General features: G+C 48.3%; 6 protein-coding genes across 6 annotated transcripts; 4 read left to right on the top strand and 2 right to left on the bottom strand.

The window, feature by feature from the left end:
- The first annotated feature begins 4,504 nt into the window (after positions 1 to 4,504).
- On the top strand, positions 4,505 to 17,437 carry SYNE4 (spectrin repeat containing nuclear envelope family member 4). The gene is made up of 10 exons (XM_081922173.1): positions 4,505 to 4,838; positions 5,094 to 5,231; positions 6,798 to 6,992; positions 7,632 to 7,911; positions 9,639 to 9,736; positions 10,893 to 10,971; positions 12,033 to 12,196; positions 13,745 to 13,897; positions 15,167 to 15,228; positions 16,323 to 17,437. The coding sequence occupies exons 1-10, from the start codon at positions 4,647 to 4,649 to the stop codon at positions 16,561 to 16,563; spliced, it is 1,602 nt and encodes a 533-aa protein (XP_081778299.1). The 5' UTR covers positions 4,505 to 4,646; the 3' UTR covers positions 16,564 to 17,437.
- Positions 17,438 to 20,477: 3,040 nt separating this feature from the next.
- LOC309376010 (uncharacterized protein) lies at positions 20,478 to 24,890 on the top strand. Its single transcript, XM_081922141.1, has 2 exons — positions 20,478 to 24,034; positions 24,070 to 24,890. Exon 1 carries the CDS (start codon positions 20,876 to 20,878, stop codon positions 22,667 to 22,669), a length of 1,794 nt encoding a protein of 597 aa, XP_081778267.1. The 5' UTR covers positions 20,478 to 20,875; the 3' UTR covers positions 22,670 to 24,034; positions 24,070 to 24,890.
- On the bottom strand, positions 23,590 to 55,697 carry LOC309375829 (transmembrane protein 87A-like; the record flags this gene model as incomplete). Its single annotated transcript, XM_081921746.1, has 20 exons — positions 23,590 to 25,300; positions 26,406 to 26,436; positions 27,368 to 27,420; positions 28,494 to 28,555; positions 29,201 to 29,280; positions 30,397 to 30,500; positions 31,387 to 31,445; positions 32,853 to 32,961; positions 35,210 to 35,281; positions 35,387 to 35,480; positions 37,945 to 38,044; positions 38,600 to 38,783; positions 39,275 to 39,339; positions 40,565 to 40,661; positions 42,867 to 43,043; positions 45,317 to 45,385; positions 46,439 to 46,549; positions 47,636 to 47,727; positions 50,457 to 50,523; positions 55,539 to 55,697. The coding sequence occupies 20 exons, from the start codon at positions 55,695 to 55,697 to the stop codon at positions 25,259 to 25,261; spliced, it is 1,827 nt and encodes a 608-aa protein (XP_081777872.1). The 3' UTR covers positions 23,590 to 25,258.
- A 6,045-nt stretch (positions 55,698 to 61,742) lies between these two features.
- CAPNS1 (calpain small subunit 1) lies at positions 61,743 to 84,398 on the top strand. Its single transcript, XM_081922337.1, has 11 exons — positions 61,743 to 61,866; positions 67,285 to 67,510; positions 73,871 to 73,904; positions 74,645 to 74,734; positions 75,388 to 75,445; positions 75,705 to 75,769; positions 76,181 to 76,249; positions 77,064 to 77,142; positions 79,000 to 79,116; positions 80,116 to 80,174; positions 82,495 to 84,398. Exons 2-11 carry the CDS (start codon positions 67,302 to 67,304, stop codon positions 82,519 to 82,521), a joined length of 807 nt encoding a protein of 268 aa, XP_081778463.1. The 5' UTR covers positions 61,743 to 61,866; positions 67,285 to 67,301; the 3' UTR covers positions 82,522 to 84,398.
- Positions 84,399 to 96,530: 12,132 nt separating this feature from the next.
- On the top strand, positions 96,531 to 124,835 carry LOC309376175 (synaptosomal-associated protein 25-like). Its single transcript, XM_081922411.1, has 8 exons — positions 96,531 to 96,643; positions 114,138 to 114,274; positions 116,629 to 116,670; positions 117,502 to 117,550; positions 120,018 to 120,135; positions 120,253 to 120,372; positions 121,273 to 121,417; positions 123,471 to 124,835. Exons 2-8 carry the CDS (start codon positions 114,203 to 114,205, stop codon positions 123,537 to 123,539), a joined length of 615 nt encoding a protein of 204 aa, XP_081778537.1. The 5' UTR covers positions 96,531 to 96,643; positions 114,138 to 114,202; the 3' UTR covers positions 123,540 to 124,835.
- Positions 124,836 to 128,498: 3,663 nt separating this feature from the next.
- LOC309376200 (cytochrome c oxidase subunit 7A2, mitochondrial-like) lies at positions 128,499 to 138,742 on the bottom strand. The gene is made up of 4 exons (XM_081922464.1): positions 138,499 to 138,742; positions 134,094 to 134,183; positions 130,920 to 131,004; positions 128,499 to 128,783 (listed from the first exon to the last, which is right to left on the bottom strand). Exons 1-4 carry the CDS (start codon positions 138,730 to 138,732, stop codon positions 128,725 to 128,727), a joined length of 468 nt encoding a protein of 155 aa, XP_081778590.1. The 5' UTR covers positions 138,733 to 138,742; the 3' UTR covers positions 128,499 to 128,724.
- Positions 138,743 to 140,928: the final 2,186 nt, after the last annotated feature.

Here is a 140,928-nt window from a genome sequence, read left to right as displayed (position 1 = left end):
CTTTGGCGATCAGCCTCCTTGATGGTCCAGCTCTCATTTCCATACATCACTAGGGGGAAACCTGCATGCAGAACCAAACACAAGAGCTCCCATCCTGTGGCTTCCAGCAACCTGCATTCAGAAACATTACTGCCTCGGACTTGGCAGTCATTGATAGCTTTCTCCTCCACAGATTTGCCTGATCTTCTTTGTACAGCCATTCACATGAGTGGGGAGAGAATGCCACCATTTCTCCCTACTGCTGCGTGAAGATGTACTTTATTCCCCCTCTCTCGCCTCTTCCTTGGTCACTGCAGCCCTTGCTTGCACGGTGCAGAGTGTGTGCTTTCTTTTTTGTTCGTTGCAAAGGGAGAAGAAGCACCTGGCTTGTCCAGGGAGTGCACCGATGGGTTGGGCTCCCTCCCCACACACCCGTGCTGCCGTTGGAGAATCAAATTACCTGGCAACCCTCCCTGCTCCTGGTTTCTCTTTGCGCAGGTATCTGCAGAGAGAACACAGCTCACCTGTTGAGGAGGGAGGGAGGGCGGAAGGAGGAGGAGCGGCGGCAGAGGTTTGGGGCAGACGTTTTTGGGGTTGCCCTTTTCAACCCTTCGCTTGCAAAGTCCATCCCCTTTCTCCACGCGTCGCTTCCAGGTCTCCATCCATCAAGGTGTGCGCGCCCTGCAGAGGAGGGTGGAGTCAGCTGTTGCGCCTCTTGCGCGCTCCCCGCTGTGGGTGATGTGGCAACCGCGCTAGGACACCTGTTTAATGATTGACAGGCGCGCGGGAGAAATGCAAAAGGTCAGGCTGTCGATGCAGCTTCCAAGCTTCCCGCAGACACTGGGTTTCGATCTGGCGGGGATCGCTGATCCACACGAATCTGGGCTGCTTTGCGTGACTCTTTAGAAAGGCAGTTCAGGTAAGTCGCCACCTGCCCGTGCCAGCTTTCCAGGTTGAGGCTTATATGCCCCCGGCGTGAAGTGAAACCTTCTACCTGCTCCTTAAATTGCTGTCCGGGTGAGAGTGAAGTGCCATAAAACTTGGCAGCGTTTCAGTCTCGGTTTGCATGATGTCAGACTGCAGTCTTACAGTGCAAGGCCAGCCGCGTCTACTTGGGAGGAAATCCTGTTGAATTCAAGGCAGCTTGCTCTCACCTCTCAGGGAAGCGGGGTGAGGATTGCAGCCTAAATTGCTGGATTGGATGATGTGAAACGCAGTTTATTAAGGAGTCCAAATTAGGCTAGTAGGAGGGCACCTTAAGAGCACATTTGGGGCTGTTTTGGTTTCAGTGCATTAAGAGTAAATAGGCAATGAAAATAATAAAGGAGCAGCAATTTGTGTTTTATTAAATTTTGGGTATTAAATTATTTGCTTCTTGCAGTTCCTTCATTTTGGGGGGGGGGGGAAGGGGAAGCACGCTTCTCAAAATGCCAGATAATTATAGAGAGGCAGCGTTTACTCAATGGCAATGAATTGCACTCTGTGCATGCTTGTGGGCTATCTCGCTATCTCAGGTACAGGCATGCTGGCGTTGCTGAAAGCAGTTTCTAAAGCTGAGCCGTACTACTGGAGCTTTGTGTAGGTCTGGAGAAACAGGCAAAAAACCCAAACCTTTGATCAATTTCTGCCATTTGAAAACATGCAAATATTGGGGCTGTATCTAAGTACCATGCCTAGTGAATATCATGCCAGTGAGGGGACTGGGGCCAGTTTGGAAAACTACAACGATGGCGTGAGGCAGAGAGACACAGCCTGTTCCATCTTGGGAAATCAAAATGTCATTGCAATAGGCTAGAACAATATGTTTGTTGGACTTCTTGGTGGCTGTTTGACCTATGTGAAATCACAGACAGCAATCCTGCAGGTGTGGCACACTCTCTCTTGCTGCTAAATTATGGGATCGACAAGGCACACAGTTAACGAGGATAGTTTGCAAAGTCATATTGGCAAGAGGTTTATTTTTATAGGAGTGGATTTTCACCAGAAAGGTTGCATCAAGATTAAAGGTGGGTGAGGAATGCAGGCTGGCATTTTGACGGCAACAGCACCATCTGCAAAAGTTTTCATGCAGAAGAACCATGGGTCCCACAGCAAAACATTGTCCAGAGACACTCTGAAACCCTGAAGAGCTGCTTCCAGTCAGTGTAGACAACACTAAGCTAGCTGGACCAAAGCCCTATATTTGAAGAGAGTTTCCTGCCTGTGTCTGTGGTGCCATTTCAACTTTGAGGAATGCCTTTTTCTCACTCTGGCTAATCAAACCAGATATTTCCTCTAGCTTGGATGCTCAATTTTGGAAAACCAGATGCCTCCGATCTACCTAGAGACCACAGATTTTGTCACGGGTTCTGTGCTCCCTGATCCCAGGCAGGTATGGACACCTGTGCGGGAAAGAGACTGAACTCTGTGTATGCTTAGAGCCACTGTCCTGTTTACTGTTTCACCCCACAAACTCTGGATAACAGATCCCTGGCTGGAGCGCCCTGGCCAGCCCATTTGCAAGGTGCATGCCCTCAGCTACGTGCCAAAAGAGAAGCCAAACAAACCTCTGCGTACACCGATACGTGTTTGCCAAGTCTATTGGCAGGGGACGCCGCAGACGACCCAAGGGAAGCTGCCGCTGTGCTTGCTTTGGTGCCGCAATAATTCTGCAAGGGAATCATCAGGGAAACACGGTGTTTGTTTTAGCTGCAGTGAGAATATTTGCAATATTTGAAAAAGTCACAAGGGCTGATAAGGCAGGGCACAGAGAGGGGGGCATCTTCTGGCCTGAGCATAAAAGGGAAGGAGGCTGGCATTGTTCCCAACCATTCCTGTAGCCTTTTGGGAGGAAAAGAGAGCCAGGTGGAGCTTAATTTTGTTAGGTGTTTATTTCCACCCCCCCCCCCCAGGGCTAATCATAAAGACTAAAGTACCTTTGAGAATGGGCAAAGTATCTTCTTTCTTTCTTTCTTTCTCACTAAGGATTAGGGGGAAGGCATTCCCATTTACGGATAATAATAATAAATAGCTGCTATTAGCTATTAGCTAGAGAGTTCCAGAAAGACATCTACTTCTGCTTCATTGACTATGCAAAAGCCTTTGACTGTGTCGACCAAGGCAAACTATGGCAAGTTCTTAAAGAAATGGGAGTGCCAGATCACCTCATCTGTCTCCTGAGAAATCTCTTTGTGGGACAAGAAGCTACAGTCAGAACTGGATATGGAACAACTGATTGGTTCAAAATTGGGAAAGGAGTACGACAAGGCTGTATTTTGTCTCCCTGCTTATTTAACTTATATGCAGAATTCATCATGCGAAAGGCTGGGCTGGATGAATCCCTAGCCAGAATTAAGATTGCCGGAAGAAATATCAACAACCTCAGATATGCAGATGACACAACCTTGATGGCAGAAAGTGAGGAGGAATTAAAGAATCTTTTAATGAGGGTGAAAGAGGAGAGCGCAAAATATGGTCTGAAGCTCAACATCAAAAAAACGAAGATCATGGCCACTGGTCCCATCACCTCCTGGCAAATAGAAGGGGAAGAAATGGAGGTAGTGAGAGATTTTACTTTCTTGGGCTCCATGATCACTGCAGATGGTGACAGCAGCCACGAAATTAAAAGACGCCTGCTTCTTGGGAGAAGGGCAATGACAGGCCTAGACAGCATCTTGAGAAGTAGAGACATCACCTTGCCAACAAAGGTTCGTATAGTTAAAGCTATGGTTTTCCCAGTAGTGATGTATGGAAGTGAGAGCTGGACCATAAAGAAGGCTGATCGCCGAAGAATTTATGCTTTTGAACTATGGTGCTGGAGGAGACTCTTGAGAGTCCCATGGACTGCAAGAAGATCAAACCTCTCCATACTGAAGGAAATCAGCCCTGAGTGCTCACTGGAAGGACAGATTGTGAAGCTGAGGCTCCAGTACTTTGGCCACCTCATGAGAAGAGAAGACTCCCTGGAGAAGACCCTGATGTTGGGAAAGATGGAGGGCACAAGGAGAAGGGGATGGCAGAGGATGAGATGGTTGGATAGTGTTTTCGAGGTTACCAGCATGAGTTTGACCAAACTGCGGGAGGCAGTGGAGGACAGAGGTGCCTGGCGTTCTCTGGTCCATGGGGTCACGACTAAACGACTAAACAACAACAACAACACATCATGAAAGGGGAGGTCTGGTGGCCGTAATCTGAGCATCCTGGACCCTGCCCCATGGTTCCCCTTGCCCTCCACCAAACACCCATCAATTGTAACAAAAGAGACATTTACATTTTCCTGTTTCCCAGCCAAGTTCATCACACCCTTTTGTCTTCATCTGGGTTTGTTATTTCTGGAATGGCTTCCTGTCTGGCACTCAGGTATCAGGATGCCAGGGATTATCCCTCAGGCAGAGGGGCTGCTGAGGAGCTGAGCTCACAGGTCTAGATGAATTTCTGAAGTTTTCCAGTGAGCCGGTACATAGATGCATTTATCAGTGAATTCTTACATTTGGTATCGTGCAGCAGAGGCCCTTTGAATAGATAGGAATAAACTGTGATGAAGTGTTTTGAGGGGACAAGTCACAAAAGTCACAAAAGCGATTGTGCTGATTTTGGTAGTGGGCTGCATGTGCAGGATATCTGCTGGAGGGGCAACCCCCCCAACCTATACATAAATTCCTGCAACACAATCCCCACTGGCATTTTGCATGGCTCCCTTTCAGGTGCTACAAAGACAAGTGTCAGACAAGCTGCTTCCTCTGGAATCCTTAAACAGGCGATACCATCAGCTGGTGAGGAGTGCGGCCATCGGCCCACAGCTCCGGCCCACGGTGCAAGAGGTCAACCAGCGCTGGGACGACCTTCAGGCTCGGACGGCTGCCATTTGCAAGAGGCTGAAGGTGGGTCCTGGTGGGTGCTGGACCTTGGAGGTCCACAGTCACCTTGAGGTCCACATTCCCTCCGGGATACCTGAAATATACTCGGAGTCGAGTGTGGATTTCATGCAACCTATGATTCCACAGGTATAACCTGGGCCATTTTTGAAATGCTGCTTCAGGGCAGATGTTCCTCCTACAATATTGTCCAGGTATCTCTTAGCTCTGTGAATAAAGGGCGGTGTTTGATATGCTCTTTCCCTTCCCTCCCCCTGCCAGCATTTTGTGAACCAGTGGGAAAAGTTTGAGCTGGAGAAAGAGACCATCCGGGTGTGGCTGGTGGAGCTGGACCTCCGACTCACCGACGTGGAGCACTTCTCCGGAGGGACGTCGCTGGAGAAAATGATACAGCTGCAGGTAGGGAAAAAGCTGAGGAAAGGGGGAATCAAGAATTTGCACTCTTGCAGTTTTCCCACAAGGCTACACTTTTCCCCAGGGATTCACCAAACGCTTCTGAAGTCTGGTATCTCAGCTCAGGACCTGGCATCTGGAGCAGGTGGACATTTGCTGAGGGAAACGTTTCTGGACACCTCAATGTTCTTGCAATAATAATAATAATCCATGTATGGATAGTGTCCAGCAAAAGCTCAGAAATTTATCTTATTAATTTCAGTGTTTGTTTTTTTAAGGGATGGTACTTGCCATGGGACGCGGGTGGCGCTGCGGGTTAAACCACAGAACCTAGGACTTGCCGATTAGAAGGTTGGCGGTTCGAATCCCCGTGACGGGGTGAGCTCCCGTAGCTTGGTCCCTGCTCCTGCCAACCTAGCAGTTCGAAAGCACGTCAGAGTGCAAGTAGATAAATAGGTACCGCTCCGGTGGGAAGGTAAACGGTGTTTCCGTGCACTGCTCTGGTTCGCCAGAAGCGGCTTAGTCCTGCTGGCCACATGACACAGAAGCTGTACGCTGGCTCCCTCGGCCAATAAAGCGAGATGAGCGCCGCAACCCCAGAGTCGACCATGACTGGACCTAACAGTCAGGGGTACATTTACCTTTACCTTACTCACCATGAAGTTGTTACAGGAAGTGCCACAAATTAAACATTTGGGGGGGTGAGGTGTCGGTACTGCATACCTTTGAAATACCCCCAGAAAAAAAGCACTGCATAAAAATGTATATTTTGCTTGATTTCTTTTTTCCCCAATTTTTTAAATTGGTTTTTCAAATTTATAACAAACATAAACAACATAAAAGACATAAATTTTGCTTGATTTCTTAAGAAAGCAAAACAGTTTATAAATAGGGGGGGACCCATAGAATTATCAGTAAAAACAGTTGAAAACAGCAAGAAGAACTACCAATGAAAGAAGAATGGTGGATGAAATTGATGGACTATGCAGAATTAGATAAATTAACAGGAAGGATTCGAAACCTGTGGGACCAGCAAAATTCTCAGAAGACTGGAGTAAACTTACGGACTATTTGAAAAGCAGTTGTGATGAACAGATTACACTAGTAGGTTTGCAAGAAGTTTTGTAAGGTGAATTATTTGAAATGTTGCAAAAAAGATAATGAAGAGAATTATTAGTTAAGGACAATTAAAGGTAATATGAAATTAAGAAATGCATAATAAGTGATAAAGAACGGAACACCATCAGAGGTGTTGACAGAAGTCTAAAATATTGTATAAGATGAGAAGTTATGTTGTATGACTGCTGGAATTGATATGTTAAAAAATAATAAAAACGTATAAAAAAGAAAAAGAAAGCAGCAAGTTAAAATACTGTATTTTTAAAAAAATTAAAATCGGCAGTAAACGAAAAACAGATCGAAATACACATCTAAAGCCATCCAGGTTAATGGCAGTCACTGCCTCCTATCATCCCTGACCACTGGTCCGACTAGCTAGGGAAGATGATGGGAATTGTAGTCCAAAACCAGCTAAGGGATAAGGCCTTTGCCTCTCTCCTTCCTGACGTCCAGGCATTCCAGCAAGACGTCCAGGCCAATGCAGACCGCATTGACCACCTACTGGTGCACGGGGAAGCTCTGATCCAGAAGAGCCAGCCTGAGGACGCGGCAGTCTTGGAGGAGGAGTTGCAGGACCTGAGCTGCTTCTGCCAGGAGGTCTTCCGCAGAGTCTTACGCTTCCAAGGACGACTGGTCAGCATGCGGCTGGTGAGTAACAGCGACTAGGACCAGCCGCCTGAGGAACAGTTTCTATCCAAATGCGATTTTGGTTTTAAACGCTGTGTAAGGAGTCTGTATGGGAGTATATTGTATTTAAAAATGGTGTATCAGAGTTTTTGGGGGCTAACCAGGTTGGGATAGCTGGGATAGCAGGCTTGTTGGTTTTTGAATGTCTGATGTAGATTTTTTTCAATTTCGTTGTTCTGTATGGGACAGTGACAATAAAGAGTATCGTATCATATCGAATTGCACGACAGAAGCACAGAAACCCCTACGAGGGTGCAGAATCCAGCCCCTTGCAAGTGAAGGGCGCTGCTCAGGGGCAGAGAATGTTTGCAGAGCATATCCCCAGGTCCAATCTTGGACATCTCTTTAGGAACCCACGGTATCTTGAAAGCACATGCAAAGCCCATTCCTCCCCTCAAAGAATCCTGGGCTAAGCTGGGAATTGTAACTCTGTGACGGGAAAACAACAGCGCTCAGAATTCCTCTAGGGAAAGGATGTGTTGCAAATGGGCATTGAAGGTGCAGTGAGTTTACTGCCTGAGATTTCTTTAAGTGGACGATAACTCTTCCATGTCTGCAGATCTCTCTCTTTCTCTCCTGAACATATTACCTTGCCCCCAGGTCTTTGAGGACGAGTGGCTGTCGGACCGGGACAGTGATTTGGAGTCTGAGTCCCTCGCGGAAGAATCCCTGGAGTGGGGGGGCGATGATGGTGCTGGGCCGCCCCAGCCTCCGGCTGCCCCCATGCGCCAGTCGACCCCAAAGAACCCCTCTCTGCACCGCCAGCAGCCAGCTCCCGCTGTGGAGGCAAACGTGGATCTGGAGTGGGATCCTTCTGTGGATATAGGGGGATCTACGTCGCATGACGAAGAGGACTCCTCATACTCCAGCGCCATCACAGGTAGCCGTGGCCTGGGAGGGAGGGACGGCCCCTGCTTTGGGGGTATGGAGCTGGGTTGAATCATGACACAGGAACAAGGGCCCAGCTGGTACGCAGGATGAGACTCTCCCTGCCTGCAGACTGTCTCGCCAGAGTGGTGCATGCTCTGGTTATCTCCCGCTTGGATTACTGCAATGTGCTCTATGTGGGGCTACCTTTGAAGGTGACCCGGAAATTACAGCTAATCCAGAATGCAGCAGCTAGACTGGTGACTGGGAGCGGCCGCCGAGACCATATAACACCAGTCTTGAAAGACCTACATTGGCTCCCAGTACGTTTCTGAGCACAATTCAAAGTGTTGGTGTGGTGGTTAAGAGCGGTAGTCGTCTAATCTGGGGAACCGGGTTCGCGTCTCCGCTCCTCCACATGCAGCTGCTGGGTGACCTTGGGCCAGTCACACTTCTGTGAAGTCTCTTAGCCCCACTCACCTCACAGTGTTTGTTGTGGGGGAGGAAGGGAAAGGAGAATGTTAGCCGCTTTGAGACTCCTGAAGGGGAGTGAAAGGCGGGATATCAAATCCAAACTCTTCTTCTTCTTCTCTTCTTGGTGCTGACCTTTAAAGTCCTAAACGGCCTTGGTCCAGTATACCTGAAGGAGCGTCTCCACCCCCATCGTTCAGCCCGGACACTGAGATCCATCGCCGAGGGCCTTCTGGTGGTTCCCTCATTGTGAGAAGTGAGGTTACAGGGAACCAGGCAGAGGGCCTTCTCAGTGGTGGCACCCGCCCTGTGGAACTCCTTCCCTTCAGATATCAAGGAGATAAAGAACTACACAACTTTTAGAATATATCTGAAGGCAGCCCTGTCGTTGGAAGCTTTTAATTTTTGATGCTGTATTTTTGTCGGATGCCTCCCAGAGTGTCCGGGGCAACCCTGTCAGATAGGAGGGGTATAAGAAATAATTTGTTGTTGTTACTATTATTATTATTACATTATTATTATCATCATCATCATGACCATTGTCTCCACCTCCATCATTCGTTTCAGAGTTTCTGAGCACCTACAGCCATCCAACAGGGACAGAGGTGGCGCTGTGGTCCAAACCACAGAGCCTAGGGCTTGCCGATGAGAAGGTCGGCGGTTTGAATCCCCGCAACGGGGTGAGCTCCCGTTGCTCAGTCCCTGCTCCTGCCCACCTAGCAGTGCGAAAGCACATCAAAGTGCAAGTAGATTAATAGGCACCACTCCGGCGGGAAGGTAAACGGCGTTTCTGTGCACTGCTCTGGTTCTCCAGAAGCGGTTTAGTCCTGCTGGCCACATGATCCGGAAGCTGTACGCCGGCTTCCTTGGCCAGTAAAGCGAGATGAGCGCCGCAACCCCAGAGTCGGTCACGACTGGACCTAATGGACCCTTTCCTTTTTACAGCCATCAAACAGCACCTTCAGCTCTAAGAGTCTTTCACCGCGGAAGAGGCACTGTGCTTAGGCTGTTGGGCTAGGACAGGCATGGTCAATCTTGGCCCTCCAGCTGTTTTGGAGCTACAATTCCCATCATCCCTGACCACTGGCCCTGTTAGCTAGGGATGATGGGAGTTGTAGTCCCAAAACATCTGGAGGCTCCCAAGCTGGAGAAGGCTCATAAGGGCTGGAAGCTTGACTTTTTAAAGAAAACAGAAGCAGATATTCTGATGTGGTCACTGATAGATTGGGCAGCAGCTGGATTCCTTTTACCTGTTTTGTTACCTTGCAGGTCTGGGCCAGTGGGAAGAACCTCGCCGGAAGTGCAGGACTTCTGTTTGTGCATCCTGTTCCTTGCCTTTGAAACGTAGCAGCCAAGAAGACTTTTCTGTAAGCATTTGGGAATGGCTGGGGTGGGTGGAAGAGGTCCCACTCCCAGGGCTTGGAAGGAGGAGAGAGCAGGAACACGGTCGCTTCACTTTTCTGCCTAAAATAGGTATATACAGCAACAAAACGATGTTTTAGGCTGGCCTGCTAGATCAGCCCAGTGGCCCATCTAGTCCAGCACCCTCTTCTCATAGTGGCCATGCGTGGACTAGGACCTGGGAGAGCAGGGTTCGAATCCCCACTCAGTCACAAAGCTCACCTGGTGACCTTGTGCCTGCTACTGCCTCGTAGCTGGGGCTGATGGGAGTCCAAAACATCTGGAGGTTGCCAAGCTGGGGAAGGCCAGAAGGGTCAACCAGATGTTTCTTCTGGGAAACCCGCAAGCGGGACCTGAGTGCGAGAGCAACTCTCCCCTCTGAATGTGGAGGGTGAGCAATAGCCATCCTGGCTAGGGGCCATTGATAAGACTTTTCCTCCAGGAATAATAATAATAATAATAATAATAATAATAATTTATTATTTATACCCCGCCCATCTGGCTGGGTCTCCCCAGCCACTCTGGGCAGCTTCCATAGAAACCAAAAATACAGTAAAATATCACACGTTAAAAACTTCCCTGAACAGGGCTGCCTTAAGATGTCTTCTGAATGTCAGGTAGTTGTTTATCGCTTTGACATCTGCTGGAAGGGCGTTCCACAGGGCGGGCGCCACCACCGAGAAGGCCCTCTGCCTGGTTCCCTGTAGCTTTGCTTCTCGCAATGAGGGAACCGCTAGAAGGCCCTCGGAGCTGGACCTCAGCGTCCGAGCAGAATGATGGGGGTGGAGACGTTCCTTCAGGTCTACTGGACCGAGGCCGTTTAAGGCTTTAAAGGTCAGCACCAACACTTTGAATTGTGCTCAGAAACATACTGGGAGCCAATGAATTTGCCCACTTGTCTTTTAAAGCCATCCAAACTTGTGGCCATCGCTGTCTCCTGTGGGAGAGAGTTCCACAGATTAACCATGTTCACCCCATGCCACGTAACCCCGCCTCCCTACCCCACCTGGTTTTCAGAAGGGCCGATTCCCCCACCCCAAAATCTTGCCGCTCTTCTTGCCAATTTAATAGTTTTCCTTGTGGTTTCATAACTGCCCCCGTCTTTCCCCTCCTTTCTTACAGGTGCAGAATGGCTTCCAAGTGGAGTGGGATCAATTCAGTTCCTCCGTCACAGACCAGGAAATAAAAAGGTGCAGTTCTGGTAAGTCCCCGCATTTGATCTCCCAGGGTCTTTTTAGAGGAGATGCTGGTTTAATAAGCTGAATCGTCCCTTTGGGTGTGCCTGGAACTTATTTGTAAAAACATTTTCATGCTGTTATTTCATTAAAACAAAATCAAAACAGTTTACAACAAGAGGACATAAAACCATACAAATTGGAAAAACCATATGGAAAGTCAAAATCAGAAAGCACATGATTATTTTGAAAGATGTGCTCTTAATTGCCAGCACAGGCTTGGCAGAATAGAAAAGTTTTCAGCAGGTGTGTAAAGTCTGGCACAGAAGGCTTTCTCCAGATTGCCAGCATTTTGCGAAACTGAGTCAATCACGTACTGGAAGTTTAGATTTTTGCCCTCTTATAGTATATTAAAGCACTCTGGTGTGAAAACGACCACAATTGTTTCTTAATTGTGTTTTTACTGTGTTTTAGTGGTTCTTGTTTTTATCTCTAAACTGACTTGAATCCTGTCAGGGGAAAAGTCGGAGTATAATTTATTGTTGTTGTTATTAATTTAGGCAGTTAGGAAAGTGATGGGGGAAATGTACTAAAAGTGTGGATAAATGACTGGTTAAAGTCCAGGGGTCAGCAAGGGGGCCGCTCTACTGTCCCTCAGACCTTGTGGGGGGCTGGACTATATTTTGAAGGGAAAAAATGAATGAATTCCTATGCCCCACAAATAACCCAGAGATGCATTTTAAATAAAAGCACACATTCTACTCATGTAAAAACACGCTGATTCCTGGATCGTCCGTGGGCCGGATTGAGAAGGCGATTGGGCCGGATCCGGCCCCCAGGCCTTAGTTTGCCTACCCATGGGTTAACGGAAGACCTATAACCACCACACAAGCAACTCAGGATGGATGCTCAATGCCGTATAACCTGCTGGCAAGCAAATGAGAAACAAATTCTCAATAAAGACCAGGCACATCCATTTCCTTCTGGTTTGCCAGCGCTCTGTGACCATCTACTTTGGAGACTGGAGTTCCACTTTAGGGACAGGATTCCCTCCCTGATCTGATGTTCTTGCTGCCTTCTCTGGTAGGAACGTCGTACTCATGGGAGCTCCAGGGATGTCAGCACCCCCAAAATGGGCCGCCAGAGAAAGGGAGCCCCCGCCAAGCAGAACCAATGGGATTTGACCCCCAACGGATTGAGACTTGGCTGGGCCAGAGCTGCCGGGAGAAGATGGGAGGGAAGCTGGAACAAGTAAGTTCTTCCGATGGAGCAGGACGAGAACATCTTGGGTTGTAGAGAACGTATATATTGGGTGCAGGAATCTCCTGTGCCTTCTCTGCACTAGGCTTCTCCAACCTGGCGCCCTCCAAGCTCTTGGGACGGCAACTCCCGTAACTGTGATGGCTATGGGCTGATGGGAGTTGTAGTCCAAAACATCTGGAAGGGGGGACCAGGTCGAGGAAAGATGGTGTACACTAGTGTCTCTCAAACTCGAGTCCACTACTCCCTGTTGAGAATTCCATTCCACCGTAAGGAACAGACATGAAATTGTTGCGTGTCACATGTCTGTTTACATTCCAGCACAGCTTGCTGGGAACTTCCGTTTTGTGTATAGCTTTTGCTTTTGCTGTTCTCTCTGAGACGACATGAGAGAGAGAGAGAGGACATGTTTCTTTGTTCTGATTTATGTTCAATAAATCTGTAGCTGTAGCATGACTTATGCCTCATGCCTACTTCTGTGTGCGCAGTTGTTGTTGTTGTTTAGTTGTGTCCGACTCTTTGTGACCCCCTGAACCAGAGCACGCCAGGCACTCCTGTCTTCCGCTGCCTCCCGCAGTTTGGTCAAACTCATGTTGGTAGCTTCGAGAACACTGTCCCACCATTTCGTCCTCTGTCGTCCCCTTCTCCTTGGGCCCTCCATCTTTCCCAGCATCAGAGTCTTTTCCAGGGAGTCTTCTCTTCTCATGAGGTGGCCAAAGTCTTGGAGCCTCAGCTTCAGGATCTTTCCTTCTAGTGAGCACTCAGGGCTGATTTCCTTCAGAATGGAGAGGTTTGATCTTCTTGCAGTCCATGGGACTCTCAAGAGTCTCCTCCAGCACCAGAATTCAAAAGCATCCATCAGCCTTCTTTATGCTCCAGCTCTCACTTCCATACATCACTACTGGGGAAACCATGGCTTTAACTATACGGACCTTTGTTGGCAAGATGATGTCTCTGCTTCTTAAGATGCTGTCTAGGTTTGTCATTGCCTTTCTCCCAAGAAGCAGGCGTCTTCTAATTTTGTGACTGCTGTCACCATTTGCAGTGATCATGGAGCCCAAGAAAGTCAAATCTCTCCCTGCCTCCATTTCTTCCCCTTCTATTTGCCAGGAGTTGATGGGACCAGTGGCCTCACTCTGCTAATTGCGTGCCCTGGCTTTTGAAGTTCGGGTTGCTGATTTACGTCAGAGCACGGGCCGATGGAAGGAGACGTCCGAGCTGGGCTTGCCAGCTGGCCTCCCGGCCCCTCTGCATGTCAACACTCCCATCATCCCTGACCACTCATCCCACTAGCTAGGGATGATGGGAGTTGTAGTCCAACAACAACCAGGGACTCAGGTTTGAGAAATATCTGATGGTCAGTGGCTGTCCAGGGTTTTAGCCTTTCCCATCTTGGCCCTACACGGAGATGGCAGGGATGGAACCCAAGGCCTTCTGCTGCTGCTGCTGCCTGCCAGTGTAGCCAACACTGAACTAGATGGACCAATGATCTGGCTCCATAGAGGGCAGCACCTTATCATCTTACGGTCCACTCTGCAGGTCACTGGGACTTGTGGGCCTGTCTCCCTACGTGTCCTCAATCTGCAATTCCCAGTGCAATCCCAGGCAAGCGGGAAACGACCCAAGAGGCAGAAGTCACGGCAACTGGCGAAAAAGACAACTCTGCCAACCCCAGCCAGCAACATTGGGCAGGTAAGCAGTTGATAGGTTGGGAACACCAGAAAAGGAATCTCTGGATCCTTGTGGCTTCGCTGCCTTGGGCTGCAACCGAGAAAGGAATGCTTGGAGATCCTGAAGCTGTAAGGAATGCACTTCTGAGCATGTGCAGAGTGCTTTCTTTGGGTAACACTGGACAACCTCCAGCCACTTCCACACCTCTGGATTTAGGAGGCCCATTGAGCTTGTGCTTCCTACCAGACTTTAGCCCTGGTGGCACCTCGTTGCAATAATAATAATAATAATAAATATTTTTATTTATACCCCACCCTCTCCAGCCAGAGCCAGGCTCAGCACAGCTAACACCAGTAAAATTACAGTAAAAACATAATAGGAAAAGAAAAAAAAAACAAGGTTAAAATGCAGCCTCATTTTAAAGTAGCCGATAAATCAAGACTGTAAGGGGAGGGAAACAGAAGGGTCAGACTGAGTCCAAACCAAAGGCCAGGCGGAATAGCTCTGACTTCCAGGCCCTGCGGAAAGATGTCAAGTCCCGCAAGGCCCTGGTCTCTTGTGACAGAGCGTTCCACCAAGTCGGGGCCAGTACTGAAAAGGCCCTTGCCCTAGTGGAGACCAGTCTAACCACCTTGCGACTCGGGACCTCCAAAATGTTGCCATTTGTGGACCTTAAGGTCCTCTGTGGGAACATAATACAGTGGTGCCTTGGTTCTCAAACGCCCTGGTACTCAAACAACTTGGAACCCAAACACTGCTAACCCGGAAGTAAGTGTTCTGGTTTGTGAACCTTTTTCGGAAGTCAAACATGCTCTGTTTTGAGTGTTACACTTCCAATTTGAGTGCCACACTTCCTTTTTGAATATTACGCTGAGGTCTGTCTGTTTTTTGCTATTTATTTTGCGTTTTTGCTTCTGCGGCTCTTTTGTTGTTGTTTTTGTGACTGTGTGGAACCCAGTTCAGCTGCTGATTGATTGATTGATTGATTGATCATGTGACTGCAGTACATTGTTTATTGCTTTCATTTTATGGATCAATGGTCTCATTAGATCGTAAAATCCATGTTAAATTGCTGTTTTAGAGCTTTTTTTAAAAGCCTGGAATGGATGAATCTGTTTTGCATCGCTTTCTATGGGAAAGCACATCTTGGTTTTGGAACGGACTTCTGGAACAGATTAAGTTTGAGAACCAAAGAACCACTGTAAATGAAGGCAAACCAACCATGGCCCCCAATCTCTCTCGCCACCAATGCCTGCTTTTCCTTTTCACTCTCTGTGCCTGTTTTCCTAGATCTGCAAGAAGGAGCCCCTCGACTCCCGGCCAGCAGAAATCTCAATCACCATTGAGCAGGGGTAAGTGAGCTTCCTTCCGATTGGACAAAGACATCTCTCTGCTCTGCGCTTCGGGATAGGGCTGGGCAGCTGTTCAGCCTTGGAGCCAAATCTGCTATGATTCTGACGGCTCCAACCCTGAGAGGCTAAAGAGGGCTGTGGGAGGAGACTGTGGAAGTGACCTTTTAAGGTCCTGTAAGTCCATAAAGATGCGAGTGGCACTGTGGTCTAAACCACTGAGCCCCTTGGGCCTCCTGATCAGAAGGCTGGTGGTTCGAATCCCTGCGACAGGGTGAGCTCCCATTGCTCGGTCCCTGCTCCTGCCAACCTAACAGTTTGAAAACACAAAAAGTGCAAGTAGATAAAGAGGTACCACGGCGTTTCCGTGCACTGCTCTGGTTTTCCAGAAGCGGCTTAGTCATGCTGGCCACATGACCCAGAAGCTGTACGCTGGCTCCCTCGGCCAGTAAAGCGAGATGAGCGCCGCAACCCCAGAGTCGGCCACGACTGGACCTAACGGTCAGGGGTCCCTTTACCTTTACCTTTAATGTAATATACAATAGCAATAATCTAATATAGGGAGTTGGGTGGCGCTGTGGTCAAACCACTGAGCCTAGGGCTTGCCGATCAGAAGGTTGGCGGTTCGATTCCCCGCGACGGGGTGAGCTCCCGTTGTTTGGTCCCAGCTCCTGCCAACCTAGCAGTTCGAAAGCATGTCAAGTGCAAGTAGATAAATAGGTATCACTGCGGCGGGAAGGTAAACGGCATTTCTGTCCACTGTTCTGATTCGCCAGAAGCAGCTTAGTCATGCTTGCCACATGACCCAGAAGCTTTCTGCGGACAAACGCCAGCTCCCTCAGCCTATATAGCAAGATGAGTGCTGCAACCCTAGAGTCCTCCGCGACTGGACTTAACGGTCAGGGGTCCCTTTACCTAAGTCCATAAAGAATGCTGTATTATTTTACTGTTGTTAGCCACTCTGAGCCCGGCTTTGGCTGGGAGGGCGGAATATAAATATATTATTATTATTATTATTATTATTATTATTATTATTATTCAAAGAATTGTCCCAACAACCAGATTTCCGAATCTGAACCATTTGCTTCTCCATCCAGATCCAGCCTACAAGAGCCTTCGATCATCTCCTGCCTCCGAAGCCAGAAGCCCCCCAGACTCCCCACCATATGGAACAGGACGGTGATGATCCTCAGCGCCATCCTGCTGCTGCTGTTCCTGGCCAGCCCCTTCCCTCTGTACCCGTCGGAGCTCTCGTCGGAGCTCTCCTGCCTCCAGGAAAACCGCTACGCCAGATCCTTCCACCTCATGCTCACGTACAGTGGGCCACCACCCACTTAGAAGGCAGGGAGTGCTGGGGGGGGCGTGGACTCTTCATAATGCATGGAGAGAAGAAAGGTGTATCTGGGAGTTCCACAGGCTCTTCCTCCGGCGGGTTCCAGAATCTGTTCCTGCAGTGCAGTGCTGGCTGCATCTGCTCAGAGATGGGCTGTAGCACCTGGTGAAAGGGGAGAGAATACGCCCCCCCCAAGTGTTCAATTATTAGTTGTTAACACAAATATTCACTGTTAGGCCCATCCTCCTCCATTCATTTAAAAAAGAAGGAACTGGTACCCAACTACGCATGCCCCTTCCGTTTGCGGCACATTCCCTTCCTCCAAGAATCCGGGGAACTGAAGTGTGAGTCTCACAGAACTACAGTTCCCAGCACCCTTGACAAACGGCTATACCCAGGATTCCTGTGTTTGGGTGTGCTTTAAATGTATGATGTGCACCCCGCCTTTCTTCCAGCGTCACAGGAGTCAAGGAACCTAGGTTAGCCATCCCCATTAAGTTCAGTGGGTCTGCGTACATCACCCTGTGGCTAGGAGTTCCGTAGATCGCAGGCGGCTGCGTTTTGAAACGCAGGACCTTAGGTGGTACTTCTGGCAACCTCTGCTCTTCCCTTGCTGTGTTCCACCGAGCCACGTTTCCTTGCTAGACGTGGCACCATCTGGAATTCCGGGTGGCCTTTTCTGCAGAACATTTTGCTGCCGCAGACTCTGCTTGAAGACGAACAAGCCAGTGCCCAGCAGAAGGCCAGAGAAGATGCACCCCCTGACTTCAGAGAAGCCAGGCGCCACCAGAACTGAGCATGTATATGACCCCTTCATTCCACTACCCCTTCTTTAATATATTTGGCATCAAAGGTTTTCTAATAAAGAGGAGAAAAAGAGGCCTGGTGTTTGCTTGCTGGGCTTCCATTCCATCCCACCTTAGGAGCGTCTCCTCCTACTAATCCGCCCCCTCCATTCCCACGTTCCTGCAAGACGCGTGAATCCAGGCAGCCAGGTCCCTGTGGAAATCGGTGGGGTGCCTGCGTGCCGCTTAGCCCCTTCCTACAGGCCGCGAAGGAGAGAGCAGGCGGGCGGGGTCTGGGCACGTGGGGCCCGCCCGCGTGTCACGCGGGAACGTGTGAAGGGCGCCTTCCCGTGCGCGCCCTCCAGATGTTGCCACGGGGTGGGCGGGCGTCCGAGGCTGCTCCTCCGCGCGGCCGGGAGCGCAAGGCGCGCTTCGGACCCGTGGCGGAGCCCGGTACGCGGCGAGGCTCCCCCCGGGACGTGCGGAGGGGAGAGGGAGGGGCTCGTGGGAAGGAGAAGAAAGCTGCGCCCGGCTTTGTTCCCGCCGCTGCAAGGCTGGCACGGATGCTCTGGGTATCAGCTGGGCATCAGTCAGGTAAAGGGGGTGCAGTGCGATCGCTGGGGGTGGGAGGGGGGTGTAGATCCAGGTGGGGAGTGGGGAGATGAAGGTCACCGCTGGACGGGGGGGTCCCCATACAGCAGCAGGCAGGGCCAGCATCTTTACGCACAGCTTCTGCGCGCACGGACCCTGGCTGCAAAGTCCTTGGGAAGCAAGGACTTACATGGCATGGTTGGGGGCGGAGGAGTCAAGCCGGGGGGGGGGGGGGACCGCTTACTCGTGCCCCCACCCCGCCTTACAACCTCCAGAGGACGGGAGCTGCTCAGGGTCGCTGCCTTCTGTCTCCCCACCGCCGCGCTCCGTGCGCCCTCTTCCTCCCCAGGATTAAAGGACTGGGCGACGGGGGGGGGGGGAAGGTTGCAAACCGAGGTGCCAGATTCCCACAGCCCTCCCAGCACATATCCAGCCCCCCATTCTCAGGCACTGCCTTAGGCATTCTTGGGCACTCTGGGGCTGATGGGACTCGTAGTTCCGAACAGCTGGAGGTCTCCAGGTTGGTGAATCTATTTTTAGTCTATTGCAGGAATCTTTCGCGCAAACATGGGGCATGAGATTAAAAGTCCCATATTTTACCGACTGAGCTATCCCAGAGGCTTTTTGAAAGTCGCAGAAAAAATATTCTTACTATTTATAATATTGTCTTGAGGTTTTTTGTGTTTTATAATCAAGAGCTGTATACATTTTATGAAATGAAGCAAAAAAAAATTGTTTTTAATTCGTCGGCCGAGCATGAGAATCTTAATTGTGGATTCAATCCTACGTTGGGCAAAAGATTCCTGCCTTGTCAGGGGTTGGACTAGATGACCATAGAGGTCCCTTCCAACTCTACAATTCTATGATTTTATTAAATAATTAGGGCTGTGAAAAGGTATACCAGGAGCAATTTGCCTGCTGGGTATTGTTGGAAGTCACATTTTGGGGGCTTCTTTTGAGCTCAAAACCTTCTATATAATTGTGGAGTCGGAAGGGACCCTGAGGGTCATCAAGACCAACCCCCTGCAATGCAGGAATATGCAGCTGTCCCATACGGGGATCGAACCTGCGACTTTGGCATTCTCAGCACCACGCTCTAACCAACTGAGCTACGCATGCACCTTGTCTTCCAACAAAATATGCCCGGAGGCAGCTTGTGTTTGCAAAGCGGCGAGGCAGAGATGACTCTCTGCACATGCTCAGAAATGTGCTTGCTAGTTTCCAAGGGCTCGAATCAGGCTATCCTTGCTCCCTAATCCTTCAAGAATGAGCAGAAATGCAAGGTCTCTTCCCCGCTCCCTCCCTCCCTCGCTCAATCTCTTGCTGAGCTCAGCCTTCCTCAATAGGAGCAGAGCCATAAGGGTCGCTGAGCAATGTTCTCCGGCTCGCTAGGAAAACAGCTGGGATTCTGGAGAGACGTTTTTGCAGAACGTTGCACGGCCACAAGCTCTGTGCCAGTGGAGGGATCCGGCAAAAGGCCAGAAATAGCTGCAGCTCCCGGCTTTGCAGAAGGAAAACCAAGTCCAGCCGTCAAGGCGAAACAAAATGTACGCAGGAGGGGTTTGGCCTGTTCGTCTCAAGCAGCAACACCAGGATCCTAGCAGGGGGGTGGCTTCCGAAGAGAGGTGGAGGGGCACCTGGGCGTAAGAAATCAAGTCGCTTCAAACACTGGTCTCATGTACTGGTTGGATGCAGAGGAATGGTGGGGATAACTGGCTGGGGAGCCCCCAAGGGAAGGCGATCCAGAGCCAGGGGGGTGGTGGTGGGACAACAATGAGCGATCAGAGGGAGAAGACGGGGAGGAAGTGGTGTTGGGAGCTGGAGAGGCAACAGGGCTTAGTGAGCAGGAGGAGGCTGTGGCAGAGAGCAGTCCAGACTCAGAGGCTGGAGAGGAGAGGGGGCCAAGAGGCAGAGATGGGTCAGGCTGATGAAGTCACAGAGATCTCCCCCTCCTGCTGCAACACGCTCCCCTCCCGGCTGGTCTCTCAGGACCAGAAGAGGCATGAAAAGAGGCAGAGGGGAGGTTCGCTGCAGCCAGGCGCAGTCTCTGATTGCTCGGGGAAAGCCCTGTAAAGGAGGGAACTTAGATGGCTGTGGGGAGACAGGGCAACTGATCCATGGGGCAAGACCTGCCGGGGATGAGTTGCTGCACTCATTAGGCCTGACACTTCTTTGCAGATCGCACTTTTGCTAATAGAGAGTTAACTCCAACTTGCACAGTGGGATTTACTGCTGGCTCGTTTGTGATCATTGGAGAAGGAGCCTAGCATCAATGCTGAGCGTCATCTGTGCATGCAGCATGTTCAACATCTCCAGGCAGGACTAGAAATGGGCTCTTTCTGAAGATTCCAGGGATTGAAGCGAGAGCCTTCCAAAGTCTGTTTCTCTGCCCCAAAAGGGGGCTTTGTGGGGAATCCTCGGTGGGCTCGCCACTCAGGGTACATGCAGCCATCCCCCAGAATGACCACGTTCCTCAAAAACTGGTTGTATAAATTTCCTAATTATTTGTTCAGTGGACATGCGTATTTTGTGTCATTCTGCAGGAAGCCTGGCAAAGGAATGCCCCTTCGTGTTTCCAAGCCCTTTCTACATCCAGATGAGAAAAAGCAGAGCCTGTGAACAGGCTGCAGATGGTAATATAAAATTTGGCAGGGAAATACCTGATGGAGGAACACTGTCCCGCCGCCTGTCCTGTCCCCCTCCCACCGCCCCCAAAAAACCTATTGGCAGCAGTTATTTGAAGAAGAAATATGTGAGTTTTGATACCTGCTCCAGCCTGGATTAAGAGCCATGAAGTTCTGAAGGAGGCTGACCACAGATGGAGGCAAGTGAGCCGAGAAACGCTGAGGGCTAGAAACACCACCAGCATCAATTTTTTTTAAAAAGCCATCCCGGGAGCAAGGGACAAAAATAAACCGGAGCTCCAGGCAAGGATCAAAACATGCAGACCTCCTCAGAGAGGATAACAGAGGCCCACTTGACATTATCTTATGATATCAACAAACTCCCTTCGCTGGGAGCGGAAGTGTCAAGAAAAAGCCTGATTTCAAGGCCTTCTCCCGGGGCTGAGGGGTCCGCGAGCAAACCTGAGGCAGAAGAACAGTATCCCTCCAGAAGGGCTTTCTTCAAGGGGAGGTGCCCGTTCTGGCTGAAGAGGAAAGGGGCCGCCAATCCGCCTCAGGTGGCCCCCAAGAGCCGCCTCTGCATGGAGGCCACTCACGAGAGCCCCATCCAGGCTGTCCGGAAGCCGGCCACGCAGGAAGACGCCCGAGGGCCAGACTTTGACGAAGAATTCATGCGAGGGAAAACTGGCACATCTCTCCTCAGGAAACTTCTGTGCCTGAAGACACCCACCGGTCCACCGGCATCACCGGCCCAGAGGGCAAGAGTCCGGTGCGGGCCTGTGGCCGCCCTCAGCAGAACCGCCGATCCGCACGGAGAGTCTCCTCTGAAGTGGAAGCCCAGGGCTAAGGCCCCGATCCCAGCAGAGGCCAGCTCCATCGCAGAGATGGTGGCGGCTGATCCGGTGGACAGGCTTGTCGGCTGGTGGGTGATGAAGCCATGGAGAGCTTTCAGGGCCATGCTGAGATCCAGAGCCAAGAAAAGGTCGGTTCTCCCAGAGAGCAAGAGAAGTCCCAAGGCGGTGGAAGAACGGGATATTCGCCTCCCCACGGAGCCAGAAACCTTGCCCATCGCCAGAGTGGATGGATCCCCCTGTTTTTCACCCACGCAGGACAAAACTCTTGCATCCGACGTGGGTGAAACTCAAGAGGAGGATGAAGGCGAGCACCTGAGCTCCAGGTGTGGGCTGGAGATCCACGGGCAGGCAGAGGACGATATTTCAGATCCCACGACTGAACGGGAACTGGACGAGCTCTGCACTTTCTTGAGCGAGGGAAGGCGGCTTCGGGAAGAGAGTCGAGGCCTCAGGGGCGTTTTCGAGTGGAGAGGAACTTGCCACCTTCCTGGGGGGGAGGGAGTAGAGGCGGAAGACGTCGGAGACCAGGCCCCTCAGCTGGGAGACTACGGGTACTGGGCCGAGGCGTCGGACGGAGAGGAACAGGCTCTTGCCGATCTCGCCGAAAACCCAGGTGGGCAGGGCATGCTGATGGCAACGAGAGATCTGGGCTGGCTGAACAGCGAGTTGCTGGCAAGCCCAGTGGTTGGGTCAAAGGAAAAGCGGGGAAGGGATGTTTCCACTGCAAGCAATCCCAAAAGCAGAGATAATGGGCATGTGGTGGACGCCAGCAAAGAGACCCAACACATCCGCCAGGAAGTGCTGCATCTTAGCAGCTGCTTGGTTCCTCCGCCAGCCTCGCCACCTGGCAGAAGCGATCCTCTGGAACGAGACCCTTACGACGCTCCCAGGGCCCACATCGCGGGGGAAGAAAGAGCGCCATCTCCTGGCTTCCCACAGACCCTGCTGGAGCCACCTCCCTCCTTTCCACCCAGAGGCCAAGGCCTTCAGGAGGGGCCACCCACGTCAAGGCCCTGCCAGGCTCTCGCCAAGGATGGAGGAAGGGAAGTTTGCCAAAGGAGAGGGAGCTCCGGGCGGAAGCTGCCATCACCCACGGAGGAACCCGAGGCAGAGCCGGGAGAGGAGGGCGACAAGCAGCAGCTCTACCTGGCTGCGGTGGAGATCGTGGGCGCCGCCATCGATGCCGCAGCAGAGCAGCTGGCAAAGGCGGCCGAGCGGGAGCAAGGGGAGCTGGGGTCCAGCAGAGAAGTTCCTTGAGGTCCCCGTTCCTGGGGAGAGCAGAGAACTTTGAAAGCAAGCTTCGCCAACCTGGTGCCCTCCAGATATTTTTGAATCCAGCCTCCAGCCATGTTCTCATGCACCTCAGCTCTCCTGCCCGGCACTGGTGGGCGTTGAAGTCCAAGGCATTTGGGGGGCACCAAGTTGGCAGAGCATGCTTCAAGGCTTGGTTCAGGGGCCAGGCCTGCACATCCGTTCCCCTCCTGCCTTCACCAGCCTCCCCACTTAATCCCTTAGTAATTTAAGGCATCCCCCATTTTTATTTTTTAAAAGACCCTTTTATTCCAGAGCCTATGGGCAAGAGGAACAGGAGCGGAGGACTGGTGAGGTTTGACATGTCAAAAATACAATTAAACCTGTTCCAATGAAGTTTCCGTCTGCTCGTTTGTACCTCGCCCTCTTGCAGGGCTGGTTTTAGGAACATAGGAGGTTTCTACTGAGTTGGTCCATCCAGCTCAACGCAGACTGCACTGGTTGGCAGCAGCTCTCCAGGGTTTCAGGAGGGGGAGATGCTAAAGGGAATTGGACCTGCAAGCAAAGCAGATGCTCTAACCACTGAGCAACAGTTGCCCTCAACCAGTATATGTTGTGACTCATATTTTTTGGGGGGTGGGGTGGGGAGTCCAGAAATTGGTACTGGACTCTCTGTTGAGCCCAGGGTCGCCTGTCCTCTCGCCTGAGACTTTTCAAGTTTAGAGGCGCTGTGTGACAAAACCCTGGTGCCTTCTGCACTCAAAGCAGCTGCTCTCCCGGTGAACCTCTGCCCCTTCTCCCCAACCCGCGGGGGAACGCAGCAAACACACACACACTCTAGGGGGTGAACTTTTTGTTCCTCTTTTTTTTTAATAGGGCTGCATAAAAACACACACAGCTTCCCCTCCCCAAAGATGTATGTACAATTTCAAAAATAAATAAAAGGGTTTATTTGAGAAGAAATCTGACGTTCCCTCCCCGCATATCCTCGAAAGCGTCACATCAGAAAGTCCGGCTGAAGTTTTGGGAACGTGAAAAAAGCTGTTCAGAGGAGCAAGCTTCCCAACGGGAGAAGTCTGTACACCGCTCCGGGTGGAATTCTATATTTTATTTTTAGAAAATGCATCTTTTGAATGCGGAATCAAGGCAGGAAGCAACATATATATATATATCTCAAGTGGTCCAGGAAGGATCTCCCAGGGCAGCCTTCCTCAGCCAGGTGGCTGCAAAATGTTCTGACCCACAGCTCCCGCAATATACAGCTGTGCTGGCTGCAGCTGATGGGAGTTGTAGTCCCGAACATCTGGAGGGCATCAGGTTGAGGGGAGGGAGAAGGCTGGCCTGGGAATAAAGGGGGGGGGGAGGACAGGGGTGGCTGCGATCCTTCTTACGATCCAACATCGAAGGGTGCTTGCTGCCTGCTATTTCCCAAAGGACACTCAAAAGTGCTTTTGAGGCTGCCGTTGTTGAGACAAGAACCAGGCTGTGGTCTCAAGCAAGCTGGGCTCTCTGCGCTCCCCATATAGCTTCCCCTTCACCCTCAGTTTCCCTTATGCCCCCCAAAATAAACCAATCGGGGGCTTTCCCCCCCATACAGTTTCCTGCGGCTCAACACAGCTAGCTGCTGCGGGAAACTTGATTCCAGAGATCCAACAAACCTGCCCACCCTATAGATCTGCCCCAATGCTCTCCTTGGCCATAAAAGTCAGCCTTTCCAACCTGCGCCCCCTTTTCGTTGCAGAGTCGGCCGTGCCCCTTGCCTGCGTCTCCTCCGCAAAAAACCAGCCGCTGTCCCCCTAAAGCAGGTACCCACAACCTTCCGCCCTCCAGGTGTTTTGGACTACAATTCCCATCATCCCTGATCACTGGTCCCGTTAGCTAGGGGTCATGGGAGTTGTAGTCCCAAACATCTGGAGGGCCAAGTTTGGGGGTGCCTGGTCTAAGGATTCCTCCAAAAAGAGAGGGCTGCCCGTTTAATGCCTCCCTTTAGGCAGAGCGCTTCCATGCGGTCAGAGAAGCAGCTTCAAAGCTGTACAAGCTTTGGGTTCGCCACCCTCCCTACCCCAGAACTTTGCACCCCGTCCCCACAAGCGACTCGGGTCCCAAGCCAGCGTCAAGAGACCCGACTGTACAAGTACCCCGAGGCCAACGGCAAAGGACACAAAATGGCGCTACAAAGAGTCCCCCTCGCGTTTCCTCATCCGAGAAGGCCTGCTCCAAAACAGGGTTCGGGAAAGAAGTCGACAAGAAAGCAACGCCGGTCCGACTGTCCCGCAATCCCCCTCCTCTCCAGTGGGGGGCGCTGGCGATCTCGGCTGCTGCATGCCTGCCCCCCAACTGGTGGGGTCAGGCGTAAGGTCCCCGCCTGGCCAAAAAACAAACAAGCCCCCAAAAGCCTCGGAGCTCCATAGTTAGAGAAACACCAAAAAGTAATAAAATAATATTTTGACCATATACAAATATATATATATATATATGTATATATATTATATATGTGCATGTGTAAAAAGGAAAAAAGGGGAAAGGACGACCATCGGCGACTCCGAAATCCACCAGGAAAAGAGTGCGGCTGAGCGGCTCGGCCGGATCCAGACTTCATTCCATTTTGGACATTTCGAATTTCGTGGTCACTATTTCCTGTTTTTTGAAGGGGGGGAAAGAGAGGGAGGACAAGGGAAAACCCACTTTTTACAAAAGTTTTAATATACTATGTTTCAGATAAGAACAGGAGCTCCTTTGCAGTTCTGTCATGATGGTTGTAAAAAGTTCTAACTGCTGTGACCTCACAGAAGCTCGGCCAATGGTTCTCATAGGCAGGCCTGGCAAATTATTAGCTGTAAGGAGGGATTGGGAAATCCATGTAACTTGAATTCTGTGGGCATATTTGTTCATTAAAACCAGCCGTTGCCCAGGAGCAAATTGGAGGAACAGTCTGGGAGATGTTGGGTGGGAAAAAGGGAATTGATGCATAGGCCTTACATTGTTTTATGATCAAGTAGTTTATGGGTCTTCAGTGGACCTACCGTATTTTTCGCTCTATAAGACGCACTTTTTTCCTTCTAAAAAGTAAGGGGAAATGTCTGTGCGTCTTATGGAGCGAATGTGTGGTCCCTAGAGCCGAGTTGCCCAGGGGCAAAAAGCAGATCGTGCTTTTTTTTCCAGAAAGAGGGAAGGGGGTGTTGAAACAAAGCCGCTGAGCAGCTGATCGGCAAGCCATCGGGAGGGAGATAAGGGACTCTAGCAATAAAGGAGGCTGCCTGGGAGCGGGGAGGTAAAAGCCCATGGATCCTCAGGATTTTTGCACTGGGTCACCCCAAATTCACCACCAGGTCACATAGCATGTCCATGGCCACAGCCTGCCCCCCCCAAATCATGCATCTACTGTTTTGTGGGCCCGCAGTGGCGCACAAACGTGGTTACAAAGCACGGATCCACATGGATTCTCAGGATTTTTGCATTGGGCTATCCCAAATTCACCATCAAATCACATGTCTGTGGCCACAGCATGAACCACAAACATCATACATCCGCTGTTTTGTTCAGAATATTTTTTTTCTTGTTTTCCTCCTCTAAAAACTAGGTGCATCTTATGGAGCGAAAAATACGGTAGTTTATCTAGTTCTGGGTTGCAGTCTCAATGGCCTGGCCAGGAATGCCGACCCAGTGTGCCTATAGCATGAAACATAGCAAGGGCCCCGCTCCACCAGGCCAAAATGCACAAATAAAACTGAACTTGGCTTACCTCGTCAGAATCTAACAAAGGAGGGAGCACGCTGGAAGAGGGAAAAGGAAGATTATTAATGTGAATTTTTGTAATATTGCTAGACAGCGGCTGCAGGTGTCAGCTGATAAAATCAGAGCAATTAAAACGGAGGTCTTTCACTGGAGAGTCAAACTTGGGAGTGGATTAAATCAGCTTGGGCCTGTCTAGAATCACAGAGCTGCAGAGTTGGAAGGGAACCCCGAGGGATATCTAGTCTAACCCCCTGCAATGCAGGAATCACTGAGGAGGAATAAGTCACAAATGGCCACCCAGCTGCTGTCTAATGAGGCGTCTGAGTTGCTGTGGCAAAAAAGGGACTAATACATTTTAATAACAATAATTGTGAACGCCCCCTTTACTGCAGAATCCTCGAAATAATAATAATAATAATAATAATAATAAGAAGAAGAAGAAGAAGAAGAAGAAGAAGAAGAAGAAGAAGATTGTGAATGCCCCCTTTACTGCAGAATCCCCCAAATAATAATAGTAATAATAATAATAATAATAATAATAATAATAATAATAGTAATAATTGTGAATGCCCCCTTTACTGCAGAATCCTCAAAATAATAATAGTAGTAGTAGTAGTAGTAGTAATAATTGTGAAAGCCCCCTTTACTGGAGAATCCTAATAATAATAATAATAATAATAATAATAGTAGTAGTAGTAGTAGTAGTAGTAGTAGTAGTAGTAAATGCCCCCTTTACTGCAGAATCCCCAAAATAATAATAATAAAAAATAATAATAATAATAATTAGTAATAATTGTGAATGCCCCCTTTACTGCAGAATCCTCAAAGTGCTGTCTTTACAGAACGTTTGCACCAAATGCATTTCCAAACCGCTGACTTGCTTATTTGATTAAATGCTACACAGCTGAGCAATAAATCACTTGACGGCCCACAAACAAGCATTTGAGGGGTTGGAAGCCAACAACTTACACGTCAGCCATGGAAGACGGGATGTTTTCTTCAACCCATTTCAAGTCTTCATCCTGAGAAAGGGGAACGAAGCAAGATTTGTGGATGAACAGCAAGGCTTCAGAACCGGAAAACGCAGGTTGTTCTACTTGGACTGGGCTCCAAACGTGCGCCAAAAGCCAGCAGAGAGCGGGATGCCATCCCAAAAAGATGGCAAAGGATGGCAAATCGGTGTGTTTTTGTTTGTGAGAAATATAGTGGTACCTTGGTACTCAAATGCCTTGGTTCTCAAATGCCCAAAACCCAGAAATAAGTGTTCTGGTTTTCAAATGTTTTTCGGAAGCCGAACATCTGATGCGCCTGTCGGCTATTGTTTTTGGGGTGCCTGCACCAATCTGAAGCCGCGTCTTGGTCTCCAAACATTTCAGAAGTCAAACGGCCTTCCGGAACGGATTAAGTTCAAGAACCAATGTACCCCTGTATTTGGTGCTTTTGGTTTTGCTATTTATTTTGCGTTTTTGTTTTTGAGGCTTTTTCGCTTAATTTGTTTTTGTGACTGTGTGGAACCCAGTTCAGCTACTGATTGATTGACTGTGTGACTGCGGAAATGGATAAAAGTCCCCCATCCAAACAATAACTATCATCAGAGCAAGTAAGAAAAAAAATTAATTTTAATTTTCATCATATTGTCTTATTTATTTTATAACACAGTACATCGATTATTGCTTTCGTTTTATGGATCAATGGTCTTGTTAGAGAGTAACATTCATGTTACAGTGTTGTTTTAGGGGTTGTGTTTAAAAGTCTGGAACGGATTAATCCGTTTTGCATGACTTTCTATGGTAAAGCGTGCCTTGGCTTTGGAACGCTTTGGTTTTGGAACGGACTAAGTTTGAGAAGCAAGGTACCACTGTATAAGATTACTGGGTACTTTGCTACAACCAGAAGAGGCAGCCAGCTGCCTTACGATCCAGAACTGACAAAAGAGTAAGGAAAAGGAGGAGGCGAGGCCAAACCATGGTTTAGGGTGAATCGGGGTTTCTTGGTCCCGGCTAACCATGGTTTGGCTGAGTGCGACTTGCAAACCAGGCCACCGGGAGAGGTGCCTGAACTGCAGCTTGCAGAGGACAGGGTGCAGGATCCTTACCACTCTGCTGCCCTTGAGGATCCCATTGGCTTCAGGCTTTGAACTTCTCATCTTCATCCCTTCTGAAAACAGGGTGGGGGCGAAAAGAAGGACACCTCTTACAAACACAGAACGGGGATTATGGGGGCACTTAGAACAGGGCCTGATCCGCAGATCCAAGTGGGGAAAGGCAAACTGGTCCCAAGTAGTTATGGCTTTACATACCGATAGTATTTTATGCAATTTCAACAACAAAAAAAGTATTTTATTTTAATGTATTTTTAATAAAAAATTTCTTGATTTACAAAAGTATGTGCAATGTCTCTCTCTCGTATTTTTACCATGTAACATTTTTACAAATCCGTTTAATTACAACAAATTACGAACCTTATGCCTGCGAGTCTAGCCTCGCGACTTGAGAGATGCACCACACCTGTTTGTTTTATGGAAAATACGTTTGCTTATTTATTTTCTGGCTACGCTTGGTTAAGCAATACATTTTGATTTGATGAGATTAATGCAAACGCATGCAAATTTGCATCGCTTGAGAAGGCTGCATGTTTTCGGTTTTTCCCACAGGGAACCTTTACGTCTTACATTGCGCCTCTCCGGGTAACAATTGACAGCCAGCAGCCCAGAGAGATGATCCAACTTCACCTCCCTGAGCCCCCCACCCCCAGGCCTGCCCCACACAATGGGGTGAGGCCCCCCCGGTGCTGAGCTCTTACCAAAGGCCTCGTTGACCATGGGCTCCTCGTCCTCATCCTCCGGCTCACTGCCTTCGTCCACCAATGGCATGAAGGCGTATCTAGACTCACAGAGTTGCGGAGTTAGAAGAGAACCGGTGGGGGGGCAGGTTGTCATCTAGCCCACCCACCCCACAATGCCTGGGGAGAGCAGCCAAGACGTCCAGCCGCAGCTATCAGCCTGCTTGCTTCTCCTCCAAGAAGCACCATCTGTTGCCTCCTCATCCCTCCCCTCACAACAACCTTATCAGGTAGGCCGAGCCAGGAGTTAGTGAATGCTTCTAAGCGAAATAATAATAATGATAATAATAATTTATTATTTCTACCCCACCCATCTGGCTGGGCTTCCCCAGCCACTCTGGGCAGCTTCCAACAGAATATTAAAATACAATAACCTATTAAACATTAAAAGCTTCCTAAACAGGGCTGCCTTCAGATGTCTTCTAAAAGTCAGATAGTTGTTTATTTCCTTGACATCTGATGGGAGAGTGTTCCACAGGGAGGGTGCCACCCCCGAGAAGGCCCTCTGCCTGGTTCCCTGTAACCTCACTTCTCACAGGGAGGGAACCTCCAGAAAGCCCTCGGAGCTGGACCTCAGTGTTGGGGCAGAATGATGGGGGTGGAGACGCTCCTTCAGGTATACTGGACCGAGGCCGTTTAGGGCTTTCAAGGTCAGCACCAAGACTCTGAGTTGTGCTCGGAAACGTCCTGGAAGCCAATGTAGGTGTTTCAAGACTGGTGTTATGCGGTCTCGGCGGCCGCCCCCAGTCACCAGTCTAGCTGCCACGTTCTGGATTAGTTGTATTTTCCGGGCCACCTTCAAAGGTAGCCCCACTAGAGAGCATGGCAGTAGTCCAAGCGGGAGATAACCAGAGCATGCACCACTCTGGCAAGACAGTCTGCAGGCAGGGAGGGTCTCATCCTGTGTACCAGATGGAGCTGGTAGACAGCTGCCCTGGACACAGAACTGACCTGCATCTCCATGGACAGCTGTGAGTCCAAAATCACCCCCAGGCTGTTCACCTGGTCCTTCAGGGGCACAGGTACCCCATTCAGGACCAGGGAGTCCTCCACACCTGCCTGCCCCCTGTCCCTCAAAAACAGTACTGTCTTGTCAGAATTCAACCTCAGGAATCAAGTTGTGCTTCAGAGCATCGCCTGCCCAGAGGTTGCTGTACCTTTGGTTATTGGCAGATGGTCTCCAGAGGAACATGATCACCAGAAGGATGATAGAGAAGAGGAATCTCCAAAAAGCATCATCGATCCACAGCTCCCTCCAGTCCTGATGAGCAGCGAGGAAGAAATTAATCTCATCTTGAGCCAAACTTGGCCTACTCTCCTCCCAAACCCCAGACCCAGCCTTGCACTTTTGGCATATCTGGAGAGAACTCAAGGACACTTCATGTTCAAGGTGTTTTCCTTGCCCCAAGGTAACGACACGAATGAGCCTTTTTTTAAAAAAGACAAAAGGTGCACCAATAGGATTTCTGTGACCCGGGGCGAAGCGATGACAGCGACAATAATAATGATCACCCTGCCTTTTTTCCTAGACTGGGACTTGAGGCAGCTTGCACAGGTAAAATACAAAAAGCTGAAAACATAAGTACCATGGGTAGGCAACCTAAGTCCCGGGGGCCGGATCCAGCCCCATCGCCTTCTCAATCTGGCCCACGGACGGTTCCAGGAATCAGTGTGTTTTTACATTAGAATGTGTCCTTTTATTTAAAATGCATCTCTGGCTTATTTGTGGGGCATAGGAATTCGTTCATTTCCCCCCAAAAAATATAGTCCGGTCCCCCACAAGGTCTGAGGGACAGTGGACCGGCCCCCTGCTGAAAAAGTTCGCTGACCCCTGATATATACTGTATTTCTTCGTGTATAAGACGCACCCTATTATTAGGGACTCCAATTTAAGAAATCCCCACCATTCATTATCCGTGTATAAGAAGACCCACAGTTTTCCACATAATTTTAAAGTAAAAAAACCCCTAGTCTTATACACGGAAAAGTACGGTAACTGGGATCGCTGAAAAGCAGTTAAAACTCTTAACAGGATTTAAACAGTATTTGTAAAGATCTCTTCAAATGCAGATAATAATCGCCATTAGCACCCCCAAAAAACTGTCCGTCTCCCCACCCCCATTTAGATGGGGTTCCTCAGTACTCACTGCCTGGCATGTGGCGAGCCTGAAAGTCTTAGTGGTCCAGATTATGAAGATAACAGACGCTGCAGAGGAAACAAATTTTGGGTGAGTTGGATGAGACTTTGGCAGCAATGCCAAATATTTATCTTGTGTCATTTAAACCAGCGGCGCCCTCTGCGGCCTCCAGGTATCCTGCCTTTCAATACAACCGCAGGTGTTTTTTGGGCCGTCCATCGCCTCGATTATTCCCTTTGGGGAATAACCAAGATGCAAGCCAGCGCTGCAACATAAGGTTGCAGCGTGGAGAGCTCCTCTTCGGCCTGCCAGCCACACCCTCCCTCCAGGGCGGCCCGTTTCATCACCCGCCTCCAGGAGCATCAGCTAACTGTGCGCACCAAGTGTGGTCCGTGCGCATCAGAGCTGTTTGGGGGATTACTGCAACTTAAGAGAGTTATTTATTTAGGTACAGTGGTCTCTTGGTTCTCAAAAGCCTTGGAACCCAAATGCTGCAAACCTGGAGGTGTTCTGGTTTTTGAACATTTTTTCGAAGCCGAGCGTGCTCTGATTTGAGTGTTACGCTTCCGTTTTGAGTGTTATGCTGAGGTCTGTCTGTTTTTGCTATTTATTTTATGTTTTTGCGGCTCTTTTTCCTTTGTAACTGTGTGGAACCCAGTTCGGCTGCTGATTGATTGACTATGTGACTGCAGTACATTGCTTATTGCTTTCATTTTATGGATCAATGGTCTCGTTAGAAAGCAAAATTCATGTTAAATGGCTGTTTTAGGGGTTGCTTTTAAAAGTCTGGAACGGATTAACCCAGGCATCTCCAAAGTCCGTTTTGGGTTTCATCCAGCCCCTGTGGCAGTTTATTTCCTGAAAAAAACCTCAACAACGTCAATCCTAAAAAAAGGTAAAAAAACCCCCTATGGTTGGCCCTTTGATCGGCCCTTCACTCCATCAAATCTGGCCCTCTTTGTAAAAAGTTTGGACACCACTGGATTAATCCATTTTGAATTACTTTCTAGAGGAAAGCGCGCCTTGGTTTTGGAACGCTTTGGTTTTGGAACGGAATTGAGTTTGAGAACCAAGGTACCGCTGTATTTCTGAAAATCTCGCATTTCCCCGTCAAGAATTCTGCTTCCTTCCATGGTGGGCTTTTGGCTCAGAGAATTAATCTTCCGCGGACACTGGGCACCCACCTGCCAGGGACCCCTTCGCCGCAACCCCCATAGCTGTCAACGTTTCCCTTTTTTAAAGGGAAATCCCCTTATTCCAAATAGGATTCCTCGCAAGAAATGGGAAACGTTGACAGCTATGGCAATCCCTGCCTTACTGCAGGGCGTCGGGTTGGATAACCTCTGGGTGTCCCAATCAGCTCAACAATCCCATCCCGTGAATTCTACCTACAGATGGGACTGGGAAACCTGGACGCGCACGTAATACAGACGCGAAGCAGACAGGGTGGGGTCCCCCTTCTCCCCCAGACTCACCGATGACGGCAAAGATGAGCGTGTTGGTGAAATGGCGGTACAGCGAGAGCTTGACCAGGTTCCGGCGCAGTTTCAGCAGCTTCATAGTTTGCACCAGGCTAATGAGGATGTGTTGCTCGTTAAGGAAGACAGCAGTGGGGGGCGGTAGGGGGGGAGAGAGAGTGGCTGGGGGGAAACCCAGCCAGATGGGCCAAATATAAATAATAAAATTATTATTATTATACCTATGGTATGTCCCATGGACATACCTCTCCTGGTACGTCCCACGGAGGACCTTACATTCTTCAAACATAAACATCTTGGAGGTCCCAGGCAACAGGTAGGTTAGGCTGGCCTCAACCAGCCAGGGCCTTTTCGGCCGTGGCCCCAATCTGGTGGAACGCTCTGTCCCAAGAGACTGGCCATGGAGGCGCAGGTTGCAGCCACAGCAAAGGTGGCATTTTCCCATCTCCGCCGTATCAAGCAGTTGGTCCCTTACTTTTCTCGCCCTGATCTGGCCACTGTGATCCATGTGACGGTCACCTCCAGGATTGATTATTGTAACTCGCTCTACGCAGGGCTGCCCTTGAAGCTGACCCAGAAACTCCAGCGGGTGCAGAATGCCACAGTGAGACTCCTTACGGAGTCCTTGCTGCGGGATCACATTCACCCGGTGCTATATCAGCTGCACTGACTCCCGGTGGGGTACAGGATCAGGTTCAAGGTGCTGGTTTTAACCTTTAAAGCCCTATGCAGCCTAGGACCCTCGTACCTACGGGACCGCCTCTCCTGATATGTCCCACGGAGGACCTTACGGTCTTCAAATAAAAACATCTTGGAGGTCCCGGGCCACAGGGAGGTTAGGCTGGCCTCAACCAGAGCCAGGGCTTTTTCGGCCGTGGCCCCGATCTGGTGGAACGCTCTGTCCCAAGAGACTAGGGCCCTGCGGGACTTGACATCTTTCCGCAGGGCCTGCAAGACGGAGCTGTTCCACCAGGCCTTTGGCCAAGGCACAGTCTGACCCCCTCCTTCTGTAATCCTCACAGAACTCTAGCCCAATGGTTGCCATCAATTTGATTCAGAATTGATTTTAGAATGCTGTGTTACTTTTACTGCTGTTAGCCGCTTTGAGCCTGGGCTTCGGCTGGGGAGGGTGGGATATAAATAAAATTTTATCTATTTATTATTATTATTAAGAGTGGGAAGGAGAGAGGGCTCCTGCGCTTAGATCTTGCTTGTGGGTTTACCCCACAGGCCTCTGTTTGGCCCCCATAAGAGGAAGCTGGCCAGACCCAAGAGGGTTCTTTTTATAGAGCCTCCAGGTCCAGTCGCAATCTATCTGGATCCCTTGAGTTATCTGGGCCACTGGGCTGTTCCCATGTTTTTAACAACTGCCAACTACGCCTTCCCAGCAGATAAGGAGCGTCGCTACGGACAGGGAGCTCAACCCCCCGAAAAGGAGCAGATTGTTGGGGAAATGACTGGAGGGCAAGAAACCGAAAGGCACATGCAGGGGAAACTGAACGAGAGTCGGGGCCCGACCCGGCCAGGCAGAGCACAGAGGATATCCACCAGCAGAGGGCAGAGTCGAGCATAGCCAGAGGGATAGCAGCGAGCAGCACCAAGTCGTCTTGCGCCTGCGATAAAACGGGGGCGGGGGGGGGGGAGAGACAAGAGAAAAGAAGGAGAAAGAGGTGGTGAAGAGGAGAGGCAGAAAGAGCAGGGAGGCCAAAGTGCAGGCAGGAAGCTGAATCGATTTGCAGCGGAGAATCAAACAGCTCATCGAACAAGCCAGGCGCCTAGGGCGAGCGGACATTCACTTCCAGGCGACCACATGATATAAAGTGTTTGGGTTATAAAACTAGGACTGGGAAACAACCTCTACCCAAATGTGATTTTGGTTTTAAATGTGGTGTAAGGAGTCTCTATGGGAGTATATTGTGTTTACAAATGGGGTATCAGAGTTTTTAAGGGGCTAACCAGGTTGGGATAGCTGGGATAGCAGGCTTGTTGGGTTTTGAAGGGCTGCCTTCAGATGTCTCCTAAAAGTCAGATAGTTGTTTATTTCCTTGACATCTGATGGGCGGGCGTTCCACAGGGTGGGCGCCACCACTGAGAAGGCCCTCCGCCTGGTTCCCTGTAGCTTTGCTTCTCGCAGGGAGGGAACCGCCAGAAGGCCCTCAGGAGATGGACCCCGGTGTCCGGGCTGGACGATGGGGGTGGAGACGCAGAAATCCTTTGTGGGCTGCCGGATTAGATTGCAAAGCTTTATGCTTCTCCCTTCATTTAGAAACCCCCCTCCCAATCTCCATTCCAAGGCAAGGGAAGAGCAAAGAGAAGGCAAACTGCCCAAGTTCCTAGTCCCTTGTAAAGGATATCCACCAGACGATACACGAATCCACAAACGCCAAGAAAATTTCACAGATGAGCGCGGCGGCTTTGGTTTGCTCCTGGGGTGGGAGGGGGACAGTCAGGCTGAGAGGGCTGTTCCTGGGCTTAACCCCCCCCCCCCACGACACCCTCCCTGCCTCCCCCCCCCCGCCGTCCGCCCTTACCGATTTGACCCGCAGGACTCCCTCGATGATGGAGAAGATCAAGTACATCAGCCCCACACCCACGACCCGATTCAAGAGAGCTCCCAGCCGTGGCCTGCGGAGAAGAAGAAGAAGAAGAGGAGGAGGAGGAGGAGGAGGAGGAGGAGGAGGAGGAGGAGGAGTAGTAGTTTGGATTTGATATCCCACTTTATCACTACCCGAAAGAGTCTCAAAGCGGCTCACAATCTCCTTTCCCTTCCTCCCCCACAACAAACACTCTGTGAGGTGAGTGGGGCTGAGAGACTTCAGAGAAGTGTGACTGGCCCAAGGTCACCCAGCAGCTGCATGTGGAGGAGAAGGGAAGCGAACCCGGTTCACCAGATTACGAGTCCACCGCTCTTAACCACTACACCACACTGGAGAGAAAAGAGGGGCAGAAGTCGAGCAGCCGAGTCGCCAGAAAAACAGGGCAGGTCTCTTGTGAACGTGATGGCGCTTTGCCGTGATTCCTGTGCCGCAGCAGGTTGGGCCAGATGGGAGGCCCCCTCCCAGGTCTACAATTCTGGCGACCGGTTCTATGATCCGAGAACGTCTCCCAGGCGAGAGGATGCAGCAGCCCCAAAGAGGCAAATAATAATAATAATAATAATAATAATAATAATAATAATAATAATAATAATAATAATAATATATTATTTATACCCTGCCCATCTGGCTGAGTTTCCCCAGTCACTCTGGGCGGCTTCCAATAGAATATTAAAATATAATAATCTATGAAACATTAAAAGCTTCCCTAAACAGGACCGGATCCGGCCCAATCACCTTCTAAATCCGGCCTGTGGATGGTCTGGGAATCAGCGTGTTTTTACATGAGTAGAATGTGTGCTTTAATTTAAAATGCATCTCTGGGTTATTTGTGGGGCATAGGAATTTGTTCTTTTTTTTCTTTCCAAAATATAGTCCGGCCCCCGACAAGGTCTAAGGGACAGTGGACCGGCCCCCTGCTGAAAAAGTTTGCTGGCTCCTGCCTAAGTGGCACAAAACCCATAGGAAGACAATTGATCCAGAACTCAGACAGGCAATGGCTGGGGCAGGCTGGGGAACTTCAGACCTGGAGCCAGATGTCGCCCTCCAGGCCTTTCCAAGTGGCCCTCAGAACACCCCCCCCCCCAGCCAATGCCCTGCTCTGCAACCCGAGTTTGCTCGGCCCGGAAGTGCCCAGGCACCTGGGAATGCCCCTTGCTTCCCTGGGTGGATAGAACCACAGAGCAGAAAGGGACCCTGTAGATCATCTAGTCCAACCCACTGATTTGCACGATATTTTACACTCAAACCCATGGCCCTGAGATTAAGGGTCACCTGCTCTGCTGACTGATAGAGAAGGGCATGTTGGAAACTAGGTGAAGGTCCTGTGTGAGTGTCTGGAGGCAGTTGGAGGATGGATGGCGGTTAACGGATTGAGGTTGAATCCTGACAAACAGAAGTACTGTTTTTGGGGTACAGGGGGCGGGCCGGTGTGGAGGACTCCCTGGTCCTGAATGGGGCAACTGTGCCCCTGAAGGACCAGGTGCGCAGCCTGGGAGTCATTTTGGACTCACAGCTGTCCATGGAGCTGCAGGTCAATTCTGTGTCCAGGGCAGCTGTTTATCAGCTCCATCTGGTACGCAGGATGAGACCCTCCCTGCCCGCACACTGTCTCGCCAGAGTGGTGCATGCTCTGGTTATCTCCCGCTTGGACTACTGCAATGTGCTCTACGTGGGGCTACCTTTGAAGGTGACTCGGAAACTACAACTAATCCAGAATGCGGCAGCTAGACTGGTGACTGGGGGCGGCCACTGAGACCATATAACACCGGTCTTGAAAGACCTATATTGGCTCCCAGTACGTTTCCGAGCACAATTCAAAGTGTTGGTGCTGATCTTTAAAGCCCTAAACGGCCTCGGTCCAGTATATCTGAAGGAGCATCTCCACCCCCATCGTTCTGCCCGGACACTGAGGTCCAGCTCTGAGGGCCTTCTGGCAGTTCCCTCCCTGCGAGAAGCCAAGTTACAGGGAACCAGGCAGAGGACCTTCTCGGTGGTGGCACCTGCCCTGTGGATCGCCCTCCCACCAGATGTCAAGGAGAAAAATAGCTACCAAACTTTTAGAAGACATTTGAAGGCAGCCCTGTTTAGGGAAGCTTTTAATGTTTAATAGGTTATTGTATTTTAGTGTTTTGTTGGAAGCCGCCCAGAGTGGCTGGGGAAACCCAGCCAGAAGGGCGGGGTATAGAGAGTTTTTTTATTATTATTATTATTATTAGGCAACTGGCTGCCCCACATGCTTTCTCCCCTAGCCCCGGCCACCACTCCCATGCGGCCCCCGGAAAGGAACCCGGCCCTCAGGTGGGGAACACCGAAAAGGCCCTCCCACCGCCCTAGCCGAGGATCTCCATGATCTCAGACTTCCCCATCCCAGGAAAATAAACTGGGTGACATCAGGGACTGACGTTGGGGCCTTCTGCACACCAAGCAGGTGTCCTCCGCCGCTTTGGCCAAGGCGTTGGCCCCCCCTCCCTCTCCCCGGCCGACACACTCACTTGACGATGCCGTATCCCAGGCTAGCGATGATGACCAGCACCCGGGCCAGCATCCTCTTCACGGCACACAGGACCTCGGCAAATATCACCGCCCCTTGAACTGGAAAGCAGGAGGAGAAAAGGCGCCGTTTTGAGAGAAGGCAGAGGCTGCGAAAATGCGGGGCAGCCCCTGCAGAGAGGAGCCAGAAACTTCCCGCAAGGTCCACACCAGGCTTCCTCAACCTTGGCCCTCCAGATGTTTGTGGACTACAACTCCCATCATCCCTAGCTAGCAGGACCAGTGGTCAGGGATGATGGGAACTGTAGTCCCAAAAAACATCTGGAGGGCCAAAGGTTGGGGGTTCCTGGTGCACATCATACATTTATAGCTCCACGGTGCTGCTTTAAATGGTCATGGCGGCTTCCCCCAAGGAATTCTGGGAACTCTCTGTGTGTGTATGAACAGTCATACCTCAGGTTACAGATGCTTCAGGTTGCGATTTTCGGGGGTCACGCATGCGCAGAAGCGCCAAATTGCAACCAGTGCACGCGCAGACACGCCGCTGCAGGTTGCGAACGCTGCGTGTTGTGAGCGTGCCTCCCGCACGGATCCTGTTCACAACCTGAGTGCCCACTGTATTGCCAAGCACGTCGCTATCCGCAAGTCCCCACTGACCTGAGGTCCCTTGGCTCTGGATGCTCTGGAACTCAGCGTAGAAGACGGCCTTCTCTAGCATTCCCAAGAGGATGACGCCGCCAATCCAGAACTGGATGCGAAGGATGTCTCGCCAGTAGCAGGCCAGCAGGACCAGCCAGAGGACCCCGTAAAGCACGTAGACAATGCACATCACCATGTAGAACTACGGGGGGAGGAAAGGGCAGGAGAGGGAGGAGGCTGGAGGAGGAGCAGCAGCAGCAGCAGCAGCAACCAGCTCTGCAGGGGCAGCAAAAATAGGGCCCTCCGGACCTTGCTGGACTACAACTCCCATCATCCATGGCGACCGGGCCACACTGGATGCTGGGAACTGTAGTCCCAACACCTGGCTACTGACACGGCATATAGAAATGGGTCAAGGCAGGAATCCTGACACAGCGCCAACTACTGGACAGAGGTGTCTTGGCCGCTGTACTCCGCTAGCTTCCAGGCTGGACTACTGCCATGCGCTCTACGTGGGGCTGCCCTTGGAGACGACACGGAAAATTTGATTGGTCCAAAGCGCATCATTGCCCGGGGTCTCTTTGTTTTGAAACGGCTGTGCTGGTTGTCGCTCTCTCTGAGCTGTCTGCTGGACCCCACACGCAGCATCGCCGAGCCCCACAGGGGGAACCCATGGGGAGGAAAAGAACTCACCACCATCAGAGGCCACTCGGAGGCAGAGATGTACTGGTGGTCAGGATGCTTCATCTGCACGTCAACTGAAAGTTGGAGGGGGAAAGGAGACAGGTGAGCAGAATGGGCTACGGGAGAGGAAGCACCCAAATTCTGGCACACTTTTGCCACACAAAAGGTGGCAAACATATACCCTCAGTCCTGGAAGTGTTCCAAGCTAATCCGCCAGCACAGCTATTATACGGGGCTCAGATTTGGAGAGGAACTCACCTTGGGTCTACGGAAGCTGTCTAGTCAAAGCTCTTTAGGCCAATTTCTGTCCCACCCTGTGTACATCATTGCGCCTCGAGGCTAATCTTCCCTTGGTAGAATTATGGATCTGGTGTAGGGCACTTAACTACTGGCTTCGCCTAAACTCAAATCCCCCCAGTCTAATATCCCTCGTGCTGCAAGATCCCAAAAGCGCCTGGACTAATACTGTCTATCAAAAACTTCACTCCTGTGTTTTATCACCACAACAGCCACTCACTGTGGGTTTTAGTTGAGCAAAGAGTCTAATTTGTCAGAGCCTAAATGATATCGAGCATCAGAACAGCTTGGCCACAATCAGGAAATTCTGCCCATGGTGTGGCTATTTTCCACCTTCCCATTTCGACTCTCTGGCACCCTGTCTGCATAACCGAGCAATCTTAAAATATAGACGCGTTTTTACTCTCGCAAGATTGAATGTCTTGCCCTTGGCTGGACTTGAGGGACGATTCCAACAGATGCCACACAAAAAACGCTTATGTCCCTGTCCAAATCGGTGGCACATGCCCTTCTGGCTTGCCCTCTTTATAAAGACTTGAGGAATGAGATTATCACCCCTCTTTCATTGTCCATTCCGAGTCTCCCAGCCACTGCCCCAGGGTCCTTTCTCTTGGCAGATCAAGATGGGCAGGTGACAGCAAAGGCTGCCAGGTTTTTAGCTGGGGCAATCAGAATAAGACCCACTCTTTGACCATTGATTCAAAGCCCTAAAAGGTATTTGATATAATTGATGTTTTTATTTCTATTCTTTGTATACTGTATTGTATAAATCTGATTTTTTTTATTACTATTTTTTTAAAAAACCAATGATTTTTATCCACCCTGCATTACACACAACAGATCTGGAAAACAAAGCCCATCTCTTCACCCGGGTACCTAATGCCAGGCAGTGCCAGGTCGTTTCTTGGGCGAAGGCAAAGCTTTCCCCACCGACTCAAACGCCGCTCCGCTGACTAATCTCAACCCTCGCCGCCCACGGAAAAGCTGCGCCGTTTCACTCACTTTTGATCTCCCAGTTAGGAGATGGGTTCTTGTTGCTGAGGATCCTAAGGATGAAGACATAAGGCCCGTCCTCCCAGGTCACGGCGACCGTCGAAACCTGAAAGGAACCCCCCAGAAAAACACCCTGGGTCAGCCAAGGTTCTGGCGCTGCGGCCGGAATTCATGGAAACTTCGAAGCTGTGCCAAACTTGCACCCACCCCATCTTTCCTTGCTCCTGGATTTGTGGCACAGAGGCAGAAGAACTTAACTTAAAGAAAACAAGAGAGATTATTGTGGACTTTAGGAAATGTAAACTGAATATTCAGCCACTTATTATTGAGGGGAAGTGTGTGGAACAGGTCTCAGTGTTTCAATTTCTGGGAATGGAGTTGAGAGATGACCTAACCTGGGGAGAGAACAGCAAAGACCTGGTGAAGAGAGCACAGCGGAGGTTATATTTTCTGAGAATCCTCCAGAAAAACAATCTCTCAAAGGACCTGTTGATGGCATTTCACCATTGTACTGTTGGGAGTGTATTAACTTATGGTCTGTGTGTGTGGTTTGGGAGCTGCATGGCCAGGGAAAAAACAATGCTGTCCAGGGTTGTAAAGACTGCGGAGAGAATAATTGGGTGCACTCTTCCCACCTTGGATCAAATCTACGCTTCCAGGTGCCATAAGAAAGCTGCAGAGATAGCGCAGGATAGTACGCACCCCGGAAATGATCTCTTTCAGCTTCTGCCTTCTGGAAGAAGGTCCAGGGTTATAAAGACCAGGACCAGCTGCCTGAGAAACAGTTTCTACCCAAATACAATTTTGGTTTTAAACGCAGTGTAAGGAGTCTCTGTGGGAGTGTATTGTATTTAAAAATGGGGTATGAGAGTTTTTAGGGCTGGGATAGCTGGGATAGCAGGCTTGTTGGTTTTTGAATGTCTGATGTAGATTTTTCAATTTCATTGTTCTGTATGGGACAATGACAATAAAGATTATTGTATCATATCGTGTTATATCATAACAGGAGAAGAGCCTCCTGGATCAGGCCGTTGGCCAATTTAGTCCAGCATCCTGTTCTCACAGCGGCCGACCTGTCACTTCCAGGAAACCTGAAAGCAGCACAAGAGAAACTCTCCCCACAACTGGGACTCAGAAGCGGTGCTGCCCCAACCGAGGAGGGCATGGCATAGCCATCATGGAAACAGCCTTTGGCAGCCCTCCCCCTCCATGAATTTGCCCCATCCTCTTTGAAAAGCCATCCCGGTTGTCAGCCATCTCTCCCTCATGTGGCGGGGAGTTCCACGGTTCAACTATTGAGTGAATAAGTGAATAGCAACGTTCTTTTCCCTGTCCTCAATCTTCCGACTGTCAGCTTTGTTTGACACCCCCAAATTCTAGTGTTGTCGGTGTTACAAGAAAGCAAGGGTCTTTTTTTCTCGACCCCTGCATCCCTAGCCCATGCGTAATTTTATAAACTTCTTCTGCATCGGCTCTACCTTGCCTTTTCTCTAAACGAAAAGTCCCAGAGGCTCTAAACGTGATCCCTCAATTGTTTCGGTCGCCCTTTCCCCAAACCTACTATGCCCTTTTCTTGACGTGGGGCCACCAGAACTGAACACAGAAGAGCAGAACTGCACAATAGCCCCATAATATCTAGGGGTCGCAGGTTGCCCACCTCCCTGGAGTTGCCAGGGGTGCAAAGAAGATGCCGCAGCCACCTTTGCAAGCAGAGAAAACTCCTGATGAACTAGAGGGCAGGATTGGGCACAGCGGTTACTAAACAAGGAACCAGGAGCATGCCATTTTTACCACCTACTAACCTCTAGCATCTTAAAAAGCAGAGACATCACCTTGCCAACAAAGGTCCGTATAGTTCAAGCTCTGGTTTTCCCAGTAGTGATGTATGGAAGTGAGAGCTGGACCATCAAGAAGGCTGATCGCCAAAGAATGGATGCTTTTGAATTCTGGTGCTGGAGGAGACTCTGGAGGGTCCCATGGACAGCCAGAAGATCCATCCTCTCCATTCTGAAGGAAATCAGCCCTGAGTGCTCACTGGAAGGACAGATCCTGAAGCTGAGGCTCCAAGACTTTGGCCACCTCATGAGAAGAGGAGACTCCCTGGAAAAGACCCTGATGTTGGGAAAGATGGAGGGCCCAAGGAGAAGGGGACGACAGAGGACGAGATGGTGGGACAGTGTTCTCGAAGCTACCAGCATAAGTTTGAGCAAACTGCGGGAGGCAGTGGAAGACAGGAGGGCCTGGCGTGCTCTGGTCCAGGGGGTCACAAAGAGGCGGACACCACTAAACGACGACAACAACAACAACCAACCTCTAACTTCTGCTTCTTCGCCACTGCGCTCTTCGCGGCGCCTTTGTCTTCCTTCTCGTTGGCCGAGGCAGCCGGCTGCGCAACATCCTTGCTCACTTGTGTGGCTCCTGTTTCCTTTCCCACAGCCTCTTCTTCTGCCTGCTTGGGAGCCTCTCTCTTCTTCACTCCCGACTGGGGCTGTTGGCGAAACGGGAAAATGGGCATCAGCAAAAGGGTGGGTGCGCCAACGAAAGGGTGGCATCTCATGGAGGAATCGGTCCACCCACAGCTCTTGGGAGCCACCATGCCTGCAAATTGTAAAGGGTCCCAAGAAGGGGGAAATATCCCTTCTCTCTCTCTCTCTTTTATATACCGTATTTTTCGCCCCATAGGACGCACTTTTTCCCCTCCAAAAATGAAGGGGAAATGTGTGTGCGTCCTATGGGGCGAATGCAGGCTTTCTCTGGAGCCTGGAGAGCGAGAGGCATCGGTGCGCACCGACCCCTCTCGCTCTCCAGGCTTCAGGAAGCTATCCGCAAGCCTTGGGAGCCCGGTGGGAGTTCCCGCAGGCTCACAAGGCTTGCGGACAGCAGCCTGCAGCCCCGACGAGTGTCCGCAAGCCTTGCGCGCCTGGCGGGAGGTCCCGCCGGGCACGCGAGGCTTGGGGCGGCAGCTTGCCGCCCGAAGAGCCCTCCAGAGGGTGCCCCGTGCTTCGGGCAGGTGTGCGCAAGGCTTGGGGCGGCAGCCACGGCTGGGGGGGGGAAATAATTTTTTTTTATTCATTCCCCCCCCCCCCCAAAAAATGAGGTGCGTCCTATGGGCCGGTGCGCCCTATAGGACGAAAAATACGGTATATAAGTTTTTATTAGTTTTAACATTCCATTTTCAACAGTAATTAAACATGCTTTTACATCTTATTCAATTTTTTTGACTTCCATCAGTCCTGTCTGAAAATTTCCCAATCTCATCTCTTAGTATATATTTCTTACTCTTCTTATTACATTTAAAACTCATAACCAATCATCTCTATTCTTTATCCATTTTGTAAAACTTCTTGTATTTCTCCTTACAAAACTGGGGTTGTGTTCGCTTCTGGGTGCGAACGGGGCTCCAGAACGGATACCGTTCGTATCCAGAGGTACCACTGTTGTAATATTTATTATTATTATTATTATTATTATTATTATTATTATGCTTCCCTCCAACTCCCATTTGGGACTCTCCCTCAGGCCACACTTCCCCCCAGCTTTCTCCCCCCCCCTGCCCCCCGCTTTGAGAGTTTGTTTCTCCTGGATGGACTGCATCCCTGGAATATACTGCTAATAGCTCTGGAGAGGAGAGAGAGGAGTGTTTGAGTATCCATGGAAACTAGCCTACCCCACAATGGTAAAATTTGCACTGCCCACTTTCCTTCTGGCTTTGCTCGCCTCCCCCCCCCCCCGCCATGCTGAATGGTACAGAAACACCCTGCCTATTTAGGGAAGAACCATCTGGCCTAGTGGGAAGATCCATCCCACCACTGAATTTCATTAAAGGCTGGCTTCAGGGGACCCGGGAGCGCAGTTAAGAGCAGCACTTGCAGCTTGCTGGATCCGCCCGATACAGGGCTGCTTGCTTCCAGAAATCCCATAAGGAGAGTAAGAGTCTTCCCCCGCTGTTGCTCCATTAATAATAATAATAAAAATAAATTTTATTTATACCCCGCCCTCCCCAGCCAAGATCGGGCTCAGGGCAGCTAACACCAGGTATAAAAACCATTGATTGAAATACAGCTTAAAAAACAAGATTAAAGTACAACATTAAAATGCAGCCTCATTTCAGTAGAAACTCAAATCAAAAACTTTTTTGGGATGAAAACGTCAAATCTCCACCAAGGCCAACTATCCAGACTGGTCCTACGTGGGCCAGAAAAAAGCCAGGGAAGTCCCCAAGTAGGAGTTCCATCACAGAAAGAGAAAGGGGAAAGGAAAGAGGGGATCAAGTTGATTCCAAGCCAAAGGCCAGGCGGAACAACTCTGTCTTACAGGCCCTGCAGAAAGATGTCAAGTCCCGCAGGGCCCTGGTCTCATGAGACAGAGCGTTCCACCAGCTGGAGCCATCACTGAGAAGGCCCTGCCTCTGGTTGAGGCTAATCTGACTTCCTTAGGGCCCGGGACCTCCAGGGTGTTGCTATTTATGGACCTTAACGTCCTCTGTGGGACATACCGGGAGCAGCGGTCCTGTAGGTACGAGAAAGAACATAAAGAGAGCCTGCAGGATCAGGCCAGGGGCCCGTCTAATCCAGCATCCTGTCTCCCTTGTGGCAGTGAGTTCCACAGTTTAATGGCCATGCAACCCAACCCCCTCCTTTAAAGCAACCCTGCAGCCCCTCACTATGTCGTCGGGCAGCAATAACAAGGCCAGGGACTTCTGTCTAGAGTGAGACCACAGTCCCGTTCCCCAGCCCCCCAGTTCCCCGACTCTCCACTGACCGAACTGACCACGCCTTCCTCCTTGAAAGGCTCAAGCTTTTGGGGCTTCGGCAGCTCTGGGAAGTGCAGCTGAAAAAGAAAGGGAGACAGCCGGTTGTTAGCGCCCTGTTCTTTTCTCCCGACAAAAGCACCCCCCCACGACCCCTCGCCAGTTTGCAATTCCTAAGGGAAAACGCACCCCACATCTCCTAATTTGGGGATACACCCTTGGCTGCAAAATTGGACCAGATTTCTACCTCTACTTGGTCCAAAGAAAAGCCTCTTTTCCCTCCATGCTCCTCCTCTTATTATTATAAGAATAATAATAAATTTTATTTATACCCTGCCCTCCCCAGCCAAGGCCGGGCTCAGGGCGGCTAACAACCAATAATAAAAACAAGTTGATTGGAATACAACTTAAAAAACAAGGTTAAATACAACAAAATCCTAATCCTAATTTATTATTTATACCCCGCCCATCTAGCTGGGTTTCCCCAGCCACTCTGGGCGGCTTCCAACATTAGACTAAAATACAATAACCTATTAAACATTAAAAGCTTCCCTAAACAGGGCTGCCTTCAGACGTCTTCTAAAAGTTTGGTAGTTATTTTTCTCTTTGACATCTGATGGGAGGGCGTTCCACAGGGCGGGCGCCACTACCGAGAAGGCCCTCTGCCGGGTTCCCTGTAACTTGGCTTCTTGCAGGGAGGGAACCGCCAGAAGGCCCTCGGAGCTGAACGATGGGGGTGGAGACATTAAAACATTAAAAGGAAAGAACCAAGGAGAAGCGAAGGGGTCACGATCTTCAGCCCGGAAACCCAAACGTTCGCCGGGTTGCGCTGAGCCAAGTGGGCCACGACAACACACACTTTGCCCAAAAGCCGCTTCCCACCTCCGGTTTCCTTTCAAAACCTTTCCTCCTCCGCCGATCACCTTCACCCCGTTAGCGAAGGAGCAGGAACAACGCTTCTCCGCAGGCCGCCCTGGGCTCCCCCCAAATCTTCCTTCCTTCTGCAGACACAAAGCCTCTTCCCTGCTCCGTCCAAGGGCCAACCCTCCCCAACGCAGCCGCCTTCCCCGTTAAACCGATCTCGCTCCACCCGCGTCCCAGCGACTCGCCGCCCGCCATTTGGCATTCCCCACCTCATTGAGCTGGCTGCATGGGACCAGGGTCGTGTACCAAATGTACTGGCCGCCTCCAGCGACGCTGGCTTCCGTTTCGTGATGGGTCAGGTACTGGTCCGCCTTGGTTTTCTGAGAGGGCAGAAGAGGAACGTGAGAAACGGGTTGTCGAAAAACTAAAAAACGGACGTGTGAAGATTTTTTGGGGGGAAATATACGATGAATTAAAAAAGATGACGGGGATAACTTTTACTAAAAAAAAACTGGATGCATTTCTATTAACTATTTTAGATAAAGAGATCCCAAAAAATCTAAGAGAGGTATTCTTGTATGCAACCGCAGCAGCTCGTATACTTGTGGCCAAGGAAAGATCACGAGGCTCAAAAAATAACAGATTGGCAAATCAAGTTACAGGAATTGGTGGAGATGGCTCAATTGACTAGCAAACTCAGAGGAATCTCAAAGCAGAAATTTGCAGAAAAATGGGATGGTTATAGAAGATATGTTCAAAAATACAATAATAGTTTTGACTCCGTGCTGGCATTCGAGTGATAAAGGCACTAAAAGGAGGTGGACAACAATTAAGGATTTATTATGTTTTCAGAATGTATTGGAAAATTTATACAGAAAGGTTTATTGTTTTGTGTACATTCAATTGTAAGGAAAAATATAGGCAAAGGGACTTGACAGGAAGTCAAAGCTGAAGAAAAGATTTTGGACGATGAAAGGGGGAAAAATATTTACTTTCATTATTATCATTTTGTGTGGGTGTCTGCACATATGTGTGTTTTTGCATGGAACGTTTGGGAGGAAATAAGACGGTAAATAACAAATAAACTAAATACTGATGTATGTAATTTTTATTTCTTAATTATTTCTAGTGGTAGTATGGTTGTATTGTTTTTAGTAACATTAAATAAAAAATATTTTTTAAAAAAGCAAAAACTAAAAAATGGTGTTCAGGAGCACTGCTGCCTTCAACCACAGAGGCAAAGCACAGACTAGCAACCATGCTAGCAACCATCGACAGGCTTCTCCTTCACAAATTCGACAAATGCTCTTTTAAAGCCATCAAGATTGGTGGCGCTCCTGTGGGAGGGAGTTCCGCAGTCTAACTCTGCACCGCCCACAGACATCCCAGAAGCCCCTGGGCTTCTCAGGGACTCTTCAACCCGCCCCAGTTCCACCCCACAAGCAAAGAAGGGGCCGGTTGCTCACGTCTATGTAGACCTCGTCGTGGCAGTGGGAGCTGCGGAGGTACCAGGTGATGTTCAGGGACAAATCGGGGGTGACGCAGTTCTTTTCCACAACTGCAAAGGGAAAGAAGCATTAGGCGAAGCCGCCAGGAGGGCAGCAAGCGTCTGGCGCCAACCAGGCGTGGAAATGATCTGCCTTAACTTGGGGCTAATAATAATAATAATATTTATACCCCGCCCTCCCAGGCCAGAGCCAGGCTCAGGGCTGCTAACACCAATAAAATCACAAGAAAAACATAATACAGGGGAAAACAAAAGAAAAAAACAACAATTTAAAATACAGGTTAAAATGCAATTTAAAATGCAGCCTCATTTTAAAAGTAGCCCATAGATCAAGACTATAAGGGGAGGAAACATAAGGGTCAGACTAAACCAAAGGCCAGGTGGAACAGCTCCGTCTTGCAGGCCCTACGGAAAGATGTCAAGTCCCGCAAGGGGCCAGTACTGAAAAGGCCCTGGCCCTAGTTAAGACCAGTCTAACCACCTTGCGACCTGGGACCTCCAAAATGTTGTCATTTGTGGACCTTAAGGACCTAAGGCATTAATTTTTTTATCTGTGAATGTATATCTGTGCACACAAACACACACACACATTACTGCCAACAGCACGAGAAAATAACGAACGTGGTGTTGGACGGCATAAAGCCAACGATAAAAAACACACACCATGAAACAAGTACCGTATATCACAAGTCAGTAAATCAAACAGAGCTGAATTACTCCTTCGGAGAAAGCCTGGGTGAAATTAGAATTGTTGGAAGGGACTTGCAAAGGTCCTCTAGACCAAACCAACCCCATGCAATGAAGGAATTCCAGCTAGATAATCCATGACAGATGGCCACCCAGGCTCTGCTTAACAACCTCCAATGAAGGAGAGTTCACCAGCTCCTGAGGGTGTCCGTTCCATGGCTGAACATCTCTTACAGGCACAAATTTCTTCCCCATGTTTAGTCAGAATCTCCTTTCCTGTCCTGTGAATTCCCTTTCCATGGAGGCACAGATTGCAGCTATAACAAAAAAAATTCCTTCCAGTAGCACCTTAAAGACCAACTAAGTTAGTTCTTGGTATGAGCTTTCGTGTGCATGCACACTTCTTCAGATGCACACGAAAGCTCATACCAAGAACTAACTTAGTTGGTCTTTAAGGTGCTACTGGAAGGAATTTTTTTTGTTCTGACTATGGCAGACCAACACGGCTACCAATCTGTAACTGGAGCTATAACAAAGGCGGTGTTTTTTCATCTCCGCCAAGCTAAGCAGTTGGCTCCTTGCCTCTCTCGCCCTGACCTGGTCACCTCCAGACTGGATTATTGTAACTCGCTCTACGTGGGGCTGCCCTTGAGACTGGCCCAGAAACGCCAGCGGGTGCAGAATGCTGCAGCGAGACTCCTTACGGGGTCTTCGCTGCGAGACCACATTCACCCGGTGCTATACCAGCTGCACTGGCTCCCGGTGGAGTACAGGATCAGGTTTAAGGTGCTGGTTTTGACCTTCATAGCCCTATACGCCTAGGACCCTCGTACGTATGGGACCGCCTCTCCTGGTATGTCCCACTGAGGACCTTACAGTCTTCAAACAAATACATCTTCGGTCCCAGGCCACAAGGAGGTTAGGCTGGCCTCAAGCAGAGCCAGGGCTTTTTTGGCCGTGGCCCCGATCTGGTGGAGCGCTCTGTCCCAAGAGACTAGGGCCCTGCGGGACTTGACATATTTCTGCAGGGCCTGCAAGACAGAGCTGTTCCACCTGGCCTTTGGCCAAGGCACAGTCTGACCCCCTCTCTCCTTCTGTAAACCTCACAGAACTCTGGCCCAATGGTTGCCATTAATTTGATTCAGACTTGATTTTAGAATGCATTTCAATTAATTGACTATGATTTTATGTAAACTGTTACTTTTGTTGTTGCTAGCCGCTCTGAGCCTGGCTTCGGCTGAGGAGGGCAGGATACAAATAATTTATTATTATTTTTATTATTATTATTATTATTATTATTATTATTATTATTATTATTAATTGGTTCGGGTCTGACCCTCCTGAGCAGCAAAAGAGAAGCTTGCTCCATCTTCCAGATGACAAAGAACCTCTTGGTCGTCTCTTCTCCAGGCTAAACAGACCCAGCTCCTTCAACTGTTCCTCATCAGGCTTGGTTTCCACACCCCCGACCCTCTTGGCTGCCCCTCTCTGCACACCTTCCAGCTTGTCAATATCTTTCTGAAATTGTGGCACCCAGAACTGGGCACAGGACACCAGGCAGGATCTGACCAAGCCAGAACAGAGCAGTACTATGACTTCCTTTGATCCAGACACTAGACTTCTGTTGATGCAGCCTACAATAGCATTACCTTTTTAATAGCTGTATCACACTGTTAAGCTAAAACCCCTAGATCAGCGGTTCTCAACCTGTGGGTCCCTGGATGTTGTTGGACTACAACTCCCATCATCCCTGAGCTCTGGCCTTGCTAGCTAGGGGTGATGGGAGTTGTAGTCCAACATCTGGGGACCCACAGCTTGAGAAAGGCTGCCCAAGATCCTTTTGTCATGCCCTGCTGTCAAGCCAGGCTCCATCCTATATCTGAATTGGAGGCCTAAATGCCAGTATTGTTGGTGCACCCCAGAGCCACCACAGTAAAGGCCCTGGCCTTAGTGGGAAATAAGACAAACCCTAGGAGCGTATCGTACTACTAAAGCATCTCTCCCGAGGATGGAAGTTTCTCAACAGGAGTGAGACACAAGGTAAGTCTTTGCACAGGTGAGCTGTTTAAAAGTATAACAGCACTGGAACTTACATTTGAGGATAATCTGGGTGTCCTTAAACATCGTTTTGGGTAAGACAAACAAGGTATTCGTTTGGTTCTGAAAAAGAAGAGCAAAAATGAATTGATTAGAGACACCCTCGATCGGGCTCATTCTTCCCCAAAATAGTTTCAGGCCCCCACGCAGGGACCTCTCCTCTGGTTCTGAATCGCAAAGAAAACAACCATGTAGCCTCAGCAGAGCGACAACTTGCAAGTGGAAAATTTCAGCCTGCTCCTGGGGAGAAAGAGATGCTGAGCGGCGAGGAAACATGAGCAGCCTTGTGTTCCAGGCTGTGGGTTAAATTTCCAAAGAATGCAAGCTCAGAAGGCAGGAATGAAAGCCAGGGCGGAGTCACATGCCGCTGGGCAGTTTGGGGCAGGTCACTACCCTCAGTCTCCCCATCTGCATTATGGGGAGAATACCGACGGCAGAGGACTGAGATGAGAACAGTGCAACACTCAAAGTGCGCCATATAATGTTCGAGAAGCATTGCAGCAGGGTGGGAGGTGGGAGAGACGCAGCTTGTGGGACCAGCAGGTGAGGAAACATATATCTCCTCCCTCCCACAACTGCTGCACATCCTAAACCACAACCTGAGGACCATCCATCCCACACACAGAAAGAGTTGCCGGATGTTTAGCTGTAAACATTAGGGCCCTTGTATCTACGGGACCGCCTCTCCTGGTCTGCCCCGCAGAGGACCTTAAGGTTCATGAATAACCACAGTTTAGAGGTCCTGGGCCCTAAGGAAGTCAGACTACCCTCCCCCAGGGCCAGGGCCTTCTCAGTGATGGCTCCGACCTGGTGGAATGCTCTGTCCCATGAGACCAGGGCCCTGCAGGATTTAACCTCCTTCCGCAGGGCCTGTAAGACAGAGCTATTCCACCTGGCTTTCAATTTAGCCTGATCTTTTATTCTCCTTCCTTCCCTCCCCCTCCCCTTTTTATGAAGATTCCCCGCTCTGGGATCCCACAGATAATTCTCCCCTGGTCTCCTCGCTGGCCCAAATAGGACCAATTCAGCCAGCTAGCCCTGGAGATTATCTAATTGTTTTTTGATTTGTATTATTATTCATGTTTTTATACTGTATTTTATGCCTGGTCCTTCGCCATACATTCCTGTTCAGGGAAGCTTTTAATGTTTAATAGGTTATTGTATTTTAGTGTTTTGTTGGAAGCCGCCCAGAGTGGCTGGGGAAACCCAGCCAGATGGGTGGGGTATAAATAATATATTATTTATCTATATTATTATTATTATTATTATTATTATTATTATTATTATTATTATTATTATTATCTCTATGGTGCTGCTTTAAACGGCCATGGCGGATTCCCCCAAGGGAACTGCAGTTTTCTCAACTTTGTTAGCCCAAAGGTTTAGACCAACATGGGCGGAATTCACCTGCTACCCAAATCAGCAATGCAACCTGTTTGCCGAGGTAAACGAATATTAACTCGGGGGCAAACATTCCACGGGGCTTTATTGTCCCCGAGAACAAAACAGAAGTCTGCAGTCTCAAAGGGCAGCCTTTATCTTGCACCTGGGAAACGCAGTTCCAGAAAAACACCTGGCCCAGGACACAGGACTGTGGGCGAGGTTTATGAGCCTGAAGAACGGGGAAAGTAGGCCACAGGAAGAGCATGCATGCGCCCTTCGCCGTCTGCAGCGCCACCGAAAAAAGGAAATTGAGGGTGGTGGTTTTTGGGGGTGGGTTGTGTGCTCAGGAAATGAAGAAATAGGTCACCCCACTTTCTCACATATCAGGACTTGCGGTGAGAATGTGAAAGCATTTCCCGCTAGATGCCGCCTCCGCCTGTTAATAAACACTCAGTGTGATTGATTTCTCAAGCGCTCCTTCCATCCTGCCCTCCGCCAGCGGCTTTCAGTTAGGGGCAGCTTTTAAATAGAGGAAGACTTCCTTGTTCATAGATCATGGGTAGGCAAACTAAGGCCCGGGGGCCGAATCCAGCCCAATCGGATTCAGCCACGGATTCAGCCTTCTAAATCCAGCCCACGGACAGTCCGGGAATCAGCATGTTTTTACATGAGTAGAATGTGCCCTTTTATTTAAAATGAATCTCTGGGTTATTTGTGGGGCATAGGAATTCATTCATTATTTTCCCCCCCAAAATACAGTCATACCTCGGGTTACAGACGCTTCAGGTTGCGTGTTTTCGGGTTATGCACCATGCCAAACCCAGAAGTACCGGAACAGGTTACTTCCAGGTTTCGGTGCTCACACATGCGCAAAACCGCTAAATTGCGCTTTGCGCATAAGCGCCAAATTGCAACCCACACCTGCCGGCAGACGCGGCACTGCGGGTTGCGAACGTGCCACCTGCACGGATCACGTTCGCAACCCCAGTATCCACTGTATAGTCCGGCCCCCCACAAGGTCCGAGGGACAGCGGACCGGCCCCCTGCTGAAAACGTTTGCTGACCGCTGTCATAGATGGTATAATCTGCCCATTCCCATCCCTGAAACAACCCCAAAGGCAGGAGACCTTCAGATCTTTTTCTTGCACAAGGAAGCTCACCCCCCCATCTTGCTACCCACCTTAAAATCCCTCTGCCTTCTATGGAATGAGATCCTTTAAGACCCCAAAGAGGGGTGCAGACTTTTCTTATCACCTCCCCTCTTCCAACCTGCCCTGCCCAACTTTTCCCCAAACATGCACAACACCTCCCCCCAAAAAAACAACCGGTGTCCATAACAGGATTCAGAAATGGTTCACTCCTAGATCTGTTAGCACAGTGCACACAGAGGGAAAAGTCTTCACCTCCTCCATTGGGGTGAATGGCAACCACTACCATCACCCATGTAAGTAGACCTGGTGCCTTCAATGACATGGACCAGGCACAGGCAAACTCCGGCCCTCCAGATGTTTGGGACTACAATTCCCATCATCCCTGACCACTGGTCCTGTTAGCTAGGGATGATGGGAGTTGTAGTCCCCAACATCTGGAGGGCCGGAGTTTGCCTGTGCCTGACATGGACAAAGTGAGGAGGACTGAGAATCAACTTGACCCCCTTCCCCTCTTTCCTTTTTCCTTCTGTGATGGAACTCCTATTTGGGGACTTCCCTGGCTTTTTCTGGCCCATGTAGGACCAGTCTGGATAGTTAGCCTTCGTGAAGATTTGACGTTTTTATCCCCCAAAAAGTTTTTGATTGAGTTTCCACTGAAATGAGGCTGCATTTTAATGTTTTGATGTTGTATTTTAATCTTGTTTTTTTAAGCTGCATTTCAATCAATTGTTTTTGGTGTTAGCCGTGTCTTGGCTGGGGAGGGCGGGGTGTAAATAAAATTTATTATTATTGTTAAGTGTCCTGCAGATGCCCCAACAGACAGGAGCAGGACAAGAAGGGAGGGGATCAGGAACAAGGCCATTATTCTTATTCTTGTTGGTCAGGAACAAGGCCATTATTCTTATTCTTATCCCCACATACATTTGGGGCGCCTGGTCCAGACTCTGCTCTGCTCCTCTCCTCCTAATGGCCGCTGAGGATCAGGCCTGCTCTGGTTTGGCTTCTTGGTCACACCACAACGTGACAAGCGGTTGCGGATGGGCTGTCTGTTTATTCTGAGGAATTTTAATTCAAACACACACATTGTTCTGTGCCATTCATGACAACGTTGGCTATTTTCCTCTCCAATGCCATTATGTTATTATTATTATTACTATATTTCTAAGCCACTCTTCATCCGAGGAGCACAGGATGCTTTACCATATAAGAACACAAAAATAAGCACCGTATACAAACAAAAACAAGGGCCCCACATTAATGATATAAAGGTTAATTTTGAAAGCCATGCAGGGGGAGGGAAGGAAGTTGACAGGCTTTAAAGAGCCAGGGATGTAAAGTGGGGTGTTATGATTTGAATGTATATTATAAAATGGAAAATAAATAAGACCCCCACATTATTACATTGAAGTTAATATCCACAAGCATTATATTAACTATACTGTATTATACCACAGTATATATTATATCCTATTGACTGTATTACAAAGACTATATCATTTTACTTACATACTGAGTTGTATTAATTGCCTATTATATTAATATTAACCCTTATTAATTCTACTATATCATGCTACACTATGTATTAATTATAATATATTGATTATATTCCATTGACTATATCATATTACTTACGTACAGTGGTACCTCGGGTTAAGTACTTAATTTGTTCTGGAGGTCTGTTCTTAACCTGAAACTGTTCTTAACCTGAAGCACCACTTTAGCTAATGGGACCTCCTGCTGCCGCCGTGCCGCCAGAGAACGAATTCTGTTCTCATCCTGAAGCAAAGTTCTTTACCTGAAGCACTATTTCTGGGTTAGCAGAGTCTGTAACCTGAAGCGTATGTAACCTGAGGTACCATTGTATTGAATTGCATTAATTGCATATTATATTAAATACATATTAACCCTTATTAACTGTACTATATTATGCCAAACTATGTATTAATTATACTATCTTGACCAAATCATATTGACTATACCGTATTGAATTGCATTAATTGCGTATTATACTAACAGTAACCCTTATAAGTATACTATATTATGCCATGCCATGTATTAATTGCACTACATTGATTATACCGTATGAAATTGCATTAATTGCCTATTCTATTAACATTAACCCTTATTAATTGTCCTGTATCATGCCACGCTATGTATTAATTGCACTATATTGATTATACCACATTGCTTACGTATTAAACTGCATTAATTGCGTATTATACTAACATTAACCCTTATTAAGTATACTATATTATGCCACACTATGTATTAATTATGCTATATTGACTATACCGTATTAAACTGCATTAATTGCACAGTCTATTAATGGCACATTAACCCTTATTAAGTATACTATATTATGCCACACTACGCATTAATTACACTATATTGACTATACTATATTGACTATACCGTATGAAACTGCATTAATTGCCTGTTCTACTAACATGCACCCGTATTAATTGTCCCCTCTTACGCCCCGCTCTGCCTTCCCTGCCCCCTGCCCCGTTAACCCCTTCGCGCCCGGGCCCCCGGCTCACTCACCCCGCGGGCGTCGAGGCTCCAGCGTCCGGGCTGGGAGGCGGCCCCCGTGGCGGGCCGGGGGGCCAGGGCGGCCCCGCCGAGCAGCAGCAGCAGCGCCAGCCGGAGCAGCGGGAGCCGCGGCCCCACGCAGCGCGCCAGGCGCCCACCCGACGCCGCCATCCTCTTCCGGAACCCCGCGTCACGTGGGCAGGCGGGGGCGGGGCCGGGGAAGGGAGGGGCCGAGGGGCGGGGCGGAGGAGGAGGAGGAGGAAGAGGAAGAGGCTCCGCCTCCCTGGGCCAGGGAGCGGGGGGAAAGAGGCCGCCCCGGGAAGGAACGAAGAAGAAGGCGCCAGGGAGGGAGGGAGGGAGAGAGAGACAGACAGACAGACAGACAGACCGATAGATAGATAGATAGATAGATAGATAGATAGATAGATGATAGATAGATAGATAGATAGATAGATAGATAGATAGATAGATAGATAGAATTGGGGAGAGGGAGAGAAACCAGTGCTGGAATTTCGTACAAGCTCAACAAGCTCTAGCTTAGGGCCCCACTCTCTTGGGGGCCCCCCAAAAATTTAAAGGACTAAAAACTGGATGTACATTTCCAAAATATACATATAATATTAAGTTTCTTATGAGTAAAAATCATTTTAAGTTAGATCTTTATTCTTCTTCTTCTTAATAATAATAAATTTACTTCTATACCAAGCTGTGGGACGCGGGGGGCGCTGTGGGTTAAACCACTGGGCCTCTTGGGCTTGCCGATCAGAAGGTCGGCGGCTCGAATCCCTGCGATGGGGTGAGCTCCCGTTGCCAACCTAGCAGTTCAAAAGCACATCAAAGTGCAAGTAGATAAATAGGTACCGCTCTGGCGGGAAGGTGAACGGCGTTTCCGTGCGCTGCTCTGGTTCGCCAGAAGCGGCTTAGTCCTGCTGGCCACATGACCCGGAAGCTGTCTGCGGACAAACGCTGGCTCCCTCAGCCATTAATAATAATAATAATTATTATTATTATTATTTATTTATACCCCACCCATCTGGCTGGGTTTCCCCAGCCACTCTGGGTGGCTTCCAACAGAATATTAAAATACAATAATCTATTAAACATTAAAAACTTCCCTAAAGAGGGCTGCCTTCAGACGTCTTCTAAAAGTCTGGTAGTTGTTGTTCTCTTTGACATCTGGTGGGAGGGTGTTCCACAGGGCGGGTGCCACTACCGAGAAGGCCTTGTTCCCTGTAACTTGGGTTCTCGCAGTGTAACTTGACTTCTTGCAGTAAAGCGAGATGAGTGCTGCAACCCCAGAGTCGTCCGCGAGTGGACCTAACGGTCAGGGGTCCTTTACCTTTATATCAACCTATACCCGAAGGTCATTTCATTACTGTATTAATATACTTCTTTTTAATTGTATTTCACTATTAATATACTTCTTCTTAATTGTATTTCAGTCCAACGATTACTTTGATAAAACACATATTTTGTGATGTGCAAACGGCTTTAGATACCTATGAGGTCCATAAATTACCATCTAGCATCTATTCAACACAAAAAACAGCAGCAATTTGTTGTTGACAAAGGACAGCTGGACATAGAAAGGTGGTCAGGGATGATGGGAATTGTAGTCCCAAAACATCGGGAGGGTCGAGATTGACTATGCCTGATTAAGAGCAATCCCTTCTTGTCTAAACTCTCCTGCACCTGGTCACCAAGTGGCTTCCCGGGCCCTTGTGAAACCGTGTAACATTTAAGCCACTTAAAAACAACCTGGCAACTTTGTGTAACTATGTATAAAACTCCATTGAAAGTAAATTATAGTAAAAAGAAACATGACAATTGTTACGTTATTTGGCATGGTTTTATTGCTCATACGAAGAATGAAGCACATGGAAAGGACAGGCCTACAGCATGCTTGTACAACTTTGTCTTATCATGTGATAAAGTAGAGAGAGAAAGAACAATGAAATAACTGCCATAATAGGAAATTGGTGTATTACGATTGACCCAATTCAAATCCGAAGTGGTTTTTTCCAAGCATGTGCAGAAATGCCTTATGATGCCTCATTGCCCTGTTTCAGATAGGTATCTGTGTCGGTCGGAAGCAGTCGAAATAATAATAATAATAATAATAATAATAATAATAATAATAATAATAAATTGTCCAGTAGCACCTTAGAGACCAACTAAGTTTGCTCTGGGTATAAGCTTTCGTGTGCAGGCACACTTCTTCAGAACGCTTATACGCAGAACAAACTTAGTTGGTCTCTAAGGTCTACTGGACATTTTTTAAAAAACTTTTAATTTATTTCATTGCCCTGCATTTCATTGATTTTTTAAAAAATTGTTTTTAAGTCATACTTTTTGCATTTTGAGTTGCCTTTGTATTTACAATTGCACCAAAAGTTCAATAAAAAATAATTGGGCGGGGGGTTGTAGAGCCAGGCAGAGGCCCTGGCCAGGTAGAAAATGTGCCCCCCCTTTTTACCCTGGGGTTAACTGAAGTCTTATAAATAAGTAAGTATATAAATAATTTTCACCAAAGTTACGCTGACAAATAATTTTATTTCAAGGTTTGAACTGTATCTGCATATAAAGACAAATTGGAAATTATAGATACACAATAGTGCTTTTAAAAATACATAGGGAAAAGGATTATTTTAAGTATTTACGTACATTTAAAAATGCTTTCAAGCTCAGCATCAAAAAATGAAGATCATGGCCACTGGGCCCATCACCTCCTAGCAAATAGAAGGGGAAGAAATGGAGGCAGTGAGAGATTTTACTTTCTTGGGCTCCATGATCACTGCAGATGGTGACAGCAGACACGAAATTAAAAGACGCCTGCTTCTTGGGAGAAAAGCGATGACAAACCTAGACAGCATCTTAAAAAGCAGAGACATCACCTTGCCAACAAAGGTCCGTATCGTTAAAGCTATGGTTTTCAAAGTAGTGATGTATGGAAGTGAGAGCAGGACCACAAAGAAAGCTGATCGCCAAAGAATTGATGCTTTTGAATTCTGGTGCTGGAGGAGACTCTTGAGAGTCCCATGGACTGCAAGAAGATCCAACCTCTCCATTCTGAAGGAAATCAGCCCTGAGTGCTCACTGGAAGGACAGATCCTGGAGCTGAGGCTCCAGTACTTTGGCCACCTCATGAGAAGAGAAGACTCTCTGGAAAAGATCCTGATGTTGGGAAAGATGGAGGGCACAAGGAGAAGGGGACGACAGAGGCCGAGATGGTGGGACAGTGTTCTCGAAGCTACCAGCATGAGTTTGACCAAACTGCGGGAGGCAGTGGAAGACAGGAGGGCCTGGAGTGCTCTGGTGCAGGGGGTCACGAAGAGGCGGACATGACTAAACGACTAAACAACAGCAACAGTGCTTTTTAAAAATACATAGTGAAAAGGATTATTTTAAGTATTGACATTTCAAAATGCTTTCCTAGCTGACCGAGGCCCCTTTGGAATTGGAAGTCTGGGCCAAGTGGCCCATATGCCCCCCTCCTGTCTGGGCCTGGATGGAGGAAATACCGTAGATTTCAGTACAGCTTCCTGGAATTCGCAACCGCTTTGGCCTTAATCCGGAGTGACTCCGCATTGTCTCCGGAGGAAGCAGGCCTTCGCTCCGCGACCCCACCCCTCTCCCCTTCCCGCAAGAGGGCGTCGCCTCCTTTGGGCACCCCCCCACCCACCCACGGGCGCATTCCTGGCGCCTGAATCAGATCTGCTGGGGCCGAGCAGCGGAGTCCGGGGGGGGGGGGGCGTGACTCCGGATCGGACACGCTCCGCTTCCTCGCTGCAGACCAGGAACCGGCAGAGCCAGTTCGCCAGCAGGAAGAGAAAGCGAAGAAGGAAGAAAAGAGCCGGCTGCTCCTCCCTGCGTTAAACCAACAGTTCGCTGTCTCTGGTCGGAGTGGGGGAAACGCCTGATGCGAATCTATTAATTCGGAGCCGCTTCGGATTGTTAGTCTCAAGGAGGAGCCGCTCCTCCATCGCAAACTGCTCTTTGTTGTCTAGTCGTTTAGTCGTGTCCTCTCTTCGTGACCCCCTGGACCAGAGCACGCCAGGCCCTCCTGCCTTCCACTGCCTCCCGCAGTTTGGTCAGACTCATGCTGGTAGCTTCGAGAACACTGTCCCACCATCTCGTCCTCTGTCGCCCCCTTCTCCTTGGGCCCTCCATCTTTCCCCACATCAGGGTCTTTTCCAGGGAGTCTTCTCTTCTCATGAGGTGGCCAAAGTATTGGAGCCTCAGCTTCAGGATCTGTCCTTCCGGTGAGGCGGGCCGGTGTGGGGGACTCCATAGTCCTGAATGGGGCAACTGTGCCCCTGAAGGATCAGGTGCGCAGCCTGGGAGTCATTTTGGACTCACAGCTGTCCATGGAGGCACAGGTTAATTCTGTGTCCAGGGCAGCTGTTTACCAGCTCCATCTGGTACGCAGGATGAGACCCTCCCTGCCAGCAGACTGTCTCTCCAGAGTGGTTATCTCCCGCTTGGACTACTGCTATGCGCTCTACATGGGGCTACCTTTGAAGGTGACCCAGAAACTACAACTAATCCAGAAAGCGGCAGCTAGACTGGGGACTGGGAGCGGCTGCTGAGACCACATAACACCGGTCCTGAAAGACCTACATTGGCTCCCAGTACGTTTCCTAGCACAATTCAAAGTGTTGGTGCTGACCTTTAAAGCCCTAAACGGCCTCAGTCCAGTATATCTGAAGGAGCATCTCCAGCCCCATCGTTCTGCCCGGACCCTGAGGTCCAGCTCCGAGGGCCTTCTGGCAGTTCCATCCCTGCGAGAAGCCAAGTTACAGGGAACCAGGCAGAGGGCCTTCTTGGTAGTGGCACCCGCCCTATGGAACGCCCTCCCACCAGATGTCAAAGAAGACATCTTTTAGAAGACATCTGACTTTTAGAAGACATCTGAAGGCAGCCCTGTTTAGGGAAGCTTTTAATGTTTCATAGGTTATTGTATTTTAGTGTTTTGTTGGAAGCTGCCCAGAGTGGCTGGGGAAACCCAGCCAGATGGGCGGGGTATAAATAATAAATTATTATTATTATTACAGAACTGTTTTTAGAAATAAATGATGGAACGGACAAGCCCACCGGCAGGGGGCATGAAGGCAAGGTGGTATGTTGCTCCCCAGCGGCGCCTGCCAATTCATAGTGGTAGACTGCCTTGGAAGCTGGAGGTTCGACTGAGCTCAATGGGATTCACTTCCAGTCATTTTTCCCCGCAGCTGCGAGCCTGCAAAAGGCAGGGGTGTTGGGAAATCATGCAAATGGCGGGGATGAGAAAGGGGAGTCTGAAATATATATATATATATTCAATTTTTTTTAATTGGTTTTCCAATATTTTAACAAACACAACAACAAAGAAGAAAAACATTACAATATCAAAAAACAAACAGACACACAAAACATTTATCTTGACTAATCCCACTTTTTTTATCGTTGTAAAGTGATTTCCTCAACCCCCCCCCCGGCTGAGTTTCCAAATAGTTAATTGGAGCAGTTTTCCAACACTATTTTCGTATAAGATTTACTAGTTCGCTTAACATCTTTATTTCTTTTCATTTTGACTCCAATCCATAATATTATACAATTTCATGTAGTTACACCCTGGGCCAATTTGTTACTCAGAAATATTTCTATTTAAGTTGAAATATATTTCCATAGATATACATATTCAAAAAGGAACTCTATCTAGCCTTTTGAAACAGTCAGTTAAGGGGGAAACTAAAAGATAAGGACAACAGAGATTTTAAGACAGATTGGGAACTGTTTTTGCTGTATTTAAAGAACTATTGTAAAGAAGTGGACCCACTGGCAGGGTTTGCCTAAACACAATGAAGAAAACAAACAAAAAAGATGTAATATGGGAAAGATGATAAAAAAATGGAAACAACTGTAACAATATTTAATTGAAAAATTATAAAATGTAGCTAAAAGACAACAGGCAGGAGAAGGAAATACTTAAGGAACCTAAAGTTGAGGTTGGAGGAAGAAAGGTAGGAATTTATATACTATTTTGTTGACAACATGAATTGTGATGGATATAACATTTGTAAAATTCAATAAAATGTATTAAAAAGAGAAAAGAAACAGTCATTTAACGCCGATCTCAACCTCGTTCTGTCTCTCTTCTTTTTTCTGGCACGGCAGGCGGAAATTCAACCGGTGAAGCTTTCCCCCAGCACAGGATTCAAACTAGAGGGCGGGCGCTAGGACCCCGCGGCGCCCTCCGGGCGGCTCCGCTGCAGTGACTCGCTCGGGCGTGGTAGATCCCGCAGCGGACCCGACGGAGAGCCGCCCGCAGCAGAAGCGACCCCGCAGCAGCCTCGGCCCCAAGGTAAGAGTCTGGGAGCAGATCCCGACCTGCAGGCTGGTTCTGGGCACCAACTGGGGTCCCCCCCCTTCCAGGCAGTGGATCCCTTGGGGAGATCACGGGTGGATCCCGTCCCCCCATTAATAACTACGGGGAGGATCTACTTCCTCCACTGGGCCTCCTCTGGCTCCCTTGCCCTAAATCTTGCCCACTGTCCATTCCCCCTCCCTCTAAAACCCTGGAGCCCATTTGGACACGATCCGGCGCGCGCTAGATCCCTCCCTGCTCTCTCTCTCTCTCTCCCTCTCAGTATTAGTTTCCGTTTTGTAATCTACCCCCCCCCCGCCGCAAAACTCGCCCTTCCTTTTCACACACATCTCCTCTCCTTCGAAGGAGATCTCTCACCCACCCTAAATCATCCGGGCTGTCGTCATTGTCACCCCTACTCAGAGTAGACCCATTGGGATTAATGCACACGACTCACCTCGGCCCATTGACTTTAATGGGTGTTTTTCTGAGTAGACCTTAGTTGGATACAATAGCCCTCTTTTTTTTTTTTAGATCCCCCTATATCTGGTGATTTTCCCGCTGGGAATACTTTTCCTTTCCCGCCCAACTTTTTCCGTTATGGGTCCTGAATCTGTTCCTGGGATCTGTTGCCCTTGGACCCAATCCGAGGCACAAACAATGCCTCCCAACCACCCTTCAAAAGATCCAGCAACTTTATGGGGTCTACAATGAGACGCATATGATGTTGGGAGCGAGATAATCTAGTAAGGGATCCATTCTAAGGTCACCAGATTTTTTTCAGTGAATCCAGGGACACTTTTCAACTTCAATCGATTTTGTGTGGGGACTGATTTGTAAATCCGGGGACTTTCCCCTGGGAAACGGGGACATCTGGTAACCTTAATCCAGTCACTTTACAGGATTTAATACTTTGCAGAAGTTTTGTCTAGGGATTCCTCTCTCTGCGTGTGTGTTTTCCCAGCCCCAAACTGCCCCAATTTAGCCCCGATCCCTGCATCACGGGGTTGGGTCTAGATGACCCCTGGGATCCCGTACAATTCTATGATTCTCACAGCTCCTTTGGCGATAGGGCTGTACAACACACACACACACTCTCTCTCTCCTAGGCAACACTATTGCAAACTCCTCCACAAACCATTGCAAAATACTAGCTCCAGCGAAGTCAACCGATCCCTGCTCTCTGTGTTGAGCTGCTCTCCAAACTGGGGAGGCTTCCTCTTGTGTTGGAGCATTTTCCTCTGCTGCAATGGTCTGGATCCCGGCCCAGATCTCAAGGTTTCAGTGCAGCCATCTCCCACTTTTGTTATCTTTCAGGACGCCAAACCATCCTTTTATTCCGAAGCATTCTTAAATTCCCAGGAAACTCTTTTTCTTTGTGGGGGTGGGGAGTCTATTGCGCACAGTGGCGCTTACTCCCAGGTAAATGTGCCCAGGACTCCAACAAAGGGCAGATCTGTACGTTTGAAGCATATTCAATGCACATTCAAAGAGCATGTCTTCACCCCAAGAATGCTGGGAACCGTAGTTTGGTTCAGAGCGCCACAAATGGTAGCTTTGTGAAGGGAAGCTATAATTCCCAGGATTCCTGGAGAGGAGGATCATGTGCTTTAAATGCGCATTTGCTATTCTTTGAATGTGTGGATCTGCCCACAGTTGAAACAGAAAACCCTTTTTTGTAACCGCAGGGAACCCTGGGAGTTGTAGGCAGGGCTGTGAATCAGGAGGCTCTGGCAGGCAGATCCCTAAGCGCCCGCAGAACTACACACCCCAGAGTTCCTTCCGAGGAGGAGCGTGGGACAGTTAATCCGGTTTCACTCCACCCGACAGACACGCCAGGCTGTTAGGCCTGCAAAGTTCCTCCAAACACACACAAACACAAACACACAAGACAAGAATGTTGGAAAGGACATTTCCAGCTTCTGTTTTTAAACTGGTGCTCCAAAAACATTTCTTAAATGCCTTCCTTTCTCCAAACGCCGGCGATGTTTCTTAGAGGGTCCTGCTCTTAAATGATTTCTTATTTTGTGTGTGTGGGGGGGGTAACAATCTAGTGGGAAACGGTGTAAAAAGGAAACATGGGGTATCCGGGTCATCTTTGCGGCTTGGGAAAGAAAAATACGGATTTTACTAGCTGGGGAGAATGAGGTAACCTGGGAGGTCTGAGAAGTTTTATCCAACTATAATGCGCACACACACACACACACACACACACACACACACACCCCTGGCCAAACATGGTGTCTTCTGTATGTTTTGGACTACAATTCCCATCAGCACTAGGTTTGGGAAGGCTGGATGTCAGGATTCCCAGGTAATAATAATAATAATAATAATAATAATAATAATAATTTTTTAAAAAAATATTTTTTATTTATACCCTGCCCTCCCCAGCCAAGGCCGGGCTCAGGGCGGCTAACAAGCAATAAAAACAAGTTGAATGAATACAACTTAAAAACAAGATTAAAATAGAACATTAAAATATTAAAATGCAGCCTCATCACAGGAGAAAAGAAAGAGGGGGAGGGAATCAAATTGGCTCCAAGCCAAAGGCCAGGAGGAACAACTCTGTCTTACAGGCCCTGCGGATCTAGTATTGTTTAGATCTATAGTATAGATCTATAGTATTGTTTAGATCTACTATAGATCTAGTAGTGTGGGAGGGTGTGGGGACAAGGAGTGCTTAGAGCAGGAAAAGTCGATTGCATTCTCTCCCCGCTGCCCCTTCCTTGTCCATATGGGATCTGAACAATTTCCGATCGCCCAAACTCCCTCTCTGTGTCCTCTGCTCCTCGCCACCAACATTTAAAACCAGAATTAGCGCTGTTCGGGTGTGACGAGATTTGCAAATAACCCTTCCCCGGAAAGGTTGAACATGCAAAAACTAAACAAAACAAAAACCAACAAAGTGTTTCATGGCACCTGTAAGATCAGCATATTTCATAGAATCATAGATATGGGAGGGGGGTCCCTCGGGGTCATCTAGTCCACCCCCCTGCAAATATGGCAGAAACGTTTCTGGACCCCAGTCCATTTCTACCCGAATGCAGGGTTATCCTGAGTTGCAGGTTCACACGTGCACACATGAAATCACGCACAAATGGATACGCACACGGTTAGGGGGTGGTGGGAATGGTTAAGATTGAGGACCAGCACCAGATTTATGCATAAGCTAAACAAGCTATAGGGACGCGGGTGGCGCGTTAAACCACAGAGCCTAGGACTTGCCGATCAGAAGGTCGGCGGTTCGAATCCCCGTGACAGGGTAAGCTCCCGTTGCTCAGTCCCTGCTCCTGCCAACCTAGCAGTTCGAAAGCACGTCAAAATGCAAGTAGATAAACAGGTACCACTCTGGCGGGAAGGGAAACGGCATTTCCGTGCGCTGCTCTGGTTCGCCAGAAGCGGCTTAGTCCTGCTGGCCACATGACCTGGAAGCTGTGCACCGGCTCCCTCGGCCAGTAAAGCGAGATGAGCGCCGCAAGCCCAGAGTCGGCCACGACTGGACTAATGGTCAGGGGTCCCTTTACCTTTAAACAAGCTATAGCTCTGGGCCCCACACTTGGGGCCCCCATAAAATTTAAAGGAAGAAAGAACAAATAAAACAAAACCTACCTACAGCAACCGTGTTTTATGTTGTGTAGGCTCCTATGATGTAATACATGGCCCCCGCCTGCTCGCCTGCTCCCTAAAATATCCCTGGTTTGCTCCTTTCTGTATATAGGGTGCCTACACTCTGCATGGATTGGTTGTACGGCAACATGTGCAAATGACTTGAGATACCTATTAGGTCCATAAATGACTACCTAGCATATATTCAATACAAAAAAACAGCGACAATTTGTTGTGGACAGCTGGACATATAAAAGGCCCCATTGCCTTCAGGAGCTTAGGGCCTCATCAAACCTAAATCTGGCCTTGTTGAGGACAGTAGGAAATTAAATGCAGGAAAGTACAAGGAGTGGTGATTACCTTTTTGAACAGTGACCATTAAATTAAGCCTGTTTTTTCCAAGCGTGGCTAAAGACCTTTCCCTGAGCTTTTCTAAATCCCCTGAGCTCTTTCTTTCCTCCTGTTTCTCCAGGAGGGGGTGTGCCGTATTAAAATAGTCTCTATACAGAGTTTGTGGCAGGGAGGGGTTAACTGTTGCAACCCAGCAGCTTCCTTGTTTGCATGCTATGCCTTTGACCCCCCTGCAAGGAGGGGTCCCATTTCATGTAACCCCCCCCCCAAACTATTCTCCGGCATGTTTCTACGAGGCTGATATCTAGCCTTTGGGTACAGGCAGAATTTTTACTATTAACCTCTTTGAGTATTCTTTGGGAAAGAAAACAGGATGGAGACATTTTAAACAACATGCACCATTCTTTTTCTTCTTTGGCGATCTTGCGTCGCCGAGTAAGATTGTCTTCCATAAACACGGCCTTAACAGTGAGTCCGTAAGTGACTGTGGAGGCCAATTCTGGACCCACACGTCCTTCCACAGGGGGGACATTGGTTTCCCGACGGGAGTTGATCCCGGTGTGGATTTGCCAAGCGTGCCTTCCTCTTACCACGTTTCTCCCTTGCGTCCTGAGTTCGAGTGTCTCCAAAGTCCAGGACACCTTTGGTCAAGGCTGTTCTCCAACTGGAGCACTCGCAGGCCAGTGTTTCCCAGTTGTCAGTGTTTATACTACATTTTTTTTATTTGCCTTGAAACAGTCTTTGAACCTCTTTTGTTGACCACCAGCATTACGCTTTCCATTTTTAAGTTCAGAATAGAGCAGTTGCTTTGGAAGACAATAATCAGGCATCCACACAACATGGCCAGTCCAATGAAGTTGATGTTGAAGAATCATTGCTTTGACACTGGTGATCTTTGCTTCTTCCAGTACACTGGCATTAGTTCGCCTGTCTTCCCAAGTGATGTGCATTAAATATTAAGGGTCATAGTTTAGTTTTAAAAAGAGGTAAAGGCATAGGGGGTTCTCCCCCCTTTTTTGGAGTGGGTGGGTGTTACACCCTGCAAATTGATAAATAAAGGCAAGACACCCTGCTGCATAATCTTTTCCAGACATCACATCCAGAAATCTATTCCAGTTTTGTGTTGTTCTTTACAGTGTAATCCTATAAATGTGAGTCAGAAAGAGAGAGAGCGCTCCATTGACTTCAATGGGACCTTCTCCCAGTCTGTGGGCACAGGATTATATTATCATTGGTTGGAAGTTTCTTCCTATTTCCTTGAAGTTTACTCAGAGATGTGTGAATTTATCCCTTAATTTGTTCATAATTTGTTTGCCCATTTAATCATCACTGATTTCACCTCTTCATCTTTTGTCTCCCATTCTGGCAGGATGTTATATGCACCCTTCAATAATAATCAGCAGAAGTTGTGTGTTTGTGTGTGTTTTAAACAAACTTTCCTTTTTCTCCAAACAGAGAAAACACTTCAGAAAATGTTCCTTGTCAAAAACTTCCTTGGTGGAGGAGGAGGTGGCGGCGGCGGCGGAGGGGGCAACATCAAGATTGGGGGAGCGAACATCAACATTGGCAATGTTATCGGAGGGTTTTTAGGTGGCGGAGGGGGGAGTGGAGGCGGTGGAGGCGGCGGCGGTGGAGGAGGCGGAGCCATGGGAATCCTGGGAGGAGTCATCAGCGCCATCAGGTGAGTTTTTTAAAAAACGAGTTTATTTACAACATATATACAAACGTTTATAAAACAAACAACAGCAAAACCACAACCAAAAAGAAATTTAAAAAGTATACAGGGGACACTCGGGTTGCGAACGTGATCCATGCGGGATGACGTTCACAACCCACAGCGTCTGCGCACCCGCGGGTCGCGATTCGGCACTTCTGCGCATGCACAAAACGCGGTTTAGTGCTTCTGCGCATGCACGACCGCTGAAACCCGGAAGTAACCCATTCCGGTACTTCTGGGTTTCGGAGGTCCATACAGTGGTGCCCCGCAAGATGAACGCCTCGCAAGACAGAAAACCCGCTAGACGAAAGTGTTTTCCGTTTTGGAGGCGCTTCGCAAAACGAATTTCCCTATGGGGTTGCTTCGCAAGATGAAAAAATCTTGCGTCCCCCTGCGGGGTTTTTTCCGCTTTTTCCGCCCTTTTCTTAAGCCGCTAAGCCGCTTAACAGCTGATTGCTAGAAGCCGCTAGACCGCTGTAGCGCTAATCTGCTAAGCTGTCAATGGGCTTGCTTCGCAAGACGAAAAAACCGCTAGACGAAGAGAATTGCGGAACGGATTCTTTTCGTCTAGCGAGGCACCACTGTATCCCCCAAAAACGCAACCTGAAGTGGCTGTAACCTGAGGTATGACTGTACAAATAATCCATAACAGCGTACCTAAATTTATACAAAACAAATAGCGAACAACCCCCCCCCCCCATATTTCTGTTCTTCCTTTCTTCCAGTGAACTTCCTTCCTCCTCTCTACACGGTTCTCTTTTCAGTTTTAGTAAACTATCTCCATCATAGTTTGTTATCCCCCCCCTTTTTAAATACAATTTTTAACTTAAGTACCATAAATTATCCTGCAGAAGTTAATCGAAACAAGTCCCAAGTATTAATTTGAGGGGACTGCTTTTTAAGGTGTTCTCTATGTTCCCCCCATTCTTTTTGAAATTTTTGCTTGGACTGACCCCCTAATTGCCTCTTGTCAGTCTGGCCAGTTCAGTGCAGTCAAATAATTTCTCCTGCCATTCTTTTTCTGTCGGTGTTATTTCTTTTTTCCCAAATTTTTGGCAATTAGTGAGTTTATTATATTGCTTATGTAACTGGCTTGTAAATAGCCACTTGCCTGCTTACCAGGTAACCAGAAAGGGAAGACAGTGGTAGTTTTTCTTCCAAGTGTTTAACGCACCACAAATTATTGCAGAGGCATGCAGGAATAAATTATTATGGCCTTATACCTTGTCTGCCACCCTGTGGCAGGGCAGCATGAAAATGGCCCAGCGATCTGGGATCCATCCAGCCACAGTGCTCACTGGATCCCACCAATATGTCAGTTTCCTCCTAACGTGATTGGAGATTTCACTATTTAGGCTACTAAGGCAGCAGATGGATTCATCTGAGTCAAAGGTCTGACCCTGAACTCGCTTTTAGTGCCAAGACCCAGCCTGAAAAATGGGGAGGGATATGAAGGAAGAGAGGAACTCTGAGCACGTACAAAGTTATTTTCTCCATAATCCTGAGCTGCTACATTGCACACATCTTGGATTAGGCTTCCAGAACTGAAAGAATAACTTGCAAATCGGCTCAATCCCCAATATCTTTTTTTATTTTGAAATGAAATATCGCTTAGGAACCTGGATCTGGGGTGGGTGTGTGGTTCAGATGTCGCCTTGCTTTATTTCCTGTGTGTGTTTCTGTTTGTGTGGCTGAGAGAGAGCAATGTCAAGGCAAATGGCTTATATTAAGTGTCAAACCTTTGCATACTTTTTTGTGTAGGGTTAGGCTGGACTGAGTCCCAAAAGCCCACAGCCCCAGAACTCACCTTCCTTATTTATTTGTTATTAATTTATTTAGAGCATTTGAATCCTGCTCCTCAGGCAAAATGGCTCTGGAGTGGCTTACATGCAGATGGTCAAAACAAGACAATTGTTGGTAGAGCATGAGACTCTTAATCTTAGGGTTATCCATTCAAACGCCACATTGGGCAAAAGATTCCTGCCTTGCAGGGCGCTGGACTAGAATTCAGCCTTTTTCAGCCTGTGGGTCCCCAGATGTTGTCAAACTACAACTCCCATCACCCCTAGCTAGCAAGGTCAGAGCCCAGGGATGATGGGAGTTGTAGTCCAACAACATCTGGGGACCCACAGGTTGAGAACCGCTGGACTAGATGATTCTTGTGGTCTCTTCCAACTCTACAATTCTATGACGGTTCCTGCCCGCCGTCTTTCAATCTGGAAAAAAACAATAGACAGCACACAAGGCAAACAGAATGGGGAGGGAAGAGGAAAACGATGAAACCAAACTCGGGCAACAGTTGTTCAGGCAATGACAAGCTTGCATAGTTCAGGGGTAGGAGGTTCCTGATGGAGCTGGGCTTTGGGCAAAACTTCCTTGTCCTTTGGGTTGGGGTTAGGTGGGTTATGCCATCCTTCGCCAAGGATGTAGTCCAAAACATCTGGTTGCTGAAGACCTTTGCAGGCTCCCAGCTCCATCTTCTCCTTCTATCCAGTCTTGGAAGCAAAAGGGGTTTATGTGTGTTCTAAGGAAAAGCAAAGTTCTCCTCCACTGGGAAATACCGTACTTTTCTGTGTATAAGACGAGTGCAGTCATACCTCATGTTATGGTTGCTTCAGAGTGAGCGTTTTCAGGTTGAGTCCCGCGGCGACCCAGAAGTACCGGAAAGGGTTACTTCCGGGTATTGCCGCTCGCACATGCGCAGATGCGCAAAATGATGTCACACGCAGAAGCGGCGAATTGCGACACGCGCAGACGCAAGTTGCGTTCTGCTCATGTTGCGAACGGGCCTCCGTAATGGATCCCGTTCGCAACCAGAGGTACCACTGTATTTTTATGTGAAATTAATGTTTAAAAATTGGGGTCATCTTATACAGTGGTGCCCCGCAAGACGAATGCCTCGCAAGACGAAAAATTCGCTAGACGAAAGAGTTTTCCGTCTTTTGAGGTGCTTTGCAAGACGAATTTCTTGCAAAAAAATTTCTAAGCCGCTAATAGGCGTGCTTCGCAAGACGAAGAGACTCGTGGAATGAATTAATTTCGTTTTGCGAGGCACCACTGTACACCGAGAGTGCAGATGGCGGCGAGTGACTGGTTGCTGCCGCAAGCCTGAGATTGTCTTCGGCTTTCGTGTGGGTGATTGGCAGCTGCTGGTGGCAAGCGGTATGACGTTTGGTGGCTTTTGCTCAACAACTCTGGGCAATCCTCCCTCCCAAAAAACAACTCTGGACAATTTCGCCCCATCTTCTTAATTTTTAGATCCCCAAAAAGAGAGGGTGTCTTATACACGGAAAAATACAGTATTTTGCCAATGAGTACCTTTCCTTCCACTGTTTGCAGAGATGGGCTGGTAGCTGAACGGCTAGTTCGTGTTTACCGTCAGACTGGTTTGCTAGCATGCAGGGAAATCTGGGCCAACAAGCAAAACAGCCACCAGCAGCTGGAATGAAACCCAGGTCTTCTCTATCAGAAGAAGAGTCAGGCTTCTGTCCCAAACACGCTTACCTAGGGAGTGAGTCCCACTTAAGTTTGGGACACTCCTTTCAGGGTAAACATATTGAGGATTGCAGTTATTATTGTACCACTTACAGCTTTGCTGCTGAAGTTTGGACTCTCGGGAGTGAAGTCCAGGGCTCGTGAGTGGAGGAAGGCGTTTGGGGCCACACTCACCCCTTACCTTTAAATAATAATAATAATAATAATAATAATAATAATAATAATAATAATAAATAATTTATTTATACCCTGCCCATCTGGCTGGGCTTCCCCAGCCACTCTGGGCGGCTTCCAACCAAATATTAAAATACAGTAATACATCAAGCATTAAAAGCTTCCCTAAACAGGGCTGCCTTCAGATGTCTTCTAAAAGTTTGGTAGTTCTTCTTCTCTTTGACATCTGATGGGAGGATGTTCCACAGGGCGGGCGCCACCACCGAGAAGGCCCTCTGTCTGGTTCCCTGTAACTTGGCTTCTCGCAGGGAGGGAACCGCCAAAAGGCCCTCAGCGCTGGACCTCAGTGTCCGGGCAGAACAATGGGGGGGGGGGGAGACGCTCCTTCAGATATATATAAAGAACCATGGTACCACTTTAGAAAGTTGTGGCTTCCCTCCGCCCCAAAGAATGACGAGAATTGTAGTTCGTTAAGGGCGCTGAGAGTCATACGGAGACCCTTGTTCGGCTCACAGAGCTACAATTCCCAGAGTTCCCTGGGAAGAAGAAACAGAAATCAACCGGGTATGTTTTGGGACTGGCACGGGTCAAATTGCGGAGATCTCTGGATACCAGGCTGGCGACTGGGAAAAGCCAAATGTCACTTAGAGAAGGATCTGAGATATTTTCTTTGGAGCCTGAATTTGTTTTATTCTGGATTGTCTGATTTGATTTTTTAAGGTGTTGTCAACTTCTTTGAGACTTCTTATTTAAAATATAAAGTGGTAAAGATATGTTGATAGTGATAATTATAGTTATAATAATAATAAACTTCAGGGGGGAATGGAGGATGAAATTGATGGACTATGCAGAACTTGGTAAATTAACAGGAAGGATTCGAAACCTGCGGAATTGGAGATTCTTAGAGGACTGGAGTAAAAATACAAACTATTTGAAAAGTAATTGTAATGAACAGATTAGGCTAGTAGGACTGCAAGAAGTTTTTTAAGGAGGATTATTTGAAACATTGCAAGAAAGACTATGAGGAGAATTATTAGTTAATGACAATTAAGAGTAATAGTGAAATTAAGGAATGCAAAATAAGTGATAAAGAACGAAAAATCATCAGAGGTGTTGATAGAAGTCTAAAACATTGTATAAGATAAAAAGTTAGGTTATATCACTGTTGGAAATGATATGTTAAAACCCCCCAATAAAAATGCATTAAAAAATTAATAATAATAATCTTCGGGGGGGAAGGAGCCTAGACTTTCCCTTGTGGCGACCGGAACCCAGGTCTAAGGTGCCATTTGGCGATTAGGTTATATATCTGAATTTCTAACCCTGAGAGGGATTGACTGTTAAACCTCTCTGTGAATTGTCGGTCTGGGAGGGGATTGAGTCATTTCTTCCTTTTCCTGCTGAATCATACCTGGAATTTTCCAACTATCCTGTATGCAAATAAGGCCACAGCATGAGGCACGATGATTCCAAGTCAGCTCTGCTTCTGAGCTTTCTAAAAGCAATGTTCCCACCATTCCAAGCTTATCTCTGAGACAGTGAGGGCTAGAAGCTTGGTTTAAAACGTGCACATGCACATTTTTACATGTTACCGTTGTTTTCTCTTCTTCCTTGCATTTTGATGCCGGCTAAAAAACTTGTTTAGACCAGTCTACCCAGGTGTGTGGAAAGTTGAAGTAATTTTAATCTGTTTTAATATTCTCATTTTTGTATGTTTTAAAGCAGGCATCCCCGACCTGCGGCCCTCCAGATGTTTTGGCCTACAACTCCCATGATCCCTAGCTAACAGGACCAGTGGTCAGGGATGCTGGGAATTGTAGTCCAAAACATCTGGAGGGCCGAAAGTTGGGGGTGCCTATTTTAAAGTATCGTTGTGTTTTTTTCTCAGTTTTGCTGTTTTGTGAACCACTTTAAAAAACAACAACAATTAAGCGGTGTATATACTTTATGAAATAAAGACACAAACATAGAATCATAGAACTATAAAGTTGAATGGGACCTCGGGGCTCATCTAGTCCAACCCCCTAGATCAGCCTTTCTCAAGCTGTGGGTCCCCAGATGTTCTTGGACTACAACTCCCATCACCTCTAGCTAGCAAGGCCAGAGCTCAGGGATGATGGGAGTTGTAGTCCAACAACATCTGGGGACCCGCAAGTTGAGAACCGCTGCCCTAGATCATACGCGACAAATGGCCGCCCAACCTCCATGGAAGATGGAGCAAGCTTGTTTTCGCCTGCTCTGGATGGTAGGACTCGAACCCATGGCTTCGAGTTACAAGAAAGGAGATTCTGAGTCAACATCAGGAAGAATTTTCTGACAATAAGAGTCGCTTGACAGTGAAACAGGCTCCCTTGGGAGGTGGTGGACTCCTCTTCCTCGGAGGTTTTTAAGCAGAGGTTGGGTGGGGTGGGGGTTGGACTAGATGACCCCTGGGGATCCCTTCCAGCTCTTCAAATCTTTGATTCTATGAACGCCTCTATGAATTCTGGAAGAGCAGGATATAGCTTTTGGGTGAGGCCCAGGGAAACCTCAGTTGGGGCTCATGGGAATTGTAGTCCAGCTCATATTGAACCATCCATTCCCGTGGCGATGCTTTGAAAGACCCACCGCTGATCGCATTTATCTTTTTTCTCCTCCCTGCCTGCCGTCCATCAGTGAAGCAGCTGCTCAATACAACCCAGAACCGCCGGTAAGTCCTTCATTTCCATTTTTTTCTTTCCCCCCTTTTTTCTTTTTAAAATATTATCTTTATTAATTTAAAATAAATACATTTATGAAAAACAGATGTACATACAAGTAAACAAACATGCAACCAAACAAACAAGTAACAGAAAAACCAAACCAACCGCCACACTATAAGAAGATGAATATAATTATCATCATATATACTCCTGGTATTGGACACAATTATAACATTTATAGAAAAGAAATTTAAAACTGACTTCCAATCAATCTCACTGTATTTAGTCTACCCATTACTTTATACTGCATATTTACATATTCCTTATATAATTTCTTTTTACCTCCCTACGAACCTATATTTATACAATACAGGGATCAGTCTAATTCTGCCAAGATGTTTCCTTTTATTCCATAGTTTTCTAAATATTCTTTAAAGATTCTCCAATCCATGTAGACTTTTTATTTCGGTTGCCTTCCTGTCGCTTCCATTTTTCTTGCTGTGCAGCATTCATTGCCGCTTGCGCTGGAGACAGGATACTGGGCTGCCGATTCAGGAAGCTGCCCAAAGCTTGATTTTGGCCACTGCCTGGGATTTTATTGAATAGAATTGGGCAGGCTGGGTGCGTCCCCCCCGGCCGGACCAAGTTTCCCAGGCGTGGGATTTTTCAGGTCCTCCCGGACGTCCTGCACAGATTCTCTCCCTCCAAGCTACGGCCCTCGTCCAATTCCGTGCTTCTCTCTTCTCAGCCTCCTCGCAGCCACTTTTCCAACATCGAAGCCAACGAAAGCGAAGAACAGCGGCAGTTCCGGAAGCTCTTTGTGCAGCTGGCGGGAGACGTGAGTGTTTTTCTCCCCTGGTGGCCTTTCCGTAAACACTGAGGACTAGCCTGTTGCTTCTGGGATTTGGCTGATGAGGGGGAAAGAAGTCCTAGGCGGGGAATTTGAGTTGCAGCCAGCACAATGGCACTGCTATTTTGAGGCAGCTGCCCACTGCAGTTTTCTCTGCGAACTCGGTGGGCCTTAAAGGTAAAGGGACCCCTGACCATTAGGTCCAGTCGTGACCAACTCTGGGGTTGCGGCGCTCATCTGCTTTATTGGCCGAGGGAGCCGGCGTACAGCTTCCGGGTCATGTGGCCAGCATGAATATGCCGCTTCTGGCGAACCAGAGCAGTGCACAGAAACGCTGTTTACCTTCCCGCCAGAGTGGTACCTATTTATCTACTTGCACTCTGACGTGCTTTTGAACTGCTAGGCTGGCAGGAGCAGGGACAGAGCAACGGGAGCTCACCCCCTCGTGGGGATTCGAACCGCCGACCTGCTGATCAGCAAGTCCTAGGCTCTGTGGTTTAACCCACAGCGCCACCCGCGTCCCATCCGGTGGGCCTTACGTCTGAGTAAAACGCACATGGGAAATGCAAAACAACTTTCTCTAGGCTCTGAGCTTTCCCTTTTGCGCTGCAGCCGACGCCATTCCCTTTCTTTTATTCTAGGACATGGAAGTCAGCGCCACAGAACTCATGAACATCCTGAACAAAGTGGTGACACGGCGTAAGAGGAAGATTAGTTTCCTTTGGGGCCTGTAGGGGTGGTATTGGGAGCCGGTGGGATGCCAACACTGATGGGAGTGTTTCATATTTATTATTTCAGTACCTATTAATCCTTATCACCCCTGACCATTGGTCATGCTGGCTGGAGCTAGTGCAGGATGAGGTCCCAACAGCCAAGTCCCGTCCGCCCCGGCCGGATGGCGCTTCCGGCTTCTGATTCCGCCATTGGTTTCAGCTTCCTTTTGCCTTTTCCTTTCCAGATCCGGACTTGAAGACGGACGGCTTTGGGATTGACACTTGTCGCAGCATGGTGGCCGTCATGGATGTATCCTCTTGCCAGCTGGGGATCTGGGTCTGGGTTTTGCTCCCTCTACATTATCTTTTATATATGCCGTATTTTTCGCTCTATAAGACACACTTTTCCCCTCGTAAAAAGTAAGGGGAAATGTGTGTGCGTCTTATGGAGCGAATGTAGGCTGCGCAGTGATCCCTCTTGCTGTTCTGGCTTCTAGGATTCAGAATATTTTTTTCTCTTGTTTACCTCCAAGTTGCAAGATCTCCGAAACTGACGTATTTTAGGAACAAGGGTGCATAATAAAATTGTGTGGCTTCTCAAGGACTTTTGCCTTCTGGCTCCCGATATCCCTGCTTGCCTGCTTTTCGTGCTGCTTCTGGGAAAAAGGGGTGGGAATCTGTGCGCTTGTGGTGTTTTGCTCCTTGACTATGCCCTGTGCAGAGTGACACAACCGGAAAACTGGGCTTTGAGGAATTCAAGTACCTCTGGAACAACATCAAGAAGTGGCAGGTAAATTGAATTTTTATTTGTTTTTTTGCATCTAGCACACTCCTATTTAGGGATGGGGCTCTGGCAGGGTGAATTTGATTTAAATCAAATCAATTTAAATCACTGGTCAGTAAGAATTGATTTAAATCGCTAGTCAGTAAGACTTGATTTAAATAATTTTTGTACAGAAAGGTTCAGCCTTGCTGGCATCCCCTTAATATGTACAACCAGAAGAAGGTTTCATTTTTGGAATCATAAATTTTCAGAGTAGTTTTTACAGTTATGTAAAAAATGACTGATTTGGTTATACTATTGGAAATACACAGGCAGATAATTACAAAATTGTTGTTTCTGTTTGGACAACTTTTCTGCTGTACTTCATTGGAAGGAGAAAAATAATCATTTCCTTCATAACAATTTAAACAATTTATTTAACTAAAACAATAACGTAATCACATATGTATCAGTATTTGTTAATATGGTTAATATGTTTAAATGATTTTTAGACTGAGTTTTACCACACATGAAAAACTTAAAGCAAATCCTTATTTCCTGATGAATAGCGTTTGGACTAAAATGTAACTTAAATAGAAAACTATCTTTAGAAAGGTTTTTCCTCCAAAAGCATTTTATTTTAAAAATCCGATTTAAATTTAAAAAAAAAAAATATTTTTTAAATTATATTTTTAAAAAAACCATGGATTTTTATCCACCCTGGGCTGTTGTGGAGTCTTGGGTTGGTGAGGACATTATTCCGTTTAGCTGTCCCGCTTGCCTTACCTGTCTTTTTGCTCTCCTCCCCCCACCCCCAATTTTGGGGTTGTCTGGACATCAGTGTATCTACAAGCAATTTGATACGGATCGATCTGGAACCATCGGCAGCAGCGAACTCCCAGGAGCCTTTGAGGCAGCAGGTAAGGAGCAAATGTGATTGGGTACCCAAAAAACGCCACCCACACCATACATTTAAAGCACTATGATGTCATTTTAAACAGTCATGGCTTCCCCCCAAAAATTCTGGGAGCTGTAGTTTGTTAAAAGGGTGTTGAATCCCTAGCCGGAATTCAGATTTCCGGAAGAAATATCAACAACCTCAGATATGCAGATGACACAACCTTGATGGCAGAAAGTGAGGAGGAATTAAAGAACCTTTTAATGAGGGTGAAAGGGGTGAGCGCAAAATATGGTCTGAAGCTCAACATCAAAAAAAACGAAGATCATGGCCACTGGTCCCATCACCTCCTGGCAAATAGAAGGGGAAGAAATGGAGGCAGTGAGAGATTTTACTTTCTTGGGCTCCATGATCACTGCAGATGGTGACAGCAGTCACAAAATTAAAAGACGCCTGTTTTTTGGGAGAAAAGCAATGACAAACCTAGACAGCATCTTCAAAAGCAGAGACATCACCTTGCCAACAAAGGTCCATATAGTAAAAGCTATGGTTTTCCTAGTAGTAATGTATGGAAGCGAGAGCTGGATTTGTGCTTTGTAACCACGTTTTTGCACCATTGTGCCTCCAGGCAACAGTGGATGCGTGATTTTTTTGGTGCAGGCTGTAGCTATGGACATGCTATGAAATTTGATGGTGAATTTGGGGTGACCCAATGCGAAGAACCTGAGGATCCATGTGGATCCATGCTTTGTAACCACGTTTTTGCACCATTGCAGCCCCAGGCAACAGTGGGTGCGTGATTTTTTTGGTGCAGGCTGTAGCCATGGACATGTAATGTGATCTGATGGTGAATTTGGGGTGACCCAATGCAAAGATCCTGAGGATCCATGTGGATCCATGCTTTGTAACCACGTTTCAAGTGGGGAGGGAAGGAAAAACACAGAAGGGACAAGGAGCACGAGAGGGGTGTGCAGAGAAGCAGCTGGCTAAGAATGCAGGAGAGGGGATTAACGGGAGGGAGGAAAAGAAGGCAAAAGTTTCCCCCCACCCAGCCACCCAAGCCAGCCCTCTCTCTCTCTCTCTCTCTCTCTCTCTCTCTCTCTCTCTCTCTCTCCCCTCCCTCCCTCCCTCCCTCCCTCCCTCCCTCCCACCTGCATGTTTTCCGGCTGCCTGCGATTCCCTAAAATGCTTCCCTGGATGCAGCAGCACTGGAGCACGGAGAGGAATTAGAAGGAAGGACAGGATCCTTTCCTTTCCCCTCTGCTTGCCTGGAGGGGAGGGGATTTGCCTGCTCTTTGTTCCGTTTGAGCAAACAGGAACCGAAACAGAAGAGGGTGGGCAGTAAGACCCTGAGGCAGAATGCAGGAAAGCAACAGCTTCCTCTCTCTCGCGTGACCCGATTTTTGCCTGATTTTTGCCCCCGCACTCGGGCCAGTCGGCTCCAGGGACCACACATTCGCTCAATAACACGCACAGACATTTCCCCTTACTTTTTAGGAGAAAAAAAATCTGCATGTTATAGAGAGAAAAGTACGGTAATGGATATGATTTATTGAATATTTACTGATAAATTGCAAACAGATAAAAACATTACTATTGTAATAACCTGCAGTTTCATAAGAGTATATATTTAAAGTAGATAATTAAATGAATTTGGATGTGTAGAAGGTATTAAGAAATAAATTTAAGGAACCGCAGAAGGGGGGGGAAGGAAGTCAAAACTTTGAAATGTTAAATTGATTGTAAAACTAATGAAATGTATAAACTTGAAAAGTATCAACAACAACAACAACAATTAATAATAATAATAATAATAATAATAATAATAATAATAATAAAGAGCTGTTCTCTGACTAGCTCCTCCCTCTTTCCTTGCCAGGCTTCCGGCTGAATGAGCAGCTGTACAGCATGATCGTGCGCAGATACTCGGATGAGAACGGGAACATGGACTTTGACAACTTCATCAGCTGTTTGGTGCGCCTGGACGCCATGTTTCGTAAGTCGGCGTCGCTGGGGGTTCTGCCAGAGGGATCCCTTGCGGGTCCCTTGTTTCCTTTCCAAAAAGAGCTGTCTCGAGCAGCCGCTGGATTTGGGTCGGGTGCCTCTGGTGGCCCCACCCCCAGGCTGGCTGCCTTTTCACGGGAGTCCTTGCACCCGCTTGTGTGAATGTCAACATGGCCTGGGCCAAGGGCGTCACTGATCCTTGGACTTCAAGGCTGTGGCTCTTGAGTGCAGAACCACATCCTTTCGTGATGATACAGTCATACCTCGGGTTAAATGTGCTTCAGGTTGAGCACTTTCGGGTTGCGCTCCGTGGCGACCCGGAAGTAACAGAATGCATTACTTCCGGGTTTCGCCGCTTGTGCACGCACAGACGGTCAAAATGACGTCACGCGCATGCACGGAAGCGGCGAATCGCGACACACGCAGACGCGGGGACTCGGGTTGTGTTCGCTTCAGGATGCAAACGGGGATCTGGAACTGATCCCGTTCGTATCCAGAGGTACCACTTTATTAACTTATGGTCTGTGTGTGTGGTTTGGAAGCTGCACGGTCAGGGAAAAAACAATGCTGTCCAGAGTTGTAAAGACTGCGGAGAGAATAATTGGGTGCACTCTTCCCACCTTGGATCAAATCTACGCTTCCAGGTGCCATAAGAAAGCGGCAGAGATAGCGCAGGATAGTGCGCACCCCGGAAATGATCTTTTTCAGCTTCTGCCTTCTGGAAGAAGGTCCAGGGTTATCAAGACCAGGACTAGCTGCCTGAGAAACAGTTTCTATCCAAATGCGATTTTGGTTCTAAACGCAGTGTAAGGTACTCTCTATGGGAGTATATTGTATATAATTATGGGGTATCAGAGTTTTTAGGGGGCCAACCAGGCTGGGATAGCAGGCTTGTTGGTTTCTGAATGTCTTATGTAGATTTTTCAATTTCGTTGTTCTGTATGGGACAATGACAATAAAGATTACCGTATCGTATCCGTTCTGCTTTCAGGTGCCTTCAAATCTCTGGACAGGGATGGAAGCGGGCAGATTCGTGTGAGCTTGAAGGAGGTAAGGAGAACGTCTGACTCTTGTTCCACTCCAGGGCAAGGGAGCTGAGCAGGAGGAATCTGCCGAGTGCAGAAACCCAGCAAGCATCCAAATATATTGGGGACAGAAGGGTTAGGGTTGCTAAGGAATGAGCCGAGCAAAAAACGACCACATGCATTTATTGTTTATTTGAAAGCGTTTATAAAACCGCTTTTTCAAAAGCTCCACTAAGTGGTGCGCAACGTAAAACATAAACAAAATGAGAATCATAGAGTTGGAAGGGATGCAGGAATCACAGCGGAAGCAGACCTGAGAGATGGCCGTCCAACCTCTGCTTAGAAACCTCCAATGAAGGAGAATACTGTATTTTTCTCTCCATAAGACACACTTTTTCCCTCCTAAAAAGCAAGGGGAAATGTGTGTGTGTCTTATGGAGCGAATGCAGGCTGCGCAGCTATCCCAGAAGCCAGAACAGCAAGAGGGATCGCTGTGCAGCGAAAGCAGCAATCCCCCTTGCTGTTCTGGCTTCTGAGATTCAGAATATTTTTTTTCTTGTTTTCCTCCTCCAAAAACTAGGTGCGTCTTGTGGTCTGGTGCGTCTTATAGAGCGAAAAATACGGTATATCACCACCCGAGGGAGTCTTGTCCATTCTCAAACAGCTCTTGCCATCGGGACATTCTAACTAATGTTCAGTCAGAACCTTTCACTGTTTGTGGGATTCTGGGAACTGTAGTTTGTTATGGCTGCCAAGAGGAGACCCCTCCAGTCTGGAAGGTGGCAACACAAAAACAGGCCTTTTCCGTGGTGGCTCCCTGTTAGTGGAATGCCCTACCTAGGAAGGCTCGCTTGGCACCTTCATTACAGGGCCAGCTGAAAACTTCCCTTTATAACCAGGCCTTTGGCTTTAAACTATCTGTGGGGTGAGATGGTTTTAATGTATTTCTCTTTCCTCTTGCTTTTAATGTATTTATGTGGGGCCGATTGTCTGGCTGGTTGTAAGTCGCTTTGTGTTGCCCTGGGCAAGATAAAACAACCAACAAAATTTTAATAATAATAATAATAATAATAATAATAATAATAATGCCATCACAGAGCTACAGAGTGGTCCAACCGCCATTCCCTCTTCCCAGAGAATTCTGGGAGTTGTAGCTCTGCGAGTCTCCTAACGACACTCAACACCCTTAATGGACTACAGTTCCCAGGATTCCCTGGGGGAATCCATGGCTTTTCAGAGTGATGGGACACCGTTTTCAACCCAGGTGCAGACGGGGCTTATTTTCCTGGGCCCAGCAGAAAGAGAAGGGAGCAACTGTGTTTCCCGTTGATTTGCCGGAGGCAAACCTGCTCTGATGGTGTTTCCTGCTTGGCAGGGGGTTGGACCCAATGGCCCTTGTGGTCTCTTCCAACTCCTATGATTCTATGATTCTATAATTCTATGAAACTTGCTATAGTTTGGCTCAGGAAAAGCTTTTGCCGTGAGCTTTGCTTCCGAGGAGGGAAATCAAGAACGAGGAGATGCTGGGGCGTAAACAGCCTATGGGTGAGACGGGGAGATATGGGGCAGGATAGGGGAAAAGTAATAAAATTTTATTTATATCCCGCCCTCCCCAGCCGAAGCCGGACTCAGGGTAACAACACTAAAATAGTGCAACATTCTAAAAACATTATAAAAAATAATTAAAATCCAAATTGATGGCAACCATAAACTAAAGTTCTGTGAAGATTGCCAAAGGAGGGAGTCAGGCTGTGCCTTGGCCAAAGACCTGGTGGAACTATCTTGCAGGCCCTGCGGAAAGATGTCAAGTCCCCCAGGGCCCTGGTCTCTTGGGACAGAGCATTCCACCAGATCGGGGCCACAGCCGAAAAGGCCCTGGCTCTGGTTGAGGCCAGCCTAACCTCTCTGTGGCCTGGGACCTTAGGGATGTTTTTGTTTGAAGACCGTAAGGTCCTCCGTGGGACATACCAGGAGAGGCGGTCCCGTAGGTACGAGGGTCCTAGGCCGTATAGGGCTTTAAAGGTGAGAACCAGCACCTTAAACCTGATCCTGTACTCCACCAGGATCCAGTGCAGCTGGTAGATGAATGTGATCTCGCAGCGAGGACCCCATAAGGAGTCTCGCCGCGGCATTCTGCACCCGCTGGAGTTTCTGGGTCAGTCTCAAGGGCAGCCCCACGTAGAGCGAGTTACAATAATCCAGTCTGGAGGTGACCGTTGCGTGGATCACAGGTCAGGGCGAGAGATGCAGATGGGGAAGGAGTTGGGCTGCTGAGATGCTTTGAAAAATGAGGACTAGAAACTTGGAGAGGATGTGGAGAGTGACGTTCGTCTTCTTTTCCCCAGTGGCTGCAGCTCACCATGTATTCGTAAGGCCGGCCCGCCTGTGGGATCGCGCTCCCCCACTCCGACATCACCGAGCCTATTCAGGACTGTTTTTAGAAGTTCCACGCTACATCTGCCCAGCAGTCCTCCCTGCGAGGCGGGACAGTCTCTAATAAATCCCTTTCTTTTCTTTTTTCAGTTTCTCTTCCACTCCCTTTGCTAAAGCAAAAAAAACAACAACAGGGGGCCCCTTTTACTATGTTTGTTTTATTTTGCATTTTTAACCTCCATTAGAAAAGCAACTGCTAATACGGATTTACGTTAACTGTTTTGTTTACTAACAGCGGGTGGGTGTCTTTTTAAAAGAAGCCTCCAGTTTGCCGTGGTATTTGCTTTTCCTTTTCCCAGGCCGGCTCGGTTTACCGCGGTGCCCGTGCAGATTCTATAATTCACTATAGTTTCACGACGGAACAGTTGCCTTCATTTCAGGAATTGGGGAGCCGAGAGGGCCTGAATATGAAATTCTGACCCCTAGCCAAGCCACAGCTCTCCTTGGGGGACCTGTGTCTGGGCTGGTGGCAAGATCGCAACGGCAGTTGCGTGTGTCCCGTGTGCGAATTCTGCAGTGTGGCTGGAGTTTGCCCCCACTAATCCTTGAGAACCATGCAGGAATAAAAAATCCATCGCTTCCTGTTGTCTGCCATTTTAACTCCATTTATTATGGGCACGTTAGGCCAGGAGTGTTGTGATAGGAGTCGGACTAGACTGATGTGAAGGCAACAGCACGCACCCCACAAATGAAGGAAATCGCCCCCCATTTATAAACCGGGGAGTGAGCCCCTGTAGCACTTTGCATGGATGCAATTTCAAAAGCAATAGGTCAGTAACAGCCAAAGTCCGCCCAAAACTATTTAAGGAACGCCAGTTATAGAGGCTTGCAGTTTATTAAAAAATATTTTTAAAAATCAAGGAACAGCTGGTATGATTCTGCCCAAGGGCAACTGCGAAATGTTTGCTTTGTGCAACCACAGTCTTCCTGGCAGTTTAAAAACAATGTACCTTTTTATTTTATTTTTGCAAATTGCATGGCGACTAGACTGCCATGCAGACTCTCCCCCCTAAGCTCTATACTTGCAATACATATGCAATTTCTATGCATGCATTTTGAAGGAATAAAGAGTAGAAAGACAACTGGTTCTCTCTCTCTCTCTCTCTCTCTCTCTCTCTATATATATACAGTATATTGTGCCTTGAATGATAAGTATTCCTAGAACAGATTTCCTTGAACATGTGGCTCTATCACCCTCTAGTGGCCCTATTGGTATTACAGTAGAGTTTCCCCCCACTTGGGAATCCAGAAAACTGGTGAAAGAGTTTTGTTTGGTGCCTTCCCATTTTTTAATCTGGAGAGAATTTTTTCCCCAGTGTTTGCCTCTAGTGCTGAATTTCGGAATGTGGTTCTTTGAAATCAAACAGTTCTCAAGTCCGGCTTTTTCAGATACCAGCCCTGGAGTGATGTCCAAATAAAAATATTTTTTACGCATGTCCACTCCAACATCCTGTTTTGATGTACCCCACTCAGAATGGGTGATCATGAGGAGAGTTTTGTCCTGCATTGGATTATTATTATTTTTTGTAAATTTGTCTAATTTTGAAAATCCGAGGGGAAAGGATCACCCACTGTCTGTCCCACTGGGACTTGGTGAAAGAGCTGTTTCAGCCAGATGAAGAGAATGTGTGCCTTTGATTTTTATTTTTTTAAAAAGATATCCAAGACAGGGAGGGGGAGGGTTGCCTTTCTGTCGGATTGCAGGAGAACTCCTTGCCTCGAAAATTTGCCAGTTGCCTGTGCCAGTTGCCTCTCCCTCTCCCAACACCCCCTCTGTTTTCTAAACGCAAGAATAAAAGTTGTGCAATGAGAACAATCCTCTCTGGGTATCAGTGTTTTGTCTCCATTGCTGGTAAACCCGATGGCTTAATGCCTCCTCTTCTCGGTGAACAGATTCCGTCTGTACCAAGTGTTCAATTCAGACCTGCGGGAACATTGTGTTAGTTTATTTATTGCATTTACATTCTACCTTGCGTTTGAAGTATAGCTCAAGGCTCTCACCACCTCCTCGTTTAATCCGTAGCTGTTAACTTACAGATTTGAAAATAAGGGACCAGCAGCCTCTAAAATAAGGGATCAGCAGCCAAAATAAGGGATTTTCCCAGCACAGGTATGTTCAACTTCTGAGCCCCTCCGGGCCAAAGGCAGAAAGCCCAGCCAGCAGCCAAACGAAGCCTCAAGCAGTGGTTCCCACAGCGCAGCAACCCGGCAAAGGGGATGCAGCAAGGAAAACCACCGTCCCCTCTCCGCTGGGAAGTGCTGAGCAAAGGTGAGTACCCAGGCAACGCAGCCGATTTGATCGGCACAAGGCATGCAAGCTCCACCCCCCCGTCGTTCTTAGACTCCTTATTGGGTGAGCAAGGCAGCCAAGCAACACAGTTGGAGCCTCCCTCCTCCCTGGCCAGCAGGGAGGGAGGGAGAGGAGCTGCTTCCTTTGAAACCCAGGAAATTTAAGGGACATCATCAATAAGGGACAGCAGCGGGACACGGCGCTGGGATAAGGGAGTTTCCTGCCAAATAAGGGACGGTTGACAGCTATGGTTTAATCCTCACAACAACCCCGTGGGGTAGGTTAAGTAAGAAGCAGTAACTGGTCCCCAAAGTTACTGTAGTGAGCTTTGTTGCCAAGGGAGGGATTTGAACCCAGGTCCTGGTCTGGCTCCATGATCACTGCAGATGGTGACAGCAGCCACGAAATGAAAAGACACCTGCTTCTGGGGAGAAAAGGAATGACAAACCTAGACAGCATCTTAAAAAGCAGAGACATCACCTTGCCAACAAAGGTCCGTATAGTTCAAGCCATGGTTTTCCCAGTAGTGATGTATGGAAGTGAGAGCTGGACCATCAAGAAGGCTGATCGCCGAAGAATTGATGCTTTTGAATTCTGGTGCTGGAGGAGACGCTTAAGAGTCCCATGGACTGCAAGAAGATCCAACCTCTCCATTCTGAAGGAAATCAGCCCTGAGTGCTCACTGGAAGGACAGATCCTGAAGCTGAGGCTCCAAGACTTTGGCCACCTCATGAGAAGAGAAGACTCCCTGGAAAAGACCCTGATGTTGGGAAAGATGGAGGGCAGAAGGAGAAGGGGATGACAGAGGACGAGATGGTGGGACAGTGTTCTCGAAGCTACCAGGATGAGTTTGACCAAACTGCGGGAGGCAGTGGAAGACAGGAGGGCCTGGCGTGCTCTGGTCCAGGGGGTCACGAAGAGTCGGACATGACTAAACGACAACATGGTCTGATGTGGGAACTCTGCCATTTTGACTTGATAGACCAGCATGCCATGCTAAAGTTCGTTCACACCAGTGGGTGTGACGTGGCACAACCACGGACGCTGGATTATTTCTGGAAGCAATTAAGACGTACATTCGGGCTCAGCTTCCAGCGGATTCTCAGAAGCGGCTTTCCCGTTGCGTGAAAGCTCAAATAAAATGCAGAAACCAGTAGGGAAATGCAATAAGCTGCTGTGCCAAATGCAGCCTTAAAGGTCATAGGAGCGCAGAACCGTAAATGTGAAGGCACCCTAGGGGTAACCCTGCCGCTGCAATGCGGGTATGTGAATAATCCCTAACAGTTGGCCATCCAGGGAGACATTTGGAAATCTAAAAAAGATTTGTGTGGGCACCACATAACACCCGTTTAATACTCTGAAGCAAAACTGGTGATGCTCAAAATTGCCCAAACAGCCCGTGAAACACACACTCTCCAAAAAAGATGCAGTCAAAAAAACAAAAACAAAGGGGCAGCCCCCTTGGCAAACATTGGCAACCCTTAAGCCCCCAAAAGCAAAGAGACTCTTTGTTGTTGCTGCCAGATTGGAATGAATGTTCCTGCCGCAGCTACACCTCTTCCCCCATCGCTTTGTTAAAAACACACACAAAGCGTCTATTTTTAATGTGCATTAATTTTGCAGGCAGAGCCGAGCAGCAGAAGGTGGGAGCCCGGGAAAGTCCTTCGGGGGGGGGAGGGCGAGGGGGTGGGTGGGCGGCTGTTTCTCAGCTCCCAAAGAGCAAACAGCTGCACTTTTCAAGCGTGATAATTATACGGCTTCTTTGGGGATGCAGATGAAGAATCATATCGCCCGACGGAGGAGGTGGGGGCTGGAGTTATGGCAGGTTCTGTCCACCCTCCCCAGGGATATTCGCAAGGCGCCTGACAAAATGGCAGAGCCCAAGGAAAGGAGAGAATCGCAGAATTGTAGAGTTGGTAAGGGAGCCACAAAGCGCAATCTAGTCCAACCCCGTGCGGTGCAGGAATTGCAGCTAAATTGGTGTGGGGACATGGACCCTTGAAACAAGGTGAACACACACACACACACACACACACACACACACCCAATCCCCAGGTAAAACTGCTGCAAAATACTGTGTCAAACCCAGCAAGGGTTTAGAATTCAGCCTTTCTCAACCTGTGGGTCCCCAGATGTTGTTGAACCACAACTCCCATCACCCCTAGCTAGCAAGGCCAGAGCTCAGGGATGATGGGAGTTGTAGTCCAACAACATCTGGGGACCCACAGGTTGAGAACCGCTGCCACCCCCACGCTGCCTCTATGTCTCCTTGTGGGCAGGGCTGCATTTTCTTTTTCTTATTGCAAAAGGTCCAATTTTTTTGCGGGGGGGGGGGGGAAGGGGTTTGTTGCGCAAGAATCTCCCCATCAACTCTTAGCTGTGCAGCCTGGATTTCCCAGTGTGACACTAAATCTCTCAAAAAATAGCAAGAGCCCATCAGCAGCATCACCCTGAGATGACATCGTGGGATGGATCTGCAGAGAATGCCTGCTTTTTGGGGTGGCTGTGTTTTTAAAACGTCCAAGACGGAAAGCAGGGAGGGTTGTCTCCCCTTCGGATCAGAGAGAGAGAGGAGCCTTTCAGTTTCGCTGCCACCCTGTGTCGGGCGCTGTCTGCAAATGTGTCAGCTGCCTGTGTCTCTCCCTGACACCCACTCTGTTTTCCAACAGCAATGATAAAAGTTGCATAACAAGGACCATCCTTTTCTCCGCCAGGGCCATCTGCCTCCCCTGGCGCAGAGTTTTCTCCAGAGGGGAGTGGATCCCACCTGCAGCTAAAAGCCTGAGTGTTACGTGTTCACACCTGGCCATATCCCCCATCCCCAGCACAGAAGGAGCGGGTGTCCCTCCAAACGCCCATCGTGAGATGCCAAAAGTGATCACATTAACAGATAACACTCTTAACAGATTGAGGTTGAATCCTGACAAGACAAGTACTGTTTTGGGGGGGGCAGGGGGCGGGCTGGTGTGGAGGACTCCCTGATCCTGAATGGGGTAACTGTGCCCCTGAAGGTCCAGGTGCACAGCCTGGGAGTCATTCTGGACTCACAGCTGTCCATGGAGGCACAGGTCAATTCTGTGTCCAGGGCAGCTGTTTACCAGCTCCATCTGGTACGTAGGCTGAGACCCTATCTGCCTGCGGACTATCTTGCCAGAGTGGTACATGCTCTGGTTATCTCCCGCTTGGACTACTGCAATGCGCTCTACGTGGGGCTACCTTTGAAGGTGACTCGAAAAATGCAATTAATCCAGAATGTGGCAGTTAGACTGGGGACTGGGAGCGGCCGCCGAGACCACATAACACCGATCCTGAAAGACCTACATTGCCTCCCAGGACGTTTCCGAGCACAATTCAAAGTCTTGGTGCTGACCCTGAAAGCCCTAAACGGCCTCAGTCGTTGGAGGAGCGTCTCCACCTCCATCGTTCTGTCCGGACACTGATGTCTAGCACAGAGGGCCTTCTGGCAGTTCCTTCCCTTCAAGAAGTGAGGTTACAGGGAACCAGACAGAGGGCCTTCTTGGTTGTGGCGCCCACCCTGTGGAACACCCTCCCATCAGATGTCAAGGAGAACAACAACTATCAGACTTTTAGAAGACATCTGAAGGCAGCCCTGTTTAGGGAAGGTTTTAAAGTTTGATGAATTACTGTATTTTAGTGTTCTGTGGGAAGCTGCCCAGTGTGGCTGGGGAAACGCAGCCAGGTGGGCGGGGTATAAAGAATAAATTATTATTATTATTATTATCTGGCTGCCAAGGTGTGTTTCACATTGATTGATTTCAGGATAGCATTTCTGTCCCACTGTTTCCTTCAAGGGGCTCGTGGCACCATATACGTGGTTCTGCCCCCTCCTCACTTAATCCTCACAACAACCCGGGGAGGTAGGCCAGGGTGAGAGGCAGAGACTGGTCCCGAAGCTCACCCTGCGAACTTCATGACTGGGTGGCAATTCGAACCCTGGTCTCCGAGGTGCATCACGTCAGAGGACATACAGTGGTGTCGGGTCAAATTCAGAAGTTTAGGGTCTCTTCGTGGAACTTGCAACCCCATCCCCTCACAGCCAGGCCCCCTTCTAAGATTATACAACCATTTTCTAATTATACAGTGATAATAATTAAAGAGGCATGGTAACAATCAATGCAGATCTCCATGTGTTGTCCTTCAGCTGGTTCTACCATTTTCTGTGCACACAGCAGCAAGGCAAAATGACCCAGAGCGTTCCAATATCTTCTTAAGTTGTGTTTTCCTCTAAGTTCCATTGTACGTAACAGAACTTGCAGACTTTTTTCTTCAAGCCGAAGCAACATCGTTTTTCAGTGTTCCTCATTGCTTAGCCTCAGGGCCAGGGCCGGATTAAGGTTTGATGCGGCCCTCAGCTCCTGAAGGTAATGGGGTCCTTTCTATGTCCAGCTGTCCTTTGTCAACAACCAATTGTCACAGTTTTTTTTGTGTTAAAATATATGCTGCATGGCAATTTATGGACCTCATAAATTATGGACCCCTAAAGCCATTTGCACATCACAAAATAGCAGCCAACACAACACAAAACACTCTTGCTGTACGTAGGTTTTATTTTATTTGTTTTTTATCTTATATTTTGGAAATGTGCATCCAGGTTTTTTTTCCTTTAAATTTTTTGGAGGCCCCCAAGAGAGTGGGGCCCTAAGCTAGAGCTTGTTTAGCTTAAACGTAAATCCGGCACTGATCATAACATATATACCACAACCCCCATATAGGCAAATAAACTCATCCTTTCCAATGTCATCCACAGCACTCTCAATATTTCATCCTCCTTTTGCAAAGCTGGCGCTATTCAGACTTTTGGAAAAATGGGAACAAGTAGGTTTATGCAAGTTTTGAGATTTTAATAGCAGCTGGCAGCCCCAGAGATATGACAAAAACTTGGAAACCTAAATTATAATTGGCTTGCGATGCACCAAATTGTACATTTTATAAGCCATCGTTGCAACAAACCTGTCCATTGACTCCTGTGGAGCAAAGCTCCAGCCCGCTGGGCAAAGGCTTCATTTTCTAGCTCTGAAAAGCCTTAACCATTGTATCTCGTTAGCTCATCTTGAAAGGCTAAAAACCCGTTAGGAAAAAGGATCTAGGTGAGTCTTTGGGAGGTACTGAATGGAACACAATCTGGGTCAAGGCTCCCTTGAAGTCCACATCCGCAAGGATCTGGGAGAACCACCGAAAAGTCGCACATCCTTGGTAAATGCACCTGGTAACATTAAATAAAATTAACAATGCCAACTACAAAGCTTTGCTGGAGGAATTGTAGCAATACAGCTTCTTAGAGTTACAGAACAGTGGAGCTGGAAAGGGACCCTAGGGTCATCTAGTCCAACCCAGTGTAATGCAGGAATCGCAACTAAACAATCTGATAATTTGCTGTTATTCAAACCCAACACCCAACCTCAGGTGGTTTAACCCTCAGGGCCCTCCATCAGGTTAAAAGTGTTCCATGAAGCAGGCTTTATGACAAAACTTTGTTGCAAAAATCAATGTTCGGGGCTGATAAAAAACTCAGGCAGCAAATGAGTAAAACAAAGGGCTTTATTTTGCAAGCCAGCAAAATAGGCACAGAGGAATAGACTCCAAAGTCTGCGCCCAACAGATTGCGCCCCTTAATATACATTTCTGTTATCTCCTAAGGCAATGCCTATGCATAGTATATACACCAAGTATCCAATGTGGTGACAGTAATAATAATACAACAAAACAACAACACCACAAACTGGCTTATAAGTATAAAACCAAATTTACTAGAATAATAACTAGAGTAGAGATAGACTTGTAACCATTCAAGCAACAAACATACTAAGGTGCCATGTGCAAAACAAAGCCTGGAGATACAGTGGTACCTCGGGTTACATACGCTTCAGGTTACAGACTCCGCTAACCCAGAAATAGTATCTCGGGTTAATAACGTTGCTTCAGGATGAGAACAGAAATCGTGCTCCAGCAGCGTGGCGGCAGCAGGAGGCCCCATTAGCTAAAGTGGTGCTTCAGGTTAAGAACGGACCTCCGGAATGAATTAAGTACTTAACCTGAGGTACGACTGTACTGTAAACATGGACTAGATAAATGTACAACTGTATCTTAACAACAACAACAAAAATCCTTCCAGTAGCACCTTAAAGACCAACTAAGTTAGTTCTTGGTATGAGCTTTCGTGCGCATGCACACAAAAGCTCATACCAAGAACTAACTTAGTTGGTCTTTAAGGTGCTACTGGAAGGAATTTTTTTTGTTTTGACTATGGCAGACCAACACGGCTACCTATCTGTAACTGTATCTTAACAAGTTACATGTGCAATAAATGTTATACAGATTGGATAAATGAACCGTTCAACAAGTAGCGTAACTCCTATCACAGAGCGGCAACCCCGTGCCGCCACAACGGCAAGGGTAGCACACTGGAGAATATGAAAAAGTTTTTCAAAGCTGTTTTTCAAAGATTGAACTGGATGAGATGTTGTTCAATAGGTCTTGCGTTATTCTCAGCAGGGTGGTGGCTTTGATTTGCCTTCCTGTGATTGATCTATGCATACAGCTTTGTGTTTCCAACTCAAGACCTACTGAAGAACATCTCGCCCAGTTCAATCTTTGAATGGGGTTGCCGTTCTGTGATTGGACTTACGCTTTTTGGAGGACGCTGAATTTGGTCCTCTTTGAGGCCTTGCTTTCGCAAGCTTTGGCACTTGATCTTGACGGATGAACTAATAACTCATATTGGCAAGTTACAGATAGGTAGCCGTGTTGGTCTGCCATAGTCAAAACAAATTTTTTTCCCCTTCCAGTAGCACCTTAAAGACCAACTAAGTTAGTTCTTGGTATGAGCTTTCGTGTGCATGCACACTTCTTCAGATACACTTCTTCATATCGGCAAGAAAAGGACAGGCAAGGAACTCAGCACTTTTTATTTGACTTGGTATAATTTTATTGCCTAGGCAACATCAGGCCAACGCAGCTACAGACCACTGGCAAGGCACAGAGACCTGTGGAACGAAACCTTTGTTTGATGAGAGAAACAATGTTATTTTAATTTTTTTAAAATTAAAATTAACTCGGTACCTCACCAGCAGGGGAGACGGGGCTTTGTTTGCATGGAAGCAATATTTCTGAAGACTGAGGTGAATGGATTCCCTCAGAAGGTGGTGAAGTGTTTGTCATTGAATGTTTTAAAACAGATGGATCGCCACCTGTCATGCATGGAGATACCTGAATTCACAGGGTGGTTGGACCATCAGGCATGTCCAACAGGCAGATCGTGATCTACTGGTAGATCACTGAACGTCTGTGGTAGATCACTGGTAGATCAGTGGCTCCCCACAAAGAAGCTAAAAAACTTTGGCTCCCCTAAAAAAAACTCAATATCTTTGCCCTGCACCCCTAATATGACCTGAACCCCCCAAAAGGGGGTAGATCACTGCCAGTTTTTTACTCTGTGAGTAGATCACAGTCTCTTGGAAGTTGGTCAAATCCCTGGACTAGATGACTCCAGGAATCCCTTCTATCTCTACAATTCTATGATGCTGTGATTCTCCTTCTGTCTGGAAAATAAATAAAAACAAATGGTAGAAAATGTATGTTAAAAACAGGTAATAGCTTAAAAAAAGGATTCAACTTGAATCCTAGACAGATGTCAACTTTTAGAAGGCTTGTTGAAAGAGGAGCGTCTTCAGCAGGTGCCAAAAAAGGGACAAGAGAGGCATTGGATAGAGCCCGAAAACATCTGGAGGGCACCAGGTTGGCCACCTGTGTTTCAGTGATTTGACTGATTTGTTGTGGCGGAAGCTGCAGCGGATTAGATCCGACTCCCGACAGGTGCACAATTTGTTGTCCTCATCTAGGCGACACAAATCCTTTGTCATGCGCCTGACAAAGCAGTCTGTGGCCTCTGCTTCGAGAAATTGGTGAGTCTTTAAGCTGTCACAAGGTGTGCTTTTTTCGTCTGCGGCGGCAGCAACTGTCAACACAGCGACACCTCCAGAATTTGATCTAAGCGAGTTGTTTGTCAAACAGATCTCAGGTTGAATTTGTCAAATAGATCTCAGGTTGGCTATACGGTGGTGTTTCCCATATGGAAACAGACCAATATTTTTGCTTTTTCCTAATGAGGCGAACAGGAGGGAGGGATATATCTGGGAAACAGTATGAAGGAAGGAGTTACCGTATTTTTTGCTCTATAAGACTCACTTTTCCCATCCTAAAAAGTAAGGGGAAATGTGTGTGCGTCTTATGGAGCGAATGCAGGCTGCACAGCTATTCCAGAAGCCAGAACAGCAAGAGGGATCACTGCTTTCACTGTGCAGAGATCCCTCTTGCTGTTCTGGCTTCTGGGATTCAGAATATTTTTTTTCTTGTTTTCCTCCTCCAAAAACTAGATGCGTCTTGTGGTCTGGTGCGTCTTATAGAGCGGAAAATACGGTATTTGTACAGCGGTGTCAATTCAATTCCAGGAGCGCTCCCAGACCATCACTAATTGTGGATGGGATTGTATACCTGCTAATTCAGGCAATGCAGTTGAAATTCATTTGGCACTCCTGTGTCACCAACACACCACACTCCTGCCCCCCAAACCAGGCTTTTGTGATAAGAAGAGGGACAGGGAAGTGCACTGAAAAATGTACAACACTTAAAAATTTAAGTGCATCCTTCCCAGCTACCTAGATTTGGCTTCCAGGACCTCACAGCTATATATCCCCGAGTCAGCAGTGGAAATGGGCACCACGACCATCAACTCCTCCACAGCAATATTTATCATGGTGTCTAAGCAACAGGCATTAGCCACAACCTGTGCTGGCTGGCATCCATCTGTCCCAGGAGACAATGGAAGGGGTGTGCCTTGGGGGGTGAAGTCAGTAACAACAACAACAACAACAACAACAACAACAACAATTTATTATTTATATCCCGCCCATCTGGCTGGGTTTCCCCAGCCACTCGGCTCCCAACAGAATATTAAAAACACAATACAGTGGACGCTCGGGTTGTGAACGTGATCCGTGCGGGATGCACGTTTGCAACCCGCATCCGCGCATGTGTGGGTTGCAATTCGGCGCTTCTGCACATGCGCAAAGCGTGATTTAGCACTTCTGCGCATGCGCGACTGCCAAAACCCAGAAGTAACCTCTTCTGGTACTTCTGGGTTTCGGCGGTCCACAACCCGAAAATATGCAACCTGAAGTGGCTGTAACCCGAGGTATGACTGTATAGCATTAAACATTAAAAGCTTCCCTAAACAGGGCTGCCTTCAGATGTCTTCTAAACGTCAGGTAATTGTTTATTTCCTTGACATCTGATGGGAGGGCGTTCCACAGGGCGGGTGCCACCACCGAGAAGGCCCTCTGCCTGGTTCCCTGTAACTTGGCTTCTTGCAGTGAGGTAACCGCCAGAAGGCCCTCGGAGCTGGACCTCAGTTTCCGGGCAGAACAATGAGGGTGGAGACACTCCTTCAGGTATACTTGGTAAGAAGGACACTGACAAACTGGAACATGTCCAGAGGAGGGCAACCAAAATGGTCAAAGGCCTGGAAACGATGCCTTATGAGGAACGGCTAAGGGAGCTGGGCATGTTTAGCCTGGAGAAGAGGAGGTGAAGGGGTGATATGATAGCCATGTTCAAATATATAAAAGGATGTCACATAGAGGAGGGAGAAAGGTTGTTTTCTGCTGCTCCAGAGAAGCGGACACGGAGCAATGGATCCAAACTACAAGAAAGAAGATTCCACCTAAACATTAGGAAGAACTTCCTGACAGTAAGAGCTGTTTGACAGTGGAATTTGCTGCCAAGGAGTGTGGTGGAGTCTCCTTCTTTGGAGGTCTTTAAGCAGAGGCTTGACAACCATATGTCAGGAGTGCTCTGATGGTGTTTCCTGCTTGGCAGGGGGTTGGACTCGATGGCCCTGGTGGTCTCTTTCAACTCTATGATTCTATGATTCTAAAACATGCTCTGACTTCCCTACAAACAAATCATGATGCATGCACAATAAACAAGCTGTGTGGAAGAGACTCAGAACCCCCACAACTGTTGTAAACAGAAATATATAAAGATGGGAGATACAAGCCTAAATCTCTCAACATTGTCGCCTAGTGTGACCCTAGAACACAACACGGTGAAATTGTCCGGGCTCCTTCTGCAAGAGATAGATATACAGTAGTACCTCGGGTTACATATGCTTCAGGTTACATACGCTTCAGGTTACATACGCTTCAGGTTACATACTCTGTTAACCCAGAAATAGTACCTCTGGTTAAGAACTTTGCTTCAGGATGAGAACAGAAATTTGTGCAGTGGCGGCGCAGCGGCAGCGGGAGGCTGGTGCTTCAGGTTAAGAACAGTTTCAGGTTAAGAATTGACCTCCGGAACAAATTAAGTACTTAACCCGAGGTACCACTTTATTTGGTGGGTGGGGGGGGGAGGAGAAACAGAGAGACAATGAAAGAGCCTTTACATGGGCCAATGAATCATTAAATAATATTTTTATAGCAAGGTTTTGACAATGAGAGTTTTCCTTTCAGTCCAAGCCAGACCTAAGATCAAAAATTGACCCATGGAGAGAGGGGAGGGTTACCTTTTTACCATGCGTGGCTTTCCTCTGCCTTGCAGACACAGTGTGGTCTGGGTTGTGCAAAAGGAAACAATTTCAGAAGCGGGAAGGGAAGGCAGGTGTACGAGTAGCCTGACAGACCAAAAGGTTAACACGAACGGCCTTTGGATCTCTCCCAGCGCCCACAACTCTTAAGAGCAGGAGTCAGCAACCTTTTTCAGCCGTGGGCCGCTCCACTGTCCCTCAGACCATGTGGGGGGCCAGACTATATATTTTGGGGGAAATGAATGAATTCCTATGCCCCACAAATAACCCAGAGATGCATTTTAAGTAAAAGGACACATTCTACTCATGTAAAAACACGCTGATTCCCGGACCGTCCGGGGGCCGGATTGAGAAGGCGATTGGGCCACATCCGGCCCCCGGGCCTTAGGTTGCCTACCCTTGCTTAAGAGGTTCCAAGTCTGTTTCTGAGATCTCCCTCGGATGAGCATTTGGGTACACAGCGAGGCCTTTGATTGCCCCCGCCTTCTTCCCAAGGCATGACCCAAAGCCCTAAGGTTTTCAATCTCCATTTTGCCCCCAGTTGCCCAGGTTACTAAGACATCCAAGTTGCCGGGTTACCAAGACGCTCCAGTTGCCCAGGTTACAAAGAGAGGTCCAAGTTGCCTGGGTTACCAGGCCAGGTTAGCAAAGATGCCCAGGATGTCACCCAGCCTTGACTGAGGCGGCCCGGCTGCCAAGATTCTCCGACTGCCCACCACGCGGCAGTGCCAGCCTTGCCCTGCCTTGACTAACACCGCACTCCGCTCCGGGTTGCCTAGATGCCCAGCCTGGAGCCAAACTCCCCTGGGAATTGAAGTTCATTCTGGCAGACGCAGAGTTGTGCCAACTTGCGATCTCCATCCTCCCCGGCTCACGTCAGGTTGCCCCTGGCAACAGCATCCTCTGGAGGGAAGGAGAGGCGGGCGGGTACCAGCCCCAGGCTTTCCCGGCCCCGCCCTGTCCCTTTCCCCAGCCCGCCAGCCAACCAGAGGCCTCCCCCGGCTGCCTTTCAAGGCTCCCCGCCCAATGGGGTGGCTCCAGAGGCGGGGCAGTGGGGGGGGGGGTCCGCAGCCCCAGGCGGAGAGGGCGGGGCTCCGTCCTCTCCATCCTGCGCGCTGGGCTTGGTGCTGATGAGGGAGGCAGGAGTCTGGGACAGGAGGAGAAACAGGTAAAAAAAAGATTTGGGGGCGGGAGGGGGGAGCTGTTGCGCTCTGGGGGGTCGCTGGGAAGCTCCAGAAAGTGAGTCTTCATTAAAAGAAGAATGGAAAAAAATTACTGTTTGATCTGAGAGCGAAAATGAGCAGGTAAACTTCAAAGGCGGCGCATCCTTCCTTCGGAATTGTGGTCTTTGGGCCATTTTCGTTCCAGCCTCTAACAAACTTCAGTCTTTTCTTGCGTTGCGTTTTGCGCCGGTCTGCGCGCATCCCGAAGCCGTTTCTGCGATGCGTCAGGGAGCTGCCCAAAATCTCCTCCTGCGAACCACCAACCTGTTGTTTATTCTGCGAGCGAACGGGCAAAGTTCTTGATGGTTTCCCCCCCCGTTATCAAAGAGGCGGATTGCGCGTCGTGCGCCTTGGGGAGGGGAGAGGGGCGCCTGGGATCTGAAACTGGATAGAGGGGGAGTCTAGAGGGAAATTTGGGGGCTGAATGGATGGTGGGCGGTGAGGAGGAGGAGGAGGAGGAGGAGGAGGGGTGTGTTTGTGTCAGATGCGGGGATCTGGAGCAGGTCTCTAGAGGTTTCCCTGGGATTAATTCTGGATACGAGTGATCGGGGAACAGGTGCTTGCTTCTGAGGGTCCAAGCTGAGGCTGGAATTAGGGGGCTGGAGCAGAATCATAGAGTTGAAAGGGACTACCAAGGGTCATCTAGTCCAACCCCCTGAAATGCAGGGAGTGGTGTGGATGGTTTTGAAATGACCGCAGGAATGGGGAATCGTGAAGTTGCCTGAGTTAATTTGCTGTTTATCAGTGTTCATCTATTCATTTTAATGAATTGGGCTACATTTTAATATTTTAATGTTTCAATATTTTAATGTTGTATTTTAAGCTTGTTTTTAAGTTGTATTCATTCAACTTGTTTTTATTATTGCTTGTTTGCCGCCCTGAGCCCAGCCTTGGCTGGGGAGGGCGAGGTATAAATAATAATAATAATAATTATACATGGTTTTCTCCCCCTCCCCATTTAATCTCTACAACAGCCCTGTGAGGTAGGCTAGGCCGAGAGATGGCCCAAGGGCACCCAGTTTGCTTTGTGCCTGAGAGGAGATTTGAACCCAAGCCTCTGATACTCTAACCCAGGCATAGGCAAACTCGGCCCTCCAGATGTTTTGGATGACAATTCCCATCATCCCTGACCACTGGTCCTGTTAGCTAGGAATCATGGAAGTTGTAGTCCCAAAACATCTGGAGGGCTGAATTTGCCTTTGCCTGCTCTAACCAATGCACCACACTGTCTCTCTCTCTGCAACCCAAGTTAGGACTCCTGGGTTCTCTTGCAAGCTCCAACCGTTTGAAGTGTACAGACTCACCCTTTCCCTTGCTCCAGAGTGTCGCCTGAGGGAGGGATATGTACTGCTGCATCGTAATAATATATCACAGCAGTATATAAAAGCCCAGCAACTGTGGGCTGATTCTAAGCTATAAGTTTCCATCTTTCCCCTCTTTCATCTAGTCACAGGAGAGGCAGGTCACTCCCAGACAAACTGTGGAGCGTTCATCTCGATTTGCTTACTCCAAATTTACAGGGAGGTTAAGGGGCACCATCTGCTTATTGCGCATTTGTTTTGATTTGTTTGCAAGTAGGTTACACAACATGGTGTCAAGCCGCTAGAACGATAGAACTGTAGCGTTGGAGGGGGCGCCAGTGATCATCTAGTCCAACCCCTTGATGTGCAAGAATGATTGCTAGGGAATCCCTGACCAACTTGTGCTCTATAACCTCCAAGAGAAAGTCTGTTCCACGGTTGAACAGCTCTTACTGTCAGAAAGTCCTTCCTAATGTTTAGTCGGAATCTCCTCCCATCTGGAGCAGCAGAAAAGAAACTTCCTCCATCTCCCATGTGTCAGATCTTCAGGCGTTTGAAGATGGCTATCATGTCAAAAGCAATGACAAACCTAGACAGCATCTTAAAAAGCAGAGACATCACCTTGCCAACAAAGGTCCGTATAGTTCAAGCTATGCTTTTCCCAGTAGTGATGTATGGAAGTGAGAGCTGGACCATAAAGAAGACTGATCGCCTTGATGCTTTTGAATTCTGGTGCTGGAGTCGGTATTGAATTCTGGTGCTGAAGCTGAGGCTCCAAGACTTTGGCCACCTCATGAGAAGAGAAAACTCCCTCGAAAAGACCCTGATGTTGGGAAAGATGAAGGGCGCAAGGAGAAGGGGACGACAGAGGGCGAGATGGTGGGACAGTGTTCTCGAAGCTACCAGCATGAGTTTGACCAAACTGCGGGAGGCAGTGGAAGACAGGAGGGCCTGGCGTGCTCTGGTCCAGGGGGTCACAAAGAGGCGGACATGACTAAATGACTAAACAATCATATCACCTCCAGGCTGGACATGCAACTCCCTCAACTGTTCCTCATCAGGCTTGATCATCTTCCTGGCCCTCCTCTGCACACCTTCCAGCTTGTCGATATCCTCCCTAAATTGTGGCGCCCAGAACAGGACACAGGACTCCGGGTGTGGTCTGACCAAGGCAGAATAGAGCAAAACTATTACTTCCCTTGGTCTGGGCACCATGTCTCTGTTGAAGTATTGCCATCTCACACTTTCCAGAGCATTTTCACCATCACTTTCCTTCCTGCAAAATGTTTGGGTTTTGTTTCGTTTTGGAAACGAGTTTGTTCAAAGAGCATTAGTTCCACCTTAATTGTGCAACACGAATTTGCTGGTGTTTGATTGAATCCCACTTGGAAAATAGTGACAGTCTAGAAGTCCCCATATGTTCCCCCTTCCACCTGAAGATTCCCAGAATACCCAGACATTTTGAAACGCAGACCGGTAAACCCTTTTCTGCTGCTGGGTTCTGTTTACAAGCTCTGATTTTACACAGCTTGCAGCTGACCTCTTGCAAAGTGCATCTGGAGACAGATGGAGGGAGCTCTTTGAGCACATCACCTCTTGCAAGGGCATTGTGCTGCAAGAAATGTTTCAGAAAACTCGCGAAGGAATCGAGACCGGCACAAAGCTGTTTTGCAGCACTGAGATTGTGAAGCTCGATAGCAAGTGGGAGGGTGGCTAGCCTGGTCTTTTTTTTGGAAGGGTTCGTTGGCTGTGTGAAAAATGTAAAGGTGGCAAATCTGTGTTTTTCATTTGAGAGGCAGCAAATAGAGTTGGAGGCTGGTGTCAAAGCTTTGTAAAACAGGTGCGTGTGGAGGGCTGAGTGCCCCCCTTCTCCTTGGTTTTGAAAGAATCAGGGAGCTGATTCTGTTTGTGACCATGATCTGACTAAAGTGGGGTAATGTGGCGCTGCAGTCTAAACCACTGAGCCTCTTGGGCTTGCCGATTGGAAGGTTGGTGGTTCAAATCCCCGCGACGGGGTGAGCTCCCGTTGCTCTGTCCCAGCTCCTGCCAACCTAGTAGTTTGAAAGCACACCAGTGCAAGTAGATAAATAGGTACCGCTTCAGCGGGAAGCTAAACAGCGTTTTCATGCACTTTGGTTTCCATCACAGTGTCATGTTGTTCCAGAAGTGGTTTAGTCCTGCTGGCCACATGACCCAGAAAGCTGTTTGCGGACAAACGTTGGCTCCCTCGGCCTGAAAGCGAGATGAGTGCCGCAACCCCAGAGTCACCTTTGACTGGACTTAACCATCCAGGGGTCCTTTGCCTTTTTTACCTTTGATGGTTGGAGCGTTGGACTAGGAGCCCAGGGTTCAAATCTCCACTCAGCTATGTAGCACACTGGGCGATCTTGGGGGACTCGCTGTCTCTCAGCCTAAACTACCTCGCAGGACTGTTGTGAGGCTAGAAATGGGAATAGCGAGAACCACTGAGCTTGTAGAGGAAAAGTGAGCTATCAGCATCATAATGAATGAGAAGCAATTGCCGTTTTTAGGATTAATAATAATAGTAATAATTTATTATTTATACCCGCCTTTCTGGCTGGGTTTCCCCAGCCACTCTGGGTGGCTTCCAACAAAATATTAAAATACAATAGTCCTTCAGATATTAAAAACTTCCCTAAACAGGGCTGCCTTCAGATGTCTTCTAAAAGTCTGGTAGTTGTTTATTTCCTTGACATCTGGTGGGAGGGCGTTCCACAGGGCGGGTGTCACCACCGAGAAGGCCCTCTGTCTGGTTCCCTGTAGCCTCACTTCTCGCAATGAGGGAACCGCCAGAAGGCCCTCGGAGGTGGACCTCAGTGTCCGGGCAGAACAATGGGGGTGGAGATGCTCCTTCAGATATATTGGAAGGAATTCCCTTCTGGGATGGCAGTAACCATGACTAGCCCAAGATATTTTGCTCTTTTAAGCATGTGGTAGCTTGCGGTCCACAAATTCTACCCAGGAATCCCCTTTGATGTGACATATTGCAAGGAATTGGAGGGGGGGGAATCTCTGGGCTCCACAGATACCGATTCACTGGCACTCCTAAATGTTTTGGAGGGCCCTCAGCCTTTAGAAATCCTGGTGTAAACCTTGCAGGCTCACCTTCCTTGTCTCAGACCCCTCTTAGGGTTCTGTTTTGTTTTTTTTTTCTTCTGGGCTGTGGCTGCAATGGAAGGCAAACGCAGAAGCCGCTGAGACGACTGGAAGCTTGCAAAGCTGTGAGCAGACCCTCGCCGTGCTTACAAAGGAAGCCGCCCTATTTATGCTGAGTCCATCTAGCGCAGGGTTGCGTACACTGACTGGCAGCAGCCCTCCAGGATTTTAGACATGGTTTTCTCCGAGATGCTAGGAAAAAAACTTGTGACCTTCTGCGTGCAAATCAGTCATTCCTGCGCTGAGCTATGGTCCTGGTTTAGAAATATTGGGGAAGCAGGGCAATTCCCCTTGTAGCTTGGCAGGATTATCTGTGTAGGCCAATGGGAAAAGAATGATGCAATCGTAGAGTTGGGACCCTGAGGGTCATCTAGTCCAACCCCCTGCAATGCAAAAATATGCAGCTGGACCATAGGGGGTTCGAACCTGCAACCTTGGCATTATCAGCACCACGTTCTCACCCTCCTTCTGAGCTGCCCAAGAGCTCTGCTGGGTCAGCCAGCAACCCATCTACTCCAAAAGCCAGTTCTCACAGTGACCAAATAGCCCTATGAACCTCGGGATCTAGATAGACTGTCTTTGGACCTGGAGGTTCAGTTAGAACATAAGAAGACTCTGGCTGCTGGATCAGGTCAGTGGTCCGTCTAGTGCAACATCCTGTTCTCACAGTGGCCAATCAGTGGTGCATGCTCTAGTTATCTCCTGCTTGGACTACTGCAATGCGCTCTACGTGGGGCTACCTTTGAAGGTGACCCGGAAACTGCAACTAATCCAGAATGAGGCAGCTAGACTGGTGACTAGGAGCGGCCGCCGAGACCATGTAACACTGGTCTTGAAAGATCTACATTGGCTCCCAGTACGTTTCCAGGCACAATTCAAAGTATTGGTGCTGACCTTTAAAGCCCTAAACGGCCTCGGTCCAGTAGACCTGAAGGAGCGTCTCCACCCCCATCATTCTGCCCCAACACTGAGGTCCAGCTCCGAGGGCCTTCTGTGGGTTCCCTCCCTACGAGAAGTGAGGTTACAGGGAAGCAGGCAGAGGGCCTTCTCAGTGGTGGCGCCCGCCCTGTGGAACGCCCTCCCACCAGATGTCAAAGAGAAAAATAACTACCAAACTTTTAGAAGACATCTGAAGGCAGCCCTCTTTAGGGAAGCTTTTAATGTTTAATAGGTTATTGTATTTTAATATTCTGTTGGAAGCTGCCCAGAGTGGCTGGGGAAACCCAGCCTGATGGGTGGGGTACAAATAAATTATTATTATCATCATCATCATCATCATCATCATTATCAGATGCCCTGACGGGAAAGTGGCAAGAGCGGCACTCTCCCCCTCCTGCCTTTTCCAGCAACAGAGGTGCTGCACCGCCATTTGGTTAGCGGCCATGCGTAGCCTTGCCCTCCGCGAACAACAAAGCTTGTAATTGCCTGGATAAATCTTCCTTGGATCTCTTCACTTGCCTTTTAATTTCAGCTAGGAGCCATTAGGGAGCAGATGCATTAAGTGGCTGCTTGCAAAGTCTTCCGCCAATTAGCACTGGATAAAAGGGAGCCCTTTGTCACTGGCAGTTACAAGACTGCTCTGCTCATTAAGGAAGGGGCCCGCCTGGATGCCTGAACCGCGCAGGATTGAGGCGCTTAGGTACCTTGCAGAAAGGAGATTTGCATTTGCACTGATGCGATGATGCTCTGGTTGGCAGCGGGTCTTGAACCCAAGTCCTTAGGGACGTTTGACGGGCAATTTGCCTGCGTGCCGCTGCCCATCTCTGTTCCAGAGGGAGATTGGCTGGACCACAAAAGAAACCACTTAGCAGCAGGGCCAGACCAGGTCATGTAGCAGGCGCAGAGGAAACAAGTCGAGGAAGGGCTGTGGGTCAGCGAGAGAGCATGCAGAAGGTCCAAGTTCAATCCTCGACAGCGTCTCTGGGAGAGGAGCCTCGTCCCAAGCCCTGCTGCCGGCCAGTGCAGACAGTACTGAGCCAGGTGGACCCAATGATCTGACTAATAATAATAATAATTTATTATTTATACCCCACCCATCTGGCTGGGTTTCCCCAGCCACTCTGGGCAGCTTCCAACAAAACACTAAAATACAATAACCTATGAAGCATTAAAAGCTTCTCTGAACAGGGCTGCCTTCAGATGTCTTTTAAAAGTAAAATAGTTGCTTATTGCCTTGACATCTGAAGGGAGGGTGTTCCACAAAACGGGTGCCACCACTGAGAAGGCCCTCTGCCTGGTTCCCTGTAACCTCACTTCTCGTAGGGAGGGAACCGCCAGAAGGCCCTCGGTGCTGGACCTCAGTGTCCAGCAGAACAATGGGGGTGGAGATGCTCCTTCAGGTATACTGGACCAAGGCCATTTAGGGCTTTCAAGGTCAGCACCAACACTTGGAATTGTGCTCGGAAATGTACTGGGAGCCAATGTAGGTCTTTCAGGACTGGTGTTATGTGGTCTCGGCGGCTGCTCCCAGTCAACAGTCTAGCTGCCGCATTCTGGATTAATTGTAGTTTCCGGGTCACCTTCAAAGGTAGCCCCACGTAGAATGCATGGCAGTAGTCCAAGCAAGAGCTAACCAGAGCATGCACCACTCTGGCGAGACAGGGGCTTGGTACTGTTGTAAACAAAAATTGCTCTTTTCCCTTATGGGGTATCCAAGAGCCCATATAGAGTCCTTCCGTAGGTTCCCTATTGGTCGGAGAAAATAACAGAGGCCAACCAGAGAATATTGAAAAGCAAGGCAGCTAGTAAGCTTGATCTTTATTGATCTGTTGCAACAGGGTGCTCCCCTCACCCACAGGAAAGGAGGAGGAACCCAGAAAAATGGCGCGCAAGGCCTTATAAAGACTTTTGAAATTGCCACCCGATAGATCAAGACCACACCCAGAAACATCATACATACATCACAGATGGGGTGTAACCTAAGACCACCCCTCAGATACATCATACCTACATCACAGAAAGGGCGGTCTACAGCAGAAATCTGAGTGCTTTTTGTTTACCTCCTGTCTGCCAGGTTACCTGTTTAATGCTCACTCGATTGGATTACCTGGGGAGCCTGGCCAGTCTTTTGTAATGATAAATACTTAGTTCCTGGGCCAGGTCACAGGCTCACATCCTATGTATATCTTAAATGTGCCCTTAAGACAGGATTTGTGAGGAAAGAGACAATGGGGAGGTTTCCCACTTTGACCTTGCAGAGAAAACATTTGCTCAGTTTAGGAATCAAAATGGTTCCAGGTCAGTCTTCCTGTGCTGATGTATGTACGTGATTGGTTGGTACACTTATGAACATTACCATATATCTAAGACCTCAAAGGGGCGTGGGTGGTGCTGTGGGTTTAAACCACAGAGCCTCGGACATGACGATCAGAAGGTCGGCGGTTCGAATCCCCGCAACAGGGTGAGCTCCCATTGCTCTGTCCCTGCTCCTGCCAACCTAGCGGTTCGAGAGCACATCAAAGTGCAAGTAGATAAATAGGTACCGCTCTGGCGGGAAGGTAAAGGGCGTTTCCGTGCACTGCTCTGGTTCGCCAGAAGCGGCTTAGTCCTGCTGGCCACATGACCCGGAAGCTGTACGCCGGCTCCCTCAGCCAGTAAAGCGAGATGAGCGCCACAACCCCAGAGTCGGTCACGACTGGACCTAATGGTCAGGGGTCCCTTTACCTTTAAGACCTCAAAATTCCTATCACAGTGCCAGTGTGTTTCCTGTACTGCTGAGCTAGGGATGGGTTTACAGTTTAAGATGTGTGCAGCCGAAAACAGAGGGCTCTGTCCGTACGTCACGCTGGACGGCAGAGGAGCAGGGCTGGTTGCGAGACCGGCATCCTGTTCCATAATTGCAGCAGCCCAGGGGACTCTGAGATGGAGGGGCATCTATAGTAATAACATTATTCCCACTTTCTGATGCCAGAAGATCTGAAAGGTTATATCGACGAGAGAGATGGGGCAGAGGAGAAGGCTTGTAAACTGTCAGGCATTTGGCCTCCCCGCCTAATGGGTTGTGAAGGCTCTCGGCTCTAATGGGTTTGAGATCCTTCTTGCTCTCAACCCCCCACAACTGACCTGCTCTCCTCCTCCCTCCCCCAGTGTAAGAAGGACCGAAGAAAAGCTGAAAGGCTCCGATGAGTCATGCTCAATAGCTTTGGCCAAATCTGATGCCGTGCTTTCAGTCGGCCGTGAGGCATTAACCAGCAGGCAGGTCCTCGACGAAGGGGAAACTGAGCCACGGCAGGTGCTGCAGTTCTGAGAGTCTATGTTGCTTCAAGGGCCGGCATTTTGCAGGTGGGGTTTGAGTCAGTATCTGGGAAATTCAAGTGTGCACAGGTGTTTTTTTTAAAAAAGGAGTGGACTGTTTGCACTTAGGAAAGTGACGGGGAGACGCAGGGAAAAGCGTGGGGCAAACAAGCGACAAATGCAAAGGTGTACGAACATCCCTGCAAGGAAATCGGGATGATAATAATAATAATAATCATAATAATAATAATAATTTATTTGTACCCCGCCCATCTGGCTGGGTTTCCCCAGCCACTCTGGGCGGCTTCCATAGAAACCAAAATACACTAAAATATCACACATTAAAAACTTCCCTGAACAGGGCTGCCTTAAGATGTCTTCTGAATGTCAGGTAGTTGTTTATCACTTTGACATCTGGTGGGATAGCGTTCCACAGGGCGGGTGCCACCACCAAGAAGGCCCTCTGCCTGGTTCCCTGTAGCTTTGCTTCTCACAATGAGGGAACCGCCAGAAGGCCCTCAGAGCTGGACCTCAGCATCCAGGCAGAACGATGGGGGTGGAGATGCTCCTTCAGGTATACTGGGTTGAGGCTACTTAGGGCTTCGAATTGTGCTCTGAAATGTCCTGGGAGCCAGTGTAGGTCTTTCAAGACCGGTGTTATATGGTCTCAGTGGCCGTTCCCAGTCACCAATCTAGCTGCTGCATTCTGAATTAGTTGTAGTTTCCGGGTCACCTTCAAAGGTAGCCCCACGTAGAGCGCATTGCAGTAGTCCAAGCGGGAGATAACCAGAGCATGCACCACTCTGGCGAGACAGTCATGGGCAGATAGGGTCTCATCCTGCGTACCAGATGGAGCTGGTAGACAGCTGCCCTGGACACAGAGCCTACGACTTGCCAATCGGAAGGTCGGCGGTTCGAATCGCCGCGACAGGGTGAGCTCCCGTTGCTCAGTCCCTGCTCCTGCCAACCTAGCAGTTTGAAAGCACGTCAAAGTGCAAGTAGATAAATAGGTACCGCTCCAGCGGGAACGTAAACGGCGTTTCCGTGCGCTGCTCTGGTTCGCCAGAAGCGGCTTAGTCATGCTGGCCACATGACCTGGAAGCTGTATGCCAGCTCTCTCGGCCAATAAAGCGACATGAGCACTGCAACCCTAGAGTCGGTCACAACTGGATCTAATGGTCAGGGGTCCCTTTACCCTTTACCTTTATACTACTACTACTACTAATAATAATAATAATTTTGTAATTTATATCCCGCCCTCCCCAGCCGAAGCCGGGCTCAGAGCGGCTAACAACAATAAAAGTAACACAGCATTCTAAAACCAATTCATTCTAAAATTAATTCAGAATCAAATTAATGGCAATCATTGGGCTAGAGTTCTATGAGGATTACAGAAGGAGAGAGGGGGTCAGACTGTGCCCTGACCAAAGGCCTGGTGGAACAGCTCTGTCTTGCAGGCCCTGCAGAAAGATGTCAAGTCCCGCAGGGCCCTGGTCTCTTGGGACAGAGCGTTCCACCAAGTCGGGGCCAGTACTGAAAAGGCCCTGGCCCTAGTTGAGACCAATCTAACCGCAGGGCCTGCAAGACGCAGCTGTTCTGCCTGGCCTTTGGGCTGGACTCAATCTGACCCTTATGTTTCCCTCCCCTTATGGTTTTGACTTTTAAAATGAGGCTGCATTTTAAATGGCATTTTAACCTGTATTTTAATTTGGGTTCCGCCCCACCATTATGTTTTTACTGTAATTTTACTGGTGTTGGCCGCCCTAAGTCGGGGTATAAATAAAATTTATTATTATTATTATTATTATTATTATTATTATTATTATTATTATTATTATTATTATACTCTGGGACCCTTCCAGCTCTATGATTCTTTTAGCTGCGATGGCCCTGCCGGTTGCACAGGAGTTGCTCCCAGACAGGCAGTCAGGATGAGCTCCCAGACAGAAGTGAGCTTTTTCCAGCGTTCTTCACACGGAGTCACTTAATTTAATTAACCAATGTCCTAGGCACGCATTAAGGCTCAAATCCTTCCACTTCCTTATTTCAATTAACCGATGTCCTAGGCACGCATTAAGGCTCAAATCCTTCCACTTCCTTATTTTTTAAAAGGGCGATAACTTCGTTACAGTTATTACCATGCGTAAGAGACAGCCACCTGAGATCCTTTTAGAAATGCACTACTCGCTGGCAATCTAAATTGAATAGATAAAAGAGCAGGCCGTTAAACCCTGCTAGAAATGCTTTTTGAAAGTCCTTCCCCAAAATCACCTAGCACTAGCCTCACACTAAATGGTGATCCATAGGGTTTAGGTGAATTGCCTTTGATGGCTGGTGGCTACTAGGCCTGGTGCTCTTCTAACACCAAAATACCCATTGTCTTTTGAAATTAGCTTTTGTGCAGAAAGTAAAGGCACAAGGGCAGCCCCACCCCACTTAGAACGTAGAAAACTGCCTTATACCGAGTCAGACCATTTGTCCATGTCTTCTTCTCTTTCTTTTGCGATGCCTCGTAGCCGAATAAGATTGTCTTCCATGAACACGGTCTTAACATTGAGTCCATAAGTGACTGTGGAGGCCAATTCTGGATCCACACATCCTTCCACAGGGGGGACATGGGTTTCCGGGTGGGAGCTGATCCCGGTGTGGATTTGCCAAGTGTGCCTTCCTCCTAGCACGTTTCTCCCTTGCGTCCTGAGTTCGAGTGTCATCAAAGCCCAGGACACCTTTGGTCAAGGCTGTTCTCCAACTGGAGCGCTCATAGGCCAGTGTTTCCCAATTGTTGGTGTTTATACTACATTTTTTTTAGATTTGCCTTGAGACAGTCTTTAAACCTCTTTTGTTGACCACCAGCATTACGCTTTCCATTTTTAAGTTCGGAATAGAGTATTTGCTTTGGAAGACGATCATCAGGCATCTGCACAACACGACCAGTCCAATGAAGTTGATGTCGAAGAATCATTGCTTCAACACTGGTGATCTTTGCTTCTTCCAGTACACTGACATTAGTTCACCTGTCTTCCCAAGTGATATGCAAAATTTTTCAGAGACACCATTCGTGGAATCTTTTGAAGAGCTGGAGATGGAGTTTATTAGTGGTCCATGTTTCACAAGCAGACAGTAAGGTTGGTAATATAGCCCAGAATTGCCTACACTGGCTGGCAGCATCTCTGCAGAATTTCAGGGAGGAGTTTCTCGCAGCCCCTACCTGAACCTGGGACCTTCTGCCATTTGGAGGATCTCTGTCCCTCTACAGCTCAACAAAATCAGGACAAAGCCCCCTGAACATTTGTGGTATAAAAAGGGACCAGATTTCATCAGGAAGTTACAGACAAACTGGAAATGAAGCAATTGTTCACAGGTATGAACAGTGTTTAAAGCTCTGGTTTTCCCAGTAGTGATGTACGGAAGTGAGAGCTGGACGATAAAGAAGGCTGATCGCCGAAGAATGGATGCTTTTGAGTTATGGTGCTGGAGGAGACTCTGGAGAGTCCCATGGACTGCAAGAAGATCAAACCTCTCAATTCGGAAGGAAATCAGCCCTGAGTGCTCACTGGAAGGACAATTCATGAAGCTGAGACTCAAAGACTTTGGCCACCTCATGAGAAGAGAAGACTCCCTGGAAAAGACCCTGGTGTTGGGACAGATGGAGGGCACAAGGAGAAGGAGACGACAGAGGACGAGATGGTGGGACAGTGTTCTCGAAGCTACCAGCATAAGTTTGAGCAAACTGCGGGAGGCAGTGGAAGACTGGAGTGCCTGGTGTGCTCTGGTCCAGGGGGTCACAAAGAGTCGTACATGACTAAATGACTAGACAACAACAACAACAACAACAAATGAACAGTGTTGAAACAGGATTGTCTATTGTTGTTGTTAATTAATCTTTTTAACCACTTTTTAAAAAGAAAAGTGCCGTATTTTTGTGTGCGTATAAGACTCCCTCATGTATAAGACGACCCCTATTTTTTAAAACCCCAAATTAACCCACCAACGCCCAAGATCGCCCAAAGTTGCAGAATTTTGGGGGAGGCATCTTCTAGCCATGGAAAGGTAAGTAGTGGTTGTTGTTGTTTTTTTTTAAAAAAACTGTACATTAAACACCTGTATATAAGAGCACCTCCAATTTTTGACTAAAGTTTCAAAGCAAAAAACATTGTCTTATACACGGAAAAAACACGGTAACTCAAAGCGGCATACAACAATAAGCAAAGACATCAAAGCCATCGTAAAACAAAGCACGGGAATAAGAGACTATCGTCTTTTCAAAAGCAGGATTAAAATGGGGTACTCACTAAAGGAGGCCGCAGGTAATGAAGAGCCAAAGGCCTGGCAGGAAAGAAATGCTTTTGCCTAAAGGTACGGAATGATGGTGCTAGGCAGGCCTCCCCAGGGAGAGCTTTCCACAAGCAGGGAGCCATCACTGCAAAGGCCCTGTTCTTGTGTTGCCACCCCTGGACCTCCTGTGGAGGGGGCCCACGGAGAAGGGCTTCAGATAATGATCACAGAGCCCAGGATAATAATAATAATATAATAATTCATTATTTATACCCCGCCCATCTGGCTGGGTTTCCCCAGCCACTCTGGGCGGCTTCCAACAAAACACTAAAATACAATAACCTATGAAACATTAAAAGCTTCCCTAAACAGGGCTGCCTTCAGGTGTCTTCTAAAGATGTATTCTGATGGGAGGGTGTTCCACAGGGCAGGTGCCACCACCGAGAAGGCCCTCTGCCTGGTTCCCTGTAGCTTTGCTTCTCGCAATGAGGGAACTGCCAGAAGGCCCTTGAAGGAGGACCTCAGTGTCCGGGCAGAACGATGGAGGTGGAGACGCTCCTTCAGATATACTCGACCGAGGCTGTTTAGGGCTTTCAAGGTCAGCACCAACACTTTGAATTGTGCTCGGAAACGTCCTGGGAGCCAATGTACATCTTTCAGGACCGGTGTTATGTGGTCCCGGCAGTCACTCGCAGTCACCAGTCTGGCTGCCGCATTCTGGATTAGTTGTAGTTTCCAGGTCACCTTCAAAGGTAGCCCTACATAGAGCGTGTGGCAGTAGTCCAAGTGAGAGATAACCAGAGCATGCACCACTCTGGCGAGACAGTCTGCGGGCAGATAGGGTCTCATCCTGCATACCAGATGGAGCTGGTAAACAGCTGCCCTGGACACAGAATTAACCTGTGCCTCCATGGACAGCTGTGAGTCCAGAATGACTCCCAGGCTGTGCACCTGGTCCTTCAGGGGCACAGTTGCCCCATTCAGGACCAGGGAGTCCTCCACACCCACCCGCCTCCTGTCCCCCCAAAACAGTATTTCTGTCTTGTCAGGATTCAACCTCAATCTGTTAGCCGCCATCCATCCTCCAACCGCCTCCAGACACTCACACAGGACCTTCACCGCCTTCACTGGTTCTGATTTAAAAGAGAGGTAGAGCTGGGTATCATCCGCATACTGATGAACACCCAGCCCAAACCCCCTGATGATCTCTCCTAGCGGCTTCATATAGATGTTAAAAAGCATGGGGGAAGAGGATGAAACCCTGAGGCACCCCACAAGTGAGGGGTCCGAACACTCATCCCCCAACACCACTTTCTGGACACGGCCCAGAAGGAGGAAGCGGCACTCATTAAAGGAGGCCACAGGTAATGAAGAGCCAAAGGCCTGGCAGGAAAGAAATGCTTTTGCCTAAAGGTATGGAATGTTGGTGCCAGGCGGGCCTCCCCAGGGAGAGCTTTCCACAAGCAGGGAGCCACCACGGCAAAGGCCCTGTTCTTCGGATGATGTTCGCAGAGTCCAGGATGGTTCCTAGGGGGAGATGAAGTCCTTGAGGTACTGGGGTCCTGAGCCACAAAAGGCTTTCTAGGGCAAAACCCCCCCCCCCACTTTGAACTGAGCCCAGAAACTAATTGGTCGCTTTGACACCATCAAGACTGCAAATCATCAAGAGAGCACAATCAAAAGGATATCTTTAGGGCCCCTCTGCCTCTGAGAGCCAGTGTGGTGTAGTGGTTAAGAGTGCTGGACTCGTAATCTGGGAAACCGGGTTCGCGTCTCCGCTCCTCCACCTGCAGCTGCTGGGTGACCTTGGGCCAGTCCAGTGGCGTAGCGTGGGGGGTGCAGGGGGGGCCGGCCGCACCGGGCGCAACATCTGGGGGTTAGGGGGCGCAAATCCACGGGTTAGGGGGTGCAAATTACTTGCCTTGCCCCGGGTGCTGACAACCCACGCTACACCACTGGGCCAGTCACACTTCTCTGAAGTCTCTCAGCCCCACTCACCCCACAGAGTGTTTGTTGTGGGCGAGGAAGGGAAAGGAGAATGTGAGCCGCTTTGAGACTCCTTCGGGTAGTGATAAAGCGGGGTATCAAATCCAAACTCTTCTTCTTCTCTTTCTGTGAATCATTCCTAAACCACTTTTATTCCCATCCAACCCACCCTCTACCTCCTTTTTTCTTTTGCTGTCAGCTTGGGAAAAAAGTTTTGCTACACCTCTGCCCCCTCCTCTCTCGCTCGCTTTGTTCAAAAGCACAAAACACACACAAAGCCTCTATTTTTAATTTGCACGAATTTTGCAGGCAGAGCCGAGCAGCAGAAGGTGGGAGCCCGGGAAGGTCCTTCGGGGGGAGGGAGGGCGAGGGGGTGGGTGGGCGGCTGTTTCTCAGCTCCCAAAGAGCAAACAGCTGCACTTTCCAAGCGCGATAATTATACGGCTTCTTCGGGGGATGCAGATGAAGAATCATATCGCCCAACGGAGGAGGTGGGGGCTGGAGTTATGGCAGGTTCTGTCCACCCCCCCCCCAGGGATATCCGCAAGGCGTGTGACAAAATGGCAGAGCCCAAGGAGTAGACTGTGGTGCAATGGGGTTCTGCGACACCGTGCCGGCTGTCCTTGTTGGACGCAATTGCAAACCTGCTCTGTGTTGGTTGGCAAAGGATTGCTAACACATGATTGCACCTTTAGTTAGTAGCTTCCACCCTAAAAGCTAACTGGTTTTTGTTTGCTGTCTGCCAGCCTGCAAGCTCACCAAACAACGAGCAATACAAGCAACACGAAGACCAGTATACTAGATAGCCCTGCAGTTCTTATTGCATAATATGTTGACGGAGGAATCCGAGGGCTCTCCTGGACAAAAAACAAAGACACCAACCAGGATCACTTGGAGCAAAACAGCAGCCTGTAGGCTTGGCCTTTATTGGAAACCGTCGCGACAGGACTCCCACCCACAACAAGACGAAGCAAGATGGAAGTCCAGAACAAAAGAAGACCCCAACTTTTATTAGTTACTAATCCCCCAAACTACACCCCTAAGACTGCATCACAACTACATCAGAAAAAGGAGGGGTTGAGGGAGGAGTTGTGGTGGTAACCTGAGTATCTTGTCACCTGGCTGGTTCCCCCTTTCCCCTCCCCATGAGTACTTTCCAGGTGACAGAGGGGAGTTTGCAGTTTCCTGCCCCCAGAGGGAAGATTTGATCATTGTCTGTGCTGAATCCACTCCCATATGCAAGTTCTTTGTGATCTTGATGGTCTTCTGTCTAGGACCATCAGGGTTGCCATAGCAACTGGGCAGGGCTCCTGTGGATGTGCTGAGATGGTGAAGGGATTATGGCTGCCCTGTATCAAACCTTCCCCATTTTGTAGTCCTTCCTTCATGGAGTAGAACAGTGCAAATCCGATGCATGGTTGATTTTCTATGAATTTATAACAGAAGTGTCGCGTTTGTCGTGTGTGTGTGTGTGTGGAGTTTGTACAAACTGAATGATGGGAGGGGGGTTTCCCACGACAATATACATGATTTAGTACAACAAAAACAAAATGTGTACGCTTGCAAATTCTCTAATATTTAAATCAAATGAACACACATCTGTCAATCTTTGAAAGTCCGTAGAAGTATAATAAGTCTATGGTTGAAAAAGTAATAAATGCTATCCTGTGGGCTAAGCGGTAAAACTTTTTTTAGGCGTTCATGGTGCTGAAGTAGTAAGTAAATATCAGCGTAGGACAGTGATCCCAGATATTCTGACTCTTTCAGATTATCTCCTTGGGCAAGAGATATAGAAGCACGATAAGCCGCACCAACACACAGAGTGTAACAAGGACTGAGAGATGGGGGGGGGGCTCATTTAATCTCACTGTAAACAGGTGGTAAAGGTAAAGGTAAAGGAACCCCTGACTGTTAGGTCCAGTCATGGCCGACTCTGGGGTTGCGGCGCTCATCTCGCTTTACTGGCCGAGGGAGCTGGCATACAGCTTCCGGATCATGTGGCCAGCAGGACTAAGCCGCTTCTGGCAAACCAGAGCAGCGCACGGAAATGCCGTTTACCTTCCCACCAGAGTGGTACCTATTTATCTACTTGCACTTTGACGTGCTTTCAAACTGCTAGGTTGGCAGGAGCAGGGACCGAGCAACGGGAGTTCACCCCGTCATGGGGATTCAAACCGCCGACCTTCTGATTGGCAAGTCCTAGGCTCTGTGGTTTAACCCACAGCGCCACCCGCGTCCCTACCCGTGTGATCTATGGGCTACTATTAAAATGAGGCTGCATTTTAAATTGCATTTTAATCTGTATTTTAAATTGGGGTTCCCCATTTTAGCCGTAACACCCCCTTTATGTTTTTACTGTAATTTTTACTGGTGTTAGCCACCCTGAGCCTGGCTCTGGCTAGGGAGGGCAGGGTGTAAATAAAATTTATTATTATTATTATTATTATTAATATGTCTTTTTCTGTAGGAGACCGTGGATTTATCCATACAAGGAAAAACATCCCGCTTGGTTCTTTCCCAAAAGATCCCAAGATGGCGGCCAACGGTGTGGTGGGTTTGGAGCCGGAAGACCTTGAACAGCGCATCCACCAGGTCAACAATGAGGTCGGGAAAATTCTTTTTTTTTGCCTCTACCAGCCAGATTGCCCTTTTCCTTATAAAAGTGCTCCTGGTATTGCCCAGAGGGGTGGGGAGAAAGGGAATTGTGAAGGCAACCCCCCTCCTATGAGCTGATTTCAACCCAGAACCAGATTATTCCCAGTCTCGCCTGGGTCGACTGTACACTATTTCTCCTGCCAGGAAATGATACCCTTTGTTCATCGACGATTTGCGGCGAATCCCGCTGGCGTCGCTGCCAGCCTGCTGCCTTCAATATCTTCTGCCTTGTTCTCCCACATCCTTTCTGATCTGTGGCAATTTGCTCTCACAACAATCCCCGCACATAAAATGCAGTTGCCATGCTCAGCTGCTCTGTGTGGACTGGCAAACGACCGTTAAGACTTGGCGGGGCTATTGCACCTTTAGTTAGTAGCTTCCTCTTCTGGAAGAAATGGCCTCCTCCAGCCTTAAATTGCTCCCAGTTTACTTTAGTAGCAGTATGACTGTGTCCCGGTCTACAATCTGGAGAACCTTCTGCCTTTGCTGGTCCCGTGGGTTAACCGTGGGGGGACGTCCGAGTCTAGTCTGAGGTCGAGGGTGCGGTATGGAGGCAGTCCGTCAAAGCTGAAGCAGGGTCCAAGGCAGGGAGTTGGGTGAGGTCAGGAACTCTGGCAGAAGAGCAGGACAGGGTGCAGGCAGGAACAGGCTACCAACAACATTGCTCCCGCAAGCTGGGACTAGGCGGGCTGGCCTTTATCTCCTCTGAGGCCTAGGGCGGCCCCGGTCCTCAGATGACTCGCCTCTCCTGGCCTGGAGGCGAGCCCTCCTCCTGCGATAACTTAGTTCCCTCCGCCTCTCTGCCCTGAGCCTCTGCAGCTCAGGAGAGGCTGGAGGGTTACCGGACCCAGAGGCAACCTCAGCTTCCCCTGACGGGGCTGAGAGTGGAGCACCTGCAGGCAATGGGTCCTCCCTCACCTCTGGAGCCAGAGCAGACTCAGCTGATGCCTGCGCCTGAGGATCCAGCACAGACGAGGACCCTTCAGGCTCAGGCCCCAGCCCTGGCTCAGCTGGTTCTGGAGGCGGGGATTCTGCAGGCTGGGATCCCTCAGGTTCAGCATCTGAGTCCAAATCCCAGGCCATTACACTGCCCCCCTCACCCCACAAACTCAGTTTGGCATTCCTGCCCAAATATGCCAGAGATAATAATTGCAAGGAAGTTGGCTTTGTTCTGAAGAACAATTCTCGTTCTTGCAAAACGGCTACAAGAATACTTATGCAAATGAGACAGATTCCAACTATGGAACTAATTTGCTTTAGTGTGCGTTGCACTGCCAAATGGTGTTTTGTTTTGTCCCGGGGTGGGTGGGTGTTGGTGGCAAGAAAGGATGTGCAGTTTTATTGGGGTTACTCAGTGAAGAATCCAGTAAAAAGTCTGGCTGGCTTAAGACAGGCTTGAGAAAGTAATTTCTTCACATGTAGCCTTATTAGACTATGCCGACTGGAGGGGTCTGCGTTGCTCCCGGGAGGGAGAAAGGAAGTCAAATGACACCGAGGTTTGGTTCAGAGAAAGAGTTTATTCTGCTCTCCGGATAGCAGAAGGCACCTGCGTGGTGAGTCCACAGCAAGTCCAAAGAAATTAGATATTTCATGCAGTATATATATCCTCTAGGCACCCTCTCCCCCCTTCCCCAGGAATCCAGCCACGTCAGCTTATACACGTAAGTTGACATCCATGACCATAAACAGTTGTTCCTGTTCCGGCACTCTTGACCATAAAAGCTTGTTCCTGTTCCTACTCCTATACTCTTATCTTGGAGCAAGAGGTCACCAGTTCTAAGAGCTCTCTTGGCGCCATTCCCGGGTGGCTGACAAGGTCTGTACGTCAGTGTGGTCAGGATGTAAGATAAGACCCAGATGTCGCATCCCTGCTCCACTCGGAACTGGCAAGGCCACTCATTGCCGTCACGGACTGATAAGGGAGAGGGCTTTGAGCACTTGTTTATACAGCTGGGTTTTCTGTTTATACGTTGACTCAAGCTCAAGCTTCCTGAGCTTGAAAAAGCTTGTGGGCCTGTTTCAGACTGACTGCACAGTCAGTTTTGGGTTTGGGAAACCCATTCCTTACAGAACTTGCCTCCATTAGGGGTTACGTTGGCTTCTGACTTAGGCGGCTTTTAAAAGGACAAAAGCAGTTTTTGCTAAGTTGGTGCCGTCAAGAGGCGGTTGTGCTACAACTCCCATCAGACCACCTTCAGAGCTTCCCAGAGATGTCATTGCTGCCTTGCAACGTGAGGAATGCTCTGAATCTATAAATCAATAATATTTAGTTTCCTGCTCTATTTTTTTTATCTTCACTTCAGGCTTTGGAGAGCACCAGGAGGATGTTGCAGCTCGTAGATGAGGTAAGAAACAGCCCCTCTTCCCAGGGAGCTCAACAGCTCTCCCCACCCTTATGCAACCACAGATCCCAGGATTCTTTGGGGGAAGGCACAGCGATAACAGCAAGAACCTTTACTGAACTAACAGAACTGGAAGACAGGGAGAAAGCAACTGCTTATATACGTTTCTGGAGGCCTGAGCCACGCCCACTCCCAACGTGATTGCCTGACTAAACTTCCAAGCTGCAAATCGTGACTCAGAGTTTAAAGGCCAATGGCAGAGGCTTTCTGTGATTGGATATCATGTATCGAATCAGAACACAGGAGCTCAGAATCCTTAGTCCAGACTCCAGCTCAGGCAAACAGAGATCACTGAATACAAACCCAGACTGAATACATAAGCGAAACCTGGACTGTTTAAAGTGGCCCCATAGCGCTTGAAATGTACTTTTAATCTGCTGTTGGAAGCCACCCAGAGTGGCTGGGGAAACCCAGCCACATGGGCGGGGAATAAGTAATCTATTATTATTATTATTGCTATTATTATTATTATTATTATTATTATTATTATTATTATTATTACTATTATTAAATGTCTGTTGCGAAAGTGACCTGAGGATGATGGGATGACGTTCTTTAACAATCTGTCCATTCTGCTTTGCAAGCCTTTTGCAGAGAGTTCTCAAGTTGTGGCTGTTTTTCCTTTTGGCCACATGCATGAGGACCAGAAACCTGGTGTGAATGTGCCCTTCGTTGCGTTCGATCCCTTGAGCAACATCAGGCCCCAGAAATCTTGCAGAATCCCAGAGACGTTTAACGTTCTTCTCTTCTCTCCCCATCTCTCCTTCCCAACAGAGCAAAGATGCCGGAATTCGAACTTTGGTCATGCTGGATGACCAGGGAGGTAAGGCCTCTGGCTTGATGGCAGATCACTTGCAGACCATGGAGGTGTTAGCTGTGTTCTGGTTCTGTGTTTGCAATTGCTATAATTAAAGCCCTCTGTGGGTTGGCTCACCAGTCTTAAAACCCCCTTGAATGCACACAGCAGCAGAATAAGGTGCCAGAATGAACGGGTACCATTTCAGAAAGTGGGATGGCAATACCACGGGATAGAAAATAACGTATTTTTCACTCCATAAGACACACCTGACCATAATACGCACCTAGTTTTTAGAGGGGGAAAGGGGAAAAGCCCCGTTTTTTTTGAGGATCAGCTCAAAGTTGTTGAGCTTACTTTGCACAGGGAAAAAAATCCTGTTTTTATGGGGTTCAACTCACAGTTCTGCAGCTTCTTTAGGAAAGGAAGGGAACCGTTTCTACAGTTTCCAGACATCTAATCAGCCAGTCACTTGCAGAACATTCAACAATGGAGGCCTGGGCAAGGGGCCAGAAAGGGAGCCAGTGATTGACCACACATTCGCTCCATAAGTTTGCTTTCGGCTGCTGGGGACTGGTTGGGTAGAAGGCAGGGAGCACAGCAGTAGGGGGCGCCAGAGTCAACAACAGGCAGAGGCAAGTAATTCTAGTTCTCTCTATCCCCGTCCTCCTTCTACAAGGGGCAGCACTCAGATTGAGGAGCAGGAGGAATCTGAATGACAGGGCCACCCCCTGATGCTAGTAAGTAAAAAGGCAAGCAGCTGAGGAGCTAGCTGAGGGCAGGCTTAGGTTGGCCGGATGCCCTGATTTATTTAATTCCTTCATTTCTTTCCCCCAAAGGAGCTCAAGTTGATGCATGTGTGTCTCTCCATCCTTGTTCAATTCCCACGACAACCCTGTGAGGTACGACCGGCTCAAGGTCGCCACTGGTGGGGATTCGAACCCTGGTCTTTCCAGGTCTCCGTCTGGCACGCTAAGACCTGAAATAGGGTCGCCACATTTCAAGAAGTAAAAATCCGGACAGTCATTGAGCCCCAGAGTTGTCGGCACAGTAGCCTGCTCACACACCTGCACACTTTTAGAAAAACAAACAAGAACCCGGAGTTTTGTTTGGAAATGAACCCCCCCCCCCGATAGCAAGGTTGCCCCGCAAAAGAGGACGTGTCTGGGATTTCCCAGACGTATGGCAACCCTAACCACTAGGCCTCGGCAGCTAATAGACCAGGCTCCATTGCTATTGTTATCAGTATGCTGATGACACCCAGCTTTATCTGTTGATGGACGGCCACCTGACTCGACCCCGGACACACTGACCAGATGCTTGGAAGCTGTGTCTGGATGGCTGCATGGGAGCCGGTTGAAGTTAAATCCTTCAAAGACAGAGATCCTCTGGCTGGGTCAGGATGACATGGGGTTGGGGTGGCCAACTCCCATCTCTTGCGGGGGCTCAATTAGTGCCAGCGCCTTCTGTCAAGATCTTGGGTGTAACCTTCGACGCCTCCCTTTCCATGGAGCCACAGCAAAGGTGGCATTTTTCCATCTCTGCCGTATTAAGCAGTTGGTCCGTTACCTTTCTCGCCCTGATCTGGCCACAGTGATCCACGCGACGGTCACCGCCAGGCTTGACTACTGTAACTTGCTTTATGCGGGGCTGCCCTTGAAGCGGACCCAGAAACTCCAGAATGCTGCTGCGAGGTTCCTTACGGGGACCTTGCCACAGGATCACATTCATCCAGTGCTTTACCAGCTGCACTGGATCCTGGTGGAGTACAGGGTCAGGTTTAAGGTGCTGGTTTTGACCTTTAAAGCCCTATGCGGCCTAGGACCCTCGTACCTACGGGACCGCCTCTCCTGGTATGTCCCATGGAGGACCTTACGGTCTTCAAATAAAAACATCTTGGGGGGCCCGAGCTGCAAGGTGGTTAGATTGGTCTCAACTAGGGTCAGGGCCTTTTCAGCACTGGCCCCGACTTGGTGGAACGCTCTGTCACAAGAGACTAGGGCCCTGCAGGACTTGACATCTTTCCGCAGGGCCTGCAAGACAGAGCTGTTCCGCCTGGCCTTTGGTTTGGACTCAGTCTGACCCTTTTGTTTCCCTCCCCTTATGGTCTTGATTTATCAGCTACTTTTAAAATGAGGCTGCATTTTAAATTGCATTTTAACCTGTATTTTAAATGGGTTTTTTTCTTTTTTCCTTGTTATGTTTTTACTGAAATATCATTGATGTTAGCCGCCCTGAGCCCAGCTCTGGCCGGGGAGGGCGGGGTATAAATAAAATTTATTATTATTATTATTATTATTATTATTATTATTATTGGAGGGGAGATTTGAAAACCAGCTGACATCCCTCATGGGAGCATGAGAAACTGGCCGCTCCTCTCCACAATCTCACAACACCTGTGAGACTCATCCTGTGTGTTCAGAGAGGGCCGTGCATAATGTTCGTAGGTTCCTGAGTGTCTCCTCTGTCTCCCCTCCCCTTTCCCCTTCCTCAGAGCAGCTGGACCGGATTGAGGACGGCTTGGACCAGATCATCCAAGACATGAAGGAGGCCGAGAAGAACCTCACGGACATGGCGAAATGTTGCGGCCTCTTTGTCTGCCCTTGCGCAAAGTAAGTCCCCTGTCTGTGCAAGCGCCAGGGACACCTCTCTCTCTCCTTGTTTTGGATCAGAGCAAAGTATGTTACAGGTTGAACTCCTGCCTGAACATCTGTTCTTTTGAAACGTAGGTTAAAGACCATAAAAGACTTGGAGGCCAGCAAGGCCAGCAACGGCCAGGTGGTCTCTCGACAACCCTGTGTCGTGGCCGATGGAAACCAGATGGTCATGAGTGGCCCCTTCATCCAGAGGTAAGGAGTGGGGAGAATTTCTCCTGCAAGCGCCAAAGGTGTCAGAAGCCACCTCAGTCAAGAGCAGGGCCTTTTCTGTGGCTGCCGCATTCTGTGGAATAGCATTCCTGTTGAGATAGGCAGCTGCTCTCTCCCCTTTCCGGAAACGGTCAAAAGGTGTTTTTGTTCCAGCTGGATAAATGGGTTGATATGACAAGCGTCCCATTTGTTAGGGTTTTAGTCCTGATTTATGCTTTTAATTCTCTTGTGCCTAAAGGCAGTTAATAAATCCATGGTAGTAGTAGTGGTAGTAGTAATAATAACATGGTGATTAGCCAAGATTTAATCAGGTGATTTAAATATTTAATCGGACAATTCCAATATATGAGTTCCTTTATCCTTTTGTATTTTAACATTTTTAGCCTGTAGATTATAATTTTTGGTAAATGTGAAGCTGTATCTTGGTTGATGCTTTTAAAAGAAGTATTATGGATAAGCTTCCAAAATCTTTGTGTCTCTTTACTTTGAGAGGCTTTGAGTACTTTAATTAGTAGCTCATTCCTCTGAGCCCTAACGTAACTGGACTTTTAAAAATAACTTTGTATAATTACTTCCTAGCTGGCTACAAAGAGAAATTAGGAGCACGGGTCTCGCAAAGTATTCTTAGCATATGTATTTTTATTCTGAGGTTGATATGACCATGATGGTTACAACAAAACAAAACCCTAATAATAACAACAAGAAAATGGCCATCGTCATCATCCACCTTCCGCAGCTCAATCATGCCTTTTATTTTCCCGGATTGAAAACTTAGTTGTCCAACTTTTTCTTGGCCACTGCAAGGAAAAGATGATGGAGTACGAGGAGCCTCTGGCCTGATCCAGCTCCCAGGCTCTTACATTCTTTGTATGTTTTGCTCAGGATAACAAAAGACGACGTGGAAGAAGAGATGGAACAGAACCTGACGCAGGTAGACAGCATGCTGAGCAACCTTCGCAGCATGGCGGTGGACATGAGCAACGAAATCGACGTCCAGAGCAAGCAGGTGGACAGCATTAAGGAAAAGGTGAGCGATGCTCCCTGCCGAACCCACAGGATGGGCCGGGGCAGAGAACACATGCAGTAGCGCGTAACGTGATTTTTTTAAAATAAAAAGTTGAAAATTCCAAATTCTACACCCAAGATGCACAACTGGAAGACGCTGTGTTAGGGAAGGTTTGTATATACACATATTTTGAGTGTGCCACTCTGTGGGAATGTTGTGGATGTAGGAGAGGATATATTGATTAAGTATATCTGAAATATACCTGAAGGAGCGTCTCCACCCCCATCGTTCTACCCGGACACTGAGGTCCAGCTCCGAGAGCCTTCTGGTGGTTCCCTCGCTGTGAGAAGCCAAGTTACAGGGAACTAGGCAGAGGGCCTTCTCGGTGGTGGCGCCTGCCCTGTGGAACGCCCTCCCACCAGATGTCAAGGAAATAAACAACTATCAGACTTTTAGAAGACATCTGAAGGCAGCCTTGCTTAGGGAAGCTTTTAATGTTTAATAGGTTATTGCATTTTAGTCTTTTGTTTGAAGCCGCCCAGAGTAGCTGGGGAAACCCTGCCAGATGGGCGGGGTATAAATTATTATTATTATTATTATTATTATTATTATTATTATTATTATTATTATTATTATTATCCTTCCTCACTCACGCTTGTGAGTCAGTAGCAGAGTGCATTCCCCAGTATATTGCAGGAAGCTGGTTGGTAGATTCGTTTAAATTGCTTTACTTAAGCAATCCAATCTGGCTTGTCCGGATTGGATTATTCCTGGTAAATTCCCCCTTTGTTCCCTCTTTAAAACAATAAAGACACGACAGTCTTCTGTTAAGAAGACGACGTTTACTCACATTCAGTTCACTGTTGGTTCCCTGAAGGAAGACTTTAGCTTGTAGTTACGGAAAAGGGTTTGAGTTCGCCCCAGATGGGCTCTCAGCCCATGTGCTGCTAGCTGAGAGCCAGCAGACAGCAAAATACACCAGTATCAGAAGAAAGCAGCAAAAGCGTGAGGGTCGAGAGAGAGAGATGGCTGCATGACCGGCCCGTTTACAGGGTCTCACCGGGTCACGCCCATCTACCTGGTCACATGCCCGTCCACCTGGATGCTCCAGACCAGGTGTGACAGGAAGTACTCCTGGCTGCAGTAACATCCCCCTGTGTGTGTCCACTCTGGGCAAATAGGAAGTGTTGTACTTGACTGCTTATGTTATATCCCACTCTGACTATTTCTGGATCCACCAGCGGGAGGATCTGTGACTTCACTTCTTTTGGAAAGATCGTTCTAGTTAACACCTTCATATGGAATCCTGTGTACTGTTTTGGTTGCCCCAGAATTTTTTAAAAAATGAACAAAGGGGTGATAGAGAGCTTGGAAAGGTTCAGTAAAGGATGAAAAGGTCAAGGGGGTTGGGACACTTTGTGGTAGTGTTAGTACAGGTGAGGGAAAACTCTTCACACAACATGTGAGTCCCTTAAGGCAGCCTTTAATAATAATAATAATAATAATAATAATAATAATAATAATAATAATATATAATAATTTATTATTTGTACCCCACCCATCTGGCTGGGTTTCCCCAGCCACTCTGGTCGGCTTCCACAAAGACCAAAAATACAGTAATATGTCATATATTAAAAACTTCCCTGAACAGGGCTGCCTTAAGATGTCTTCTGAATGTCAGGTAGTTGTTTATCTCTTTGACATCTGATGGGAGGGCGTTCCACAGGGCGGGCGCCACTACCGAGAAGGCCCTCTGCCTGATTCCCTGTAACCTCACTTCTCGCAGTGAGGGAACCACCAGAAAGCCCTCGGCGCTGGACCTCAGTGTCCGGGCAGAACGATGGGGGTGGAGACGCTCCTTCAGGTCTACTGGGCCAAGGCCGTTTAAGGCTTTCAAGGTCAACACCAACACTTTGAATTGTGCCTGGAGCTCTCCACGTGCTTTGGACTACAACTTCCATCAGGCTCAGCAGCCAGCGTGATGGGAGGTGTAGTTCCAGCCATGCGGACAGCCAGGCCTGCTGCTTGAAACAGCCTCTGCCTCTGTTTTCTCACTTTCTTCTTTTCTCCGCAGGCCATCGCAAACGTGATTAGCATCAACGCAGCCAACAACCAGACTACCAAGATGCTGAAAAATGCCTGAACCGCCCTGCCAACCGCCTTTTACCCTCCCCACCCCACCCCTAAAAGAAACGGCTTCATCCACCTGAATTGGTTTCAAATCCAGGCAGTTCCAAATCACGTTTCCCATTTCGAAACGCATCCACTTCCTGAGTAAGCTTGCATGCGACTAACTAGAAAAGGATGCTGGAAAGTGAAGGCGAGAGCAGATCGGATTGTAGGGAAATAGCGCCTTTGTACACACGAGGGACACGATCCTCCTGGATCCATGTTCAGAATTGTTATACCTGTTTGCACAAGAGACTGTTTTCTGTACATACCCAGGGACACTGAGCAAGACCACTTAATGGAAGGCTATGGCTGCCGTCCTATTTGAATGTAAGTCCTTTTGATCAATGTGGGAGCTGCTTCCTGCTAAACTTCATCTCTCTCTCTCTCTCTCTCTCTCTCTCTCTCTCTCTCTCTCTCTCTCTCTCTCACACACACACACACACACACACACACACACAGGATTGGGCTGCTCCCGTGCATCATTTTTCAATAAGCAAGGATCGGCACCCACTGGGTAAAAGCAGTGGTTCTCCATAGATGGGATGCAAATGTCCAGCCTGTTTAGTTAGGAGAGTCGTAACTTGAGAACTTAACAACACATCGCAAGGTTTAGGTGGCATGTTGGATGGTGACGACGTAAAACAGAAGCGCAAGATACCTTGAACAGGGTCAGCGGGTGATCCTGGTGAGATTCTGGAGGTGGCCTCTCCTTGGTCTTGGCACCCAGGACTGGTCCAGGACAAGGCCCACAATAATAAGTACAATTTATTATTTATTATGACAAATTTAGTTGGAGGAAGGGTTGTAGCTGGGTGGTAGAGCATTTGCAAGCAGAAGACCCCGGGTTCAATGATATGACTTGGCGTAAGGCAGCTCCCTTGATTCACATCCATGAGGACTGGGATCTTAGTTTATTTTTAGGGGAAGGGCCACAGATCGGGGTAGGCCAGCTGCTTTGCATGCAGGAGCTCCCAAGTTCTGTTCCCACTGGGAGAATCTCCAGCGAGGGTTGGGAGAAACTCATGTCTGTAGCTACACTGCTGCCAGTCTGTGTAGACTATACTGAACTAGATGGACCAACCAAGTGACTGGGTTTAAGGCTGCTTTCTTTGTTCCTGCTAACCTCAGAAGCCAGATATTTCTCTCCGCGTTTGTGCATGCAGACCAAACCAAAACCAAGCTTTAACTGTGGGATGAATGGCCGTGACAATCCCATCGTACGAGACTGTAAACAGAGCATCTTTATTAAATTCTGATTTCGGTTTAAGCCAGGCTTCTTCTTCTTCTTCTATAAAGAGACACGATATAATTGGACTTAATTAAAAAGATTTCAGTTTTGAGAAGCCCCACCTTTCCTAATGAAAATAAAAACCGGCATAGTTTTCGTTACACAGCCTCCAACCGCGCCAGATCTCCACCGACCCCTCTGCCCCCCTACTTTGAGGTCTCCCGGAAAATGCAGCCGCATCTCAGCCTAGCTGTGCCCTAAGCCAGGAGGTGTGTTGTTGCGTGTCGAGACCCCGCAGCCACCTCCTCATTGGGAAATAACTCACACCAGGACACAGATATTAGGTTTATGTTGTTGTTGTTGTTGTTTAGTCGTTTAGTCGTGTCCGACTCTTCGTGACCCCCTGGACCGGAGCACGCCAGGCACTTCTGTCTTCCACTGCCTCCCACAGTTTGGTCAGACTCATGTTTGTAGCTTCGAAGGTTTATGTTACTGGGCAAATTTTGGCCACAACTTTATTGTGGACCCGACTATATCTGACTCCTGCCCATTGTGCAGGAAGTCCCAGTAAGGGTAAGCCACGGGTAGGGGCAGCCCTGTCGATGCGAACCAACTGAAGCTCCCCCTGGTGTTCCCATTGGGGTTGTGTCAAGGCCCTAGCCCCTGACTGGGCTTCGGACAAGATCAACACCCCGGGATTCCTTTAAGGGAATACGCTTAAGCATGGAGGGGCAGGTGCTGGCCACACCTCCCTTCCCCCCCCCAAGATCAAACAATGTCCAACCACCACAAGAGCCCAAAGGCTTGCCGCCAAATACCCTCCATGGCTGTCAACTGTCCCTTATTTGGCGGGAAACTCCCTTATCCCAGCGTTGTGTCCTGCTGCTGTCCCTTATTGATGATGTCCCTTAAATTTCCCGGGTTTCAAAGGAGGCAGCTCCTCTCCCTCCCTCCCTCCCTGCCAGCCAGGGAGGCTCCAACTGTGTTGCTTGGCTGCGTTGCTCACCCAATAAGGAGTCTAAGAACGACTGGGGGGTGGAGCTTGCATGCCTTGTGCCGATCAAATCGGCCGCGTTGCCTGGGGACTCGCCTTTGCTCAGCGCTTCCCAGTGGAGAGGTGACTGTGGTTTTCCTTGCTGCATCTCCTTTGCCGGGTTGCTGCGCTGTGGGAACCACCGCTTGAGGCTTCGTTTGGCTGCTGGCTGGGCTTTCTGCCTTTGGCTCGGAGGGACTCAGAAGTTGAACATACCTGTGCCCCTCGGAAAATCCCTTATTTTGGCTGCTGATCCCTTATTTTTGAGGCTGCTGGTCCCTTATTTCAAATCTGTAGGTTGACAGCTATGATACCCTCACATCTGTAACCAATGCCTCAGGCCCTCTGCAATATCAGCCAGCCGATATCACTCCCCCCGTCAGAAAGGTGCACGCCATCATCGTGAAATAAGGCCATTTTACTGAAAAGAACGGAAGGATGCGGGATCACCCAGCCATCCAATGCAACCACTTTCTGTGAAATGGAACGATTCAAACGTATCCGGCCACGGTCTGTAGCGGCTGGGTAATTGTTGCCACGCCAAACGCGTCTCTCCAACAGCAGTGACCAAACGAGAGTCATTCTCAGGGAAGTGGAGCGGGTTTGTGAGGCTTTCAGATTCCACTGGGGGACTGGACAGGTAAGTGACTTACCTTGGAGCTAGCAACCCGGGGCAAACAAGGCCCACCCCTTGCATTCTGGGATGGATGACAGGCTGTGTGTAGCACAGGGATAGCGGGACATACCTCTGTGCCTGGCAGTTTGCAGTGTCAGGTGACCGACAGGTGAGCGCAGTTCTCTAAGAACGGTCTCAGAGGCCCAATTTATATTAGGTCCCAAGGGATGGGGAAGACTGCGATGGCGGCCGTGAGAACAGGATGTTGTGTTTTAATAACAACAAATGGCGGGAAAGGAGACTCCAACTAAACATTCAGAAGAAGTTCCTGGCAGCACGAGCTGTTCAGCAGTGGGGTGGACTTTCGTGGAAGGTGGGGGACCAGTCCCGGGTTTACCTATAAACTAAACAAGCTCTAGCTTAGGGCCCCACTAAAGGGGAAAAAACTGGGTTTACATTTCCAAAATATAAGATAAAAAGCAAATAAAATAAAACCTACATACAGCAACCGTGTTTTGTGTTGTGTAGGCTCCTGTGATTAGGGACGCGGGTGGCACTGTGGGTTAAACCACAGTGCCTAGGGCTTCCCGATCAGAAGGTCGGCGGTTCGAATCCCCACGACGGGGTGAGCTCCCGTTGTTCAGTCCCTGCTCCTGCCCACCTAGCAGTTCGAGGAAAAGGATGTCTGGTCTATCATTGCAAAGGTTTCCATGATCAAAATTTAAACAATTAGAAATGTGGAGGTCTTGAAACAGAGCTTGGCTGTCCACCTGCCACAGGTGCTTTAGCTGCAGTCCCTCCGTTGAAGGGGGCTGGAGTAGATGACCTTCGGGGTCCCTTCCAACTCTACAATACTATGATTTTTATTCCGAAAATAATCTTGGCCTGTACAAAAGTATAGCATCTAGATCAAGGAGTATAGCATCTAGATCAAGGGAAGTAATAGTGCCACTGTATTCTGCTCTGGTCAGACCTCACCTGGAGTACTGTGTCCAGTTCTGGGCACCACAGTTCAAGAAGGACACTGACAAACTGGAACGTGTCCAGAGGAGGGCAACCAAAATGGTCAAAGGCCTGGAAACGATGCACTATGAGGAACGGCTAAGGGAGCTGGGCATGTTAAGGGGTGATATGATAGCCATGTTCAAATATATCAAAGGATGTCACATAGAGGAGGGAGAAAGGTTGTTTTCTGCTGCTCCAGAGAAGCGGACACGGAGCAATGGATCCAAACTACAAGAAAGAAGATTCCACCTAAACATTAGGAAGAACTTCCTGACAGTAAGAGCTGTTTGACAGTGGAATTTGCTGCCAAGGAGTGTGGTGGAGTCTCCTTCTTTGGAGGTCTTTAAGCAGAGGCTTGACAACCATATGTCAGGAGTGCTCTGATGGTGTTTCCTGCTTGGCAGGGGGTTGGACTCCATGGCCCTTGTGGTCTCTTCCAACTCTGTGATTCTATGATTCTATGAAAACCCCAGGAACTCGTATCGACCGGTGGTACCTAGCGCTCCTTGAGCCTCTGTGCTTGTATGTGAAATAAAATTAGACCAAAATGGCGAAGAGGTGATATCTTTTTTTCCCTTGTTTGCTGTTATTAAAATCCAATAAAAAATATTGGGGGGGGGGGGGAGAAAGAAAGAAAGGAAGGAAGGAAGGAAGGAAGGAAGGAAGGAAGGAAGGAAGGAAGGAAGGAAGGAAGGAAGGACCTTGCAGAGCTGCTTCCGGTCAGAGTCAAGCAACACCAGTACATCAAAAAGTGGATGAACATTTCCAAAATATAAGCATCAGTCAAACTGGTGAAATCTAGCTGTTTTGGGCTACATATTGGCTGGGGGCTGATGGGAGATGTAGTCAAAAAAACGCTAGATGGCACCCTCTTGCCGCAAGGCCTGTTGTAGACAAAATAGTCTTGAGGCAGCCTCTTAGGCTCATACAGGCATGCGTGTGAATTTTGATATTCCAGTTTTGTTAACAGCCTTTAAAATTTGTGGCGGTGTCTGTCTGTTTTTAAAAATGCAGGTTTTTGTTTTTTTTTTTAAAAAAAGGCCAAATCTTTCTTTCAATTCATTTTATTCATTCGCTTGTTTATGTCTCTGAACAACTTCATTTGCTCTTTACCATTCTGAAGGAAAGTTCCTAAGAATCGACAGGTTTGGTACTTCTTCCGCCCCAGAAAAGAAGGCGATCGTTCTTCTCTCTCTCACTTTGAGGGATGGAACAGGTATTGGTGGTTGGGGTGGGGACTTCCAAGTCTCTCCCCCCCCCCCAAAGCTTTATTCTCATTTGTTCTTCTTCGGAGAAGCAGCTTGGAACAGGACAAAGAGCGTGAGGCCGACACCTGCGGGGAAAAATAGCTCCACGTCACTTATCGAAAAATTTGGCAAGGCTCGAAGCATTGTTGGTTTCACGCCAGCCCTTTCTCCTGAAATTGCCATCCTTCGTTCCCCTGTATTTATGACATCTGCATGCTGCCCGATAACATAAGATCTCTGATATTCCGGTAAATATTAAAGCAACAATGATAAATCCAGGAAAATGTCACTGGCCAGTCATATGAAAAAAATGGGAAACAGAAGTTGGTTAAGGGACAGTCAATGGCTGCTCTTTAGCTATGCTGAACAGGAAGCAATAAAACACAATGGAACTGAAAGAAGGAAGTTTTTAATTAATGTTGTAGGGGGGTAGCTGCTGAAGGGATTGACGTGAGAAGAAACATTATATATTACTGTACAGAGGCGGTGGGGAAGGAGCTACTGGGTGATGCAATGTCCAGTTTAATACCAGTTCCTGCTAACAGCCAAACAGCATCGCCAAAAGGCTTTAGCACGGAAGCAACCCTCCAGAAACTGCTTGCTTTGCAAGGAAACCTTATTCCACGGGTAGGCAGATTAAGGCCCGGGGGCCGGATCCGGCCCAATCGCCTTCTAAATCTGGCCTGTGGACGGTCTGGAAATCAGTGTGTTTTCACATGAGTAGAATGTGTCCTTTTATTTAAAATGCACCTCTGGGTTATTTGTGGGGCACAGGAATTCGTTCATTCCCCCCCCCCCAAAAAAATATAGTCTGGCCCCCCACAAGGTCTGAAGGACAGTGGATCAGCCCCCTGCTGAAAAAGCTTGCTGACCCCTGCAGTTGGGTTTTGCTCGGATAATAAGGCTTTCTCCAATCAAGTTAGAACTGGGAATTGCTTGGCCTGGTTTTTTTTGTTTTTAAAGGTTTGCTCAGTTGAACTCAGCAAGAGCCAGCTAAAGGGTGTTTAAATGAGGTTTAAGGTGACACAATCTGTAACACAGAGCAGATTTTTTGGGGGGGTGTGAAAACGATGGTTGTGGAAAGGGATGTTCCACTGCATAACTGAAGGTCATTGCTGCTTGTTGCAGCTCTGGGTACCAAACACCCGTATTTTTTCGCTCTATAAGACGCACCAGACCACAAGACGCACCTAGTTTTTGGAGGAGGAAAAGAAGAAAAAAAATACTCTGAATCTCAGAAGCCAGAACAGCAAGAGGGATCGCTGCGCAGTGAAAGCAGCAATCCCTCTTGCTGTTCTGGCTTCTGGGATAGCTGCGCAGCCTGCATTCGCTCCATAAGACGCACACACATTCCCCTTTACTTTTTAGGAGGGAAAAAGTGAGTCTTATAGAGCAAAAAATACGGTATAATGTCTAAGTCTATGGAGATGTCATTTTGAAATGTAACCCGGAAGCTGACTTCTGGATTCTAACCTGGGTGGGGTGGGATGGTGGCGGCAGCATGGAAATCAGAAACTTGTACATTGCATTCCTCCCCTATGTATCCCTCCGAATAAAGTCAACTAAGGGTTATCCAAACCAGTCTCTCTGTCTGTATGTGAGTCTGTAGGTCCATTCGTCCAAGAGGAAGGGGCAATGAGTTGCTGGCCCCCAAACCCACCAAGGAACAGGACAGAATGGCCGCAAAAAGTTTCGGAAGATTTCTCTCACCGTTATCATTCTCGGGCCAAATAAAGGCACAATCTGCTCCCTGAGCTTGGCTGCAGTTTGAAAAGGAAATATTTATGGACAGAAAAAAAAACAACAACACAAGCCCATCTGCTCTCACTTTGTTTTGTTTCGTTTCTCCCTTTTGTCTCGCCGCAAAGAGAAGCAAGAAGGCTTCTATTTTTGACAGCGAGAGTGAAAGAGAGAATTTGGTTCATTGTGGTGTATCATCTGTGTTCTACATTTGCTGTACATACTGAACTTCAGGTCGTTTCATAGGCCACAGACCCCAAATTCCAAGCACAAACGATCTGTTTCCACGCAAGCGAAGGGAAAGATTTCTTTTTTAAAAAAACCCAACACAGATTTCTTTTTTTAAAAAAACCCAACACAACCCACTATAAAAATAACTATATTTTTAGTTAAATAAAAAAAATTAAGAATTAAAGGAGGATAGCACCTCTGAACAATTATGCAAAATCTGGAAATGAATTAAGAGCGGAGGTATTGCTTACCAAAGACACTGAGGATCATGGTTCCACGGTACATCATGGCATCCATGGTGCCTCCTTTGAGATGCACAGGCAGCCCGTTGTCCTCCTGCGGAGAGGCAAGGAGTTACCCCATTCATTGGAGGGGACCCCAAAGGTCATCTAGTCACCTGTCCTCTCCCCAGTCCACTTCAATATGTGCGCATCATGCTCAGTGGGCGCACTGGGGCTGCTTTCTCTGGACGAGCAACTTCAAGGCAACCCTCTTTCAACTTTGCATTCCTGGGGGTTGGGCTGCATGACCCCTGGGATCCCCTCCAACTCCACAACCAGTGCCGGATTTACGTATAGGCTAAACAAGCTCTAGCTTAGGGCCCCACTCTCTTGGGGGCCCCAGAAAAATTAAAGGGGGAAAAACAACTGGATGTATATTTCCAAAATATAAGATAAAAAGCAAATAAAATAAGACCTACATACAGCAACCGTGTTTTGTGTTGTGTAGGCTCCTATAAGTCCTGGGCTCCGCCTGCTCGCCTGCTCCCTAAAATATCCCTGGTTTGTTCCTTTCTATATATAGGGTGCCTACATTCTGCATGGACTGCTTGCACGACAAATGGTTTTAGATACCTATTAGGTCCATAAATTACCATATAGCAGGGGTGGCCAACTCCCAAGAGACTGCGATGTACTCACAGAATTAAAAACTGGCAGTGATCTACCCACTTTTGGGGGGTTCAGGTCAAAGTTGTTGAGCTTTTATTAGGAAGGAAAACCCTGTTTTCTGGGATTCCGGTCTTTTTTTTTAGGGAAGAGGGAAGCCCTTTTTGGGGGGGGTGCAGGGCATAGTGGTTGAGCTACTTTGGGGGGAGCCAGTGATCTACCAGTGATCTACCACAGACGTTCAGTGACCTACCAGTAGATCACGATCTACCCGTTGGATGTGCCTGCCATATAGCATATAAAGGTAAAGGGACCCCTGACCATTAGGTCCAGTCATGACCGACTCTGGGGTTGCGGCGCTCATCTCGCTTTATTGGCTGAGGGAGCCGGCGTACAGCTTCCGGGTCATGTGGCCAGCAGGACTAAGCCGCTTCTGGTGAACCAGAGACACAGAAACACCATTTACCTTCCCGCCGGAGAGGTACCTATTTATCTACTTGCACTTTGACATGCTTTCGAACTGCTAGGTTGGCAGGAGCAGGGACCAAGCAATGGGAGATCACCCTGTCGCGGGGATTCGAACCGCCAACCTTCTAATTGGCAAGTCCTAGGCTCTGTGTTTTACCCCAGTGCCACCCGCGTCCCATACCATATAGCGTATATTCAGCACAAAAAGCAGTGGCAGTTTGTTGTTGACAAAGGACAGCTGGACATATAAAGGGCCTCATTACCTTTAGGAGCTGAGGGCCACATCAAATCTAAATCCGGCCCTGGCCACAACTATAGCATTCTGTGACTTGGCCCTCCAAACTCTCCTCTGTCTCATCAGACGACTAGGTGAAGTATAAATTTATTACTATCATCATCATCATCATCATCATCATCAGTTGGGGGGGGGATTTCTGGGGGCGTTCTTCAATATGACGTTGGAGAACTTATAAACCTGCTATCAATATGTTATTACTCCATTTATTTTGACCAAAGGAAGCAATGATTATGACCCCTGTTGCTGGAAATGTAAATGGAAGGGAGGTTTAGAGTTTGATTTTATTCGGTATGTATTGGGAAAATATTTTAAGGTCTGATGTTTTACATTTTTAAAAAAATATACATTTATTTTGCTTTAAACAAATACAGGTAAATACAAACAACCAAAATTACAAAAGAAAAATCCTTAATAATAATAATAATAATAATAATAATAATAATAATAATAATGGAAAAAGCTAAAAAACTACAAAAAAATATTAAAGTACACGGCGTAGAACATAAGCCGTTATGGGAAAGGAAAAAGGAAAAAGGAAAGGAGAGGAGGAAAAGCGGGGAAATGGAAAAAAGAAGAAAAGAAAAAAGAGGAAAATGAGCCAAAACACAAGAAGGCTATTTTTATAGATGCTGTAAGCTGCTCAGAGTAGCTGGGGGAACTGAGCCAGATGGGCGGGGTATAAATAATAAAATGATCATTGAAGGAGAATTACATGAAGATGATGTATAGATGGTAGATGACACCAGTGCAGTTAGGGAAAATGTACAAAACTAGTTCAAATATGTGTTGGAAGTGTAAGGAAAAGGAGGGGACATTTTATCTTGTGTGGTGGGGTTGTAATGTAATTTTAAAATTTGGGAAATGATATACAACAAATTGAAGAAAATGTTCCATTTAACATTTGTTAAAAAACCTGAAGCATTTTTGTTAGGGATTGTAGGGAAAGATCTGCCAAAAAAGCTGAAAAACATCTTCATGTATGCGACAACAGAGGCGAGAGTTTTGGTAGCACAAGGATGGAAGACTGAAGAAGCCCCAACTAAAGAATCATGGCAAGAAAAATGGATGGACTATGCAGAACTGGCAAAACTGACATATAAGCTACGGGAGAAGGATAACTGTGACTTTATGGATGAATGGGAACCCTTTACAAAGTATCTGAAGACGCAACAAAGCGAACTGGACTCCTTGGCTGGCTTTGAATAAATATTCACAAACTTTGTATTGATAGTAGCTAAATAGTTTGAGGATCTATACAACTTTGTAACATGCAGAAAACAGCATTCTCAGAGAAATCAAAGACTGGAACTAAGGGAAGTCGGGGGGGTGAGTTCTGTGGGGGGAGGGAGGAAAAATAGGGGGGAATAAGGATGATATGTTTCTGGATAATATGTTTTGTTTTAATTTTGAATAATTTTTTAAAAATAATAATAATAAGATGATCATCATCATTATCAAAGTAATCATGGAAGGGATCCCAAGGGTCCTCTAGTCCACCCCCCCCCTGCGATGCAGGAATCTCAGCTCAAGCATCCATGACAGATGGACACCCAACCTCTGCTTAGAAGCCTCCAAGGAAGGAGACTCCACCACTGTTCTATTCAGAGAGAGAACATCCTTTGAAAAGTCGGACACCTGTGACCAGCCTAGACCCTTCTTCCAGGTGCCGCCCCTTCTCTCTCTTTTTCCCTCCCTCCCTCCTGCCATGTCTGGTTGAACAAAGCTGTTGCTACATTAAACAGCTGCTTTCTGGACGCAGCCAAATCTCTCACCTGGAAGAGCTTCTGGTATTCTGGGACCTTGTTTTTCAATGTCCGAGGGGCGGAGGTGGAGAGGAACCGGAGAGAACTGATACGGGAAGCCTAGCAAAGAGAGGAAACGAGGAACAAAAAAAGCAGAATCGCATTAGGAAGTCCCAAGGAGCCATGGATAACCCTTTCCTGCACGAATTTGTCACCTCCTGGCTTGACTACTGTAATTCGCTCTATGCGGGGCTGCCCTTGAAGCTGGCCCAGAAACTCCAGCGGGTGCAGAATGCTGCAGCGAGGCTCCTCACGGGGTCCCTGCCATGGGAGCATATTCACCCAGTGCTTTACCAGTTGCACTGGCTCCCGGTGGAGTACAGGGTCAGGTTCAAGGTGCTGCTTTTGACCTTTAAAGCCCTTCATGGCCTAGGACCCTCGTACCTACGGGACCGCCTCTCCCAGTCTGCCCCACGGAGAGCCTCAAGGTCCATAAATAGCAACACCCTAGAGATCCCGGGCCCTAAGGAAGTCAGATTAGCATCATCCAGAGCCAGGGCCTTTTCAACTCTGGCCCCAGTCTGGTGGAACGCTCTGCCTCATGAGACCAGGGTCCTGCAGGATCTGATTTCTTTCCGCAGGGCCTGCAAGACAGAGTTGTTCTGCCTGGCCTTTGGCTTGGAATCAACTTGATCCCCTCCCCCTCTTTCCTTTTTCCTTTCTCCTTCTGTGATGGAACTCCTATTTGGGGACTTCCCTGGTTTTTTCTACCAGTCTGGATAGTTAGCGTTGGTGAAGATTTGACGTTTTCATCCCCAAAAAGTTTTTGATTTGAGTTTCTACAGAAATGAGGCTGCACCTTAATGTTGCATTTTAATCTTGTTTTTAAGTTGTATTTTAATTGTATTGCTATCTGGTGTTAGCCGCCCTGAACCCGGTCTTGGTTGGGGAGGGCGGGGTATTATCTATTTATCTATTTATTTGGCACAGGGGATGGGTGGATAATTGCAGCCCACCTCATAGGGTTGTTGTGAAAGCGAACCGGCTTAATGTTTGCAAAGGTTTGCCATTAAATCTCTTAAGTTCGCTGCATGTAAATTCTAGTTCACTGTTAACTCAGGTACACAGATTGTATTTAGCCAGCTGCGGTTACAGCTGTCGTTGGAACTTCTGCTTTCTCCGGAAGGTGAGATGTAAAAGCACTCGGGGCTTTGTCCCTGGGGCCCTAAAAGAACAAGTGAAACCTGGGTCCAGTGACATGCAGAACGGTCGCCACCTGTCCCCCCCTTCCCCACCCCACTCCAGACCAGTTGGGTGCCCTCCAGATGTTTTCGACTACAAAACCCACCAGCCATGAACGTAAGAGAATAAAGAGAGCCTGCTGGATCCTAGTCCAGCATCTTCCCACAGTCACCAACAAGATTCCTTTTGGGAACCAGAAAGCAGGATGTGAAACACAAGAGCAGTCAAGTACAACATTCCTAGAGTGTACATGTTTACACATGGGGAGGAATGTTTGTCCAGCCAGCAGGTCAACTTCCTGTTTCCTTCTGGGCTGGGACAGACTTCCTCTGCATGTGACTAGAGGTGGGCGTGGCCTCACCTGTGCAGGTAAAGACAAAAGCACAGGGCAGGGCAGCCATCTCTCTCTCTTTTGACTACAAGCATTGAAGAAGCAACATCTGCTTAGTCAAAGATGCTGTCTTGGCCTCCACCCCAGAGAGGACAAAGGGACTGTCTCCTTATGAGATAGTTTCCAGGTGTATGTTACTTTTCTAAGCTTCTGGGATCCAATTGTGAACAGAATGATGTGTGAGGAAACCTTTTTATACTTTTACAGAAGACTGTGTCATGTCTTATCTTTTATGAGGGAATAAGCGGGAAATACCAGAACGGTTAATATAGAGGCTTTAGCGAGCTTGAGCTAACGCATCCGCTGCGAGTTTAAAAAGGGGAATGTTACTCTGCTAAATTGTGAACTTGTTAATACAAGTTTGAAAGGCTATAATCAGACAATCTATCCTCTCCTGCATCCCTGAAGATTCCCACAAGAGCAACTCTTCCCTCCTCTGGTTTCCAGGAACAGAGATTCAAAAGCGTTTCTGCTTCCAACTGGGGAGGGCAAAGCAGAGCCATCCTGGCTGGCACTCATCCTTAGACCTCTCTTCCTCCCTGAATTTGTCCCATCCTCTTTTAAAGCCATCCAAGTTGGTTTGCATCATTGTGGCCCTGTAGCAGGGAGTTCCACAGTTTAACCATGCACTGTGTGAAGAAGGACTTGTGATGGCCTGGGACTTGGGCTCGGACTCGGAGCCAGAGGGGTCTCAGTCTGCACCGGATCCTTTGCCTCAGGCATCATCTGAACCAAGTCTGGGACCTGATCCTGAAGAGTCCCAGTCTGCACAGGTTCCCCTGCCACAAACACCAGCTGGGCCGAGTCAGGGGCCTGAGCCTGCCCTGGCTCCAGATGCGGGGATGACCTCATTGCCTCCACCTGGGCCATCACTTACAGCTGCTCCACTACCAGTTGGGTCAGGGGAGGCTGAGGCGGCCTCTGGACGCAGGATGAGACCCTCCCTGCCCGCAGACTGTCTGGCCAGAGTGGTGCATGCTCTAGTTATCTCCCGCTTGGACTACTGCAATGTGCTCTACGTGGGGCTACCTTTGAAGGTGATCTGGAAACTGCAATTAATTCAGAAAGCGGCAGTTGGACTGGTGACTGGGGGCAGCTGCCGAGACACTGGTCTTGAAAGACCTACATTGGCTCCCAGTACGTTTTCGAGCACAGTTCAAGGTTTTGGTGCTGACCTTGAAAGCCCTAAATGGCTTCGGTCCAGGATCCCTGAAGGAGCATCTCCTCCCCCATCGTTCTGCCCGGACACTGAGGTCCAGCTCTGAGGGCCTTCTGGCGGTTCCCTCACTGCGAGAAGCCAAGTTATGGGGAACCGGGCAGAGGGCCTTCTCGGTGGTGGCCCCCACCCTGTGGAACGCCCTCCTACCAGATGTCAAAGAGAAGAACAACTACCAAACTTTTAGAAGACATCTGAAGGCAGCCCTGTTTAGGGAAGCTTTTAATGTTTGATGCATTATAGTATTTTAATATTCTGTTGAAAGCCGCCCAGCCAGATGGGTGGGGTATAAATAAATAATAATAAATATCAACAACAACAACAACATTTTGGACTCGCTTCTCCCCTCTTTCCCCAAAACAAGGCAGTGTGGGGCCTGCGGGCTCTTGCAGTCCACTGGGTAGGAAAAGTTGGACCGTATAGTTAAAGCTATGGTTTTCCCAGTAGTGATATATGGAAGTGAGAGCTGGACCGTAAAGAAGGCTGATCGCCAAAGAATGGATGCTTTTGAATTCTGGTGCTGGAGGAGACTCTTGAGAGTCCCATGGACTGCAAGAAGATCCAACCTCTCCATTCTGAAGGAAATCAGCCCTGAGTGCTCACTGGAAGGACAGATCCTGAAGCTGAGGCTCCAAGACTTTGGCCACCTCAGGAGAAGAGAAGACTCCCTGGAAAAGACCCTGATGTTGGGAAAGATGGAGGGCACAAGGAGAAGGGGACGACAGAGGACGAGATGGTGGGACAGTGTTCTTGAAGCTACCAGCATGAGTCTGACCAAATTGCGGGAGGCAGTGGAAGACAGGAGGGCCTGGCGTGCTCTGGTCCAGGGGGTCACGAAGAGGCGGACATGACTAAATGACTAAACAATAACAATTTAGATGGTGCCCGGTTGGCAAAGCGGGCCTAGGCTTAAATCTAGGTTTACTCCAGCTCCTCCCAAAACATCAGTTTTTCGAAAGGTAAAGTATTTCTCCCATGGAAGCAGCAGGTGTGGGGGGGCAGATGGAATAAGTAGCTAAGGCTGATCTCTGTTCTGTGTCTGTTTCACAGAAATCTTATGAAATAAATGAAATGAATAACCCTGTGAGGAAGGACTAGGAAGGACTCGAAATAACCCACTTGGCTCTGAGGTTCAACGGGGTGACCTTGAGCCAGAAACTGCCTCTCAACCTGACCTAAATCTCATGTATCACACACAGAACTTTCTGCTTCAATATACAGTATATATCTTACGAAGGGGACTGTGCAACAAACTGGCAAGGCTATCCCCCTGAAACTGTGTCTCGCCTGTTTCGGCCTCGCCAGTGTTTTTGTTGTTGTTGAATCGTTTTTATGAATTTTCCAATAAAAAACATCCAATTAACATATCAAATCATAATCCAATAAAAATAAAAAACTAAAATAAAGCAAGATAAAAATTATCAAATTGTCTTCCAAATTGTAAATATTAATTTGGAGACTTCCACCAGCAAAAGTCCAGTAGCTTATGGGTTAGGAGCAAGGAAGCGATAGGGCGCACAAACACCCCAGAGTTAGTGACCTTCTTTTAGCAAGCAGCCGTGCAGAGACAGAGGAGGGGTCTTTACCAGAAGGGATTTCATGCTCTTGAGGTGGTCCTTGCTGCCGCCTTCCTGATCTCTCTCCTTCCCTTCCTTCTCTCTGCCTGCGTCTCTGCTGACCTCCAACTGGGCCTTACAAGGACATTGCCTCCCTGCCAGGGCGGAGGGGAGGCCGCTGTTGTTTTCCTTGACCGCCTGCCAGAAGTAAGGGCAGCTGGCGAGTTCAAACTTTGGACTGGAATGCGGAGGCTGGAGGGACATTTCAGAGGGCCTGCGGTGGAGAAGGGGCAGCAGCAGCTGTCTTTAAATGGGACCGTATTCTGGGATCAGGTTATGATGCACAGCATTGCACGGAGAAAGCAAACAGGAAAAAGTTTTCCTCCTTCCCTAGTAGCCCTGGAGCTGTACGTTGTGAGTTTTGGGACCAGTGCCAGATTTACGTACAGTATAAGCTAAACAAGTTCTAGCTTAGGCCCTCACTCTCTTGGTAAAGGGACCCCTGACCATTAGGTCCAGTCGTGACCGACTCTGGGGTTGCAGCGCTCATCTCGCTTTGCTGGCCGAGGGAGCCGGCGTACAGCTTCCGGGTCATGTGGCCAGCAGGACTAAGCCGCTTCTGGCGAGCAAGAGCAGCGCACAGAAATGTTGTTTACCTTCCTGCCAGAGTGGTACCTATTTATCTACTTGCACTTTGATGTGCTTTCGAACTGCTAGGTTGGCAGGAGCAGGAACCGAGCAACGGGAGCTCACCCCGTCGCAGGGATTCGAACCGCCAACCTTCTGATCGTCATGTCCGAGGCTCTGTGGTTTAACCCACAGCGCCACCTGCGTCCCACACTCTCTTGGAGGTCCCCCCAAAAAATAAAGGGGGGAAGTGGATGTACAGTGGTACCTAGGGATACAGACTCTTCAGGTTACAGACGCTTCAGGTTACAGACACTTCAGGTTACAGACTCCACTAACCCAGAAATAGTACCTCGGGTTAAGAACTTTGCTTCAGGATGAGAACAGAAATCATGTGGCGGCAGTGGGAGGCCCCATTAGCTAAAGTGGTATCTCAGGTTAACAACAGTTTCAGGTTAAGAACACATCTCCAGAATGAATTAATTTCTTAACCCGAGGTACCACTGTACATTTCCAAAATATAAGATAAAAAAGAAATAAAATAAAACCTACCTACACCAACCGTGTTTTGTGTTGTGTAGGCTCCTGTGATGTAAGTCATGGGCCCCACCTGCTAGCCTGCTCCCTCAAATATCACCAATTTGCTACTTTCTATATACAGTGGTGCCTCGCAAGACGAAATTAATCCATTCCGCAATTCTCTTCGTCTAGCAGTTTTTTCGTCTAGCGAAGCAAGCCCATTGACAGCTTAGCGGATTAGCGCTACAGCTGTCAAGTGGCTTCCAGCGATCAGCTGTTAAGCGGCTTATCAGCGGAACAGCTGATAAGCGGCTTAGCGGCTTAAGAAAAGGGCGGAAAAAGCGGAAAAAACCCGCGGGGGGATGCAAGATTTTTTTCGTCTTGCGAAGCAACCCCATAGGGGAATTCGTTTTGCGAAGCGCCTCCAAAACGGAAAACCCTTTCGTCTAGCGGGTTTTTCGTCTTGCGAGGCGTTCGTCTTGCGGGGCACCACTGTATAGGGTGCCTACAGTCTGCATGGACTGGTTGCAGGGCAACATGTGGAAATGGCTTGAGATACCTATGAGGTCCATCAATTACCATCTAGCCAGATAGGACAGCTGGACGTATAAAGGGCCCCATTACCTTCAGTAGTTTGGGGCCTCATCAAACCTAAATCTGGCCCTGAATGGGACCGTCTTCTGGGATCAGGTTTTGCACTGCATAGTACAATAAAAGAAGACAGAGAAAAGTTTCCCTCCCTCTCGCATAGCCCTTGGGATTTTGGGGCATCCAACGAGATGAACATTGGGAGCTTTGGGACAACTGAAAGAAAGCCCTTCTTCACCCACAGCTTATTAAACTGTGGAACTCACCCCCACAGGAATGAGACCCCCCTTCTAGATTTTTGCATAGCCTCGCACTAAATGGTGATCCGTAGGGTTTAGATGAATTGCCTTTGATGGCTGGTGGCTACTAGGCCTGGTGCTCTTCTAACACCAAAATACCCATTGTCTTTTGAAATTAGCTTTTGTGCAGAAAGTAAAGGCACAAGGGCAGCCCCACCCCACTTAGAACGTAGAAAACTGCCTTAAACCGAGTCAGACCATTTGTCCATGTCTTCTTCTTCTTCTTTTTCATCGGCAATCCCTCGTAGCTGAGTAAGATTGTCTTCCATAAACATGGTCTTAACATTGAGTCCGTAAGTGACTGTGGAGGCCAATTCTGGATCCACACGTCCTTCCGCAGTGGGGACATAGGGAGTTGATCCCAGTGTGGATTTGCCAAGCGTGCATTCCTCTTAGCACGTATCTCCCTTGCGTCCTGAGTTCGAGT

Source organism: Podarcis melisellensis, assembly GCF_964234715.1.
Source record: "Podarcis melisellensis genome assembly, chromosome: 8".
NCBI classification, from domain to species: Eukaryota; Metazoa; Chordata; class Lepidosauria; order Squamata; family Lacertidae; genus Podarcis; species Podarcis melisellensis.
The sequence above is the reverse complement of the archived record's forward strand: the minus strand, read 5'-3'. Positions and strand labels throughout refer to the sequence as shown.

Excerpts from the sequence above, each read along its gene's own strand:
- CAPNS1 (XM_081922337.1), top strand. The coding sequence starts at position 67,302 with ATGTTCCTTGTCAAAAACTTCCTTGGTGGAGGAGGAGGTGGCGGCGGC. Across the intron at positions 74,735-75,387 it reads TTGTGCAGCTGGCGGGAGAC|GACATGGAAGTCAGCGCCAC; the intron begins GTGAGTGTTTTT and ends CTTTTATTCTAG. Across the intron at positions 75,770-76,180 it reads GCATGGTGGCCGTCATGGAT|AGTGACACAACCGGAAAACT; the intron begins GTATCCTCTTGC and ends TGCCCTGTGCAG.
- LOC309376200 (XM_081922464.1), bottom strand. The coding sequence starts at position 138,732 with ATGTCCCTCCAGCCTCCGCATTCCAGTCCAAAGTTTGAACTCGCCAGC. Across the intron at positions 134,184-138,498 it reads AGAGCATGAAATCCCTTCTG|GCTTCCCGTATCAGTTCTCT; the intron begins GTAAAGACCCCT and ends TCTCTTTGCTAG. Across the intron at positions 131,005-134,093 it reads AATACCAGAAGCTCTTCCAG|GAGGACAACGGGCTGCCTGT; the intron begins GTGAGAGATTTG and ends GCCTCTCCGCAG.
- SYNE4 (XM_081922173.1), top strand. The coding sequence starts at position 4,647 with ATGGCTCCCTTTCAGGTGCTACAAAGACAAGTGTCAGACAAGCTGCTT. Across the intron at positions 4,839-5,093 it reads CCATTTGCAAGAGGCTGAAG|CATTTTGTGAACCAGTGGGA; the intron begins GTGGGTCCTGGT and ends TCCCCCTGCCAG. Across the intron at positions 9,737-10,892 it reads GCAGCCAAGAAGACTTTTCT|GTGCAGAATGGCTTCCAAGT; the intron begins GTAAGCATTTGG and ends CCTTTCTTACAG.
- LOC309376175 (XM_081922411.1), top strand. The coding sequence starts at position 114,203 with ATGGCGGCCAACGGTGTGGTGGGTTTGGAGCCGGAAGACCTTGAACAG. Across the intron at positions 116,671-117,501 it reads TGTTGCAGCTCGTAGATGAG|AGCAAAGATGCCGGAATTCG; the intron begins GTAAGAAACAGC and ends CCTTCCCAACAG. Across the intron at positions 121,418-123,470 it reads TGGACAGCATTAAGGAAAAG|GCCATCGCAAACGTGATTAG; the intron begins GTGAGCGATGCT and ends TTTTCTCCGCAG.
- LOC309376010 (XM_081922141.1), top strand. The coding sequence starts at position 20,876 with ATGCAGACCTCCTCAGAGAGGATAACAGAGGCCCACTTGACATTATCT.